The 144,179-nt window shown below is 40.4% G+C and overlaps 6 protein-coding genes, 2 long non-coding RNA genes and 1 other non-coding gene across 14 annotated transcripts; 7 read left to right on the top strand and 2 right to left on the bottom strand.

Moving 5' to 3' along the window:
- The first annotated feature begins 24,069 nt into the window (after positions 1-24,069).
- LOC102080457 (interferon-induced very large GTPase 1) lies at positions 24,070-37,743 on the top strand. Of its 2 annotated transcripts, none has more exons than XM_019358179.2 (7): positions 24,070-24,177; positions 25,218-25,309; positions 25,519-26,073; positions 27,046-27,074; positions 30,151-30,259; positions 31,783-31,817; positions 31,908-37,743. In XM_019358179.2, exons 2-7 carry the CDS (start codon positions 25,234-25,236, stop codon positions 36,681-36,683), a joined length of 5,580 nt encoding a protein of 1,859 aa, XP_019213724.1. In that variant the 5' UTR covers positions 24,070-24,177; positions 25,218-25,233; the 3' UTR covers positions 36,684-37,743. The 2 variants fall into 2 exon arrangements, with proteins under 2 accessions (XP_019213724.1, XP_019213723.1); XM_019358178.2 differs by having other exon boundaries at positions 27,043-27,074.
- Positions 37,744-43,422: 5,679 nt separating this feature from the next.
- On the bottom strand, positions 43,423-47,711 carry LOC100695382 (galectin-2). 3 transcript variants are annotated; one of them, XM_005468402.4, is made up of 5 exons: positions 47,289-47,711; positions 44,598-44,666; positions 44,377-44,456; positions 43,986-44,157; positions 43,423-43,758 (listed from the first exon to the last, which is right to left on the bottom strand). In XM_005468402.4, exons 2-5 carry the CDS (start codon positions 44,604-44,606, stop codon positions 43,612-43,614), a joined length of 408 nt encoding a protein of 135 aa, XP_005468459.1. In that variant the 5' UTR covers positions 44,607-44,666; positions 47,289-47,711; the 3' UTR covers positions 43,423-43,611. The 3 variants fall into 3 exon arrangements, with proteins under 3 accessions (XP_005468459.1, XP_003443163.1, XP_025762564.1); XM_003443115.5 differs by lacking the exon at positions 47,289-47,711 and adding an exon at positions 45,757-46,005; XM_025906779.1 differs by lacking the exon at positions 47,289-47,711 and adding an exon at positions 45,757-46,005 and having other exon boundaries at positions 44,598-44,661.
- On the top strand, positions 45,358-55,731 carry pick1 (protein interacting with prkca 1). The gene is made up of 13 exons (XM_003443114.4): positions 45,358-45,524; positions 46,013-46,086; positions 46,306-46,417; positions 46,632-46,760; positions 47,837-47,903; positions 48,036-48,125; positions 48,196-48,249; positions 48,372-48,434; positions 48,721-48,854; positions 53,040-53,132; positions 53,222-53,272; positions 53,933-54,077; positions 54,202-55,731. The coding sequence occupies exons 2-13, from the start codon at positions 46,046-46,048 to the stop codon at positions 54,456-54,458; spliced, it is 1,236 nt and encodes a 411-aa protein (XP_003443162.1). The 5' UTR covers positions 45,358-45,524; positions 46,013-46,045; the 3' UTR covers positions 54,459-55,731.
- Positions 55,732-56,002: 271 nt separating this feature from the next.
- trnar-ccu (transfer RNA arginine (anticodon CCU)) lies at positions 56,003-56,075 on the top strand. The gene has a single exon. It is a non-coding gene; the product is annotated as a tRNA-Arg (tRNA).
- A 172-nt stretch (positions 56,076-56,247) lies between these two features.
- On the top strand, positions 56,248-64,272 carry LOC100698040 (phospholipase B-like 1). 2 transcript variants are annotated; one of them, XM_005468397.4, is made up of 12 exons: positions 56,248-56,429; positions 57,738-57,960; positions 58,068-58,151; positions 59,054-59,189; positions 59,674-59,814; positions 61,445-61,589; positions 62,177-62,377; positions 62,522-62,662; positions 62,754-62,939; positions 63,343-63,449; positions 63,569-63,789; positions 63,990-64,270. In XM_005468397.4, exons 1-11 carry the CDS (start codon positions 56,360-56,362, stop codon positions 63,743-63,745), a joined length of 1,611 nt encoding a protein of 536 aa, XP_005468454.2. In that variant the 5' UTR covers positions 56,248-56,359; the 3' UTR covers positions 63,746-63,789; positions 63,990-64,270. The 2 variants fall into 2 exon arrangements, with proteins under 2 accessions (XP_005468454.2, XP_013125595.2); XM_013270141.3 differs by having other exon boundaries at positions 63,569-64,272.
- A 4,338-nt stretch (positions 64,273-68,610) lies between these two features.
- LOC112846759 (pollen-specific leucine-rich repeat extensin-like protein 2) lies at positions 68,611-69,374 on the top strand. Its single transcript, XM_025906778.1, has 2 exons — positions 68,611-68,893; positions 69,334-69,374. Exons 1-2 carry the CDS (start codon positions 68,611-68,613, stop codon positions 69,339-69,341), a joined length of 291 nt encoding a protein of 96 aa, XP_025762563.1. The 3' UTR covers positions 69,342-69,374.
- Positions 69,375-74,999: 5,625 nt separating this feature from the next.
- Positions 75,000-131,395, top strand: LOC100698838 (phospholipase B-like 1). Its single transcript, XM_019358183.2, has 12 exons — positions 75,000-75,150; positions 76,949-77,171; positions 77,449-77,532; positions 80,326-80,467; positions 80,956-81,096; positions 127,344-127,488; positions 128,080-128,280; positions 128,413-128,553; positions 128,646-128,831; positions 130,600-130,706; positions 130,826-131,046; positions 131,249-131,395. Exons 1-11 carry the CDS (start codon positions 75,081-75,083, stop codon positions 131,000-131,002), a joined length of 1,617 nt encoding a protein of 538 aa, XP_019213728.1. The 5' UTR covers positions 75,000-75,080; the 3' UTR covers positions 131,003-131,046; positions 131,249-131,395.
- Positions 85,198-86,193, top strand: LOC112846760 (uncharacterized). Its single transcript, XR_003219904.1, has 2 exons — positions 85,198-85,494; positions 86,156-86,193. It is a non-coding gene; the product is annotated as an uncharacterized LOC112846760 (long non-coding RNA).
- LOC102077490 (uncharacterized) lies at positions 103,233-110,918 on the bottom strand. Of its 2 annotated transcripts, XR_001224157.3 has the most exons (5): positions 110,632-110,918; positions 108,968-109,098; positions 107,612-107,764; positions 104,094-104,272; positions 103,233-103,991 (listed from the first exon to the last, which is right to left on the bottom strand). It is a non-coding gene; the product is annotated as an uncharacterized LOC102077490 (long non-coding RNA). The 2 variants fall into 2 exon arrangements; XR_002061951.2 differs by lacking the exons at positions 103,233-103,991; positions 104,094-104,272 and adding an exon at positions 105,992-107,093 and having other exon boundaries at positions 110,632-110,912.
- Positions 131,396-144,179: the final 12,784 nt, after the last annotated feature.

The raw sequence follows: 144,179 nt of genomic DNA, 5'->3' as shown, positions 1-144,179 counted from the left end.
AGAGCAAATGGGAACAATATCAATTTAAAAATGATAGTGAGAAATACAGTGAGAAATAAAAACAGATATTTTTATGTTAAATTTCAATCAGATTGTCATCAGCAAAGAATTTTTGGACAGATAAAATGTTTTCACAAAGTAGAAGCAGAATTTTTTATTTTATTATTATTTTTAAAGAGGCAGACAACGAGGACTGCTAAAATTATTGATGTAAGGAAGATTTTACATCATTAGATCACAATATGAAAATGTTTGAAAGTTAGTTCATATAGCAACATGTGTGTTGTGACTGAGCTAAATGTCACATTTTGAGGAAAAAAAACCATAAAACTATTATCTTACTGTAAATGAATGAATTATTTTAAGTTTATTTTAGCATTTGCATTTTAAATTAAAAAAAATGAAAAGAAACATGCACATTTAACTTTGTTAAATTAATTTTAATGATCAACATCTTTACTTTTTTGTCATTATAATTTCATTTTATTCAGCATTTTGAGCTATAATGTAAATAGTGCTTAATAATGTTTTCATTCATTGAGCTGTTAATCAGTGACAACACATATATTCACTTTGACCTCTTGTGTTACTAATGGATGGTGTTGGGAACGAAGTATTATTTTTTGTCATTTTTGTTATTTCCATTTATTATTTATTTTTATTAATTCTATTTTTATTATTTTGTTATTTCTGTTATTACTGTCATTACTGTTGCATCATAATCATGTAATATATATGGTTATAGCCTTTATTACAGGTCCAGTAAAAAGAACCACTTTAAACTGTGGATGTTAATGTTAATGTTAATGTTTATGCAGACTGCAGGGTGAAAGAGTAACTCCAAAATGAGACAGGAAGTTATAGGCTTTTGAAGTTGCAGGCTTTGCAAAAGTGAAACCAAAACCAGAGTCTGAGTTTGTATAATGAGTTTATACATTTTACATAGAAGTTAAGATCATCACAACACAGGATGGCCTTAGCCTGGTTGCCTAAGTGAGGTCAACTAAGGTGCAGAGAGCAGATGCACACTCTGTGCACGCGCAGAGACATACACACACACACTGTTAGGGTGTAGGTGAAAGTTGACTGATGAAGCAGTAGATGCACGATGCGAGAGCGGAGCTGGCTTACGGGAAACCACCGGGGAGAAGATGGAAGCCAGTGTACTTTTAATTGGGCCTTAGGTTGTCGAACAGAACATTTGTGGTTTTGAAGCTGATGTATGTGATGACGCAATGAGGGGGCGTCACTAAATATACTCTGATGCATATAAAACTGTATTTTGATGTTAGGAGGATGAGATTGTGGGGCTGTCTGCTTACAGAGTCCGCTCATTCTCCCACGCGTGTCATTTCATTAAAATCATCGTCTTTACCCTTTGGACCAGTGTGGTTACTTGCATTCCTCCTGTGTTTCCTTCCCTATATTTTTGAACCTTAACAATGGTTACAAAGAGTTGTAATAAACTTAATTTCTTCATACCGGGGTTCTTTTCACTTCTGAAAAATGTTGTCTTTGTAGATTATTGTAGCAATAAACATTCTGCTTTTGTTCCTGAATTTATCTGAAACCTATTTTATCAGTTGAATATGAAATTCTCTGTACCCACCTGTTCTGTTGATGAACAGCAAGTTCATTCAAATGCTATTTTGGCATCACTCACCACTTCTGTAAGGATGATATGCGTTTTTGAAGTACAGGACGAATAAACTGAAATGTAATCAAATTTTTATTTTTTCTGACAATGTAGAACAGACAACAAAAAAATTGCAAATGACAGAAAAGCACAGTGACAATATCTGTGTGTGGTCTACCTGTGTTCCCAAGCACTTTAATTTCAGAGGAGGGTAGATGGTACAAATGCATAATCTATCAAAAATGTGGCAACATTTTCTAAATATATATATATATATATATATATTTTAATCCATTGTGCAATCCTGGCCTACAATCTTGATTCTTCAAGAAAATGTTGAATCTGATAATCCTTGCTTGGTAATTTGTAATTATTTAATTCAGTATAGAAAAAATTATAGATAATCTGTATGTCACATTTTGGCAAATGCACAAACTCCTTTTCAAAAAGATAACTTGTGATGGCAATATGCTTTTTAACAAAAAAATAAAGTAGTAAACATTTTGGAAGTATTACATAAAAATTCAGCAAGCTAATCAAGCAATCTAGGACTTATTGTTACAAGATGGTGTTTATAGGCCACATTTCACACAGGCTACAACAGCTTATACAATTTCTAAACAGAATTTCATCATTAACCTCCTAATGTTGATTTTAATAGAAGGACCCAAATGCGGACTTAGATGCAGGGAGTGAGTTTTATTTAACGTAGGTGACGCACATAACAGGAACGGGTATGGCGTGAACAAAACTTTGCTATTTGGGCTGACTGGGACCTGATGAATGTAAAAACAAAGAATTCAGTGATTTTTTTTTTTATCTGATCTTTGTTTCTGGGAAAAATCAGATCCATATATGAGGACATTAGTTTTTTATTTCTATTGAACAGTGGCAGTATAATGTCCTCGTAAGTGGATATCAGGGCCTTGTAGAGCAAAATTTAGTATTTTGGTCTAGACAACCCAAAATGTGATGTCCACATATGTGGACGCCAGGTCCTAGGAGGTTAACTTTCAATCACTTTTTTTTTCAACCAAAATAAAATCAGTGGCGTCCTCTTCAGCTGACCTGTTTTTCATGGGTTCCTTAGCTGTTATATCACAAGGCAGCACCATCTAGTTTCATTACATTTACCAGAAGGAAGATATCTCTACAGCTGATATCTCCCAAAACTGGGCAACTCACACCAAAACAATCTAGATGGATAAACAGCAGGTCAAAGGAAAATGTGTCAGTGCTAGTATTAGTATAGTTGTAGTGTTAGACATTTATATACCACGTCACTAAAAATTGTTTTGTGAAGTAAGGTATGAGTAAGATAAGTTCAAGTATTTCGTGCCATGGCGTCCACATTACCATGGTAACAACTTTCACCAAATTTGTCGCCTTCTCAACCCCAGTGTTTTATGCTATCATGTTCTTTCACGTCTCCTCCGTGGACCCTTCTGATTCCTGAATGGACAGAAAAAAAGAACCACTACCAAAAAGTAGTGGGATCAAGCAAAACCTTTTGTGGGATCTCGCAAAAGTAACTCGGGATCTCGGTCACTCTCACTTTTGCACTGCACTGTAAGATTGTGCATACACTGTAGGATTGAGCAGCTCTCTCTGCAGCAAAAAAAATAAATAAGATCAAACATTCAGCAGTAAGTCCTGTCGCTCTCAAATCTTAAATTTTCACCTGTTTAGCAGGAGTGGGGCGGGTGGAGATTTGCCCGGTGCCGTAGCAGTCATGTCAGTGGGATCCGGAGGTTTCTCTGTGAATTTCACATTCCCGTGGCAGCGTGCTCGGTACTTGCTCAGATTTGAAGTTTAATTTTTCGCTCTAGAAAGAAGTTTCCTTCCCACGCAGAGTGTACAGCGGACGCTAATGTTTTGTCACTTTTTACAGAGTCAAACTCAAAGTAATGTCAGTAGTTTCACACTTTAAACGCTACATGGTCGTACTCGCTCCTGCATGCTATATTATCCATTGTTGATCTACACATGTCTGTTGCTACCATGGACGTCGCACGCTCATACGTCATTGTCATGAGAAACTCTCACAAACGCAGTAAGGCAGCATGCTTATGGGAGAATAATGGTAATCTAATAACTTTTTTTGCAATCAACAATTTGTAATCCCTTCCTTTACACGTTACTTGAAAAAAATAATTGGATTATGCGTTACTACCCATCTCTGATTATATGTCAGTCTTTTTTCTTATTATAGCAGACACTTTAGTGTTTTCAATGGATATTTATATGTTTAATACATTTATTTCATGTGTCTGTTTGACTTTTACTAGACCTCATTCATTCATTGTGTGAATTTCTAATAAAATAAATAGTGTGTCACAGTTTTTCTTTACCTTTTCCCCACTTTTATCCTTGTGTGTTGGGTCGCAAATTTTGAAGCCAATATGATAACCTTATCCCACCAACGCTGTGGAGGTCAAGCTTTTCAGATCCAATTAAAATCAAATCACTCATAATGAATCTCTGAAAAACAGTAGAATTCTTAGGACAGATTTTTTTAAACATTGTCATATGAACAGCAGAACAGTACATTTAAAAGCAGAAATAACACATAGAAAGCAAAGCAAACAAAAAGCGAAGCAACCCCGGGTGAACTGTTTCATGGCATGCATTTTTAATTTCACTTTGCCATTTGGGCTGATTGGGACCTGATGAATGTAAAAACAAAGAATTACGTGATTTTTTTAAATGTATTTTTTTACCTGATTTTTGTTTCTGAGAATTCACTTTAAATTTCGATAGGACAATAGCAGTATAATGTCCTCGTAAGTGGATAGCAGGCCCTTGTAGAGCAAAATTTTATATTTTGGTCTAGGCAACCCAAAATGTGATGTCCACATATGTGGACACCAGGTCCTAGGAGGTTAGAGCACAAACAGAAAAACACACAAAGGACAGACAGGATTAACCATTGTTGGACTAGTCACAGTTGGCTATAACACTATCAAAGGCTTCTTACTGATCCTCATTGTTACATTTTTAAACAGTATTAATCAACATGTGTTCACACAACAAGTGGCACAAATCTTTCATTAATACAATGGTAGATATATTTAACCTAAATATATGGGTCATGTGATTTGAACATGCAAGTTAAATGCTTAATACCATGACTCCACTATATAAAATACTTCATTCTGAGTATGCATAGCATATATGAGTATATATGATTACACACAATTTATGAAAGTAACTATGATTATGTCTAGTGTATACGGGTATATATGTCATAATAAAATCCACAACACGTGCTTGCTGTAGTGTGTAATCTTGCTTACTCAGAGATAACATTATCCATATACAGTCATCCCACCAACACAAAGAGGAGAGTGTCAGAGTTTTACCCCTGATACTGCTGGATAAACAGAAGCTCAATCAGGAACGAGGTCACACAGAGCTCAAGTTTTCACTCGCGAGAGGGAAGCAGTTGTCTCCAACCCACTTGAACTTGCTTCCCCCTGCAGGCTGCTTTTGTTGTTCACACACATGAATATTCATGAAGCTTGTTGCTGTGTTAACTAAGACAAATTACTATATATGGTTACAAAGTGTGTTGTGCAAGCGTGGGTATACGGTGTGAGTGCAGCCCTCCCAGGATGTTGTTGTTATCTTGTCCCACCAGGTGACTTCCTTCATCGAGTGCAGTCTGTTCTTCTCAAGGCTGCTTGTTCCCTTTATGGAGGTCGTGCACATACTCATATGCGTGGGTTACATAGGGAGCAAACAAAAGCATTCTAGCTTTGTAAATGTCAACCTACAACACATTAACCCTAACAGAGAGAACCAGTTGGCTTAAATTTTAAAGATCAATCGTAATGTTACTGCAGATTGCAGAAACAAATATGTAAATATAACAAATGACTTTTAAACTTTAAGATTTCTTAAAAAGAGCAGACCACTCAGAAGCTTAATATATATTGAAATTTAATACTCTTGACAATCCCAGGGAGTTAGGTATCCAGAGTCCAGAAAATCCTCTTTCATGGTGCTGACAGAGAGTCTGTGTTAGGACAGAGAAAAAAGAGGAAATGTTACAGACTTGGACAGGTAAATGCATTACAAGATGAGGTGGGCTTTATTACAAAATGTAAGCTCTGGAAATGTAATTACAAATTCATATGTTCATAAGTTACTGTGAATTTGTATTAATAGCATACACTAATAGAGTTATATTGTTGTTGTATATAATACAATTGTATACAACTTTAAGTATTTATGGCCTTGTGATTTTATTTTCAAAGCTAGGGGCATATTTTAAACTATTATATTATCATACTCCCAAGTGGTCACACTTGTTAAAAAAGGTAAAGCATATTTATGTTATACATAAAATATCTAAACAAATTATTGCATAACTTAAACATAACATTATTATTATTATTATTATTGTTAATATTAACAATAATAATAACAATAATGACACAATATATGAAGTAAGAACAGCTTCTTGGGGTAAGGAGGTTCAGGGGTCTTCATCTTCTTCATCAAGGAGAATCCCATATAAGTGCCACTTTGGTAGAATCTCAAAGGCCCAAACTGTTATCAAAATAAAAAGAAGAAGAAGAAGAAAACGGGATTTTATTGCAAATGTAACAATTAAACTAGAACATAAAATAGGGTGCACCATTCCTCCTCGTGATATTTATCCTTATAATATCAACAGCACCCCACAAATTTGATTTGACCCCAAATTTTGGAGGTCAAAGGAGGACCGTATCTGACTCAAGGTGGTTCCATAATATTGTACTTCTCTATTTTGCTACCAAAGTAAAGCAAGAAAATGAAAAAGGAGGTCAAATGGCATGAACTTGTGGATGGGCATCCCCAACAGTAGCAGGGGATGAAAGATTCAAGGATGCCCAAAAGAGAAAGTCCTTGAGGTTTTAGCCAGTGATTAAGGAGAACAAGGTCATGAGATGTCAGGCTTGGTAAAGCTAAACAAAGGTTTTTCAGATTAACATTTGGGGTTTCTGTCCACACAGGGCCAAGATTTAGGAAGAAAAACAAGAAAAAGCATGCAGGATACAGTACAGGATAGATGTCCCCCTCTTCTCATCTACTCTGTCCACGAGAATAAAGTATAACAATCCAGGAAAAGATTAGGCCCACCATGGTAAAGGGTCAGAACACACATGGCAATTACCACTTAAATACATGCCAGCAAAGGCTTGGACAACATTCAACACCATGTTGTTGCCTCATTAAGTTCAAATAGCTCCTCAAGAGGTGTTTGCTACACGCTCTACAGTGTTAAGAATGAGTAAGTACGTGAATAAAATGTTTGTTAAGATGTTACCTTTTTTCCCCTTTGTGTGAAACGGCAGAAGCTTGGGTTCACCCTCTCCTCCTTTAGGAAAACAGTGCTGTTTGTTAATGATGATCGAGTAAAGGCTCTTACCTTTACACCCTCCACTGTATTCTCAGTCTCTTCTAATGCAGGATCATATAGGAAGAAGCAGAGCATTAAATAATGATTTAAGTCAACTTTTATTTTGGCAATTTCTTTTTAAAATGAACACATCATGAATTACATAATCCTTTCTTCTTCCTTATATTTTTTTCCATTGAGTTATATAATTTATGTAATTTCAAATGTAGTGTGCATCGTGACAGGGCAATGGCAGGTTATTTTATCAAGTCCTCATAAAATATTTATTTCTTTGAAATGATCTGACTCTTGAAAACATTACTTCCTTTAAGGTTCACTTGCTACTTGCCCCTTTCTTTTTAGCAACCAAAAACACCCCAAATCAAACCAAACAAATAAATAAACAAAAAACAAACATAAAAACAAACCATGAACCCATTTTAACCCCTGACTATGGCACACAGTTTTGTCTATTTCATCTCTTTTTATGCAACATACCCTGTTGGTTAATACACAGAAACCTTTCATGACATTAAACTCTCAAACATTAAAATAATTAGCCTGTTTTGAAAATGTAAGAAGTATAAAGTACAAATATTTGATTCAAGATTCAAGAGCTTTATTGTCAGTACAGTAGTATACACAGTATACAGTGCACCAAAATGCTGTTTCACCCTAAGCCCCCCATGGTGAATTTATAAATATATAAAGGATATATCTCCAACAGATATAAAACTAGGAATTACAAATAAACAACATGCAAAAATTTGTTTAAAATGTATGAAGTAAAAGAAAAAAAGTTGTCAGAAAAATTCTGCTTAAGTACAGTAAGTATTTGTAGTTTATTACTTCCCGCCTGCGATGGGCAGTTAAATAATAAATAATAAATAATAAATAAATTGCATCACAGCAAAGATTAGAATGACATTGAGTGGGATTCATCTTTACCTCATTATAATGAAAGAACAGACAGAAAAAAGTAAGCTAAAGTTTAAAAAACCTTTAATGAGTATGTATGTCAATAAAATTTTTGATAGGTTGTCACCTTTTTCTTTAGTTTCAATTGCTACAGGCCTGAGTTCACCCTCTCCTCCTGCTTGGTGATCATTGTTCTCCAAGCCTTCAGGAACACCATCATCATTTGGTGGGTCACACAATGAAAAAGATCATTTTAGGTGAGCTTCAGTTCATGTCGTTAGAGCCGGAGTGTCAAATTAATTTTGCATCGCAGGTCACATTCAGCCCACTTTCATTTTCAGTGGCTGGACCAGTGAAACTCTCCTTTCTGTCAATGTAAAAAAGTTACATATTTAACTAATAAATACATTGCATCACAGCAAGGTTAGAATGACAGTGAGCGGCATTCATCTTTGCGTCATTGTAATATAAGACTGTAAATTTAATCAGTTTAAATGAAGCCCTTTTTTATTCAGTGTTTTCATAAAAAGTTTTATTTTTATGCATGAGGTTTAAGGCCTGGAAAGTTTGAAACCTTTTGAGCTCTGCAATGGAAAGTAGCTGAATTTTTTTTTTTTTTTAAATCACTTTAGCCAGCTCCTAATTTGAGTAATTCTTCACTCAGCTTTGTAGTCTCCAATATGAAATGCAGCCAGATGCTGCTCATTTTGCATTTTTGCTGATTTCTTCAATTTTTTCCTACACGCTCACATTTATATCCAGCTCCCCACCTCTCTGTGTACCTGCCCTGTACCACTACACTTGCCCCTTCCCAGTTTTTATCTATAAAAACTGGAGCTGTTGACGTGTGAATCCATAAATCCTATTGTAACAGATGCATGGCCGACCACATATTTGCACTTTCAAAAATCATGAATATCATGACTAAAAAATTTACCACATGTGGGACTAAAAAAGGTTTATCTTTTCTTACTTTGTCTTATCTTATCGTATGTTATCTTATCTGATCTTATCTTATCTTCCAGCAAAATTCTTTATTCAGTTGATGTTTCAACAATACTTGGCTGCAGCCTTCCACCTGCCAGCAACACATACACCACAACAACAACAAAACTCAGGACCCAGTACAGACTTTATGGTGCAGCGGTGCCACAGACCATGCCCCACAGCACCTATCTAACTAAGCGTTGCTACAAAAAATATAAATAGCTTAAGAAAACCAACTGCTGTTTGTTATAATGATGATCATACATATTAAAAGGCTCTTACCGTTATAATGGCCGCTGTATTCACCATCTTTTCTAATGCAGGATCATGTAAGGAGAAGCAGACTGTATTAGACAATGAGTTATTTAAGCATATATTATATATTCATGATTTTTGCAAGATCGTTTAGTTTCACTGTATTTTAAATAGTTCTTTTGCTTGTTTTGAACTCTTTATACTCTTGAAATATTTGGTTTGTTTGTTTTTTCATTGTGTTTTTCATGTTTAGCATCCTTCCTATTGGTAAATGAACAAATAATGTGAATAAAATGGATTAAATGTGAATAAATGTGTGTCTGTTGGCCATCATAACGTGAGTGTGTCCTGCATCAAATGTGGCTCAAGAGCTTAAGCCTTAGCATATGTACCCCACCCTGTTTCCTCATCCTGCTCTCTTCCACTCACACCAGAGTGTTATACGACAGAAAATAGCTTCATCGCCCCAAGTTGCATAGCCTTTGGCGTCACCAGAATGCAAAGTTTGTTATGATTTAAGACTGAACTTAAAACACTATAAAATTGTATATAAACGCACCTTTTGTTTTGTGTCTCCTCAGCTCTGCCTGTTCTGTGTAGCTGTGGCTGTCCTATCAGAAATCACTCCAGTTGTCTCTGTGTTATAAATAATGAAATCAGAGAACATCATCCGACAAACCACTCACACAAAAGTAAAAGTGAAAGTAAGAGAGCTCTGGTGCTCAAAGATCGCATCATTTATAGGGAAAGTGTTAGATATACTTAGTGTATTATCCAGAAATTTCCAAACATTTATCACTGACCACTTACTTATCTACAATATGCGCTGTTATTTAAAGGTATTCTTATCTACCAGTAGATTTATTAATATTCATTGGTCATAATTACCAGAATGGATGGATACAAAAACAGACCATATAAGAATATAAATACCACATAAGATAAATTGTAAGTGTTTTATTTTATCTAGATAAAAACATTGAGTTCAAATCAAATGGGCAGCTTTAATTTGCAGGTAAGTCCTTTACGACAGATAAGAATGCTCGATGGTAACATTTCAACACTATGTCACACTTATGAGGGCCTAGATGTTTGGAAAGGCTGCTCCAACACAAATGTCACATGGTCATGGCTGATTGAGTTCTTGATGCATTTCTCTTCAGTTTTGACATGTGGTTTTCCTGCTGCATAAAGGTTGCACCAGTGTAAATGGGATTTTGAAGTAAAAAGAAATGCTATTTAATAGAGAGCACAGTAAGAAAAGAGTCAGAGTTGAGAATTTAAGAGATTTTTGTTTAGCTGATCCTGTCGCATATGCATTTCTGGGAGTTTCTTTCTCACACTGCTAAATATAGAGAGTGGAATATTTAAATCAAATGTGCAAACTGATTTACTAACGTTTCCAGCATGCAATTTACTGCTAATTGCACTGATGTTGACACACACACAAAAAAAGGCCTCATTTTTGTGCTTGATATTGTGGTCGTTATTGCGACATGGAGGAGACATCTCAGAGATTTAAGAGCACATGCAGAAGCGTGACAGATTTCTCCACCCATGTCAATTTTTTTGGAATACCTGTCACGGTGGGTGAGGCCAGAACACGGAGTGGACCCAGAAAGCAGATGCAACAAGGATGTACAATGACAGACACGAAATATATAGACAACGAGGTAAACTAGTGAAACGATATACATACTATATACAGGAATGTAGCAAAATACTAGTGCTGAGCTATACACAGATGTGTGGAAAAAATATTGAAATTATGTACACAGGCAAAGATATATACAAGGATGACAGGAAGGAAACCCTATGAAGTGGTTATGTACATGGGAAAATACTATGGCTATGAACATGAACTAGGCTGTCTACCAGGATGGAGGAGAAAACTCGATGAATGGCGAATAGCACAAGGACCAGGAAAACTGACAATACGGGTTTCCAGAGCTAGTGCATGAATGAACGGCGTCCGTGAGCCGGAGTCAGGGACACTGCAGTGAGAGGAGAGAAGGTTCAGTGGCAGGTAGCTGAGGTGATGAGTGGAGTTTGCCAAGAAGCTGTGAAAGAGTGAATGCAGGTAAGACCAGCGACCAGGTGCATGAGATAACTGCACAGATGTAGATTTGGTTTCCTTGGGTGAGCTGTACAGTAGACACAGGAGAACAACGTGAGTATTAAGCATAAGATTAGCAAGCAATGTGAGTGAGCAAAGAACTAACGCTGGTTAGCTGATGTTCTGGCGTCCATGACAATACCAGACAAAGATGTGATAAAAACCTATAAATTACAAAGTTACCTAATTATTAATATGCTCAATGACCTCAGAGATGATCTGGAATCTCCAACCAAAGGGAGACAAGCATTACCAATGGCAACAAAACTTCTTCCAAATCTTCCATTTTAAACATACTGTGGCTTCTCTGGCAGGAATTTCAGTCTTTCAGGATCTAATTTCAGGACCATGAACAGCGCACACAATTTTCAGAGTGATCTCATGAGCTGTGCTCTGATGCAACTGTTTTTAATAGCAGACCTACACAAATTCGGCATCATGTACTTTTATGTATGAGGTCTATTAGTTATATAGAAAGGATGAGCATCAAATATGTGTGAGAACGGGCTGTTGATACTTTATTCCACACACGTTTAGGTATTGTAAGTTAGATGTAGACTGGCACACCCAGGCACCATTAGACACTGGAGAAGAAGAGGCCCCACTCTGACCTTTGGGAGTGAGGGGGCCTCCGAGGGGAGGGTTTTGAAGGTATATCTTGTGGGCCTGATTCTGCTAAGAGAAAAACAGGGTTGAAAATCTGTGGGTTGGTTGGGGGTTTCAAGGATGAGCTGAAGGAGTAGTCACACACGTGATATGTGGCAATGTGTAAGTGCTGGGGAATGTCTTTGTCTGTTCTGTATATAAGAAGTGACTGACGCTCCTCAGAGACTGCAGCATGAAATTAAACTAATTTCAAAGACAATACTATTCTAAATGCAAACTGCACCTGCTCTGTTAGTAAATTACTTCGAAGGCTATGCTCTCAAAACTTCAGTTTGTACAGCAAAAAATGACATTTTTAGATTATGTAACCAGGGGGCAAATCCCTCCTGCCCAAACAAGTTGAAGCAATTTGTGAAGCTTATTCCTGAGAAACAACTCGTGTAATTTCTAGGTATGTCTTCCAGGCACTACTTTGGCACACGGACTGCAGGAGCTGGGATAAATCCACTGCCCTTTTAATTAGTAGACAAACCACACTACCACCTGACCTACAGCTGTCCAATGGGCTGTGGATGCAGAAAAGTCCTTTGTGGAACTAAAAATGACTCTGTAGATAACACCCCTGGGACAACCTTTTCCCCACACTATAGACGAGAAACCAGGCTGTGTGATATCAGTACTAATCCAAAAACATAGAGGCCACATGTAACTGGTAGCTTATTTATTTTTTAAAATTAGGCTGCGGTTAAATTGGTTAAATTAAAAGGTTAAATTGATTTTGCAACAGCAGAAAATGTCACATACATGTGCTGTATGTTGGTTAGGGTATAGTACAGTGTTGTTCAAAACATCAAAGGGTATCCATATTATACACTATACATATTATATATATTACCTCTTCCCTTCCCAAGGATTCTCGGGGTGGCCTCATCTTACCCTACATGGCTGAACTTGCCAGTAATGATAGCTACAAAATCACAATAGCCCTATTCTACATCTTTTTGGGGTCTGTGGCAGTGGAAAATTCAGACCTGCACTCCCATTTAATTGGACTGACCACTATGTGCATGTTATGCTTGTATCCGAGGTGACTGTTTTTCCTGTAACCACTCAGACACACCTACATCATAGAGCAAAAGCACTATGTACCATTGGGCTCATGTGATGACAGAGTTTATCTTGATGCAGTTTGGATCCCCTGAGGAAGATCTAATGGGATACTCTAATAAGAGATGTTAAGGTTCAGATATTGAGGGGAATCCAAAAATAACCACAGATCCAGCCGGGTGCAATTAGACGACATTTTAATGAACACATGTGTGAGTCCAACCGCCCAATCAGTGTTGAACTACCTTACAATAGTCAGACAAAGGTTTTATAGGGTTGGGGGTGATAGTGCTCCCGCCGCCCCCCCCCCCCTCTCAGACACAATACAGCATACGTCAATCCAAAACCACAAACGTTCTGTCAACACCTTTTAACATAGTTTTTAAAAAAGAACATTGTCTTCGGCTCAGTGCTTCCTCTCAGCTCGTCTTCGCTGTCGCTTATCTCTGGGACATCTGGTGTACTTCCTGGAACAGACTAACACGTACGCACCCCAACTTTGCAGTCGCAACCAAAACATAATTAAACTCTTACCTATATAAATGAGTCTATCTAATATGTGTGTATGTATATGTCAGCTTCTGCTGCCCTTTGTTTCACCTCTCAGCTCCCCAGCTAGACCTTGTAACCTTTCCACTAGACAGAAGGCCAGCACAACTGAAACTATGTGTGTGTATGTGTGCAATAATCTTGACTGATATATAAAATATATAAAACAAATGTTTCAATCTAATACAACTACTTAAAGCTTAATCAGAGATATTAATGCACAATAAAACACCCTGCTCTTGGCTTACACTCAGACTCTGCTTTCGGTTTCACTTCTGCAGAAGCATGCCTTGCAGAAGTGTTTCCTGTCTCATTTTGGCACAGAGTTACTCTACGTGGGGGCCTTTTCTTTCACAATGCAGTCTGCCCATAAACTTTTAAGATTATAGATTCAAAAGCATTTTGGGTTATAAATTCAACTCAACAGTTTAAAGTGGTTCTTCTTGGACCTGTAATAAAGACTAATATAATACCAATGTATTTGAACATCTGAATGCATCTGGATGCAACATCACTATTAATAATGAAATGGTAATGATGATTATACTAATAGCAGCAAATAATAGCAGTAAAATATTTCTCCTCTTGACAGAGACTAATTTTATCTCCACTAACACTGCTTCTGATTGACCTGCAGAGTCCTGAAAGGACATTTTCCTTTCATTTTCATTAGACCCTGAGAGATAAAACAATTTGTTTTTTATTCCTGCAGTTAGCCCACTTTTCCTAAGTAACCTTGTGCACTGTTAGCTCATTATTTAGATATTTTTCTTTCAACTGGCAACATACAGAAATACTGAGTGTTTTTATTCCTAAATCCAGGGGTGTCAAATTCATTTCATGTTGTGGGCCACATGTAGCCCACCTTGTTTTTAAATTGACAGAAATAGGCCGGACCAGTGAAATTCTCCTTTCTGTCATTGTAAAGATATTTCCTACTGTAAAGTTGCACTGACACCTCAGTCAGTATAAGACCATCTCCTATCTTCAGAGAGAATTCTGGTGGCTGTTCTTGGCTTGGGATGCTCAGGAATACATCACTGCCTGCCAGTCAGTACCCAGAACAAGACCTCAACCACTCCTCATGCCGGTCTCCTCCATCCTCTACCCATACCAGGGCAAGAATGGTCTTGCATTACTTTTTAATTTCATCACTGGTCTGCTGGCATCTGAACATAAGACACTATTCTTACCACTGTTGCTCAGTTTTCTAAAGCAGTCCACTTTATAGCTTTCTGCATTAGAGACTCTCCAACCAAGGACAGTAGTTCATCTCTCTCCACGGTTTACTGACTTAATATTATATGGTATTATAAAATACCATATAATTTGTGTTAATTACTTTTTAAACAGTAATTTAAATTGTGATGTTAAAGTCAGCATAGTTTGCTAACCCTTTAATCTCGATCTTCATAATACACCACTTTAAAGGTCAACACTAGATCAGGCAAATTATTAATAATACTTATTTTTTATTACACTGATATAACAACAAAAACTGTAACACTTTCACTTTGTCAAAAATAAAAAGGGAGTACAGTATGTCATCTTAGATAAATCTTTGACTGATCAATGTCTGTGTAAACCCATGTTTCTGCCTGTAGAACTGACCCTTGTATGTGAAATAGGTGGAATGAAGACACAGTTCCAAAAGCAAACACACTTACCGTAAATCCCGGACTACAGAGCGCACCTGATTAAAAGCCGCATGCTCTAATTGTAGAAAGAAAATCAATTTTGTACTTGTACAGATCAATTTTGTACTTGTACAGGCCGCACCGGATTTTAAGCCGTATGCGTTTCACTTGTAATATGAGATATTTACATAGAAATACTACACGTGAGGATTTTTTAACGGGGCAGCACGGTGGCACGGTGGTTAGCACTGTTGCCGCACAGCAAGAAGGTCCTGAGTTCAATTCCACCATCAGGCTGGGGTCTTTCTGTGTGGAGTTTGCATGTTCTCCCCGTGTTTGCGTGGGTTCTCTCCGGGTACTCCGGCTTCCTCCCACCGTCCAAAGACATGCAGTTTGAGGGGATAGGTTAATTGGATTATCCAAATTGTCACTAGGAGTGAATGTGAGCATGAATGGTTGTCTGTCCCTGTGTGTTGGCCCTGCGACAGACTGGCGACCTGTCCAGGGTGTACCCTGCCTCTCGCCCTATGACAGCTGGGATAGGCTCCAGCGCCCCCCGCAACCCTGGAAAGGATAAGCGGAAGCGGATGGATGGATTTTTAACGTTTAATTTAATCCGTAAGGTAACATAAACATGGTAACATAAACGTTATGGTAACATACAAAAATATATACTGCAAATGCTTTTTTTCCTCGAACAGCGCCTGTAACACGGCTACCTTTCAGTATACGTACGTATCGGTAACACACAAATTATGTTGCTTATGGTTTTTTTACGGAACAGTGCACAAACTACATTACACGTCTCTTAACAAGCGGTAAAAATATATACCGTATATATACTACTTATCAATTTTATTGGTCTACTGTTACCAGGCAAAATGTTTTTGGCCGCATGAAAAAAAATATACATTAGCCGCACGTCAGTATAAGCCGCAGTGTTCACAGTGTGGGAAAAAAGTAGCGGCTTATGACCTGAAAACTACGGTAGTCGATGCTGAGAGTGGTCCTGTTGCTGAGGTTGGGGTCATCCTGTAATCTCTTACAAACTATTCAATTTCAATTCAGTTCAATTCAATTTTATTTATATAGCGCCAAATCACAACAACAGTCGCCTCAAGGCGCTTTATATTGTACAGTATATCCTATAATAATAGATACAGAGAAAAACCCCACAATCACATGACCCCCTATGAGCAAGCACTTTGGCGACAGTGGGAAGGAAAAACTCCTTTTAACAGGAAGAAACCTCCAGCAGAACCAGGCTCAGGGAGGGGCGGCCATCTGCTGCGAGCGGTTGAGGTGAGAGAAGGAAAACAGGATAAAGACATGCTGTGGAAGAGAGACAGAGATTAATAGCAGGTACGATTTGATGCAGAGAGGTCTATTAACACATAGTGAGTGAGAAAGGTGACTGGAAAGGAAAAACTCAGTGCATCCAGGGAATCCCCCAGCAGCCTACGTCTATTGCAGCATAACTAGGGGGAGGATTCAGGGTCACCTGGTCCAGCCCTAACTATATGCTTTAGCAAAAAGGAAAGTTTTAAGCCTAATCTTAAAAGTAGAGATAGTGTCTGTCTGCAGAATCCAAACTGGAAGCTGGTTCCACAGAAGAGGGGACTGAAAACTGAAGGCTCTCCCTCCCATTCTACTTGTATGTGAGGAGCAAGATTTTGAATTCAATTAAAGGGAAGCCAATACAGGAGAAATATGCTCTCTCTTTCTAATCCCTGTCAGTACTCTTGCTGCGGCTTTTTGGATGAACTGAAGGCTTTTCAGGAAGTTTTTAGGACTTCCTGATAATAATGAATTACAGTAGTCCAGCCTGGAAGTAATAAATGCATGAACTAGTTTTTCTTTTCTTTTTTCATTGTTTTTTTCTTTCCGCCTGTCCCATTTGGATCTTTTGCCATCAGAATTATTGTCTAGAGGCCAAGAAAGATGCCCAACGGATTTACTTTACCAAATGGGCCATCCTGGCCTTGCCGTATTGGTCCATTTGATTGACCTTTGTTTTTATTGTTTATTTTATTTTATTTTCAGTTGTTACATACGGGACAGACATGACTGGGGGAAGGGAAAGGGAGAAAGAAAGAGAGGGAGGGAAAGAAAAACAACGGGGAAGAGGAACGGTGATAAAGGGCACAAAACAAAAAAGAGGTGGGTGGACAAAAAATACATACATATATATATATATATCACCTGGATCACCTGTTGAGAGAGAAAAAAAAAAGAGAAAACAAGCAAAAAAGAGAGCAATATAATAAACAACATCATCGCGATAATCTATGTGTATATAACAGTAAATACTAAATATTGAATATTATTGTGCCGCATGTAAGATCGACAGCGCACAGTGTGCTTTGAGGTTGCAGCCAAAAAGGGTGTAGTTTGTATCTGTGAGCACCCATGTGCACAACTGTGAGCATGAGCGCGCTTGTATTCAAAAGGTTCCTTCATGTAACGATCTGCTAGAGGGTGTGGGGAGCCATACCCCCGTCCTCCAGGGCATGAAGCAGGTTTGGAGGAGATCCAGGCTCCAGACATTCAGAGACCCTCAGAGCACAAGATACCAAGGATGACTAACGGAGGAGCAACCGTGCCACTCTCCCGGAAAGAGCTGAGGAGAGCCCCAGATGAGGGGTCATCCAGCAGCCGTGGAGCAGAAGCCAGAGGGGGTTGCAGTGACGTGCCCGTGAGCTCCGTCAGCAGCTAGCTGTGCCAGAGTGAACCGAGCCCGAGGCCCAGAGGTCAAGGGCACCCCACCCCCCGAAGGGGCCCGACTGAGCCACAGGCGCCTGGCCCGACAAGCAGCCACCGGGAGTGAGCCGGTGCATACCTGAGCGCGCAGCCGAGGACACCAAGAACCACCAATGCACCTATGTCTGAGGGTGTCTGCCACTGGCAGGGGAGTGGTGGCAGGGACATCTCAGGCCCTCCGTACCTTGGAGGGCCTGAGATGTCCCTAGAGAGGTGGCGTCTAATACCCGACCTGACATATAGACACAGACAAACGGGCACACACAGACAGCTGGGTCTAGAGATGGCTTTTTAAGTAAAGGTTTAACTACAGCCAGCTTGAAGGCCTGTGGTACATAGCCAATTATTAGAGATAGGTTGATCATATTTAAGACTGAAGCATTAATTAACAGTGTAGGAACTAACGCGTTATTAAGTAACGCGTTACAGTAACTACGTTATTATTGTGGTAACGAGCACGGTAACTAGTTTTTATGCCAAAATCAGGAACGCGTTAATCGTTACTGGGATTTAGATAGGGTCGTTATTCGTTACTTCTTGCGGTGGCTATCGCGGAGCTTCCACAGATTCAGTAACATTAGCAAGTGGTGGAGGGAAAGGGGATGCAAAAGGAGCAGAGACCCGAGGCAGCCGCCGGTCCGAGTGTCAGGTGAACTGAACTTCAGGTAAGAAGTTATGACCTGCAGTCTATCTGGCTCAGATATAAACCAAATTTAGGTGGAGTTTATTTTCGTTATGCTGACTTTTTCGTACTGGGTACTAGCTAGCATGACGAGTTTCTATACAGCTGGGTGGGTATGATGTTACTGATTGTCAGGAGATGTATTCTAAGACACTTCTTCAGCTTCGAATCAGAGAGGAGAAACACAGTTTTTTACTTGCAGCAAGGGGAGCTCTCAGAGCACTCGCGCGGAAGTGAGGGCTCCCAGAGTCCGCTCTCCCATTGCCCTGGTCTTTATTATATACATCGGTGGGCGTGTTTGTTCATTACATTGGAATGTGGATGCGTGCATGTGCGTGTGTGTGTGTGTGTGTGTGTGTGTGTGTGTGTGCGTGTGTGTGTGTGTGTGTGTGGGGTCAGAGTGTGACCCCATACAGACTTCCCTAAACCTGCTGGTCTGGCAGTCCAACAGTTCATCTAAACAAAAGGCACTTAGCTACAAACAGACATAGATACATTTATCCTATCATAAAACAATAAAAGAAGGTATGCCCTTTCCCATGCTCCCAGGATGTGGGTGTGAATGCCAGAACACTCTGGAATGCACACAAAACCTTTGCAGCCCACTAAAGATCACACATCCTATCACTACACAATCGATTATACACCTCTAAGCATATATGGAAACTTGTATCATTAAAAGATTATACTGACTACTAAGTACAATTTTCCATTGACACTGATGTTGAACTTTATTTTGTTCATAAGGTTAATTATTAGAGTTGACAACCGTCCTGTAAAAAACGGAATCGTCTCGTATTCAGAGAAAATATTACGGGTTTCGTATTGAGGTGAAAAGGAACACAGTTTGTCCCGGACTTCAGCTACAATGAAAAAAAGACACAAAGCTGGAGTTATTCTGCATCTTTGCTGCACAGCTGCCTCTTCTTCTCTCATTCTCTCCCCCTCCCTCTCCTGTTTCTACTTCAATCATGAAACTGATCAATGATCAGCTGATCGGCTTACCTGTCGCAAGTCCCGTCTATCTTGTTTGCTTATCGCCCACTTTGCGCCAGAAAGAGGAAACCAGCGGAGGTCGCGTTAAACAACAGCAGCACGTTTAATCTTGGTCAGCTGTTGTTAGAATTTATTTAATATTAATTTCTAGTATCAGCTGATGTTTGCTGGAGCCACAGCTGTAAAGCTGCTGGTCATGATATCGGTTTGGTTATCTGGTGAGAGGGAAACATGCAGATGAAACCAGGAGATGTCCTTACTGAATCATCAGAGCTGAACAGGTGATGTAGAAACAGGTTTACCTTTAGGTGACATGAATGAGTTGAAGGGAAGTTATGAGCTGTTTCTGAGAGACAAATAACACCAGCATCCTTTTCTACGTAGCTGACAGCTGGTAACTGTACAGGGGCGGGTCTAGCAAAGTGTTGCCAGGGGGGCCAGGTAGGGCATTAACAGGGAGAGGGGGGCACAAAGAAATACTTTTCTTTCTTATTCTCATTTAAAATATCTAGCTTTAAAAAAATAATTATCCGAATCTTACAACAAACAATTGATAGATTGATGCATATATACCATCAGAACAGTGTACATCACTGTCACAACAGCATTTCTTTTCATTCAAAGGCTTTATGATTTTTCCTATAATGGCGGGCCGGTCTCTAGTCAAAATGCCCGGGCCGATTTTTTTGTCCCAGTCCAGCCCTGTATGCAGCTCATCTGCAGTCTGGTGTTACCTACATCTTCCTATTCAGAAGGCAGAATTTCCGAGTTCTGAGTACAATTGAAAACACCACGACTGCAGTTTTCGTGTTGGATGTAAAAAGAGCACATGACGCTGTGACGTAGGCTAGAATCATGGCGGCGGTCAACGACGGTCCAGACGTGGGATTTCTCTCGTGGAAATATGCACATTACTTTTTCCTTTCGATTGGTAGGTGGCACAGTGCACTTGTGGCAAGTAAGCAAGCTAGAAGACTGGCAGTCTTGCTGGTTATCCAGTTACGGAAGAAACACATTAACAAGAGAATTCTGAGTAAAACCAAAGTTACTTTCCCTAGTAACTAGTTACTTTGAAAGTAACGAGTAACTTGAAGTAACTGAGTTACTTTTGATAGAAGTAACTAGTAATGTAACTAAGTTACTAATTTAAAGTAACTTACCCAACACTGTTAATTAATGGCAGGACTTCTTTGAGCAGTTTTGTAGGAATGGGGTCTAAAAGACACGTTGACGGTTTTGAGGAAGTAATTATTGAAGTTAACTCAGAAAGATCGATTGGAGCAAAAGAGTCTAAATGAATATCAATGGTACTAAAAGTAGCTGTAGATAATATTACATCTGTGGGATGATTATTGGTAATTTTTTCTCCAATGATTAAAATTTTATTTGTGAAGAAGTTCATGAAGTCATTACTAGTTAACATTAAAGGAATAGTTGGCTCAACAGTGCTCTGACTTTTTGTCAGCCTGGCTACAGTGCTGAAGAGAAACCTGGGGTTGTTCTTATTTTCTTCAATCAGTGATGAATAGTAAGATGTTCTGGCTTTGTGGAGGGCTTTCTTATAAAGCAACAAACTATTTCTCCAGGCTAAATGATGATCTTGTAAATTTGTGACGCACCATTTCCTCTCCAGCTTTCGAGTTATCTGCTTTAGGCTACGTGTTTGAGAATTATACCACGGAGTCAGGTACTTCTGATTTGAGGCCTTAGTTTTCACCGGAGCTACAGTATCCAGAGTCATACGTACTTGTTCACGTCACCCGCCTGCCCCCCTGTGGCAAGTTGATGACAAAAGCATTAAAAAAGAAATGCAAATATTTCCAGCAAAGTCTGCTGGTGTTATCTGTCCTCATTTGGCTGAAACTCCATTTATACTCCTTTATTTTTTACAATTATTATAGATGTTTTAAGACTGTAAAGCCCCTCACTACACACTTAATACACTTTTCTCAGACAGACATGAACATTTTGACACTTTTCTCTCTTGTTTAGACACTCTCAAAGTTCAAACCTTTGTAGAAAAATAAGTCCAGTATTATAGAATAAAACCAAAGATCAAACCCTGTTTTCAGGTCCAGAACATGGGAATAGAGCAGCTGCGAGAGAATTCAACATCAATGAATCATTAAAGAATCAATGAATCAGAAGTCCAACTTTTTGTGCGATGGTTATCTTCAGTCACACTGCTAACAATCGATGTAGCGATTCTATACTGTACAGGAGAGACGGCACGGAGGAGATCGACAGTGGTCTGCAGCCGATCAGGACACAGAACATGCTTCACTGTAAAAAAAAAAAAAAAGCATGCAAAATTGCACTACAAAAATCTGCTAAACAGCGCAGTTGCGAAAGGTGAACCGCATTATAGCGAGGGACCACTGTAATTTTGAAGGTAAGTCACAACATACCATTCATAAATACTAATGTATAGAAACCCTTACCAGCAATGATTCATTTATTTTTTGTGGCTTTTTTTCACGGCTTGTTGACATGCTGTGTAGGTGTGTTCTTGACTAGCTGATATCGACATAACGGGGGAAACATTTGACTATTGTTCACCTGTAGTTTGAATGCTGAACATTTGCCTGTTTAAATCATAAGAACTGTCACTATACAGAGATGTGCTTCTGAATGTAGACGATGTGTCTTCTGATTTTGTAATGCAGTTCTGCTTGTGTTGAGTGATGTAAACAACCAATCGATCTACACTCTTCAAACGTCAAAATTGATCATTTGATTTTTTTTATGACACAGCAGTGGTGAGTGTTCCCAACTTTTGCTCTTTGTAACTTAACGCGATCTTTCTGTTTTCATTTTTTGGACATGATTTTGGAGTCCATCTTCGTAGTAGCGACTGACCGCAAAATAAAGCTACAGGAAATGTACAACCCTACATCTAGTCTTAAAACAGGAAGTTAGCATTTACTCATGCACAGGGTCTATTGGGGAATCACAGCTCTGTTACTTTCAGTTTTAGGTGTGTGTGTACCATGTTTAGACATCTTTGTGAGGGCAGAAAATTGGCATGCTGCTATACTTGTGAGGACCAACAGTCACTTGGGGACAAAATGCCTGTCCTGATGAGGTTGAAGGCATTTTTGAGGCTCAAAATGTGGTTTTAGTGTCAGGGTTACAGCTAGGTTATGCTTAGGGTTAGGCACTCATATTTGATGGTTAAGGTTAGGGTAAGTGGGTAGGCAAAGCCTTATGTCAATTAGATGACCTCACAAAACTATGGAAGCAGGTGTGTGTGCTGTGTGTCCTTGTGTGTCCTTATGGGTCATTCCCATATAAGGTATTGTTTAAACATGAGAGTAGAATAGATCTTTATTGTCACTGTTACAAGAATAGTGAAACACAGTAAGTGGACATAAACTAGTGGGGGTGAATGTGCATGCAACCGGTGTGTGTATGTGCTATTTTTAGCTGGTTTATCAGTGTATGGCACAATGAACTCACTGGAAATCAGCTATTGTATAACTCTTCTTTGTTTTGTAAGATGTTTCACAATATGGCAAAAATATTATATGTAGATCGAACATCAGATTTTAAAAAACTAAAAAAAATGTGGATGTTAGATTTGTATTGGTATTGTTTATGGTCATTTATGCTTAGAAATATCTACCCATATATGCTTAGAGGTGTATAATCGATTGTGTAGTGATAGGATGTGTGATCCTTAGTAGGCTGTAAAAGGCTTTGTGTGCATTCCAGAGCTCTCTGACTTTCACACCCACATTTTAAGAGCATGGGAGAGGTCGTACCTTGTCTTATTGTTTTATGGTAGGATAAACGTGTTGTAGTCTAAGTGCCTTTTGTTTAGATGAACTGCTGGACTTCCAGGCCAGCAGGTTTAGGGAAGTCATATATGGGGTCATGCTTTGACCCCACACACACACACACACACACACACACACACACACACACACACACACACACACACAGGGTATTCTTTGTTCACATGCATACCTATGTAAGATGTCATATGTTAATGAACCTATGCATATTCATGTAACCACAATAAAAGAGCAGTGTTACGGGAGAGCGGACGAGAGCAACTGGAGTCAAGCGAAGGAACGGCGTTTGTTCAGTTCTCTCCCGTGCACGTGAAACATAAAGAACTTTGCCTACTTCGTGTCTTGCTTGCTGTGTAATTACATTGTCTTCAACGTTCCAGCGAATAGGTTCAAGCTACAAACCTATCACTGGACATTACTAGTAATCACTAAATCAAGTACTTGTTGAGCTATTCTTACCTTCAGTACTCACTAACTAAAGGTACAAGAACACTGCTGCAGATACCACACTAACGCCTGACAGCAGTGTTTAAAAGGTTTGGGGTAATGTGGCCAGTAAGCCTAACTGCTTTCCTGGAAATCACATGACTTCTGGGAAATACAGCTTTCTTACTTTCACTTTTACTATGTTGTGGGAGGGGTTTCTAGTGGTCTCACCCTATAACTGGGGACCACTGCGAACATTTCTGATAAGACTGCAACATCTATGCAGAGCAGGCTGAGCTGAGGAAGCACACAGTAAAAGGTAGGTTTACATATCATGATATGTTGTTTTGAATTCAGTCTTAAATATTGGCAAATTTTGTTCTCTGGTGACTCTGAAGGCTACCGAACCCAAAAAGGGTGACACTGTGCTTTTATAAAAGGGATCGGTTGAAGAGAGGAGGTAAATGACACAAATGTTCAGAAGCTTGGCCTGGCATCCAACTCATGTTGAATATAAAAGTTTACAGCGTAAACAATACCCTTTCTAAACAATCTCAGTGCTTCATGCTGTGACATTTCTTCTGTAGGTTGAATAAAACAAGTGAGTTCAGCCTGCAGAGGAAATGTCACAACATTTTCTCTGCAGGCTGAACTCACACACACAGACACAGACACACACACACACACACACACACAGTATGCTCTCACATTTAGAATGAGTTGCTTAATATAATGTATTTATTTATGTGTGTTTATTTATTTGTGTAATTTACAAATTCTCTTACAATTGTCCATTTTCTTTAATGCTATTGGGTTTTACAGAGATAACGCTTGTAGTTATTTATATGTCAGTAATAGGTGGTAATAAAAAGGATAAGGGACTATCAACAAAGTGCAACACCGAAAGAAAAACTCATCAATCATATGATAAAAGAGGACAACAAACTGCAAGCTGGTTTTCATTAAAAGTAATTGTTCTCCTCTAACCTGGAACATTAATGTCTCGGGTCTCTAAATGTAGTTGGCTGTGAGACAAGTGTGCAAGCACTGTTTGCAAAGTGCAACACTAAGAGTAACATTGTCATTGTACAAGTTGGACAAAGGAGCAAAGTGACTTTGGGAACTAAATTGTGTGCACATCAATGTTTCTACATAATTTAGGCGTCCTCGGGTGTTGAAGAACGGACTGACATGTTAATCTATTCTGTTAATCTATTCCTGAGGACAATGAAAGTAGGAAATAACCCCTAAACTGAAAGTTTTCATACAGAATTATACTACATGTATACTTAAAAGTAGTACTTTAATTATTTCAAATACTAATGTTACATTTTGCTGTATTTTCCTCTGACTGTAAAGATGAACAGACAATAAGATGGAAGATAACAATGATAACACAGCAGCTGGAGAGGGAGGAGGAAGTGAAACCAATTCTGTGACAAAGAACAAAGGTAATCAGAATTTTTTTAAAGAACATTTGTTAAAAATGTTGATGATACTACTGATTTGATAGTTTAAACTTCAGTTGTTTTTGTATTGTTTTGTTTGTTTCTTTCTTTCTTTCTTTCTTTCTTTCTTTAAAAAAAGCTTTATACAGCTTCAACAATGCCGTTTTTATAATCTGTAGTGTAATCTACTGATGTTCTTGTGTTTGTTTCAGAGCTGCCTGAGCTCACACTTGTATTAATTGGTGACTCAAACTCCATTGAGATTGGACCACAAAACATCTTACTTGACCATGAAGAGAGAAGAAATGTGGAACAGTTTTCATCCAAACTGTATGATTTCTGTGGTCGACAAATCTCTGTCATTAACATGCTTGGTCTAGAAAACATTGAAGAAATCCCAGTAAACCAGGGAATTCATGCCTTTCTATTACTGTTACCATATGGTCTGCATAACAGCCATTACAGCTCGAGAGTTCAGCAGCTAGAAAGAACTTTTGGGAAAAGATCTCTTCTTAATGTAATGACAGTTGTGACTCATAAGCCAGGGGAAAAATGTGAAAGTGCGCTGGCAGACCTGAAAGCTAACAGCGGTTTTAATGAAAAAAGATTCCACACATGCACAAGATGCATGACAGATGCCAACGACATAATAGATCTGTTGGAAAAAATAGATGTCATGGTCTCTGAGAACAATTGCTGCAGTGAACGTGATGAGCACAAAGAACACCTGGACTGCAAGTGTGACAAGGAAAAAGGGATCAGACATGGTGAGATTTTAATGTTTATAACTGGAATAATTATTATATTAAAGTGATGATTTGAACATTTTTGAAAAAAGATTGGTAATTATATTTGTAGCATTTGGGTTTTTGAGGGAATGCTGTATTTTTTTTTAATTTTATGAACACTTGATCCTGAATTTGTCCTCTTGTGGAGGTATGTAAGGATGACATGAGAGCTGATCACGTTTTACAACTTTAATCTCAGCTTCACTCAGCTGGTTTCACAAGGTGGCAAAACATATCTTAGAACCCAGAAACATTATTCCTCCCACTTTCCTTCTTGCTGGGTGTGAGTGGAGCCCCCTGGTGGTCTGCCACATTCTCACAATGCTTACTAAATTTTTTTTTTTTTAAATTATTATAGTTTTTGTGTTTTTGTTTTTTGTTTAATTTTATTCCTTCAAACGGGAATAAAATTAAAAAGCAGTTTCACCGCTGATCACAAACCACATACAAAATAATGAAGGACAAGACAGAAACTAATCACAGAATAAGGAGTCAGGGTAATTAGAAATAAGCCTAAAGCACATAAGACAAGAGACTGTCAATATAAGACATGAAATAACTATCACTGAGACCAGGCCTAAGACAGGAGCTAAACCATCACATCAACTTAGAAATAACACAAAGCTAAATAATAATACAAACACTACACAAATATGATTAAGAATCCAAAGCTAGAGAAAACTCAAAATATCCCCAAACCTAAAACCCTGGGTCCAATATTTTCTAAATATTTTAAGACTTGATTTGTCTTTTCACAAAGTGCTCTATATCTGCAATAACATCATATAACTTACACAATTAATGAATATTGCAAAAGGAAAAAGATTAAAGGGTCGGTTGGACGAGAAAATTTCCACATATAATGAATATATAGTAGGTGACTCTTGTGTTATAAAACTATGCTATGACCTGGTCCAATCTTTTTCTTCTTACATGATCCTTCATCAGAAGAGAGGGAGAATCCGACTGACAATCTAAAGGTAAGATTATTTTTTTCATGTACTTGACGATCAGTATAGCAATAAAAAAAATTTTTAAAGCCCTTTGAGTTCAGATTTTTTCGAACTGAAAAGTTCCAGCTTTGAAAGATACAATTTGGAACTTTGCATATTTTTACTATACTGTTGTTGCTGTCTGTCCTGTTGATCTTAATTTTTTTTTATGTACATGGAGGGTCTTTCGATATACTAAAAAAAGAGCATGTTGGATTTACTTAATTCTATAGTGGAAATGTGAGCTGCAGCAGAAAAACAGTTTTTTGACCGTGACATCGTTTGTTTGTATGTACGAGTCAGAAATGGATTTACAATGACTACCATCCTATCTTTATCCGGGCTGCAGAATATCCCAGAAGTGAAAGGTTAAGAGGCAGGGTACACCCTGGACAGTTTACCAGTCTATTACATAGAGACAAACAACCATTTGCACTCACATTCATGGGCAATTTGGAATCACCAATTTAACCTAATTCTAATTGCATGACTTTTAACTGTGGGTGGAAACCAAAATACCCAGAGAGAACCCACTGCAAACTAGCAAGAGTGTGGATTTGAACCTAGGCTCTTCTTGCTATGAGGCAACAGCACTATCCACCATGCCATCAATCCAGGCTTAATGAAGTAGGAAAGCTATGATTTCTGTACATTTTTGTCCTTGACAGGTTAAACCACAATAAATAGCGATAGCATACATATGGTGTGTGTAGTTCTCTGCCACTTACAACTCCAGTGATTTTCCTGCAGTTTGAAATCTCATGTGATCGTGTGAATTTCATGAGTCCAGGCAACTAACCACTGACTAGAATGTATCATGTCATCTAAACAAGAACAAATTAAGTTGTTGAATTTCTTCTATATCCTACATGATTTAATTATGTTCACCATAGAAACATGAAATTATTTTGTTCAAATTACAAGTTAAGATTTTTGTAAATGTAACAACCACCCAATGTCCTTTTTTCGATATACCAAAAAAAGTAGAGGCGGCTGCTCGACTTGACTGAGATGGATGCCTTCCTCAAACCACGATGAAATCACGTGCAGTGTTGCAAGATTTAACATTGCTATGTTATTGACTTACCTCACTCCAAAATGATATGAACACTTCAATATACCCTCTCTGCATATCATGTAGTTTCTACACTATATAGTTACACTTAACTTTAAAGCATGAGGCAATTGTGTTGAATACACGCAAGATGCTTACATAAATCCAAGAGATGGCCATTCTCTTTTTTTCAGTGTAGCTCATCATCTGCTGCTAATAAACATCCAACAAGTTCACTGTGAATCATTCCGGTTTGCTGATAAATGCATGATTTTATGTATGTATATTGGGACAGTGAACCCCCAGTGGCTCCAGCAGATCCCAGGAACAACATCTGAAGTCTCTGTCCAGAAAAGCTTGTCTCAAGCTTGAGTCCTCTGCACTGAAAAAAAGGGATTGGCCAACTCTTTGATTTACGTAAGCATCTTGCGTGTATTTAACATAAGTGCATCATGCTTTAAAGTTAAGTGTAACTATATAGTGTAGAAACTACATGATATGCAGAGAGGCTAGATTAAATTGTTCATTTCATGTTCGAGTGAAGTAAGTCAATAACTTTCAGTCTCGTGCGCTTTGGATCGTGGTTTCAGGAAGGCATCCATCTCAGTCAAATCGAGCAGCCGCTTCTACTTTTTTTTTGGTATACCGAAAAAAGTAAATTGGGTGGTTGTTACATTAAAAAAGTCTAACTTGTAATTTAAACACAATAATTTCATGTTTCTATGAACATAATTAAATCATGAAGGATCTGTACGAAATTCAACAACTTAATTTGTCCTTGATGAGATGACATGATACAATCTAGTAAGAGTGGTTAGTTGCTGAACTCATGAAATTCACAAGATCGCACGAGATGTCAAACTGCAGGAAAACACTGGAGTTATAAGAGGCAGACAACTACACACACACCACGTGTATGCTATTGCTATTTATTGTGGTTTAACCTGTCAAGGACAAAAACGTACAAAAAACTTCTGCATCAAGCCTTGAAATCATAGCTTTCCTACTTCTGTTAAGTCTGGATTGTTGGCATGGTGGTTAGTGTTGTTGCTTCACAGTAAGAAGATCCTGGGTTCAAATCCACAGTCTGGCTAGTTTGCACTGGTTTCTCTCTGGGTATTCTGGTTTCTTCCCACAGTTAAAAGCCATGCAGTTGTTGGAGTTAGGTTAATTGGTGATTCTAAATTACCTGTCAATGTAAGTGCAAATGGTTGTTTGTGATTGACTGGTGGGCTGTCCAGGGTGTACCCTGCCTTGAAACCTATCACTTCAGCGTTATTTCCCAGCCCCCCTGCAACCAGGATAAAGATAGGAGGATGGTATCCATTGAATTCTTATGGTAACCAGGATCTAGACTTTGTTGAATATTATGTAATATGAAGACAACATGTAGTATTTAAGTGACCAAGTAGTATTGGGGTAAAAGTTATTGAATAGTGTTGAAATAAAATGACAAAATTGTGAAGGATTAAAATATTCCAAGAGCTCAACTTACTTCATCTAAACATGTTTCAATCGCGTTTTATGAACACAAAATGCACATGTTTATTGAATATGAACAAGTTGTGTTGATTGAACTCAATTGTTTAAGTTTCTGCCAAAGCAAAACATTTGTGTGCAACCAATGTCCACTACTGAATCAAGTAAATCCAACATGGCCTTTTTTTCAGTGTGGCAGTTTGAGGGTCCTGCACAGTATCTTAGCTGTTCCTAGAACCCTGAGTGCTCAGATTACCACAGAGACCACTCTTACATTCACCGTCCACATCTGCTCCAGCTCCTTTCTTAGCCCTTGGTTTTTGTTGACCTTCTCACATCCCTTCTTCTGATGTTGCTATTACTTGGCATTGCTACATCAATCACAACAACCTTCTTACTCTGGTTTTCCACCACTACATATGCTGGATCTATTTTTTTTCTGTCCACTCTGGTGCTGTAATAATGTGAATTGTCCAACTGTTGGACTAATGAAGAATAAACTTAAGTTGTTTAAAATAATCCTTTTCATAGTGTGAGTCTTTGAATGGACCTGGTGTTGCTGAACACTCCCAGCAGAATGATGGCAGCGCAGGAGGAGAAGGTGGACACAAGACTGTATCAGCTGAAACTGAGGAGAAAGGTAACATCTTATTGAAGAATTACATTACATGCTTACTAATTCAAAGGTTTGTTTTGTTTTTTTCTTTAACTTGTTTGTTTTTTTTTCCACATGGTAGAACTTACAGCTCTTGCTGTATCAGAATGAGGCAACAGTGTAGAGTTGGATGTTATTCTAGTCGTTGCCCTCTTCTGACCCCAGAGTTTGTATCACAGCCAGTATAAAAGATTGATGTAGTTTCAAGGTCAGAAAAATGAAGCCATTTTGAAAGTGCCTTAAACCATTTTCTAGCTGAAGACCTCTAATGGCAGTTGCTGTTGTTGCAAATAGACCTCCTGTTTCATTGATCTGTAGGAAATGGCTTTCTGTCTTGACGGTTTGGCAAACAACTTGTCAATCTCAACTCATTACTAGAAAAGCGTGTGGTTTCGTAGTCATCCCCACCCATTCAAATCACATCCAGGTTTTTGCAAATGAAATGCAACAAGTTTGCAAACAATCATCTTGAGCCTTCAAAATGGGACTTCTGAAACCAGTGGGCGAGATCCCAGTAGCTGTATCTAGTGGGATCCCATCTTTTTTACTGAATATAGTTTTCGTGCAGTTGATATTATGAGGTTTGTACCCCTTAAAAACATAGCAGAGGAAAGATGGCGCTCTCTTCTGGATTTCTGAATTGCAACTGAATTTTCATGAAAGGGTGGGACCTTGGCAGCATGGTGAATTTCAATGTTTCACCACAGAACACGACATTGTCAAATCCCAATTATACATTGTCCAATATAATCCAAACTTTACATATTTGACGGGAGTCTGAGTCTCAAAACATCTATGTATCAGTATTAGGTCACAAATATTGTGGCACCTACCGAAGATAGGAAATATAGAGTAAGTTATGGTCATCATCCAATCTAGATGAAAGTTAAAGTGCTGATTCCATCCATGATACAAATTATTGACTGATTAGTATTTGATTAGTATTCTCCATTGCCATCTACTGGGCATAAAAATGTTTATGGTTTGTTGGGTTGCAAGGGCCTTTTAATCACTGCTTTCAGCTTTAATCGTCTTGTTTTTACTTCAGAGCACTATAAAGCTGTAGGGATCATTTTAGAGCTTCCCTCTCAATTGTTGTTTTAGCAAAAGGCTTGGTATTGGCTATAAAGCATCAAATATTAGAAAGACAATGCAAACCAGATGGGTTTGATAAGCATATGCATAGACACCCCACGACTGCACAATCTGGTCATAAATTCTGAGTATTGTGCAGTCATCTTCTTTTAACAGACTAGAGCTGCTTACACTTGTCAGCTCTTTTTTCCTTGTGTTTCTTGGGCCAATTAGTTTGTTTCTTAGTTCCATCATGGAGCCTGATTCATGCAGTCTGCTCAGAAGAGGTCAAATATAACTGATGGTCACAACACGTTAAGAAGACAAAACAAAAACAGAAAAAAAGAGTAGGTGTCTTCAAACTTTGTACTGTTAATACTTCCATGGTGAATTAATCTCTTGCTCTCCATGTCATAATTAAATCTGTTGTGCAGGTGCCTTCAAGGATGTGAGTGGAAACAAGGATAAGGTCAGAAACTTATACTATTTTGCATGATGTTAGCGATAAAATGTTATAATTTCTGCCAGTTAGAAATTTCTTCTTTTTTTTTAACTACAGACTTTGAATATTTCTGATGAGAGGAACAGTCAACGATTTCAAGCAGAAAGTGAAACACTGCTCAGAAGACTTAACCTTCAAGACAAACAACAGAAAATGTCACCAGCAGAATTTCTTAAATTAGGCCCTCCTGTGAAACAGAGCCATGACACATCTGAAGACGATCTAGCTCATACATTTATTCAGAGGTTGATGATGTTAGACTACAGAGCCAGACATATTCAGGTAAAACAAGACAATCCTGATGTGAGTTGTTCACAGTCTGTCCCAGTGTCTGACAGTGAAGACTTTGATGATCTATTTAGTGACAGTGTAGACTCTGATAACTCAATACAATCTCATGTGCATCCAATGGATGTTCAGATGGCAGTATTTCACTGTTCAGATAACTTTCTGAAGCAGAACCTGGTTACAAAGCTATCACAGTGTCAATACGCCTTACCTTTGCTTGTCCTTAACCCAGACACAAAGGATATTGAATGTCCTCTGTGGACATTCAGGCAAATAACAAAAGCATGGAAGATAGCTAAAATCAAAGATAATTCAAATGTTGTCAGCATGAAGAGTATGCCAATCTGCAAAGCTGAGACACCCATGGTGTCATTCTTCCGCCTGGGTTCACTGTCAGTGTCCAAATCTCAGCTCATGAACACTTTGATCAATGACCGTCACAGCACCTTCTTCCACAGGAACTGCCCAGGTAGCACCAAATCTCGCCTGCTGATGGATGGTGTGGCAGAGATTGCCTGGTACTGTCCTGCTGGAAAACCCAATGACTCCTTTACAGACTGCATTGCCTTTTGTAATCTTCATGGTGATGCTCTGTCATTTGAAAAACAGCGTGAGATACTGACAGAAAAATCTTCAGTCACTGTTGTTCTTGTGCCGACTCTGGAAAAAGGTCAGAAAAGTACCACAGTAATCCAAGACCTTTACAAGTTACCAAACCCTCTCATTATTCTCATTGCTGATAATGACCGTGGTGCAGTTCAAGTGAAAGATGGAAAATACAAAGTGGGTCTGAAAGACAGAAGTCAGTCAGATGTTTCTGAAGGACTGAAAGGAATTATCAGAAAGATTTTATCTGGACCTCACACATCCTTCCAGCTTGAATCCATGGCCAAAGTCCCTGGAGTCAGAGTGGATGAAAATGATGAAGTCTGTCAAAAAGGGAAATCAGCTGCATTGAAAACAGTTAATATGCTTCAAGGGATGGAAATTTCAGAGATCAAAGATACATTTCTACCTTGTCAAGGTGATCTGTGGCAAAAGTGGTGCAGAATAAATAAAGAGCTGTATCACCTTAAAGGACACACTGAGCAGGAAAAAAGTGAGAAACAACAGCAGCTGATGCAAATAAGACAAAATCAATGCAAAGCTTCATGTAGGGAACTGATGAAGTCATTCACAGAAAGCCTCTTGTCTTTGCCATCAAAAGAGAAGGAGTACTTCCTGAAATGGACTCAGATCTTAATAGATGCCCTATCCACAGACGATCTCTCTTCAATTCTCCAAAGCTATGATGAAAAGTGGACTGAGGTCTTGACTCTGAAGAAGAAACACGACAAATCTGCCTTGTTAACAAGCAAACAAACAGAGCTTGAACAAATCTCCAAAAAACTGCAGTCTGCAACCTTTGGCCTGGAGCACATCTTCAGAGAAATGGGACAGATCTATGAAGCCCATAGAGCAGTACAAGCAGAGAGCAGAGCAGTAAAACCAAAACATACACACACTGACTGGTCTAAATACCCTAAACTGGCTGCAGATCTGATGATTTCAGGACACCCAGTGGAGCTGATGGATGGTGATGCAGGTCATGTCCCGTTAACATGGATCTCTAGTCTTTTAGATGAAGTCATCAAGAAACTAGGCGACCAGAGAGTTTTTGTGTTGTCAGTTTTGGGCGTACAAAGCAGTGGAAAATCAACAATGCTGAATGCCATGTTTGGACTGAAGTTTGCAGTGAGTGCAGGCAGATGCACCAAAGGTGCCTTCATGCAGCTGGTCAAAGTGTCAGAGGAAATCAAGAAAGACTTCAAGTTTGAATATGTTCTAGTGGTGGACACTGAAGGACTACGGGCTCTTGAGCTGGCAGGAAATAGTACTCGTCATCATGACAATGAATTAGCAACATTTGTTGTTGGTCTGGGAAACATGACACTGATCAACATCTTTGGTGAGAATCCAGCTGACATGCAGGATGTCCTGCAGATTGTTGTTCAGGCTTTCATGAGGATGAAGAAAGTTAAACTTTCTCCGAGTTGTGTGTTTGTTCATCAGAATGTGACAGATATCGCAGCTGCTGAGAAAAACATGGATGGGAAAAGACGCCTGCAAGAAAAACTGGACCAGATGGCTCAGCTAGCTGCTAAAGAGGAATCATGTGATGCTGAGTGTTTTGGTGATGTCATTGCCTTTGATGTGCAAACAGATGTGAAATACTTTGCCCAGTTATGGGAGGGAAGTCCACCGATGGCTCCTCCAAATCCAGGCTACAGTGAGAGTGTCCAAGAGCTGAAAAACATCATCCTGTCTAAGGCTAAACAGTCTGCTGGCGTAAAACTGTCACATTTCAAAAGCAAAATTCATGACTTGTGGAATGCACTGATGAATGAGCACTTTGTTTTCAGCTTCAAAAACACACTGGAAATCGCAGTTTACAGAAAACTTGAGGTTGAATATGGGAACTGGACCTGGGCCCTGAGGAGCAACATGCTGACTATTGAAAACCAGCTTCATACCAAAATTGAAAATGAAGAACTTGATGAAATTAAGCGTAGTGATATTGTTAAAGAAATGAGCAAAACATCTGAAAAAATCAAGAAAGATATGTCAAAGTACTTTGAGGATGACAAAGACAAAGAAATGTTGGTTCAGTGGAGAGGCCAATTTGAAAATAAAATAAAGGAGTTCCAAGAGGAACTGGTGAGAGGTGTGGAACGAAAACTGGATGAAGTTATTCAGCAGAAGAAAGCTTGTAAAAAGCTGGATGATAAGAAGACAGACTTTGAGAACAAGCTGCTGCAAAAGAGCAAAGAGCTCGCTCATCAGTTAAAAGACAAACCAAAAGATGACAGGGAACTTCAAAAACAGTTTGATGGTGTTTGGAGTGACTTGGTGAGAGAATTAACTAGAGATACACAACCCATTAAGGACATCAATCTTGAAGATGACCAGGCAAATATCCTTCATATCCTTGGTTTTGAATGGAATCTCATATTTGGATGCAAAAAGAATGGCAGATACAAAACAATATCCCAGGTCAGTGATTACACTGAATACGTAGTCCTTCACAAGCACCAAAACACAAGAGATCAGTGGTTTCCCAGGCAAATGTATGAAAAACTAAAATGTCAGTTTAAAGGACTTCTTGAGCATGGGGACCAGGAACTGATTACATCACTAATAACCAATGTTGAAAACCAGTCTCTTCATGAAATTATGAAGAAACCTGTAGCAACAAGAGGCTACAGTTCAGCTTACTTACAAGAAGTGGCCCAAAATGTTAAGCGGACAGTGACAGAGTTTGAAAAGAACAAGAAGTATGCTTTCAAGAAGGAGTTCACAGTTGATCTCCTACTGTACATATTTGACAGGGCAGCGACTTGGCTTTCACAGTCTCACAAAATATTCACTGTGAAAAATGATGCACGCATTTACTTAGAAAGCAAGAAAACACAATACTACAACATTTTTAGAAGCTTCTGCAAAGGAAACTCATCTGCTGTTGTGTTTGGAGAAATGATCCATGAAAAACTGAAGGTTTCCATTGTTGAAGAAGTATGTAACAATACTGCCATTGATCTCGCTGGAGAGATGAGGTGCACTATCCCAGCATTCAAAGAGAACAGACTGAACTTAGAGAAACATTTGTTGAAGTCACTTGCAGAGAAAGGTAACTTTGATGCTTTCATCATCTACATTCGAAATCCAAGGAAGCAGGTCGAGGCTTTTATTGAAGAGAGAGTAAACACATACATGTCCAGAGAATCCAAAGATAAAGCCCTGAATACACTCAGGAAAAATGTGGACAACGTGTATACGTTTGTCTGTCAAGCTTTATTTGATGCAACAGTTAAAGTCAAAACCAAGAAAGGAGATATTGACATGTGGGTTAAGGAGTTTTCCACTTTCCTTAAAGTTAGACTGACTCTTGGTGCCATTTCTTGTCAAAACTTCAAGGACATAAATAATTTTGACTTCCTTAAAGAAGAGATTGAGAGAGGTCTTGCAACCATCAAAAAGGAGATGAGCCAGCTTTCTCTTGATAAGATGAAAGAATTCAGACAGAAACCTGAGCAAATCCTCATTGATCAGCTGTGTAACTGTTGCTGGGAAACCTGCCCGTTCTGTAGAGCTGTTTGTACCAACACTGTTAAAGATCACAGTCCTGACGACCACAGTGTCCCCTTTCATCGATCTTCTGCAGTAACTGGTAGATACTTCAGAGGCACTGAGGAAATGAGTATTGAGTTCTGCACAACAAAGGTTACAAGTGATTTGAGATTTTATCTTGGTGGTGATTCAGAAGAATCCATTCCTTACAAAATTTACAAAACAGCTGGACCACCATATGTAAACTGGAGCATTACCCCTGATCAGTCTAAGCTGAAGTACTGGAAATGGTTTGTGTGGCAATATCAAGAGGAACTGGAAAAGTACTATGATTTAAAATTCAAAGGGGATGGTCAGATTCCCAGTGAGTGGAAAACACACACTAAAGAAGATGCGATTGAAAGTCTGGATGAAATGTACCATACACGCTGTCAGTGAGTCAGCACATTTTCAACTCTGCTGAAAATCACAACAGCTGTTCTCAGTTGATTATTCACAAAATAGATAAAGATGACATATAATACTGATTTAAACATTTAATGTGAAGAATCAATAAGTGATTAAACTGGTAAACAGAAAACTGCTTCATAGACATAAACAGAGAGAGAGAACATAGGAACAATAATCATTTTGAGAATGCAGTGAGAAATATGTCAATGTTAATACTAAATCACTGTGTCATCAACAAAGTTTGTGATTAGGAAATCTTTCTCATATAGGAAAAGCAGAACACAATATTTAGTTTTTTGTTTATTTTTCAAGAAAAACACAAAGAGCACTGATGAAATTATTGTATGTAAGGTTGGTTTAAAAATTGTATTTAATCATATCATAATCATATATTTGAAGTTTAGCTCATGCAGAATGAATTGTTCTTGATACTCTCTATATATATTATATAAGAGCATCATTTAAAAAAAAAAAAAATTGAACATGAACAGAGAGATATTATATGTTTCTGATGCTTTAAAAGCAACTTTCTGCTGCTCCTGTCTTACAAGGATTCACCGCACCAAATATTTTCTCTCAGTTTAACATAGCCAAAAATTACACTGAAATTGAGATTGTTTATCTTAAGTAACAAATCTAATGCACTATGATTTTGTTTTCAAGGATATTTTTACTGATTACAATGCTGATAAATGCACCATTAGTAGTATAACATAAAAAAAATTAAGATGAATTATGACGCTTAAAGGGGGTGGTGGTACATCCAGTAATAAATGTGCACTGAGAAAAACTGAAGTGCCTCAGCATCTGCCAGACTGACTCCACAGCCAGTGATCCATCTGTGCATGCATCTATTCATTTTCTTAACTGCTGGTCTGATTCAAGCTCATGTGTTGCACCATACCTACAGAATATTAGAATATTTGTTGGAAAGCATGCCTTTAATGACACGTTTTGGCAAATGGTTTAGAGATTTTTCTTTGTCTATAACTGCAATGTAATTATCAGACTGATAATAAACAGAGATGATGTTCTATTCTTCAAGTCACTGATTGTCTGTGTCTTTTATCTATTATGTACATAACAATCACAGTTTACATACATGATCTTAGTCACAGATGATAATTGTGGTGTAAGATTTATTTTCTGATGTCTTGATCACATATTTTAACCATATCACTTTAGTATCTGTAGAATCACTATGCCATTTTATATGCCATATTTGTGTTCTGGGGGCCTCTGGACGTCTGGAGTTTTGATCTCCTCCACACCTGCGTCATGCCCTGGAGGACGGGGCAGTGGCCCCCCACACCCTCTAGCAGATCATTACATGAAGGAACCTTTAACAAACAAAAAAACCACAAAAAAACCACAAAAAAAAACCAAGCGCGTCCATGCTCACAGGTGTACACACAGGTGATCACACACAAACTACACCCTTTTTGGCTCTTACCTCAAAGCACACTGTGCGCTGTCGATCTTACGCGCTGCACAATAATGTCTAACATTTAATATTTACTGTCATATTCCCATAGATCATTGTGATGTTGTTTATTACTCTCGTTTTCTTCTGCTTGCTTTCTCTTTCTTTCTCAACAGGTGATCCAGATGATCGATATATGTATATTTTGTCTGCTTGTTCTGTTGGTTTTTGGTTTTTTGCCCTTTTTCCCCGTCCCTCTTCCCCGCTGTTTTTCTTTCCCTCTTTCTTTCTCCCCTTTCTTTCCCCCAGTTAAGTCTGTCCCGTATTCAGCAAGTGAAAATAAAATAAACAATAAAAGGTGAATCAAATGGACCATTACGGCAAGGCTGGGATGGTCAATTTGGTAAAGTAAATCCGTTGGGCATCTTTCTTCGCCTTTAGACAATAATCCTGATGGCAAAAGAACCAAATGGGACAGGTAAAAAAAAAAAAAAAAAAAAAAAAAAAAAGACTCACTATGCCACCAGTTGTATGCATGTGCACTACAAATGGGTGACGGCTAAGCAGAAAACAATGTCGTAATTCTCTCTCTGAAGAGAAGGGTTTCAAGGATGAGCTGAAGGTATAGACTCACCTGATGTGTTGAGAAATTTTCTTTGTCTCTGAGTTTGGTTAAGGCATATAAGACATGAGCAACCGCGCCCATTTTCAGAGACTGCTTAGGTGATTGACCAGAGTCTCTCCATATTGCAATGTTATTAAACTCACTTCAAATCATGCTCACTGAGGTGTTTGCAGGTTTTATTTAAAATTTCCACAACATAATTCAGTAGGATTCCAATGCTAGATGGCTTTATTGATTTGACTGATATATGATATATTTCAGGGGTGGCCAACTCCAGGACTATTTTTTTTTTTGACTATTTTTTGTGTTTGGAACTTAAAAGGCCGTAACAGTCTTGTTTTATTGTCTTTGAAGGGTTGCAGCCTAATCTGTATCAGTAAAGCTGTGTGAGAGAACAAGTCCAATCAAATATATCAGGGGTGGCCAACTCCAGGCCTCAAGAGCCAGTGTTCTGCAGGTTTTAGATAACACCCTCGGTCAAAACACCCAAACCATTAGTTCATTATCAGGCCTCTGGAGAATTTCAAGAAATGTTGAGGAGGTAATTTAGCCATTTGAATCAGCTGTGATGGATCAAGGACACATCTATAACCTGCAGGACACTGGCTCTCGAGGCCTGGAGCGGCCCATCCCTGATATATTTGATTGTTGTTCTCTCACACAGCTTTACTGATACAGATTAGGCTGCAACCCTTTAAAGATAATAAAACAAGACTGTTACGGCCTTTTAAGTTCCAAACACAAAAAATAGTCCAAGAAAAGGCCATGGGTGGCAGCGGGAGGTTTGTTTTAGAACGCAATTCTGACTTCATTGTTAAAAATTATATGGCATTTATTTCGTAGAGAAATATAAACAAAAATCAACCAAATAATTTCTTACAACTTAAAATTAAATGAAAGTTAATTTAATCTGCTTTAACAAGTTCAAAAAGTGCTCAAAAAATCATTTTAAACCCTCTCATCGTCCCATCTGACATTTGGCAAACAAAAATCATTTTTCCTACAACCCTCCTTGATTAATGAGAGGGTCCAGAAGTTAATAAACCAATCACTTTCCAAAAAACATTTCCAAAAGTAAAATAAATTACAAAGACCATTTGAGTTTTGCACAGTATCATATATACAGTATATGCACAAACTAAACTTACCAAACAGTCCTACAGATAATTGAATACATGGGAGGAAACTGTTTAAACACAGCTACCATCTTTCTTCTTGGGAGACAAAAGGTAACTTATTTAAAGTAAGAAACCAATTTTAACATAACAAAAACACCTTAGTAGTTACAGCGCCAAATCACAACAACAGTTGCCTCAAGGTGCTTTATATTGTAAGGTAGACCCTACAATAATACATACAGAAAAAACAGCAATCATATGACCACCTATGAGCAAGCACTTTGACAACAGTGGGAAGGAAAAACTCTTTTAACAGGAAGAAACTTCCAGCAGAACCAGACTCAGGGAGGGGCGGGGCCATCTGCTGCGATCGTTTGAGGTGAGAGAAGGAAGACAGGATAAAAAACATGCTGTGGAAGAGAGCCAGAGATTAATAACGGGTATGATTCAATGCAGAGAGGTCTATTAACAGACCTTCTTCAGAATAGATATTCCTGTGTGAATATCTTGTAAAAACAGGCATGCACTTCACCACAACCACTCAAAAAACTCAACTCAAAAACTAAAAAAACCCACCATACCCATGTTACAAGATACACAACATCTACAGCAATATTTAGTTAAAGAGAGTTTTTTCATGGTTCAGGGGTTGCTCTGCAGAGGATGGTTGATGCTAAAGTGTACAATTTGCCAGAATTAGCCCATTAAAATGAAGAATGTTCCCTTTTTTAAAGAAGGAAAAGACATTTAGTCTTTTCATTTAAATATATATCTTTAAACTGCTTAAAAATATAACCTGACGTTATGCTAGCTTCTAGCTTTGCTTGAAAGTGTTAAAAATAAACCAGATGACACAAACTAAAAAACTTAAAAGTCAACCAAACGCATCCAGAGGTTGAGGGATATGAGCAAGGAATGAACAATCTTTACAATGGATCTCTCTGCATCCTTCAAAATAACCCCTTTTATTTTCTACTCCGCTCAAGCTCTCAGATCCACATTATTCAGCTCAAGTTGCTGAGAAATACATTATTAGAATGAGAAGAAGACTTGAGAATGAATGAGCGTTTTTAGTTTAGCACAAGTATTTTACTGTTTATTAGTGTTAATATTTTCAGTTCCACCTGGAGGTCACCTGGGTCAAATATGCCCATAATTCCCTAACCTCCTCTTCCACCAGGTTGTGTTCATTCAAAGCCTATCTAGGGTAAACTGCTGATCTTTTTTAGCCTTAATTGCCTGTTCGATCAATCCCACTCCATCTTCATTGCTGTTGGCATCTGTGGAAGTACATGAAAACAGCCTTGCTGCAAACAGCAGAACAGAATAAGCAGGTGACAGATCGTTGTTGGACCGTCTATGCTGCAGGTCAAAAGGTTTTTTTTCCCTCTAAAAATATTCTCTCACAAACTGAGTCTAACAAACCAAATTTCATTGGACCATTTAAAATAGACACCATAGTTAACCCTGCCTCTGGATCAAACTATGGATCAAATTGGATCATTCTGTGGATGGATCAAGGATCAAACTGTGCTCCTCATGCTATTCCTGAGCCATTTCTGTTTTGTGGCAGGGCACATTATTGTGATGAAAGAGGCCAAAGCCATCAGGGAGTACTGTTTCCATGAAAGGATGTTCATGGTCCATAACAGTGCTTAGGTAGGCAGTACATGTCAAAGTAAAGTCCGCATGGATGGCAGGATCTAAAGCTTCCCGGCAGAACATTTCCCAAAGCATCACACTGCCTCCGCCAGCTTGCCTTCTTCCAATAGTGCATCCTGGTACCAGGTGTTGCCCAGTTAAGCAATGCAAACTCACCCGGTCCTCCAGGTGATGTAAACGAGAACCTGATTGATGAGACCAGGCCACCCTCTTCCATTCTTCTGTGGTCCAGTTCTGGTGCTGTGTTGGACAGGGGTCAGCATGGGCACCCTGAGTGGTCTGTGGCCATGCAGCCCTATATGCACCAAACTGTTATGTGTATTCTGACACCTTTCTGTCAGAACCACCATGAACTTTTTTTTTGATAATCTGCTTTAAAGTAGCTCATCTCGAAATACACAAGCCAGCCAATGAGACTTGGGTCCCCATGACCCTGTTACTGATTCATCACTGTTTCTTTCTTGGACAACATTTGATAGATACTGACAAATGCAGACCAGGGACGCCCCAAAAGAGCTGTACTTTTAGAGATGCTGTGACTCAGTCGTCTACCCATCACAATTTGTTCCTTGTCAAACTTACTCAAATCCTTACTATTACACATTTTTCCTGCTTCTAACACATCAATTTGAGGATGAATAATTCACTTTCTACCTAATATATAGGAGTGAATTTTTAAAAAAAACTATCGATTTTCTGATCCAAATCTTAGTTTGAATAATGTGAAATCAATTAATTAAATCCTCAATGGATTTTTAAATATAAGTGTATTTTGCCAGAAATGCCAAAATATCAGGTGTAAGCTCACAAACAATTTTAAAAAAAACCCAGCTAAAACGGCAAATGAGAGCAGGTAAAAGGATTCTACAAAAAGACGCTGTGCTTCACTTCAGCAGCATCAGGTAATGGTCATTTGTTGAGTCATGGTTTTCTTCAGTTTTTGTTCCACTGCAGAATATTTTTAAGGTTATCTGCTATTAAAAGCCAGGCCAGGAAAATCTCCTTCATATTTTTCAGTTTTATTCTCAGTTACTTTGACTCAAAGGCATCTGCTGTGATGTTTACACCTCTGAAGTCTCACAAGTATGAGATATGTTTTTATACATATATATAACTATATGGATATGTACTGTTAAATGATCAGAATTATAATGTGACTCAAAGACTGCAAGGTGCCCAGGTCCTGTGGCAAGTTTGGTTTTCACCAATTGTGTTGTGCATTACGGCCAAAAATCTTTGGTCTTTTCTGTCTAATTCAAATTGTTCTAAAAGTCTTGTGGTTTATTTACATCAAACTTTCCTAACTTAAGCTGTGTTGCCATGTAGAAGAAGCTTTCACTGACCACCATTCCAAGCACGCTATACTTTTAATCTTTTTTTTTTTTTTAATTGAACTGTCATGAACTTCAACACTTAATATGCCAACTGAGCAGCTACTTACTCTCCTGATTTCTATTGAAACAATAAGGGAGTCTAAAGCACTCTGAGCTGTTTGAGAGACCAGACTAGAGCTATGAAAGTCATGTGAAAAAGAAAGTTTCCACTGGACTCTGTGCAGTCCTGTACACCAAATCACCAGTTAACCTAACATGCATTTCAAAGGAAACTGGAAACCTATGGAGGCACAAGTAACATACAAACTCCACAAAGAAAAGTGTTAACCAGGAACCCTCGTGCCCCACATGCATTTTGTATCATTTGGAGCCATTTTTCTCTGCATGTTTTATCTGCATGTTTACATAACTATAAATAATCAGTCATTGGATTTAGCAAAGAACTAATATATTTGCATTTTCTTCTATTGTTCTGTATCATACTTTTACTCTTTCATGCCTCGACTTATACTGTGTTTGTGAGAGGCTGCAAAACCTTAAAGATGACAAAACATGATTATTTGACTGTAAACATTTTATATCATTTTTGCACAACAGGACATTTTAAATCACTTAAATGTATTAATTTCTCTTTATCTCTTAATGATTCTTCAGTCAATAACTGACTGTTATTGTAAGAATAACATTCAGACAGTCAAACCTCATCTATAACTAAAGTGTTAAACACAGCATCTGTTTACTACAGTTGTATCTCTTAGCAGATCTTAAAGGATTTCAGTTTGAAGTCCCCCGTGACTCTGATGTAGCTGATGGTACCCATACCAACACGATTTGGAAACTGGACTTCCTGTCCATCAGGAAGTTCCACCTCAAACATGTCTTCAGCCAGCTTCAACACAATCTGAAACAGAAGAAAAATTAATTCATAAGTAAACATTTTTTCCAAGACACAATCAATTGCAACCCAACTTGCATCGCCCAGCTTAATATCTGCAAGAGTATTAGTGTGTTTTTTGTGTTTTATGTGGGTAAATCAAATATCCATTTGATCCAATCAAAAACCTTTGTGATATTTTTAATACTCAGACACTCAGTACATCATCATTTACTTCGATCACATTCCCTCACCTTGACATCAGCACCCCTCTGTAGGGGGTTGTGAATTTCCCGTTTTTCATCGCCCCAGCAACCAGCAATCTTTGAGTTGCACACCAGCACAGCACCATCAGTGTCATCATGGAACCGAGGATTGAAGTGCAGTGCCAGGTCATCTGCATCACAGCCGAGATCAATCTGGAATCTGTTGATCAGACGTTGTACAAACTTGATTTTAATATCAATGGCTTGCAGAGCTTTGAACACATAGATCACACAGTGGAGTACAAAATATAATATAATTTGTAAAAGTCCACTTTGTGCTAGATTAGATTTTCCTACTGCAGGATTAACAGCATATGTAGCTTTCATTCAATTTATATGGTTACTGTATGGAAAAAATAAATGAGTTTTGTTAGCTTACCTCTCTGCATCATGCAGAATTACCCCTTTTATTTTCAGCTCATCTCCAGCTCTCAAATCCACATTCTTCAGTTCGAGTTCCTGAACACATGGTTAGAATATAACCTGAAGAAGTCTTGAGAATGAAATAACTTTGCATTTTCAGTTTTGCAAATAATTTATTAAAGGGTAAAATGTAGTTAATTTGCTGACATGTAGTGGCATACACAAACCTAAGCTTACCATACTCATACTGGTTGCTGGTGAACAGTCCTGGATGATGGAGTTTCAACAGAGGTACAGTCTACTGTGCTGGGAGAAAAAAAGGTAAATGGGGTAACTGTGAATTCTAGTTTATTTATGATGCAAGACATGAGTTTAAGTAAGATTCTCTTTTAACACTGACTCATTCAACATCATCATCATCTTTGCCAAATACTATATTCAGTACAAGCACTACTCTGTTTAATCACCTGTAACAGCAAATTAGTAAATGAACAAATTAATGTGCTTTTTCTATTTTTCATTGGAATTCATTTTGCACATTAATAAGGGCCTTCAATATACTGCAGATGACTCTAGAACAAAATAATCTATACTAGTGTACCATACCCATGCAATAAGTCTATTTTGCAACAATTGTATTTGTATGCTTCACAAATAAAATTTCTACAAACAAGATCATTAGTCAAATCTACATCCCTTTTCCCATCAAAAACAGTCTGTAATAATATTATATTTGACAAATTTCATGCAGGTGCAGGTTGACACTCTAACCACAGGATGGCAGTAAAACGCGTAGTCTAAGTTAGAAACAAGTGAATCCTGGAAGGACTTTGATTAAATCTGGAAAATACAATGACAGTGTTTTCATATGAGCTGATGAGAAGTTTAAAAGAAATAATCTGTATCATTTACACTGAGGAATATGGAATTATAGACTCTAAGACAAAACTAGAAAATGATCATCCAGTCCTTCCTTTGGTAATACGTCTTAACAACAACTTCCGTCATCCTGCCGGAAGTGACAAAATAAAGTAAATAGAAGCTGTCTTTAGATCGAGAAGTTGAGATAATTGCGAATAAAAAGGGCGATTCAACAAAAGATATTTTGATTTTATGCACACTAAAGAATATCTTTATGACGACTCTGTGCGACGTCTAAGAAAGGTAAATTGTTAATGGCCTGCTGACGTTTCAGGGGACAACATTAGCTAAATACACCTGCTATTAGCCTACAGGCTAGCAGCTAATAATCCAACTTACTGACCTCGGTCACTGTAATGAAATCTAACAGTGACTGGTTTGTGTGTGCATGCAGATATATTAAGTGCAACAGTTACATTAATTAAAACGTATTTAAATGGTTGTTGTTAGGATGTTAGCATGCACTGCGGGTTACCAGCTGTTTGCTCTGCTCCAGCGTTTCCTCACTGACTCCACAGCGATTAAATTTGCCGCATCAGGAAAGCAAAGCTGCCAATTTTGGTGATTGTCGATAGTCCATCTGATTATAGACTACTTTCAAATTCGCCGGTAGCTCAAACTCTTAAACGTGTTCTGATTGTCACTCTTTTAATGAGCGTTTCTTGGGTTTTCTGATCACTAGATCCAGTTAAAACTTCCTTTGATTTCTGTTTTATTGTACTCTGTCGCAGGTTTCTGAGGGACAGGAGTGACGCTGTCCTGCAATGTTCACAGATATGGACTATGAATTGGAGGAGGACAAACTGTGAGTCATTAATGAGCTTTCTCTACCCATCCAGGCGAATCACATATGCTTCTCATACATTATAAACATAAAACATTATTAAACATCTAAAACAGTAACTGATAGGGTGAATGTCTTGATATAAACTGTGATACAGTTCCCTCATTACAGAATGTCCCAGAATAAGCTGAACAAAATGCTTCAAAACTCAATTTAGTGTTTTTTTTTCTCTCTTAACAGGGGGATACCAACAGTGCCTGGGACTGTGACTCTGAAGAAAGATGCTAATAATCTTATAGGCATCAGCATTGGTGGTGGGGCTCAGTACTGCCCTTGCCTCTACATTGTTCAGGTGCACACAGAATAATTTATTATGACTTTATTTATTAAAATGTCATCTATAACCAGATATTTCTATCATGCTTTAAATGTTATAAGACTGTATCTGTCTCAGTTTGCTGTTGTTTGGCATATGGGTCATTAAATGCAGCTTTATCGCCTCTTTTTCAGGAAAAATAACTGTACTTTGTCACGGTTTTTTAAATGTGGTTGCTGTTGCTTTGCAGGTCTTTGATAACACACCAGCAGCTTTGGATGGGACGCTGGCAGCAGGTGATGAAATCACAGGTGTGAACGGGAAAGCAGTCAAGGGCAAAACTAAGGTGGAGGTGGCCAAGATGATTCAAGCTGTGCAGGTACACAGACTCTGAAAGTGGGAGGTTATTAAAAACTCAGCATTACACTATTGACCATAACTGCTATTTAACATTGAATATTACCAGTGTGATAATAATGCACACAGTTTAGAATAATAATACAGTCATTTGTGCATCTGTAGCTACAAAAACGCTCACCACTTCCATGCACACTGAAGAAAAAGATGCATTCGACTGATAGCTTTATTAGCCTTTTCAGATTTTTGGTAGTTGTTGTGATGTGATGATTATTTCCATGGATTATTTTGAATAAAATAATAGTATCATTGCAGTGAAAGTCTTATGACAGCCCTGTTGAAATAATGATGTTAACATGAGCTCTATTATTAAACTCCTGTTTTTAATCTTTTAAACCTAAAGACAGCGACTCATCATACTCACCCTCACCTCTGATGACCAATGCCCCATAATGAATAAAAAAAAGAACCAAACCATAGCTTTACTTGCATGTTGAAACACTGTGTGTCATTTAAAAGAAATTTTGAAAAGAATTCAAAGATGACTCACTTTTTTATGTCCAGCACAGTCCAACAGTTAGTGAGATATGAGTGTAAGCCCACCTTCCCACTGCAGACAGGACACTGTAGGAGTGACTTCACTGGTTTGCTAAGCTGTGCTGAAGAGGTCGGGACAATAGCCCGTAGCATGTGGCGTACCATCACCGGTGAATAGTGGCGCTGTTGTTTTTGGCATCCTTTGTTCACAACCCAAAAAATTCCATGACTTCCTGCGTGGTGGGATAAAGATGGGGTTCAGTGTGGGATTAAAAGGATTAGGTGGTGTTGCTGCTGCCCGTCACTGAAAATACATTTCACACTTAACACCATAAATGTTGCACATTATTAATTTTAACTTATGTACTAAGGTGAAATGTTACTTTCTTTGAAGCATGCATAGCAGTGCTTTGTACTGCATTCTTGCATAATCTCAACAAAAGCTAACACATAGTTCTATTTCTTATATTTAGTACTGCTACAATAGATGCTCTTCCTTTCACCATCCCATGTTTATATTTATTTATTTGGGTTATTTAACTGTTGATCCTATTTTCACAGGGAGAGGCAGTAATCCACTACAATAAGCTGCAGGCTGATCCAAAACAGGGGAAGTCTCTGGACATAGGTATTTATGTTTATGTTACTTCCTTTGAAGCGTGCACTGCAGTGCTGTGTACTGCATTCTTTCAGATTCTCAACAAATCTTTTTCACTGCTGCGTTAGTTTGTGTTAAACATTGATATTTTATATGTTTCAGTGCTGAAAAAAGTCAAACATCGACTTGTAGAGAATTTGAGCTCAGGAACAGCGGATGCTCTTGGACTCAGTAGAGCTATTCTATGCAATGGTAAGACTGCTAGGATGGTAACTGCAGGTTTGTTCATATCTACTTAGATTTAACTCGTTGTACTTTGCAGATGGACTTGTCAAAAGACTGGAAGAGCTGGAGAAAACGGCAGAGCTGTACAAAGGTAACGAATGATAAGATTCTTTACCTAAACAAGTTAATCATGTAGTGTGAAAACTCCATAATCACAGATATGAGAGAGCTTTTAATCCACAGAGATCCTGTTGTTCTCTGTTTGCGTTGCAGGGCTGATGGAGCACACGAAAAGACTACTGAGGGCGTTTTTTGAGCTTTCTCAAACCCACAGAGGTCAGTCACTATATCCAAAATCACAAATGATAAAAACAGTATTACACCAGTGGAATAATCCACTCTCACCCCAAGTGGAAGTTTGCTGTTGTTTTTTTCCTCAATAAAGGCTAAAACTTGGTGGAGCTTTTAGTTGAAACATGACCATAAAATGAATAAAAATGTCATGTTTTCATACAATGTCTGCTTGCTGGTGGAGTTGTATTTAATACTTTTTGTTTTCTAACTTTAGCAGATCTTTGCTCGTAGCTATATTTGAGAGGTTTCTGGTTTTGTCCCTTTGCAGCATTTGGAGATGTGTTTTCTGTCATCGGGGTACGAGAGCCCCAGGCTGCTGCCAGCGAGGCTTTTGTGAAGTTTGCTGATGCTCACCGCAACATTGAGAAATACGGCATTCAGCTACTAAAGACCATCAAACCTGTAAGTACAGATTTAACCCTTGTGTTGTCCACGGGTCATTTTTGTCCTCTACAGAAATCTTTTGCTATCAAAAATATGTTTTTTATTCATCAAATGGTCTGAAAATAACAGAAGTTATTCATTACTATACTATGCATGATTGGAATAAGTTTTAAGTAATTTGATTTATTTATGGGGTTTTTATTCGATTTTATAACACCTGTGGTCCTCGTGGACAAAAATGACCCCAAAGTACAAAGTGTTGCAAAAGGCCGTATTTTCACAACATACTGCTATCAAACATCTTTGATCTTGGATCACTGATGTTTGGGGTCAAGCACTGGTCATAACAACCACAACAACAACAACAACAGGCAGCACAATGAGGAGGCAGGTGCTCTATATTCAATAAAATGTTATTTATACTGCGCCAAATCAAAACAACAGTCGCATCAAAGTGCTTCGTATTGTAAGGTAGACCCTACAATAATACATACACAGAAAGTATGCTCACAAGCCTCCATTGCACTAGAGATTTGCATACTTTGATGAGCATACTTTTTTTTACCATGTTGTGCAAAGCAATGACCAGTAGGACAAAGCACATATTGTCCTCTAGTATAATGAGGAGGAAGAATCAATGTTCAGGAAGATCCAGGGTTAGAAGATATAGAAAATATTGTCAATATTTAGAGCACATGCTACCCTTTCTCTGAAAAAGCACATCACCCACCTGCAGAAGTGGAAGAAGGCTATGAAGTGAAGAAAAGTGATGAAGAATCTGAACTATGTTCAAGTAGGTTCTTGGGCATCCAGGGCATTGTAGTCTGAGGAACTTGGAAAGAAAGTGACTGGGCTTCTTGAAGTTTCTTGAGTTTTCAGAATGTGAAACTGGAATAGAAGATGTGTCAGAGGACTGCACATCATCCATTTCAATTATGATGAAGACAAAGAATCAAGCAGGAAAGAGGAGTCAGCTGAGACAGAGGCATATTTGCAGTAATGTGAGGAAACATTGATCTGGTCTTCTAACATCCCAATGACAGACGATGCATGACTCTCTCATGTGCCACAGAGAAAGATAATCTATCACAGTCCAAGCACATATGCCAGGTCCCATACTCCTTCATTGGCTTTTCTACTCGAGCACTGAACGCATTATACACAGTGTTCTGCTTGTATTCTGCTTTTTAACGTTCACATGCCAATGGATGCATCAGAGACCAAGTTGGGGTTCAGTAACTTGCCCAAGGACACCTTGGTAAGAACTCCAGACTAGAGCACACAGAGACTGAACCAACAACCATCCAATTAGCAGATGAGCTGCTCTACAGCTAACTCAATGACGAACAAGGAGGGACAACAAGAGGGGAAAAAAATGGATCGAATGCAGCTGTAGTCTTATGTGGGTATGTTGATTCTACATCCAGTGGAGTCGCTACGGCCAGTTTATGACATCCTGAGTCTGGTAGAGCAGTTTTAAAGGTGACACAAGATTAATCATAGAAGCGCAAAAAGGATATAATTTCTTGATAAAGACACAATAGATGATCATCGTGCAGGGCCCCGCCCGTCGGGCTATATGATCGCCCGACTGGAGATATCACTAGCTCCGCGACGTTGGGCTAGCGATTTTGCGAGCCCTGTCGTTCATGACACAAACGCGCTCCCATTTGAGGTGTATGGAACAAGTGGGTGTTTCTCCTGCTGTGATGTAAGATCCTGATACTGATGTGACTGTATGAGCACAAAGTCCCGTTCAGAGGACTCTGTCCATTCCAACAGAACATCCCAAGTAAACCTATGAGATAAAAACATGGCAGTATGTCATGCCAGGTCCAGCTGTACATGGAACATGCTAGTGTACGATGGCAAACGGTCTGTCCTGCAGTCAGGACACGCGAGTTGTCCCTAACATTGCAGGTTTCCAAAAGAAAACAATCACCTGTAACAACTTGTTTACTGAATATGACCCTTGCCTGCAACTGCAGAAAAGAAAGCTGTCCATGATGGGACCAGTGCAGAGGAATAAACCTGAGCTTCCTCCTGCACTTGTGTCAAATATGGACATGAAAGTTTGCCTTCACTCAGACCCATGCCCTGGTGTTCCTACCATGCCAAAATATAGAAAACTGTCAGGTAATGAGTTGGAATAAAGTTGAATAAAACCTTGAAACACAGAGATGGATGATATTTTATACTTATGGCTTTATAAACAGTCAAAGCAAACAGGGTCATTTTTGAGCCCAGAGGACAACAGATGTGATTATTTGCTGCCAGTAAAAAACTTGAAGTAGTTTAAAAACAGCTTTCTAAATTAACTTTGACATAAACCCGTCTGTGATCATCTGCTAAAGCAACTGACTCTGGTTGTGAAACGATAATCACAATAACTGATGATTTGATTTATTTTTTACCCGAAAACAAAGAAAAAATTCATTTTTATGAGGTTTTTAACAGACTTAAATTTGAAATGGAATAAAAAAAATGTGTCAGAATGTTTGAATTAAGTTTTAATTAAAAGTGGGGGAAAAATCCACTTCATAGTAATTAAGTATCAATCAAACCAGATGGGGACATTTTTGACCCCTGAGGACCACAGGTGTGATTATGTGCTGCCATTTAAAAATTATAAATGGTTCAAAAAAAACTTTTTCACTAAAGTTCAACATAGAGCACTCTGTAGTTAGTCAGATAGTCAAAATTATCTGAACTTTTAAATATTTTATTTTCTTGTTTTGTTTCCACTCGAAAACACAGTGTACTTTATGTAAACAAGGTCTGGTGGCCCTAAAATGTAAAATGTTGGGTAAATTTTGTGTTAATGTGTTGGTCTTAAGTAAAACTAAGACGTAACATTGAATTGATTGACAAAGTATACTTTATATTTTAAAAACAGTCAAATGAAGTGGGGACATTTTTGACCCCTGAGGACCACAGGTGTGATTATGTGCTGCCATTAAAAAAATGTAAATGGTTCAAAAAAAATTTTTTCACTAAAGTTCAACATACAGCATTCTTTAGTTAGTCAGATAGTCAAAATTATCTAAACAATTAAATATTTCATTGTCTGATTTTATTTTCGCTCAAAAACACAGTGTACTTTATGTAAACAAGGTCTGGTGGCCCTTAAATGTGTAATGTTGGGTAAATTTTGTGTTAATGTGTTGGTCTTAAGTAAAACTAAGGTGTAACACTGAATTGATTGACAATTTATAATTTATACTTTAAAAAACACTCAAATGAAGTGGGGACATTTTTGACCCCTGAGGACCACAGGTGTGATTATGTGCTGCCATTTAAAAATTATAAACACTTCAAAAAAAACTTTCTCACTAAAGTTCAACATACAGCACTCTGTAGTTAGTCAGATAGTCAAAATTATCTAAAAAATTAAATATTACATTGTCTCATTTTATTTTTGCTCAAAAACACAGTGTACTTTATGTAAACAAGGTCTGGTGGCCCTAAAATGTAAAATGTTGGGTAAATTTTGTGTTAATGTGTTGGTCTTAAGTAAAACTAAAGTGTAACACTGAATTGATTGACAATTTATAATTTATATTTTAAAAAACAGTCAAATGAAGTGGGGACATTTTTGACCCCTGAGGACCACAGGTGTGATTATGTGCTGCCATTTAAAAATGTTAAATGGTTCAAAAACAAATTTTTCACTAAAGTTCAACATACAGCACTCTGTAGTTAGTCAGATAGTCAAAATTATCTAAACAATTAAATATTTTATTTTCTTGTTTTATTTCCGCTTAAAAAACAGGGTGTATTTTTTGTAAACAAGGTCTGGTGGCCCTAAAATGTGTAATGTTGGGTAAATTTTGTGTTAATGTGTTGGTCTTAAGTAAAACTAAGATGTAACACTGAATTGATTGACAATTTATACTTTATACTTTAAAAAACACTCAAATGAAGTGGGGACATTTTTGACCCCTGAGGACAACAGCTGTATGGAAATCGGGAGGACATTATGAGGGTTAATTTATGCTTTGAGTCATTCATTGTACTAAAAGTGCACACATCAGTTAAAAACATTCATTTTAAACAAAGCTTTGTAAAAAAAAAAAGTCAGGCTTTTATACTGTCTGTGTGTACTTTGTACTGTGTTCCTTAAATCTGTCAGAGTGAAATTTATTATGTAAGATGTCAGTTTTCCAGTGGATGTTGGATTTTAAAGTCTCTCTCGTTGTGCAGATGCTCCATGATCTGAACACGTACCTTAATAAGGCCATACCAGACACCAAGCTCACCATCCGCAAGTACCTGGATGTGAAGTTTGAATATCTGGTGAGACCTGCAGTGCTGTCACTCTGTTTACTGAAGTTCACTGTCAGTCTGTAGGTTGAATAACAGGATGGGTTTTTTGTGTCTTTCAGTCATACTGCTTGAAGGTGAAGGAAATGGATGATGAAGAATACAGCAGCATTGTGAGTCACAATTTTTACCGATTTAATTAAATCAGTATGATATTGACAGTTAATGTAAAACTGACATTTTGATTGCAACGTTTTCTTCCTGTTCAGTGCGTCAGATTATTCTTCTATGAGGAAAAATTTGACCCCAGGAAAAATATAACCAAAACCTGCTACTTTTTGAACGTTCTAAAGCAGAAAGATGTTGAAAACGTTAGAAAAACTGACTGTAAGAAGACGAAACATCACATTTGTATCTGCAGACTCTAACTATAGATGCCCATCTTTGATTATCATGAGATCATTATGTTTCTCTCTCTGTAGTATTAGGGATGGTACCTTGAAGTATGAAGCTACTTGAGATGACTGCGTTTAATCATGTTCTGTTTTGTACACAGTTGTTAGATTAGAGTCAGACTCAGTGATAACAGGTGTTCTTTTTAAAAGGTGTAAATATTTACCATCTCAGCTTGACCGCCTCTCTATCCTTCCTGCTCACAGTCAAACTTTAGTTCACCACACTGATGCAGACTTAGCAAGTGCAAGTTTTTTTTCTCCCATTTTCCGAATAAGCACTCTGGGGAAGAACTGGCTATAAGGCGCAGCTTTCCTCGGATTTCCACAGCTGAAAACATGTCTGTTATGAATCAGTAAATCCTATTTTTCTTCTGACAGGCCATGGGGGAGCCTCTGTACCGCGTGAGCACTGGTAACTATGAGTACCGTTTGGTGCTTCGGTGTCGGCAGGAAGCCCGCGCCCGCTTTGCCAAAATGAGGAAAGACGTCCTGGAGAAGATAGAGCTGCTGGATCAGAAACACGGTCTGCTCTTGCTTTTTTTCACCTTTAGCTATTCCCTCCTCTTTCCTCCGTGGCCTGTTAACAGATGCTGATGATTTAGTAGCATCAACATGTTGCTTTTGTTTTCTTTCTTCCTCGTCTCCAGTTCAGGACATCGTGTTCCAGCTGCAGCGCTTCGTCTCGGGCATGTCGCATTACTACAATGACTGCTACGCCGTCCTGAAGGAGGCGGATGTGTTCCCCATCGAGGTGGACCTCTCCCGCACAATGATCAACTACAGCAGCCAGCCGTTCTCCTACACAGACGAAGACGAGGAGGAAGAGGGAGGCGGAGAGGGAGGAGGAAGCAGTGCTGGCAGACAAGCGGAAAACGGAGCGGAGAAGCTGATCGATGACGAATGAGAAAGCCCGCATGTGTTTGTGTTTACCATCAGTTACATTTAATGTCTACACACTCAGCAGGCAGTGATCCTTGCAGCAGAGAGCAGCTGCAGGAACGGTTACCACTGTTCACACAGAGAGGAATACTGATTAGAAATGCTGCTATGATACTGTATGTGGGCGTTTTTACAGTTGTTTCTGTGGATTGTTAAAAATTCTATAGCTTTACGGTTACTTTATATTATTTACATTTGCAAATTTTCACTTTAAAAAAATCATTTATGGTGTCCCATAAGGTCATCACTGAAGGAGTGTGAGGGACACAATCAATTGAATGAAGCTTTATTTTGTTGTGAGTGATGTGTTTGGGTTTTAATGTTTCAGACTGGGATCTATAAGCATATGAGGTGTGCCTTTGCTCTCTGTACAGTGAAGTGTACTGGGTCTGAGCTGTTTCAGTGTGGAGAATATTTGTTTTCTTTGCTGCAGAACCTGCCGCATCTTCGACGTTTATTTATTTACCTGCTTGAAATGATATCGTACTCTAAATGTTTGTCACTGCAGAGAGAAATTCTCAGTGCAACAAACCACTGGATCATTTTACAACATGTCAGGGTGTTTGTTACATGCAGCTGTTAAAGGCCTTTTTCCTCCATCTTTGCACATTTTAAGTTGTCCGACCAAGGTTCTTTTTTTTCTTTGTTTAAGGTGTCTGTTTTATCTTCTCGTGCAGCATGCTTCAGGTGGAGTGTTCACATTCCACTCACTACATTTGCATTCCAGCTGTGCCCTCACAGTATGATGAAGAAAGTAAATGGATGCACAGCTTCACCGTGTTGTAAAAAGGAATTAAAAAAAAAAACACTAGAAGTGTGTAGAAAAAGAAAAGAGGTGTAAAAGCTCTTTTATTTACTGTTTTATTTATTGTGTTTATCAAATTATATCTGAAAATTTAATAAGGAAAAGTTAATCTGATAGTTTATAAACTGTTCCAAAAACTACCACTAGGGGGCAGTGTCGCATCAGCTCCGAAATGTTTCTTCTTGTTTCTCTGAATGCAAAGAAAGGGATCCACTGTTTGTGTTTCTTGATTTTCTTGGTTGGTTGCTTCGTACTACGTCATAATGACTTTTCGGAACTTGACTAAATATATGATCATTTTAATGAATATGCTGTCAGTTTATTTTCTATTTTAACTTTCTTTTACCTCGATAGGGTCTGTTGCCACATGAATTGCGCAGATGCACTGTCCGTGACATTGTAATATATCAAATAAAGTAAATGCAAATATAAAGGAGGGTTGTGTGTTAATTATAAGAATGTAATCTCGAAGCCTTCAATGGACATAAAGATGGGGCTTTTGTTTTCAGTTGTAAAGCGGAACGGAAACATGCGCAGACGGTGAATTGTCTTCGCTGTAGACGCGTCATGTTAGTCTGAACTAAACTTTCTAAAAGCCCATACATGACTCCGGACTCAGGCTCCGGTACCTACGATATGTAATCGTCCAAGGGTGACTGTTATCATCTCTAAATAGTTTCCTGTGAATTTCACATACTCATACAGCCCCAGTGGCCTAATGGATAAGGCACTGGCCTCCTAAGCCAGGGATTGTGGGTTCGAGTCCCATCTGGGGTGAGAAGTTATTTTCTTTCTTTCCTTGTCTCAAAACTAAAAACCATGTGCTCTTATTTACCAACTATCTTAGTTGTTCCGGCAGCTTGTCTCGAAATGTTTTCACGTGTACGTACTGTTCCCTTTTTCCGCTCCTGGCCGCAGCCAATCAGAAAACTCTGGGCTCGCGTCACCTTTGGACTTTCCCTGCATGGAAAAGACAGATATCCTCTTTACCTGTGCCACTTCTGTTCGAACCATTTCTATGTCCCGCAGTAGTTTTAGTTTTTAGCTCCATTCTCGCAGACATGTCTTCACTAAATTGGTTACATGTCTGTCTTTTATTCATCGTGGCTGCGACCTTCGCCTCTGCTGACAGTAAGTAGGACGAGTCCATGAGAAGTCACGGGTGATTGTTTAAGGCTCTGAAGAATCAGAATCAGAATCAGAATGTCTGTATTGTCATTGTCGCAGGTACATCGAAATTAAAAGTGGTCTCCGATCAGTGCATCATCCATAGAAATATAAAAATATAAATTAAAACAATAACATTTAATTAAATCACTAAATAAAATACTTAGTAGTATTAATAGTGCTAATAAGAATAGTATGAGCAAACATTCACATACATTCCCACACACATGCTTCAGTCAGTGCATAGACCATTTCAAGAGTGGCGTGATGGACATTTTTTTTTAGTAGCAGCATTCAGACATGTTATTGCGGTTGGGTAAAAGCTGTGTTTGAGTCTATTTGTCCTTATACTAATTGCTCTGTACTGTGTGCCCGAGGGCAACAGTTCAAACAGGGAGTGTCCAGGGTGTGAGGTTATCCTGTGATCCTTTGGTCGGTATTAATGACCCCTTGGAGTGCTTTCCTCTGCGCCACTGTGCAGCTAGTGTACCAGATGCATATGCAATAGGTTAGTACACTCTGGATGGTGGCTCTGTAGAAGGACACCAGCAGTGTTGGGAAGGTTGCTTTTAAAACATACTCAACTACAGATTACATGCCCCAAAATGTATTTTGTAATGTTTTCTGTTACGTTATTCAATGACAGTAATGTATTCTGAAGACTTTGGATTACTTAATATATTATCAAGCTTTTTACAACTACATGAATGTACTATTGCTGCGTGATTTATTACTGTTACTGAATGTTATTCGCCATACCAATACCAACTAGATTTTTAAAATCTTAATATAAAATTAGTAACAGTAGGATGCACATTAGGTAAGGCTGCACTGCAGTGATCTCATATATAAAACTATTCCGGGCGTATATAAAACAGGTCTGCGGCATTAGGATCTGGTCGTATGTAAACAGCTGTTTATGACAACGGTGGACTCCCTTGGAAGGTAGATGGGCCTGCATTTATCAAACCATCTGTTGGTTTCATTCTTTCAGGAATGAAGTGGTGGTTGATTTCCAGTGTCCGTGCTGCTTGTATGAATGTGCTGTACAGATACTTTCTGTCAGCTGTTGGGTTTTAAGTTGTTTTGGAGACTGAGTGAAGTGAAGTATTTCATGCAGTGTAATCCCTAACCTGGCATTTAACTTTCATTTTTGTTCGCACCCATTAATTCATCACAGCCAATATAGAGGGAAAAAGTTCCATAAGTAAAGGAGCTGGGATCTCCGCCTCCCTTTTTGTTTGTATTTTCATTATGTTGATGTCTTCTCAGAGCTGACAGCAGCCACTGTGTACTGGGACCCTTATCACAAGCTTGTCAAGCTAAAGGAGGGGGTGATGGAGGTCGAGGGGGATGCTTACGGGTTCCTGAATGACACCCTATCCAGTACAGGCTGGAGTGTCCTGGAGATCCGAGCAGGGTATGGAGAGACTCCTGAAACAGATGAGATCACTTTCTTCCTGGCTGGCTACCTCGAAGGTTTCCTGACCGCCCAGTAAGTGCTGTCAGTTCTTATTATAACTTTATTTATTTCACTCAAATTCTGAGTCTGGGCATTTTGTATTCATTCTTATACTTGTACTCATTCTTCTTCTTCCCGAGGCAGATGATGGACCACTACACCAACATGTACCCGCAGCTGATCACAGACCCAAAGATGCTCGACCCAGTTCAGAAATTTATGGAGTGAGTCTGTTTCCTTTTCCTTTTAGAGTTACAACCCAAGCAGCAGAAATGTCACATCAACTTCACAATCTGTCATCTTTCATATCCTCTTCTGAATAAAAGTTCAACCAAACATTTAAGCACTCTCAGCATTGGCATTCCCCACACCCTCTAGCAGATCGTTAAATGAAGAAACCTTTTGAATACAAGCATGCTCATCCACACAGGTGTGCGCACGGGTGTACACAAACACAAACTACACCTTTCTTGGCAAAAGCACATTGTGCGCTGTCAGTCTTGCGTGCTGCACAATAACATTCACTATTGAGTATTTCCTGTTATTTACACTTAGCCAGATTATTGCGATGGTGTCGTGTTTATTATGTTGCTCTCTTTTTTGCTTGTTTTCTTTTTTTCTCTTTTTTTCTTCTCTCAACAGGTGATCCAGATGATTTTTTTAAGTGCCCTTTCTCACTCTCCCTCTTCACCTGTTTTTCTTTCCCTCCCTCCCTCTCTTTCTTTCTTCCTTTCCTATCCCCCAGTCATGTCTGTCCCGTCTGTAAAACTGAAAATAAAATAAAATAATGAATAATAATAACAAAGGTCATTAAAATGGACCAATACGACAAGGTCGTGATGACCCACTTGGCAAAGTAAATCTGTTGGGCATCTTTCTTGGCCTTCAGACAGTAATTCTGACGGATAAAGAACCAAACGGGATGGGCAAAAAAAAAAAGAAAACAAAAGAAAAAAAGACCACAACAGAGCTTAAAGAAGTTCACCCCTGACACTCATAATGTTGCAGAGTTAAGAACAGTTTTGATCATGTTTTTCTACTGATGCAGTATTACGGTGGGGTTTTTGTAAAGTAGTATTGATCTGTTTAGTTAAATGTCAGTCTAATATGATTCTTGCACGTTCAGGGAGCAGGACTCATGGGTCAGACAGCAGGTGAACAAGAGCTCCGATCCTCTGTGGAAACACGCCGGCTTCATCGTAGCTCAGCTGGACGGATTGCAGGCAGGAATGGCAGCGTGGGCCGAGAAGCAAGGGAAGAAGGTAGGATAGCCATGTGGCAGGATTTTTGTCCCACAAAAACACAACAAACAGCAAGAATGATTTGTTAGTATTTTTTTTTACCAATCTGCACTCTGAAATGCAGAAGCATCAACCAACAATTTCATATCAGGTTTCACAGGCTTAAGTCATGTTAAATATAAAAAGTAGAAGTAATAGTACTTAAGAAGATTTTTATAAATATGCTATAGAGCCAATAGTGTTATATTAATGGCAGTAGCAGTAATACTACATACCAGCAGTTATGAATTCAAATAATTATTTTATTTGCTTAAAGGATCGACTTTCATTTGCTGTAAGATGTGAAAGGACTTTTTATGTTTTCTTTTCTCATAATTAATTATTTTGTAGCTTTTATTCTGTATGTTTTTGGGGTTTTTTGATAAATAGTTGTCTCACTTCAGGGGCAGCAGCAGTGTTTGTTTGCATTTGCTGACCAGCTGTTTATCTGTTGTCCTTCCCAAAGCCGCTGACGCTGTTTGACGTCCAGTTCCTGAACGCGGTGGGAGATCTGCTGGATCTGATCCCAGCCCTGGTCCCCAGCTCCTACCCTTCACCCAGAGACTTCAAACTTCCAGGGATGGGCCACTGCTCTGCACTCATCAAGGTCAGAGGTCAAAACATAACTTAATCACAGACTGTATATAAAAGATGGATATAGAGACCAAAAGTGAAGCTTGTGATGCCTAAAATCAACACATTCTTTCTTCTGGTTGCAAAAGGAAGTCTGACTTTGAATAAACATCTGATCTATGAACAGTGTTGGGGAGTAACGGAATACACGTACCGACGTTACTTATTTAAAGTGCAAAATATGAGTAACTGTATTCCATTACAGTTACAGTTTAAAAAGGTGGTATTCAGAATACAGTTACTTTGCTGAAATAAAGGGATTACACGGCCTTTCATATGTTAGGCTATGCCCTCTCTGTTTTTGGTAATTCCACGCAGGTGGAAACCCAAACAAAACACGCATTAAGAGGCTCTAATGCCTGGGTCTCAATCTCGCGGCCCATGTCACCTCTACTTTCAGCCCGCATAATGAAGTGATGAAATATTTAAAAAAATTATTGTTCAAAAAGTTATTTAATATGAAGGCAATAGGCAGAGTGTTACAGGCATAGCCCTAAATAATGTAGCCTCATGGGCAGTGTAGCCCAGTTGTAAGTAAGCTATTAAGACTCGACTGTACACCGTGTTCGTGTTTTTCTCCCAAACAATAAGTTCCGTTTGAGCAGCCTTTCAACGCCTCTCTCTGTCTCTCACTAGCAAAGTTGACCCAGACAACAAAGTAAAGCTAGCTGTCGGCTACGAGCCCGACACGGAACCCGACGTATTAGCCAGAGGTCCCTTTACTACGGTTCGGACCCGCGGACCTGTTTTATATTCGCGCAGAATAGTATTCTATACGAGATCACTGCAAAAAGTGCAGCCTTACCTAATGTCAACCTACTGTTAATCATTTTATATTAAGATTTAAAAATCTAGTTGGTGTTGGTATGGCGAGTAGCCTTCAGCAATAGTAATAAATCACACAGCAATAGTACATTCATGTAGTTGTAAAAAGCTTGATAATATATTAAGTAATCCAAAGTATTCAGAATACGATATTCTCATTGAGTAACGTAACGGAATACGTTACAAAATACATTTTGGGGCATGTATTCTGTAATCTGTAGTGGAATACATTTTAAAAGTAACCTTCCCAATACTGTCTATGAGCTCAGTAAACATCTTACTCTTCAGTTCCTCCTCTCAGTCGCTGGTTTCAAGTCTTGGTGGATACACCAAAGTGTTCCATTTGTGCAACATAAAAGAAGCAGTTGATAAGATTACTTTATAAAAATATGGTGTCTCCTCTCATTCGTCAAGATTCAGGGGGAAAAAATATGGCATATATTTAAAGAAACTAAGTTTCATTTTCAGTGTCATAATTAAATCAGGGGACAGTTTTGTGCACGGAGGTGCATATTCTAAAATCTGTAACTTCAAAGTGTTTTTTGCACGGCAGCTTTAACAAATTTATATTTGTGCTAAATTACAGGCCAAATTTAAAAGTCCTATAACGTCACCTATTCTGACTTTTGTTCTGTCTATTTTGTTGCTTTTGTTGAAGGGACATTCTTGAATTTAAGTTAATTATCTAACTAAACCAATGCTGTTATGTTGGTTAAGCTACATAACTGTTGGACATGACATGGGATTGTCCCATTACTTATTTCTGTCATCATCTTTAGATGCTGCCGGGGTACGAGAACCTCCTGTTCGCTCATTCCAGCTGGTACATATACGCTGCTTCGATGCGGATTTACAAACACTGGGACTTTCACATCACTGAGCCCAATACAGCCACTGGAAAACTATCCTTTAGCAGCTACCCTGGTATGTAAGAAAGCAAGAGCATCAGTGAAAATGTACCTCATTTATTTTGATTGAACCTTCATTTAACCAGGATAACATTACTTTAAGGTTACAAAACTCTTTTAAAACGATGTCCTATCCAAGACAGGCAGTCTGCATAGACTAGTACAACACAGATGAAAATACACAGCAAAAACACACTGAAATAATATGAATGTAAAACTGATGAAGTAAAATACAAACACAACCAAAATTTATGAACTGCTGAAACAATAAATGTAAATAAAAGTAAAAGTCACTGAGTTTATTGAATAGTACTGTGCTGTTAATATTCATGCAGTACATTTGTAGTAGCTGCCTCCAGGTCATTTAAAGACGCCTTAAATGAATTTGGTGAGATCAGCTTCTTAAGTTTTAGATTTTTGCAGATGATTCCACTGTAATTCAGTCAGTGTCAGCCATCTCCAGAAGGCCAACCATTCATTCTGCTATCTCTGTATAACAATGTTGGTTATCTCGTCCTCTTCACACATGGAAAAAGAACATGTTTATCTTCTTATATCATCCATAAAGCTCATGTTTGTAATGTGGCTTATTTGTGGCTTCAGGCTTCCTGGAGTCGCTGGATGACTTCTACCTCTTGGGAAGTGGTCTGATGATGACGCAGACTACCAACGTTGTCTTCAACGCCTCCCTTTTTCAGACAATCACCCCAAATAGCCTACTGGCCTGGCAGAGGGTCAGACTGGCTCACAGTTTGGCAAAAACTGGAGAAGAATGGGCCAAAACCTTTTCCATGTATAACTCTGGTGAGCATGTCTGCCTTATGTACATGGATCTTTATACACGAAGCACAAAAACTGTGCTGTGTTTTGATAGAAAAGGCTAACTCATGCTAAGGCATCTTATCAGACTTTTTTTCTCTACCATAAATCCACCTGCAACCTTTGCAGGAACCTACAACAATCAGTACATGGTGTTGGACAGAAGCAAAGTGAAGCTGGGCCACAGTCTCGACGACGGTGCGCTGACTGTGGTGGAGCAGATCCCCAGCTTGGTGGAGTACTCGGACCAGACACAGACTCTGCGCACAGGTAGCTAATCATTTTCTACTTTCAATTGTATTTTATTTCATTTTTAGACTTTTCTGTGATTTCCTTTCATCACCACATCCATTTCTAACAGGTTATTGGCCGTCCTACAACGTTCCTTTCCATCGGAAGATCTACACAATGAGTGGTTACGTAGAAATGTCGGAGCAGTACGGAGAGGACTTCTCCTATGACCTCTGTCCCAGAGCCAAGATCTTTCGCCGTGACCAGGGTGATGTTAAGGACCTGGAATCCTTGAAGCACATCATGAGATTCAATGGTGTGTGGCTCCATCTCAGCTTCTTAGTTTTAGCTCATTCTGCTGACTCTTTGTATGTTGCTGTTTCATAAGCTAGATATTTGGCTACAGTACACTTCATTAGTTACATCTTGTTAGAAGCACACATTCAACAAAGCGCTGGAGGCAAATCACATCTAGTGGATTAAGTGACACTGAAGGCCACTTTAGTACTTTTTTTTTTTGTTTGTGTAAATTGTCACTTTAAAAAGGCAGTTTGAGATTATCTGAGCTGGTATTTTGTTGTCTGATTAGATATTTGCATTAACAAGTAGTTGAACAAGTATACCTAATTACGTGGCCTTTTCCTATTTAGCTATTCTGAAGCTCAAGTCTCAAGCTGTAGCTCGAGCAAGCATGATATTTTTGGTTTGCTTGTTTTCAGACTACAAGAAGGATCCGTACTCCCAGGGTGACCCCTGCAAGTCCATCTGTTGCCGTAAAGACCTGCGAGGAGAGGGTCCTTCACCAAAGGGCTGCTATGACACTAAGGTATTCCCAGAGCACCACAATAGCCTTTTCATCAGTAGCAGTCATGCAGGTTTCATGAATTCAGATGCTTTTAAGCTCTACCCAGCTTTCTACTTCTTGGCGTTTTGTTGACTGTGCAGGTGACAGATTTCCACTTGGCTGGGGATTTCCGTGTGGAGGCAGTGAACGGGCCAACAACGCAGGACGGACTCCCGCCGTTCTCTTGGGACAAATTCAGCAGCATCAGTCACCAGGGCCTGCCACAGTATTACAACTTCACCTTTGTCAAGATGCAGCCCGTTCTTTTCAAACCATGAGCATCAGTGTGTGACTGTGTGCGCGCGACAGCGATTTTTTCAGGGTAATGAAGGTCCACGCCCATCGGTTTTATCTGTCCTTTTCATGTCCATCCAGCAGATAATTTTTTTTTCTGCATGTTTGCTATTGCATCCCATGAGCAGATATCCTTTCTTCTCAGCTGTCACTTTTTTATAGGATTTCATTCAACACTGGTAAACACAGATTTCCGATCTATTTCTAAACACGTTTTTTTTTCCTCAGGGTGTCCTGTGTGCAGCCATTGGTGCCTTTGACGCTGACAGTAGCTTTATGATATGATAAAATGCCAAATCACAAAATCAGCAGTTGTGCCACCTTAAAGTAAAATCTTTATTTTGCTTGAATGTCTTCATATATACAAACACTATTGCTGCAGGAGTAGAGGAAACAATCAGTGCAATGCCGTACTCAGGTGCTGATCATCTCTTGTGATCTGATTTTTGTTTGCTGATTTTTGTTTGCTGCCTTTTTATTGTGCTGTGCAAAATTAAAAATTCTTCTTATATTTTTGTGTTTCTTTGCATGTCTACGTTATACCTTTATTTCGTTTTTGTTTTACACTTAAACTCTCACAGTCTGGACTTTCAGCTACTCAGGTCATTTGACGTGTGAGATTTCAAAACGTATCTTTGAGTGATTAAGTTAAAACTTTACTCAGATTTCAGTTAGTTTTCCTCACAATCTAAACTCAGTTCTATTAAATCTACATCAAATTAAATGAGCTCAAGTTTATGCTTTAAATCAGATCCCCACAAAAAGAAATCAAACCAGGACATTAGGGTTGGAATCTCATCGAGCTCTGCGGTGAACTTTTCTAAATGAATGTGGCTCTAAGCCTCCACCAGTCACTTATCACCAGATTTAGCTTTAGAGTTCGTAAGCCTTTGATCTTTTGTCACCAAAGTCAAATCTAGTGATCAAGTGGATTGTTCATGTGAGTTTGAAGCTTTCATAAATATTTAATGAAAAAGTAACAAAGCAAGACAATTTGAAAACATGTCTTCTTCTGTAGTTGTCGTCCGAAAAAAGTGATTTTTGGTATTTGCCTGTAAACATGTCAATTTAATTAAGGCTATTAGAGCCAGGGGCTCTAATAGCCAAACAAGTGAAAATAACGCCATACCGCTTCATAAGACTTCTCCCATGTTTCACCTCAAATGGACCAAAATTGTCCACTCCAACAAAGCTAAACGAGGATGTCTCATGAGTCACTCTGCTTTCATGCAAGTCAGCCATCTGCTGCTGGCCTGCAGCTCCATGAAACCTTCTACAGGTCACACACCTCGACATGTTTCTAATCAAAGTACCAGCACCAGGAATCCAGTATTTATGATGCAGTTCCGAGAGTATGTGGTTCCTTTCACCATGAACCACTTCTTTATGAATATGCTTCAGAATGAGATTAGAAACATGAACATCTTTGAACTTAAAATCTTATAAATAAACATTTTTTAAAAACAAATGTGAAGATCTTTAGCGATTATGACAGGATGCTTGGAATCTTCTGACATGACAGCTCTACTCAGACGTCCGACAGCCCGCAGCACATCATCCTCCAGAACAGGATTCAACTTATGTATGTGGCTGCTTCGTTTCACAGTGTCTCCCCTTTGGAGGCAGGAATATCCTTTCGGGATATCTTTTCCTCTGACCGAACTTGATTGTTTGCATCTCAGCATCCTCAACCTCTCACAATGAAAGAAAGCCGTAGCACAACTCAACCCTATGATGAGCAGCTTCAGACTGAGTTGTATCAGATGGAGACTGGAAGTGTGTCTTGTTCTTCCTGCGATGTAATAGCAATGTCTCGAACCTCAAAATCCAACCCATCACCCTGATGAGACGAGTCCAGAATGAGGCACAATGGATTAAAAGGGTCAGAGAATGATCATCATAATGTGCTTGTGAGATGTTGATGGCAGCAGACACCTTAACTTCAGGATCTTCATGTGAAAGTTCTTGCAAGTTCTCTGGGTTCACAGGCCAATTGTTCTCTGGCTGTGTAACAAAATGTAGGACCAGATATCCATTCAGTGTCACGTAGAAAGGTCTCTGCCTTCATACCTCTGGAGGCAAAGTCTGCAGGGTTATGCGTTGTGTTCACATTCCTCCACTGGGAGGCACTAGAAGCCTTGAGGATCTCTGACACTTGGTTCGCCACAAAAACACAGAACCTGGAAGTCTCATTATTGATATATTTCAACACTGCGGTGCTGTCTGTCCAAAATACTGAGTTTAGGAGAAGTAGTCTCAACTCCCTCCTCCACATTCTATCCTCGCGAACTGCTACCACTGCTGGCATCAATTCCATGCGGTGGATTGTGACTGGTTTTAAAGGTGCCACTCTGGACTTTCCCATTATGAAGGAACTGTGTGTCTGTGAGCGACTGGTGTGCAGCAGCAGGTAAGCGCCATACCCCTTCTCACTCGCATCTGCAAAGTGGTGTAACTGAGCAGTGGTTGTCTCTCCAAAATCAGGTTTTGATCATTGTTTGGTGCTGATTTTGTCCAAGAGATGCAATTCTTCCACCCAGCTTTTCCACTCAGGAGCAACCGCCGATGGTATAGCATCATCCCATCCTATCCCCCTCTGGCACAGATCTTGAAGGATCCTCTTCGCTGTGAAGATGACAGGAGCAAGGAACCCCAGAGGGTCATAGAAGGTGCTTACTATGGAGAGGATCCCTCTTTGGGTCAATGGCCTATTTGAGATGGATATGCAGAACTTAAATGCATCTGACTGCATTTAAGTCCCAATGCTCGCTCAACAGGTCACGATCCAGGTCTATGTCCTTAACTTTCTTTGCTCTTTCCTCCTCATGTATAACTGCCAGAATGCTGCAGCTATTACTCATCCACTTTGTTAAGTGGAAGCCACCCCTGGCACAGATATCTCTGAGATCTGAGTAAAGATTGATGGCTTTGTCTTCAGAGCCTATTGAAGCGAGGCAGTCGTCCACATAAAAACTATGCAGAATGGTGTCAATCACCTGCTGGCTGAAGTATGCTTTGTTGTCCTCTGCGCACTTCCGCAGGGCATAGTTAGCACAGCTCGGAGAGGATGTTGCCCCAAACAAATGAACACCCATCCTGTACTCTTGCATGCTCTGAAGTCACCACTAGGCCACCAGAGAAATCTCAATAGGTCAGCATCTTCCTCTGGCACATGCACCTGGTGAAACATAGCCTGGATGTCAGACATCAAAACAATAGGCTCTTTTCTGAACCTCTTCAGTACTCCAACCAAAGCATTTGTTAAGTCAGGGCCACTCAGGAGCTGTGCATTAAGAGAGACACCCTGGAATGATGCTGCACAGTCGAAGACGACCTGCATCTTCCCCTTGGTAGGATGGTAAACCCCATGGTGAGGGATATACCAAAGCTTCCCATCACTGCCCTTTAATTCTGGTCAGAGAGTGCCAGAATTAATTCTCTAATTCTGGCACTCTCTTCGTGTACCCTCTAGATATGAGATCTGTCATGAAGGCCGTGTAGTCTTTGTGAAAGTCTTTATCTCTGATGAACCTTTTCTTCAAACCTAAGGCACGTTGCTCAGCAGTTGCAGGGTTATGAGGCATTCTTATGTCTCTGTCTTTCAATGGCAGGGCAATGCTGTAGTGCCCATCCCTCAAGGTCACTGTCTTGCAGGCCAACTCCAGGAACTTTGATTCTTCCTTTGACACCCCCTCTGCTCATCATGGCTGCTCTCAGGGAAGTCCATCTTGAACTGCTGTTTCCATAGCTTATCCAGTGTGACAGCAGAAACTCTTTTGGCGGCAACTGTTGCCAAACGTCCTGGCCTTCCACAGCATTCTCGATTAAGTGGCCCATTCACTGTCCAACCAAGCACAGTCTTAACGGTGAAAGGTCCATCACCAACACTCCAGATGACCTCCAAAGGTTCTAGAGCTCTGGGCATATTCACGCCTATCAAAAGATCCACACTGGCCTTCATTTCTGGCAAATGAACATGCTTCAAATGTGGCCAGTCATCCAGGTTCTATTGATTTGAAACATTACCAATATCTACAGGCATTTTGTGCTGAGTGAAGAGGTCAGGCATATCACAATATATGTCACTGTTCAATCCAGCAACTTCAAGTTCAGGTACAATGAACAATGAAACTGTCCACCACTTTCTCCTGTCCCATGGTGCGCAGGATGATCATTGTCTTCCTCCCAGCAATATTCAGCTTGTCCATAAGACTCACTGTACAAAAGGATGCTGAACTTCCTTGGTCCAGAAAGTCATATGTTTCCACTATTCTTTGACCTTGTCACGGCCTGGAGGTTCTGCTGGTCGCTGATCAGCTGTCTCTGCCTCTTTTCTCTCTCTCTCTCTCTCTCTCGCCAGGGCTGAACTCATTATGGGTTCACGCCCTTGGCCCACGCCCTTGGAGGAAGAAACACCTGTGCCTCATCAGTGTGGAGGATATTTAAGCCAGGAAGCAACGGCTGTTCTTCGCTGGATCGTTGTGAGAATCGCGTCAGTGAAAGTCAAGCGTCTGAGCAAGTATCTTCCCCTATGTGTGTGTTTGGAATCTAACGAGTGTCTCTTTATGTACAGACTCCCTGGACTGTTTCCCTGGTGTTCGAGTGGATTTGTGTTTGGACTGTGTGGAGAGAGACGAGCGTGTTCCCCTGGATTTTCCCCCCGGAGCCCTGCCCCCCTCACCTTTTGTATATAGCACTGCCCCGCACCTTTGTAGATAGCACTGCCCCACATCTGTGTATATACACTCACTGGACTTTGTTCTTCAATAAATTCTCTTGTGTGCATCATCCCGGAGTCCTGCGCGTGAGTCCACCTTATACTCCGTGACAATAACGATCCAGCCAAATCATGGACTCAGCGGACTCAGCCCCCTCCCAGCAGCCGGTCATCTCCACGGAAGCTATCTTGGACCGCCACGAACAAATGTTATTGCACATTAATCAGCAGCTGACAGCACTAACTCAAGTCATCGCTCAACGGATACCGCTGGTAAGCCCGCCCACTCCTTCTCCATCTGTCGCTCCACAGTTACCGGCCCATGAGCCTTCTGTGCCCGGTCCCTCCGCTCCTCCGCCGCCGGCCCATGCGGAGCCTCCGGAGCAGTCGCTGCCGGTACCGGAGCCATTCTCGGGTGAGTTCCGTAAGACTGCGGGTTTTTTAACTCAAGTGACTTTACAGTTCAAACAGCTACGGAGGACTTATGAGACCGATGAAGCTAAGATCGCTTTTTTCGTTCAGTTGTTACGTGGTCAAGCATTAAATTGGGCGCAGGCTGTATTAAGAACGGATCCTGAAATAACCTATGCTGATTTTCTCGCTAAGTTTAAAGATGTCTTTGAGAGGGGCACCGGGGCCGAAGCAGCGGCCCACCGACTGCTTAATCTGAAGCAGGGAAGACGGAGCATGGCCGACTACTCGATTGAGTTTTGGACTCTGGCAGAGGAGACTGGGTGGGGGCAGTCGGCGCTAATAAGTACACTGCTGAATAATCTGTGTGACGAGCTAAAGAGGGAGCTAGTTATGAGGGAATTACCTGTGACACTTTCTGATGTTATGACCCTGTGTGTGAAGGTGGATGAAAACATGCGAGCGCGGCGCGGCGCTAGGGACTACAACCCCAGAAGCCTCTAGGACGGGAGGAGGGGGCCTCCGGCGGAGGTACGGCAAGTGGAATGGGAGGACGGGACAGGAACTATGAAGACGAGGGTGAGCAACCCATGCAGATAGGGCGCTCCAGATTAACGCCGGAAGAGCGACAACGGCGTTGGAGAGCCGGTGAGTGCTTCTACTGCGGCCGTAAGGGCCATATGGCCGTTTCCTGTCCTTACCAGCCAAAAGACCGCGCCCGCCAGTAGAGGGGAGAGTACGGGTGGGCGAGGTTTCCTGTTCACAATCTCCTCCTCGCTTGATGCTTGCGGCTAAGCTAACGGTTCGTTCGGTTTCTCATCCACTCCACGCACTAATTGATTCAGGCGCAGAACAGAATTTCATTGACGAGTCTCTTGCTCTAGAATTAAAGTTAAGCACTAAACCGCTGCCTCACTCACTCCAAGTTACTGCCCTCAGTGGGCAGCGTCTCCCGGATATCACCCATATTACGGAGCCTATATCATTAACCCTCTCTGGTAATCATTCTGAGATGTTGCAGTTGTTTGTGTTTAAGGCTCCTCTTACACCACTAGTCTTAGGGTTCCCCTGGTTACGTCTACACAACCCAGTCCTGGATTGGAGGAAGGAAAGCATTCTGGGGTGGGGAGAGGAATGTCATATGTCTTGTCTAAAAGCCGCAACTCCACCCGCAAACCCTCTGAGTAACCCCCCACCCTCTGAGTCAACCGATCTCTCGTCTGTTCCCTCAGTCTATCACGATCTTAAGCAGGTTTTTTGTAAAGATAGAGCACGTTCTCTTCCCCCTCACCGGCCGTACGACTGCGGAATTGATCTCCTCCCAGGCGCCCCACTTCCTACCAGCCGCTTATACAGTCTCTCACAGCCTGAACGGGACAGCATGGAGAAGTACATTAATGAGTCGCTCGCCGCAGGTCTGATTCGCCCGTCATCATCCCCTGTTGCGGCAGGGTTCTTTTTTGTTGCTAAGAAGGACAAGAGTTTACGGCCGTGCATTGATTATCGAGGTCTCAACAATATCACCATCAAAAATAAATACCCACTACCACTACTAACGTCAGCTTATGAACTGCTCCAAGGGGCCACAGTTTTCACTAAGCTGGATCTGCGTAACGCGTACCACCTAGTTAGGATACGGGAAGGGGACGAATGGAAGACTGCCTTTAACACACCCTTAGGCCATTTCGAATACCTCGTTATGCCGTTTGGTCTAACAAATGCCCCAGCCGTGTTCCAGGCCTTTGTCAACGACGTGCTCCGAGACTTCCTTAACCATTTTGTGTTCGTCTACCTTGACGACATTCTCATCTTTTCACGCTCCGCCTCTGAACATGAACGCCACGTCCGGCTGGTTTTGCAACGTCTTCTCGAGAACCGTCTCTTCGTGAAGGGCGAGAAGTGTGAATTTCATGTGACCACCGTTTCTTTTTTGGGCTTCGTCATTGAACAGGGTGACCTCAAGCCTGACCCAGCTAAGGTCCAAGCGGTCATCGATTGGCCCGTCCCGACAAACCGTAAGCAACTCCAAAGTTTCCTGGGCTTTGCTAATTTCTACAGACGTTTCATCCGTGACTACAGTAAGCTTGCTCTCCCACTAACTCGTCTCACATCTCCTAAGGTTCCCTTTTTCTGGGAGGAGTCAGCGCAAAAGGCTTTCAGTCTCCTGAAGGAGCGGTTCTCCTCCGCACCCATCCTGGTTCAACCTGACCTCGGCCTGCAGTTTGTTGTGGAGGTGGATGCCTCGGACACAGGGGTGGGGGCCATTCTATCCCAGGAACAGAAGGGCAAGCTCCATCCCTGTGCCTTCTTCTCCCGCCGTCTCTCATCTGCTGAACAAAATTATGACGTTGGGGACAGGGAACTGTTAGCTATTAAGCTCGCCCTAGAAGAATGGCGTCACTGGCTGGAGGGCGCTGCCCAGCCGTTTGTAGTTTGGACAGACCATAAAAATTTAGAATATATCCGGTCAGCAAAGCGGCTTAATGCCCGCCAGGCTAGGTGGGCCCTGTTTTTCACAAGGTTTCAGTTTACCATAACCTACAGGCCAGGTTCCCGCAACACCAAACCCGACGCTCTCTCTCGTCAGTTCACTGCCTCCGAGGAGACTGCTCGAGACTCTCCCATCATTCCCCCCTCGTGTGTCATTGGGGTCCTGACGTGGGAGGTTGAATCAGCGATCAGGGAGGCCCAACGAACAGAACCAGACCCAGGAACGGGTCCTCCTGGACTACTCTTTGTGCCCTACTCTGTCCGGTCACAGGTGATACATTGGGCACACACAGCAAAGTTCACCTGCCACCCGGGGGTCCACCGCACTGTCTCACTCCTTCAGCGCTTCGCTTGGTGGCCCTCCCTCATCAAGGATGTCCGTGAGTACATAGCAGCGTGTCCAGTCTGTGCTCAGAATAAAGGTGTTAATCAGCCATCCTCTGGTCTCCTTCAGCCCCTGCCTACGCCTAGCCGCCCCTGGTCCCACATTGCTGTCAATTTCGTCACGGGCTTGCCACTTTCGTCAGGTAACTCTGTCATTCTGACTGTCATTGATCGTTTCTCTAAAGCCGCTCACTTTGTCGCCCTTTCCAAGCTTCCCACGGCCCTGGAAACCGCCCAGCTCCTGACGAACCACGTCTTCCGTCTCCATGGAATTCCGGCGGATATAGTCTCGGACAGGGGTCCGCAATTCACGTCTCGCGTATGGAAGGAGTTCTGTTCCTCCCTGGGAGCTCAGGTCAGTCTATCCTCTGGCTTTCACCCACAGACAAACGGCCAAACGGAGCGAGCCAATCAGGAGCTCGAGGCGGCCCTCCGGTGCGTGGCGTCCACCCATCAGACCACCTGGAGCGAGCAGCTCCCTTGGATCGAGTACGCCCACAATAGCCTCACCTCCTCGGCCACCAGAGTGTCCCCTTTTGAGGCGTCTCTGGGTTTCCAACCTCCTCTGTTTCCGGCTGTAGAGGGTGAGCATTTCGTACCTTCTGTCCAGCAGCACATCCGGAGGTGTCGGCGCGCTTGGAGGGCCACACGGGCAGCCCTTCTCCGCACGGCCGAGCGGAACAAGCGTCTGGCGGATCGCCACAGGACCCCGGCACCTGTTTATGCGCCCGGACGAAAGGTTTGGCTGTCGACCCGATTCGTTCCGCTTAGAGCAGAGTCTAAGAAACTGTCTCCTACCTTTATTGGTCCCTTTGTGATTGACTCTCTGGTGAACCCGGTGTCGGTCCGCCTTAAGCTGCCCCGGAACATGCGGATCCACAATGTCTTTCACGTCTCTCAGGTGAAGCCCTGTCTTTCCAGCCCCCTGTGCCCTCCTTCCAGGCCCCCTCCACCCGCCCGGGTCATCGATGGCCATCCGGCCTTCACCATCTCGCGCATCATGGATGTCCGGCGCAGGGGGCGTGGTTTGCAGTACCTGGTGGATTGGGAGGGCTACGGCGTGGAGGAGCGGTCTTGGATCCCGCGTGCGGCCCTCCTGGACAGGAACATGGTGCGGGCGTTCCATGACGCTCATCCTGAGAAGCCTGGGGGTCGCCGGGAGGCTCCCGTTGGGGGGGGGGGTACTGTCACGGCCTGGAGGTTCTGCTGGTCGCTGATCAGCTGTCTCTGCCTCTTTTCTCTCTCTCTCTCTCTCTCTCTCTCTCGCCAGGGCTGAACTCATTATGGGTTCACGCCCTTGGCCCACGCCCTTGGAGGAAGAAACACCTGTGCCTCATCAGTGTGGAGGATATTTAAGCCCGGAAGCAACGGCTGTTCTTCGCTGGATCGTTGTGAGAATCGCGTCAGTGAAAGTCAAGCGTCTGAGCAAGTATCTTCCCCTATGTGTGTGTTTGGAATCTAACGAGTGTCTCTTTATGTACAGACTCCCTGGACTGTTTCCCTGGTGTTCGAGTGGATTTGTGTTTGGACTGTGTGGAGAGAGACGAGCGTGTTCCCCTGGATTTTCCCCCCGGAGCCCTGCCCCCCTCACCTTTTGTATATAGCACTGCCCCGCACCTTTGTAGATAGCACTGCCCCGCATCTGTGTATATACACTCACTGGACTTTGTTCTTCAATAAATTCTCTTGTGTGCATCATCCCGGAGTCCTGCGCGTGAGTCCACCTTATACTCCGTGACAGACCTCTCTTTGATTTTACTTTAACTGGCACGATGGCAAGCTTAGAATCTCATTCACTGGCCCCAGTAAGACCACTAGTCTGGATTGTAACATGATTGTTATCTGCCTCATTATCAGGTTTGGCTTCGTTCTTCTCCTTGTGGTGGATATGGAGTATACATGCATGTCTGAAATCACAGGTTTTACATGAAAGACGTTTTCTGCATTCTTTGCTGATGTGCCCAGTATACAAACAGCCAAAACGGATGCCATTCCTTTTAAGAAATGAAATCTTCTCATTATGAGGTTTCTTATCAAGCAGAGCACATGACTCCAGTGTGTGTCCGCCTTTGCAGAACAAACAAGCCTTCACAGTACTGTGGCGATCTTGAGCCCCTGTTTGATTCTGTCTCTCAACATCAGAGTTGTACCAAAGCTACTTCTTTTAGCTCTCGGATGTGGCGAACGTTTCCCTCCATTGCTGCCCTTGGCTGTTATATATGTTGCTGGAACATCACATAGATTTCCAAAGATGGAATCTGTAGCAATTTTAACTTGGTGCTCAAGGAATGAAACAATCTCCCACGCAAACACGGGGAGAACATAACAGCTTGTGATCCACTCATTTTAAGCATTAAACATAAGGAGCATGCCAAAATCCAAAATAAAGGCAACAGCAATTCCTTCAAACTCAGTTGAACACCTGCAGAGCCACAGGACACACAAGCACACCCACCAAATCCAACAACAAACATAGCGGGGGCGTGTCACAACATCATCTTCGGGTGGTCGGAATCCAAACTGAGTTCAAACAAGCAATACGCAACACAAAACACAGGCTACACACCACTGTCATCTTCTCTTTCTCTGTCAGACAAGCCACTTTTGTGGGTGTAATGGCGACGGTGCATGACCTTGCATCAGTTTTTAATCTGCACTGATTGCGGGAAGCTCCATTGTCGTCTCCTTTTTGCTGACAAATGTTGGTGACTGTCAAATCTTTGAGTCGCCGAGCAGCTGAATAGGGAAATAATGTTGCCTGCTGTTAAAAAAAATTACTCACAGTTCCCATTTAAAACTCCTTTATTTGTTATCAAAATTCCTTAAAATCAATTGAAAAACAGTGATCAAACATTCCAGGTTTGAGCAGTCAGCAAAATTCGAGTTCCCCCATCACCCACTCATTCAGAAAAATTCCCTCGGGAGTCGAACAGGTGATATAGTAATCACTACTACTATTGCCAATACCACATGACCCAAAGCTACGCCTATCCACAACACCAAAGATCGTGGGTTCGAGTCCCATCTAGGGTGGGAAGTTCTTTTGTTTCTTTCCTTGTCCCAAAACTAAAAATCATGCGCACTTTTTTACTAATTATCTTAGTTGTTCCAGTAGCTTGTCTCGAACTGTTTTCTGTATGAACACTGTTCCCTTTTTACCGCTCCTGGCCGCAGCCAATCAGGAAACGCTGAACTGGCATCACCTTTGGACTTTCCCTGAGTAGAAAACACAGATATCCTCTTTACCTGTGCCACATCTATTCGAACCATTTCTTTGTCCCGCAGCAGTTTTAGTTTTTAGCTCCATTCTCGCAGACATGTCTTCACTAAACTGGTTACATGTCTGTCTCTTATTCAGCGTGGCTGCGACCTTCAGCTCTGCTGACAGTAAGTAGGACGAGTCCATGAGAAATCATGAGTGATTGTGTAAGGATCTGAAGAATCAGAATCAGAATGTCTTTATTGTCATTGTCGCAGGTACAACAAAATTAAAAGTGGTCTCCGATCAGTGCATCATCCATAGAAATATAAAAATATAAATAAAAACAATGACATTTAATTAAATCAATAAATAAAACACTTAAAGTGCTAATAAGAATAGTATGAGCAAACATTCACATACATTCCCACACACATGCTTCAGTCAGTGCATAAATCATTTCAAGAGTGGTGTGATGGACATTTTTTTTAGTAGCAGCATTCAGACATGTTATTGCGGTTGGGTAAAAGCTGTGTTTGACTCTATTTGTCCTTACACTGATTGCTCTGTACTGTGTGCCCGAGGGCAACAGTTCAAACAGGGAGTGGTGTGAGGTGATCTATTAATCCTGCGTGGTGTTAATGACCCCTTGGAGTTCTTTTCTCTGAGCCACTGTGCAGCTAGTGAACCAGATGCATATGCAATAGGTTAGTACACTCTGGATGGTGGCTCTGTAGGAGGACACCAGCAGTGTTGGGAAGGTTGATTTTAAAATGTATTCCACTACAGATTACATGCCCCAAAATGTATTTTGTAATGTATTCTGTTACGTTATTCAATGACACTGAAATATTCTGACGACTTTGTATTACTTAATATATTTAAGTAATCCAAAGTCGTCAAAGTCGTCAATAACCTGTAGTTTTAAAAACTACAGGTTATTGGTATGGCGAAGGTTATTCGCCATACCATTTCCAACTAGATTTTTAAATCTAATATATAATGAGTAACAGTAGGGTGGACATTAATTAAGTGTGCACTGCATTGATCTCATATATAAAACAGGTCCGCTGCATTAGGATGTGGTCGTATGTAAACAGCTGTTATTATGACAACGGTGAACTCCCTTTGCATTTGTCAAACAATCCGTTGGTTTCATTCTTTCAGGAATGAAGTGGTGGTTGATTTCCAGTGTCCGTGCTGCTTGTATGAATGTGCTGTACAGATACTTTATGTCAGCTGTTAGTGTTGGGTCTGTGTTTCCACATGCCCCGCTAGTTTAGAGACTTATTCCTCATGAAGAACAGAAAACAAGACAGAACATCTTCAACCGGCTTTTTAACTCGCTAACGAGGGAAGTTTGGGTCAGAACCAGCTCTTGGAGCTCACGCTCCTCACCTGACCCCAGCCCAAATCCTTCAAAGAGCAGCTTCCCTCGCAGCTATTTATTCCCATGACAGTTACAATACACAATACAACACAACACAAGCACCTCCCACCGTAAAACCCCCCAATGGTTCTAAGACAAGGCACTATGTGTGTGTGTGTATTGGGGGTGCGTTTGTGGGACCTCCTGCTGACCAAAAGTATCATAAAAGCAGGAAGCTTACAACACAAGAAACAGATCTTTCACATAGGATGTATCTACAATAAAACCTCCCCCAGCCCAGAGTGGCTGGAGAGGTGGTCAGAGACAAAGGAATGTCTTGATCCTATAGATTGAACTAAGACTTTCAAATTTAAGAAACACAAGGACAACATTCAATAATTAGACTCAACAGTTAGGTTTTAAGTTGTTTTGGAGACTGAGTGAAGTGAAGTGTTTCATGCAGGGTGATCCCTAACCTGACATTTAACTTTCATTTTTGTTTGCATCCATTAAATCATCACAGCCAATACTGAGGGGAAAAAATCCCTAAAAGTAAAGGAGCTGGAATTTGTGGCACCCTTTTTGTTAATATTTTCATTATGTTGATGTCTTCTCAGAGCTGACAGCAGCCACTGTGTACTGGGACCCTGATCAAAAGCTTGTCAAGCTAAAGGAGGGGGTGATGGAGGTCGAGGGGGATGCTTACGGGTTCCTGAATAACACCCTATCCAGTACAGGCTGGAGTGTCCTTGAGATCCGAGCAGGGTATGGAGAGACTCCTGAAACGGATGAGATCACTTTCTTCCTGGCTGGCTACCTCGAAGGTTTCCTGACTGCCCAGTAAGTGCTGTCAGTTCTTATTACAACCTTATTTATTTCATTCAAATTCTGAGTCTGGACATTTTGTATTCATTCTTATACTTGTACTCATTCTTCTTTGCCTCTGTCAGTGCGCCCCAGGGCAGCTGTGGCTACAATGTAGCTTGCCATCACTAGTGTGTGAATGTGTGTGAATGGGTGGATGACTGAATGTAGTGTAAAGCGCTTTGGGCTCCTTAGGGACTAAGTAAAGCGCTATACAAATGCAGGCCATTTACCATTTACCATTCTTCCCTAGGCAGATGATGGACCACTACACCAACACATACCCGCAGCTAATCACCGACCCAAAGATGCTCGGCCCAGTTCAGAAATTTATAGAGTGAGTCTGTTCCCTTTTCCTTTTAGAGTTACAACTAGAGCAGCGGAAATGTCACATACACTTCACAATCTGTCATCTTTCATATCCTCTTCTGAAAAAAAGTTCAACCAAACATTTAAGTGCTCTCAGTGTTGGCATTCAGCCACTCTTGACCACACCTGTGGTCAAGAGGTGTGGGAGAGATATAGGCAAGGTGCAGGTGGGGGAGAGATATAGGAGAGGTAGAGAATGAGCTTAACCTGGGTGTCTATTGTCTTGTGTAGTTTGGAAGATGATTGGATGATGGCTCGGGTGGGCTGCCCTAGGTTCTGTGGGGCTTGGCGGTGCTGCTGCCATGGGCCCTGGTCCGGATGGGCCTGTGCCCCCTTGCCCTGGTGGATTCCAGAGAGTAGGGGTGCCTACTGGGGTCAGCGGGGGAGCTGGCCCCAGGGAGGTGCTACTTGCCCCTCCCTTTCCTTCCCTCCCCATCCCCATCCCCAACTGCCTCCCTCTTCCCGCTCCACCACACCCACCCACACATGCAGGGCATTGGGGTGCAGGTGTGTCACCAGGGTGCAGGGGAGGCATTCCCCCCTCTGTCTCCTTCTGGCCACCTGTGCCTTAATTTTATTCCACAACCTAGACATCTACATTACTCACACTCTCATAACACATACATATAGGGTCTTGGGGGTGTCCAGAGGACGGTCTGTGTATTCAACCTCACCTCTGGCACCGGTGCCGACCTCTCAGTTTCAAATGCACATAGACACTGAGTCTAAGGAGCTTGGAAAGAAAAGCGTCTGGACTTCTTCTCGTCTCCTCCTCTTCTCGAGAAGACTTCTCCTTGACTTCTCCTTGAGAAGACTTCTCCTTGACTTCTCCTTGAGAAGACAGATGGTTTGAAAGAGGAGTAAAAGAGGCCATTTATGTCCACTGTGTCCACTGTGAGCGACCATCTTTGAACAGAGGCGGTGGCTTACGACACCAACTGTCTGCCATCTATAATCCAGTTTTGAGATCCCTTCCCAGATGCCTTAACGCCCACTCACACCCTGGGCCATCTGACCTCAGGAAATCACATGATAGGGTGGGGCTAGGTTTCACAATGAGCTCACCCGAAACCCTGGCTGATTGTGACCTACATCCATTTTCACGCCTTGGCTCATGTGATTAGGTAGAGGATCATCAGGGGGTCCTTTGTCCCTCCTTGGGGGAATACTCCCACAGGGTTTAAATCTGGGACTCTCCACCATTTGACCCTAGAACTGAAAAAGCTTCTCGAATGAGAGGTGAAACGTCTTCAAGCAACTTAAAGAAGTCCAGGTGCTTTTCTTTCCAAGCTCCTTAGATTACGATGACCTGGATGACTGAGAACCTTCACAGACATGTAGACATTGAGGGTTCTCGGGAGGGGCCGTGCTGACACCTGCTGCTCTCTGGCCGTGTTTTAAATGCACTTTAAAACAACACGCAGCAACACTACATGTGAGCGGGCGGAGGGAGGTATGGGGTCTTCACACACACCCGTTTCTAGGTTAGCCATCGGAGGGGCTGGGAGGTGGAGCTGGCCATCCGGTTGGGGTCTGGGATACAGGGCCCTCACCAGTACTGCGGAGCTGGGGACGGTCTGCTTGTCTCCACCCCAGGGAAAAAGGTAACATCTCCTGGGTCTAGATGCGGTTTCCCCCTCTGGGGGTGAGGGTACCTGGACCTGGGGTATAGAGTATGTTTGGGGAGTGTGATTGTGTGTACAGTGTCCATTTGTGCCTGTTTCGGGGTTGGGTGAATGACGAGTATTTGTATATGTGTGCATGATGGTGGGAATGCATGTTTGTGTCTGTGTGGGCTGTATGTCTGCGTCTATATGTCAGGTTAGGTCTTAGACTCCACTTCTCTGGGAACATCTCAGGCCCTCCAAGGTATCAAGGCATATCTCCCCTCACCAGACTCCCTGCCGGTGGCTGATGCCCTCAGACATTGGTGTGTTGGTGGTCCTTGGTTTCCGGGGCTGCGCACTCAGGTATGTACCGGCTCACTCCCGGTGGCTGCTTGGCAGGGCCTGGCACCTGTGGCTCAGTCGGGCCTCTTCTGGGGCCTGGGGCTCGGTCCACTCTGGAGCAGCTGGCTGCCGGCAGAGCCCGTGGGCATGTTACTGCAGCCCCCTCTGGCTTCTAGTCCTGGATCTCCTTCATGCCTGCTTCATGCCCTGGGGGGCGGGGCTATGGCTCCCCACACCCTCTAGCAGATCGTTAAATGGAGAAACCTTTTGAATTCAAGCACTCTCATCCACACAGGTGTGCACACAGTTGTACACACGGGTGTTCACAAACACAAACTACTCCTTTCTTAGCTGCTACCCCAAAGCACATTGTGCGCTGTCAGTATTGCGTGCTGCACAATAACATTCAATATTTAGTATTTACTGTTGTTTACACTTGGCCAGATTATTGAGATAGTTTTGTGTTTATTATGTTGCTCTCTTTTTTTGCTTCTTTCCTTTTCTTCTCTTCAAATGGACCAATTCGGCAAGGCTGTGGTGATCTACTTGGCAAAGTAAATCCGTTGGACATCTTTCTTGGTCTTCAGAAAATAATTCTGATGGATAAAGAACCAATCGGGATGTGCGAGGAAAAAAAAAGACCACAACAGACCTTAGAGAAGTTCACCCCTAACACTTATAATGTTGCAGAATAAAGAACAGTTTTGATCGTGTTTTTCTAATGATGCAGTGTTACGGTGGGGTTTTTATATAGTAGCATTTATCTGTTCAGTTGCATGTCAGTCGTCTAATTATGATTCTTGTACGTTCAGGGAGCAGGACTCATGGGTCAGACAGCAGGTGAAAGGGAACAAGAGCTCCGATCCTCTGTGGAAACACACCGGCTTCATTGTGGCTCAGCTGGACGGATTGCAGGCAGGAATGGCAGCTTGGGCTGAGAAGCAAGGGAAGAAGGTAGGATAGCCATGTGGCAGGATTTTTGTCCCACAAAAACACAACAAAAAGACAAGAACGGTGAAAAAAAAACCAACTAACAAATAAATCTGCAGTCTGAAATGCAGAAGCATCAACCAACAATTTCATATCAGGTTTCACAGGCTAAAGTCATGTTAAATATAAAAAGTAGAAGTAATAGTACTTAAGAAGATTTTTATAAATATGCTATAGAGCCAATAGTGTTATATTAATGGCAGTAGCAGTAATACTACATACCAGCAGTTATGAATTCAAATAATTATTTTATTTGCTTAAAGGATCGACTTTCATTTGCTGTAAGATGTGAAAGGACTTTTTATGTTTTCTTTTCTCATAATTAATTATTTTGTAGCTTTTATTCTGTATGTTTTTGAGGTTTTTTGATAAATAGTTGTCTCACTTCAGGGGCAGCAGCAGTGTTTGTTTGCATTTGCTGACCAGCTGTTTATCTGTTGTCCTTCTCAAAGCCGCTGACGCTGTTTGACGTCCAGTTCCTGAACTCTGCGGGAGACCTGCTGGATCTGATCCCAGCCCTGGTCCCCAGCTCCTACCCTTCACCCAGAGACTTCAAACTTCCAGGGATGGGCCACTGCTCTGCACTCATCAAGGTCAGAGGTCAAAACACAACTTAATCACAGACTGTATATAAAAGATGGATATGGAGACCAAAAGTGAAGCTTGTGATGCCTTAAATCAACACATTCTTTCTTCTGGTTGCAAAAGGAAGTCTGACTTTGAAGAAGCATCTGATCTATGAACTCAGAAAACATCTTACTGATAAGTTCCTCCTCTCAGCGGCTGGTTTCAAGTCTTGGTGGATACATCAAAATGTTCCATAAAATGAGCAGTTAAGTTTACTTTATGAAGATGTGGTGTCTCCTCTTGCTCATCAAGTTTGAGGAGGAAAAAATATGGCAACCGATAAAATGCCAGAACTAGAGTTGGATGTCTCGAGACCAAGACCACTTTTACGTGGTCTTGGTCTCGACGGACTTTGGCCTTGGTCTAGTCTTGGTCTCGCTGTCTCGGTCTTGCTGTTTCAGATCGACATAGTGGTCCGTTGATTTGGAGTCAACCATCGGCGGAGCGGGGGGTTGGCTTACTGGGCTTAAGCCCGGATCATTTTTTCAGAAGCCCGGGGTCTTTTGCAGTGTAATTTCTTTCATAGTTAGAGGCCTGACTGGCAACTGTATAAAACAAAAACTACACACAATATATGAAGCACATAGCGCACAGTCGTAAATTCCCCCTAATTTTGGTATGAGCCGAGCTCAGACATTGGGCGACTGAGCACAGCACTCACGCATGTAAACGAGGGGAGAGAAGCTGCTGCCTGCTAGCAGTGTTGCCAACTTAGCGATTTTGTCGCTATATTTAGAGAGTTTTCAGAGCCCCTTAGCGACTTTTTTTTCTAAAAAGCGACTAGCGACAAATCTGGCGATTTTTTCTGGTGTTATTGGAGACTTATGTATGACGACTTTTTGATGTGAAAGCGCGTATCGCTTTTACTCTCAACAAGCAGCGGGTGCTGCCGTGGGCACCTCGCCCTTTCCAAAGCGCTGACGGGCGGAGGATAGTCCTCCCCCAGCTGCTATCAGGTCAGGAGATGTTCACACCTATGCGTCCAAACTGCAAATGAATCGCGCATGAGCGAAGCCGCCGCTCCCGCACTGACTGTAACGCAGTCAGTTCTTCTTTTACTGTTATGCTGTTTTGTGGATCACAAGGTTTAAAACTACTTATAAACACACACACACACACACAAAGTAACTCCACCAGAGTGCCTATTTCGGGTCACTTTTGCCGGTCCAAGCCCGGATAAAGGAGCAGGGTTGGAATTGTGACATTAAAAAAACAATAATTGCTAAAAGAAATTTAATTTGTAGTTCTAAATAAACTCTAAATGCATTTAGGACGTTTTTTACTCACTTTATGTCTCTTCCACGATGTTATTTCTCTCTCCAACAACATAGGTTACAATTACATTAGCATGACCAATTATGCAAATTAGGCGATGACGTCATTTAGCAACTTCTAGCGACTTTTAGGACAACCAATAGCGATTTTCCTTACTGAGGAGTTGACAACACTGCCTGCGAGTTTGCTGTTGGAGAAGTGCAGACAGGCAGACAGAGGAGAGCTTAAGTTTGACCAGGTACCAAAGCAAATAATTCGTACTGTACAAATAATGTAAATATGACGGTGTATCACAAAAGATTGATGTCAAACTGATCACTTGACCCATATTACCTTACTTGCTCTTTGAGTGAATCAACAAATGGTGAAATGAAAAGCCGAACAACAATGCTGGTTTTTTTAGAGAGTCTTAGCTTACATGTGTATTTATTCATATTTTCAGTTGTTACCCTCCACAGCTAAACAAAGCACTCTAAATCGGTTTCAGTTATGTACTGATGTACACAACAATGGACATAAGGGGCTCAGGTAGATGTTATTAAGTGTGCCTATGCCAAGACGCACACTTATTACTATTCATCGGATTTATTAAGTGTGCCTATGCCAAGAGGCACACTTATTACTATTCGTCGGATTTATTAAGTGTGCCTATGCCAAGAGGCACACTTATTACTATTCGTCGGATTTATTATTGTGTGGATGCCTCAAGGCATCCACACTATTGAGTTCCTGTTCTAGGGCATCCACACTATTGAGTTCCTGTTTCTCTTTATTCTTTATTGTGTGGATGCCCTCAAAGGGCTTCCACACTATTGAGTTCCTGTTTCTCTTTATTCTTTATCTTTATTATTCTTCTAGTTGCTCCGTTTTTTATTAATCTATTACAATCCTGCAAAGTTTTATGATCATAGTATAGTATATGTCCTAAAACATAGTATTTCTGCCAAATCATAGTATTTGTCCCAAAGCATAGTATTTCAACAAAATCACAGTATTTCTGCTATGTTATAGTATTTGTGCTTGTAGAAAAGCCTGTGTTAGTGTGAGCTACATTACCCAGCAGCCTCTGAGCAGTGAGGGGATTCATGGGACTTCTAAGCTAGATGGTCTTCCTTTGTTCCTGTGCTAACGATTGAGGAGAGAGCTGTTGGGAAGGGGAGCAAATAGCCCATCCTGTATTTGTTGGGGATGGTGTGTGTCACATAAATGTGAGTTAATGTTCCATGCTTAAGATGTTTACCCTGCTACTTGTGTGTATTGGTTTTAGTTACCTTTAGCGTATGTGCTAGTTAGCGATAGCTATGGCAGCCCAGTTATTTTGATTGTTTTGGGCTTGTTCCTGCTTTGTTTCTTTGTTCCTGCAAATTTATGTGAATTTGTACACTGTAATATCGCTGTATTACGTAGTGGCTAAGTAGGAGGCTGACTGTTACTAAGTGCATCAGTGTACATAGGTCATCTCTTGTGTTGGAGTGCCCTCTTAAGGTGCCTTTTGGGTAGTGGTTTAGTAAATGTGAACACTGCACAAAGTGGTATCAGACTGGTTTGTAGTGGAGGAATTTGTTGCCAGTTTCTTTAATCTTTAATCTGTATTCATGTTGTAATGTATACCCTGTTCTTAATCATAGAAACCACACCATATCACCCCTCCACATCCTCCTACTGTATGCCATATCTCCCTGTAACATCCATCAGACTGCCAATAAACTCCACCTGTGGTAATCTAATCCCTGGATGTTAGCCTCTCCTTCTGACCGAGGATAGCTACTATTGCAGCACCACCCAGCATTAAACTGACGTACACCATTCTGTACAGTGCTAAATCATAGTGTTTGTGCCAAACAATAGCATTCACCCAAATAATAGTATTTCTGCTATGTTATATTATTACTGCTCATAGTATTTCTGCCAAATCATGGTGTATGTTCCAAAGCATAGTATTTCTTCCAAAACATAGTATTTCTTCCAAATCATAGTATAACTGCAAAATAAAAGTTTTTGAGCCAAAACATATTTTTTGTGGTAAAACATAGTATTTGTGCCAAATCATAGTATTTCTGCTAAATCTTAGTAATTTTGCTCAATGATAGATTTTCTGCTATGCTGTAGTACTTTTTGCTAGATTATAGTATTTCTGCTAAGTCAAAGTATTTCATGTAAATCATAGTATTTCTACCAAGTCCCAGTGTTTCTGCTAAATCATAAATCATACATAATGTTTCAGCACAAATTGTATGATTTGGCTCAAATACTATGATTTGGCAGAATTTTCTATGTTTCAGCACAAATGCTATGATTTGTAAGAAAAAATATTATTTAGTATAAATACTACGTTTTAGCAGAAATGTACGGTGGCCCCTAGAGACAAAGCACGTACAAACTCCAAAACACATGCAAACTCCAAAACACTTGCAAAATCCAAAACACTTGCAAACTCCAAAACACTTGCAAAATCCAAAACACTTGCAAACTCCAAAACACATGCAAACTCCAAAACACTTGCAAAATCCAAAACACTTGCAAACTCCAAAACACTTGCAAAATCCAAAACACTTGCAAAATCCAAAACACTTGCAAACTCCAAAACACATGCAAACTCCAAAACACTTGCAAAATCCAAAACACTTGCAAACTCCAAAACACATGCAAACTCCAAAACACTTGCAAAATCCAAAACACTTGCAAAATCCAAAACACATGCAAACTCCAAAACACTTGCAAATTCCAAAACACAACGGAAGTGCTCCAGGACGCTAGGGGCAGTGTTGAGCTTTTGTTACCTAGTAACTACACAAGCCAGGAAGTACCAATGACCGGATTTGGGCTCTATCCCAATTCAGGGTCTGCAGCCTTGAAGGCCACATTTTAAGGACGATTATGTCACAGCGACACGACGAAGGCTGTCCCAATTCAAAGGCTGCTCGAAATGCGGCCCTCAAATGCGTCCTTAATTTCCCTGAATTTTAAGGATGGGTCGGTGTAGCCTTCATGGCCCAACATATCCCAGATTTCATAGCGCGGCCGTGGTGTGGATAATTTTGCCGAAAAAAACGGCGGAAGCGGAGCCGCCAAAGAGTAAACTTTCAGAAGTAAGTACTGAATATTATGTCACTTATTTATGCGCAAATGTTTTTATAATGAAGAACATTAAAACATTACTGTTGGCCACATGTCAGCAAAGTTAAGTGACATTAGCGATGTTTGTACTAACTTGGTTTTAAAGCCTTTACTTCAAAATATATGCCGTTCAATAGTTGACTTTAATCTTACAGAGAATGTGATGATTTTATGGATAATTAAAGTCAGTCATATATCCACAAACACAACAAGCTGAAAGTCAGTGATGCTGCTCGGTTTGCAGTCCTGAATATGACGGCACAAGCAGGATTCACTGCATTGTTAATGTTAGCTATGTTATATTGCTACCTCTGTTCGGTGGTGTCGAGCCAAACGGACTTTAACGTGTGTTTGAACGAGCTGACGGTTCACTCGTTAAGCTGAAAGAAAGATGCTTTAATCACAGGAGTCACACATGTGTCCACTGTACCATCTGGAACTCTTCTTGTTTAGCACTCGTAATAACACAAACACTAAATCCTCCTTCTCTTGTGCTGTTTTGTAGCAGTGTGTACACCTGAGACTGTCACCTGTCTGTCTGTCCTGCACTCTCTCTCGGTTTCTTTCTCTCTGATTGTGGAATAAAAGTATGAACATGTATTTATAAGTTACACTTGTGTTTGAATCCTGCAGCTTATCACACATTTGATTTCCATGTGTGACAACTGCAAGTGTCCAGAGTGAGGACAGACTGAGGGACCCACTGCTGCACATCATCTGTGAGGCTTTGCACCCCTGATGATCCACCAGGACAAACTCAGCAGTGTGTGAGGAAGAGGAGGAGGAAGAGCCAGCAGCAGCTGACAGATGGAGAGAATAGACAGACTGTTCCCTGTTTGTGAAGGACTGCTAGGAAAGTTTAACATAACTAATTGTCTGTCCTGAATCAGTCTTATTAGGTAATGTTCAAATAATGTTATCATCCCAGTGTTTTCAGTGTGGGAGAAAGTACTCAGGGCCTTCAAGTTACACACTATGAAAGGCAGCAACAAGTTTAATATTCAGAAACCTAAAGTATGTATCAGCAGCAGAATGGAGCTAAAAATAAATGTTTGTTTCAGTTCTATGAAGCTTTGAGTATTTTGGATTAGTAGCACTGCTGTGTTTGTTGCATCATATTGCTGTAATTGTTTATATGCTTTATATATTCTGAGGTAAGTTGATCTATAGTGTTACATCATATTCTATAAGGATGTTATGTGTTTGTATACTTTCTGCCCAGTTTGACCCATTTAGCAGAAGTCAGCCTGTTTAAGGCTCTGATATCTATTCTGTATGACTTAAAGCAGTTATGACATGCTCTGATTTTCTCACCCAATAAAGGAATATTTAATATATCAGTCTACTCTTCATTTTATCAGAAACAGTTATCACAGTTTGTACATTTTCTTTTTATAAATATATGTAAGCAATGAGCCAAATTTAGCAATGCCAACATACTGAAGGAACAACATTTGTCTCTTATATATGATACACCTATATATACACTGTCAAAGATACTTCTCTTTGAGTGAAGATTTAAGGTGATAAGACATATAGATAACTGCAACTTGAATCTGTACTGAGGCTCAGTATTTGACACAGAGTTCATGTTCACTGCTGTAATAGCTAATAATGATTAATATAATAACTATAATATTGGCCATATTATATTTACATTACCAAAGTGATATGACTTTAGTCTCATGAACAACATTAGCTAATTGTTATTTACTAACTAATCTTAAATGACTGTTCATTACAGAAATGAAGCCCAAAAATCATGTTTTACAGTCCTGTGGTCTCAGCCTCAGATACTTATCAAATCACACAAAGCTCTTGTAGAAACAAACAAACAAATGAACAAAATATGTTCTCCTTCATTTCTGTCAAACAAAGTTGTATGACACGTTTCCAGCGGTTAGTATCATGGTTGCTAGGCAACCTGGGAAGCGCGACGGAGACTAGACCGTCCCATACAGACAAACTTGCCGTTGATTTTGCAAATTGAGCTCAACACTGCCCCTAGCGTCCTGGAGCACTTCCGTTGTGATTTGGAGTTTGCATGTGTTTTGGAGTTTGCAAGTGTTTTGGATTTTGCAAGTGTTTTGGATTTTGCAAGTGTTTTGGAGTTTGCAAGTGTTTTGGAGTTTGCAAGTGTTTTGGATTTTGCAAGTGTTTTGGAGTTTGCAAGTGTTTTGGAGTTTGCAAGTGTTTTGGATTTTGCAAGTGTTTTGGAGTTTGCATGTGTTTTGGAGTTTGTACGTGCTTTGTCTCTAGGGGCCACCGTAGAAATGCTATGTTTTAGCACAGATTCAGCTAACAACTATGATTTGTCACAAGTGCTATGATTTGGTACAAATACTGTGATTTGGCACAAACACTGTGATTTACCAGAAATACTGTGATTTGGCAGAAATACTATCATTTGGTTCAAATATTATGATTTAGAAGAAAGACTATGTTATATTATAAATACTATGTTCAAACTTTAAAAAAAATTCTGCTATTTCTGCTAATGTGTGCTATAAAATATGGACCTCAGATTCTTGTTAACACTCCATGGCAGAAATACATACAAGTACACAGCCTGATGAAGCAGACAGAGGCAGTACCTCTGATTGGTGAATTTGAGCAGAACCAGGTTGTTCTGCCTCTTTTCAGCAGAAATTCTGCTCATTCACCTCTTTGCAGCGCAACGTTCTGCTTCTTTCCCTCTTTTCTGCAGAAATTCTGCTGATTCACCTCTTTTCTGCAAAATTTTCAGCCTTTTCACCTTTTATCAGAACAATTCTCAGCAGCTGCTGCTCATTTCAGCAAAATTGTCGGTCTCTCCACCTCTTCATTTGGAGAATTAGTTTGGCTCAGTGAGATGAGTAGCTGCCTTGAGCCCAGGAGGGCCAGGTTCAAATCCTGCTCAGGGCAACATTTTTTTTTTTACCACCATACAACTTTTTGCAACTTTTCATCTTTTTCAGCTTTTCAGCAGACAGCTTCAGCGTTAAGGCATCCACACAGCATTTTCGCAGGAAATGCAAATTTTTCTAGTTCTTTATACTTTATTCTTCAAGTTGCCACTTTCTTTGCCGCTTAACTACTTCCTCAGTTTTTGTGCTATTTTCTCAGTTCAAATTTCACAATATTCTGCTGTTTCTACTCATTCGTGCTATGTCTTTTTGTACTTTTAACTATTATACTTTTTAAAATATTAAGCTTTTTATGCAATTTTTTGTCCTATTGAAATGAATGGGAAACTTCCACAATTCTGCTAAAACTTGCTTGTTTTTGAAACTTAACTACTTCCTCATACTTTCACCTAGAAACTCCATTCAAACTTTAAAATGTTTTCAAGTTATTGGGCTATTCCTGTATGAGTCAGCTTTTTCAGATCTTCTTCTGTTTTAATCTTATCCCTCTTTAAGTTTTCAGTTGCAAAATTGTGATTTTTCAGAAAATACATGCGTTGCTATGGTTGCTATGCAATTAACTCAGAGTGAGGGCTGGCCTGTTCTGAACTTTCTCTTCATGTCTGAACAACTTCTTGCTACTCGCTCAATTTCCACTCAACCCCCACAAATTATACATCAAAACGTAGGTATTTTTGCTGGCTTTCAGAAAATGTCACTATCACTGTTGTGGAAGTTACAGATTTTTATCAAATCGCCTCAAACCAACACAAGGTCTGAAAACGCTCCATTGAAAATCAATGGAGAGTGTGTTCAAAATCAGCGCTGGATTTCTCTAATGAGAGGCATTTTCAAATCGTCATATCTCTTTAACAAAACAAAGTTAGGACATGAGGCTTGTGCCAATATATCTTCAGACACTGCTGACACTCACAGTGGAAGCAGTTTTTACAATTATCTTACCGTTGAGCAATGAATTACGTTTGTTTGAGGGGTGGAAATCTGTCGTCCTCTCAGTTTTCAAACTCCGAAAATGAAGCCGTTTCTTCTCTCGTCATATCTCCGCGACGGAGGTACAAAGAGCTATGAAAATCTCAGTCAAAGTACACCAAAGAATTATGCTTCTATCCTACCTAGTTTTTGAGTTACACGACGTTTTGTAACTCCAAAAAACGGCATTTTTCGCCTCTCACCCCAATCTAATTCTGACTGCTCATGTCTCTGTTTTTCAGACACCTGCCCCCTTTTCAGGTGGCGCAATCAGTAATGACACGGCTCTGCAGCTCAAAGGTTGTGGGTTCAATCCCACCTTGTTCAATATGTTTTTTTCACTACAAAGTATTGAATTACTTGAATTACTTGAATTAGTATTACTAGCGATCAAAGATTTATGTAAATTTGACAAGCTGAATGCATTCTGTACTGTAAGGAGACTGGGCAAGGAGGAGATTGATTGACAATGGTTTACAGCCGATCAGGATGCAGAACAAAATGCGCTGAAAAACAACAACAACAAGAAAACTATGCAAAATTGCACCAAAAAAACATCTGCGAAACAGCAAGGTGTGAACAGTGAAGTGAGGGACCACTGTATATACTGTGTAAAAAATTGAAAAAAAAAAAACACTTGGTCTGCAAGGAATTTGAATGTAGTTGTTTGTTTGAACCCAAACAACCATCTCCTTCAGGCGGCTACCAAAGGTCAAGACTGACCAGAACAATTATTCTCCCTGATAAGAGGACTGTGTTTTCACTATCTGCTCCTATCCTTTTTGGTCACCTGCATCAGCTGGAGGACTGTTGACTTTTGCTTAACCGGGTGAAAGGACAGTCTCTCTCAAGTTGAACAGGATACACACACGCACTCAGAGTAAACCTGCTTTCATCTGTGATGTATAACATATGATTTTTAGTTACATTTTTTACCAAAGTCATTGCCCAGTTGTGTTTGTCCCATGTTAATTTTTTTTATATTGTCACTTTTTAACTTTCAGCAACTGTTAAATTTTAAATTCTATTTAACCAAGAAATTAAAACCAGTCTAATTCAAAGTAATCTTCTGGGAGGCAAGTTTAACTTTAGAATTATTTTATTAGACTAGTAATGTGTAGCCAATAAACTGGTAACTGATCATGTCAGACACTAAATACAGCAGTTATACTGCATTCAAAAGGATCAGACAACTAACTTATTTAACATTGTAGTAATCAGATGAAATTTACATTTATAGAGCAACAAACAATCTCATTCCACTAAATTACCCCATTTATGATTTTTTCCTCATAATTTTACATGTATATCTAAAATAATTTGAATTATGCTACACTTGACCTGGAGTTGAACACCCCTGAGCTAGGGTTTCTGAGTGACCGCCACAGCTTGGATTATGTATGTGAATTGGGAGGGGAAAAGCTGTGTCCCAAAGCGTAGGCTGCATCCACCAGAGGCCGTATTTGAAGGCCGATTACGTCACAGCCAGGCGATGAAGGCTGTCCCAATTTGTCGACTCTTTCAAATGCGGCCTTCATTTCCCCAAATTTGAAGGATGGGTCAGGTGTGTCCTTCGTGGCCCACCATACCCCAGAATTCATAGCGCGGCCCAGCCAATTCCAGTTTCCCACAATGGCGGCCGGTACTAAGTTTATATATTGCTCTTATTAATCTTTCTGGGTCACAAAATAAACCTTTAACATATTTTCAGGTGAGAAAGTAGCCGTGCAAACATTAAATACCTGCTTGGTTTATCAAAAAAAATTGCATATTTGCAAAAGTGCTCCGATGTTTTCAGAGACGTCTGTTACCCACCCGCTCGATAGCTCGATAGCGCGATGTTTTCTTTACCTGGGACACAGGTAAAGAAAACAGAATTCAGCTCACTTCAAACTGGAGTCTATTGACATCTAGTGGCCCAGGATCCAGCAGCAGGCATCAACAACTAAACAGGTGGGTTTGCATCTTATTTGAGCCGCCACAAAATGCCGCCAAAGAAAGGCACAGTCTCTGACGAGGAGATGGAGGCAGGGCTCTAGACTAACTTTTTGCCATGGGCGCACCGGCACAAAAGTTAGGCGTACTCAAATGTTTCAACCGCATCGCTTAAACCGCAGTTTTACATTTGCACATTTTTGGGGGGGAAGTTGCAGTCCATACAGACAATATTCGTTTCTAAATGATTAACTAACAATCTTGTGCTTAAAGTGCTTTGTCAATATTGTAGAAAATGTTAAACTTAATCATCTTGGCCTCCTCTAACGACCTGTTTGCTGTTGCATGCTGCAGAAAGGCAGTGGGGAGAGGGGACACTTGGGCAGTGCATTTATTGCAGCATATAATGTTTTCTGGATACACTGCTTTTTCAGCATTCAAAGATTGATGGCACCGTGTCAGAGCTGGCTATGAATTTCAGACGGATCAGGCCTTAATTTAACAAAAAAGTTATCAATAGTTCTTTTCATCTTTTCTTATTCCCCACAGCTACATCCACTTCTGTCAGGCCTAGGCTGCTCACTAGGGCTGGGTATCATCACTGATTTCTATAATCCATTCGATTCTGGTTCTCAAAGTCCTGATTCGATTCAACTTAGCCTCAGACAGTCAGAAATATTATAATCATCAGAATTGTGAACATCACAGCAGATGCCTTTGTGTCAAAGTAACTGAGAATAAAACACAGAAAAACATGAAGGAGATTTTTCTGACCTGACTTTTTATAGCAGATAACCTTAAAAATATTCTGCAATATTCTGTAATTTTGCATAATTTTAAAAAGTTTAAATTTCTTCAGTATTGAACAGCAGAAATTAGGCTTTCTTGTCGGAGGTCATTTACGTGAAAAAAGAAAAAGACAGCGCTGTAAACAACGGTAGACTGGTGGGTAATAAGCGAATGAATAATGCAGAAAACAGATTTGAGACGGGAAACTGTTCTTGAAGTACACACAAAGAGCTGTGTATGAAGTGTAATTTTTATCGTGGTGGAAGCAAACCAGCAAAAGTCAGAGGGAATTCATGACAACACCTGTCAAATGTGAAGCGCAGTTTTCTCCTTCTTTTGCTGCTGGCTCGGCGAATTTTGCTTGGAGAGACAAAACCTGCACCTCAGAATCAGCGAAAAAAGACCTAAACACAGCGCGGACCGTGGGCTCAGTGAGCTCCGACAGCGTGTCCGTGTACGGGCCGTCGGGTGAGAAAGCCGAGAAAGACAAAGATGATTCTGATGCGTCGGGTTGCTCTGTGTTTACGTCTTTGTGTGGAATCTGTTAATGAATTGATATCGCTTTATTCAAGCTACTCACCTCTCTCTTCCACCTGCACTTTCAACTGGACCACGGCCAATCAGAGAGGTCCCGCCCCTGACTATCTGTGATTGGTTTAGTCCAAGATAGCGGAATAATGTGTGTCTGTTGTTGACCACATGGAGAGTTGCAGAGATTTTTTTTTTTTTTGTTACCCGAACAGTTGGTCGCACTGGTGCGACCAAATATTTTTTTTAGTCGCACCACTGAAAAATTTGGTCGCATTTGCGACTAAATTGGTCGCACTCTAGAGCCCTGGATGGAGGAGATTAAGAAATCTCTAAATTACATGTCAGGAGAGCTTTCTAATATCTCCAAACAACAGAAATTGCTTTTGGATATGATGGGACAGATTAAAGAACTGCAAAAACTAAATGAAGAGAAGGACAAAAAAAATAACCCTACCTGAGTCCCGAGTCGCAGATCTAGAGCAGTAAACCTGTATTAATGACTTAATAGTAAGTGGATTGGAGACCAAACACAGAACGTATGCCAGAGCTGTAGTGTCAGAGGAAGGCAGTGAGCCCACTGAAGCTGACATCAACTCTTTGGAGAAACAAATTGTCAATTTCTTTAGTGGCAAGGAAATTACCATTAATAGTAAAGATATTGAAGCTTGCCATCCTCTGCCTCGAAAAAATAATAGTGGAAAACCATCTATAATAATACGCTTTGTGAACAGAAAATCAAAAAAGCTAAGACGCTGAGACGAACCAATGTCTACATAAACAAGCATCTGACAAAAAAATGCTGACATAGCACAACAAGCACGAATACTAAGAAGACAAAACAAGATTCGATCAATCGTGGCTCAAGAGTTGGGAGTTCCCCTTGTAATCGCAAGGTTGCCGGTTCGAGCCCTGGCTCGGACAGTCTCGGTTGTTGTAGCCTTGGGCAAGACAATTCCCCCGTTGTCTACTGGTGGTGGTCAGAGGGCCCGGTGGCGCCTGTGTCCGGCAGCCTTGCCTCTGTCAGTGCACCCCAGGGCAGCTGTAGCTACAATAGAAAAAGGAGAAAGTTCTTTCTGCTCCCAAGCAGCTCTTCATCATTTTTGTTTCTTAAATTAATTTAAAGTCAAATTAATTGAAAGTTGAATTATTAATATGCAAAACAGATTAAATGTTTATAGATTATATAGATTATATTAAATGATTATTGTGTGGCTTTTTATACTTACATGAAACAGAGTGCTACAAAAATACATTATAAAGTACAAAAACAAATACCCATCTTACTTTTATAAAGGGTCCAATATCTGATAGTCTGTAAAATATTTTAACTTTTTAAAAGCATCTCCATCTCCGAGACACAAACCAGATCCTGTTTGTTCCCAGCTGACACGTGACTACAAGGTACCACTGAAACTATACTTATGCACTTGATGTTTGTATCTTACAGAAACCTGAGTTGAACTCTGCTGTCATTTCTTTTTTCCACAAAAAGTGCTTCAAATATATATATTCCCATTTTCAGACCATGAAAATGTACACATAGTTAGGCCCATGAATTAATCCTTAGCAGTGGACATTCATGTAAATGTTATCAGAATTTCTGAGAATCGAGTTTTTTGTCTTTGCTTTGTTGAAAAAATGTTGATTGTTTTACTTTAGTAATTAATAAGCACAGTTTTACAGGTAAAAAAGCTCTTTGAAACACTGTTTGTAGTTGATGGCTTGATTGTTGTTAAAGTTGGTGAACGGTCATTTTACACATTGACGTTTTTTATACTAATAGGCAACTTCTACAGTGGAATAAAATGCTCTTTCAAGTTATTCAGTAAGCAAAGGGTTTTGGTTCAGAATCAAACTCTGCTGCTCATTTAGCTTATTTGTGGGTTGTGGGCATTTGCTCAACCTGTGAGCTAAATCAGCACTAGTAAGCTTGAACTCGAAAAGCGGCAGGTTAACATCGTTCTTATGTAAATGGTAAATGGCCTGTATTTGTATAGCGCTTTATGTAGTCATGAAATTACTGATTATATTGGTAAACAAGTGTCACGGCTGCCGAGGCAAGCCGTGTGGTGGAGGCTGCTGCAGGCGGCACTGGAGCAGATGGGGAGGCTGCTGCAGGCGACGTGGATGTAGCTGAAGGCTGGACGGGCGAAGCGGATGAGGAGGCCGCTGCAGACGAAGCGGATGAGGCTGAAGAGGAGGCCGCTGCAGACGAAGCGGATGAGGCTGAAGAGGAGGCCGCTGCAGGCAACGCTGGAGCTGATGCGGGAGCTGGACCAGACGAGGATGAAGACACGGAGGCTGGACCAGACGCGGATGAGGCAGCTGAAGCGGAGGCTGGACCAGACGCGGATGAGGCGGATGAAGCCGGAGCTGGACCAGGCGAGGATGAGGCGGATGAAGCCAGAGCGGAGGCCGGGCCAGGCGACGGCGAAGCTGAGGCGGAGGCCGGGCCGGGCGAAGACGAAGCTGATGCAGAGGCTGGGCCGGGCGAAGCTAATGAAGCTGAAGAGGAGGCCCCTGCAGGCGACGCCGAAGCCGATGCAGAGGCTGGACCAGGAGAAGCTGAAAGCGAAGACACGGAGGCTGCAGCTGGCGAGGATGAAGAGGCTGCAGCTGGCGAGGATGAAGAGGCTGCAGCTGGCGAGGATGAAGAGGCTGCTGCTGCAGGCGGCGTGGATGAAGCAGATGAGGAGGCTGCTGCAGCCAGCGTGCATGAAGCAGCTGACGAGGCTGCTGCCGCCGGCGTGGATGAAGCAGCTGACGAGGCAGGAAGCTGGCTAGGTTCTCCTGAACCTCCAGCTGACGAGTCTTGGGCTGGACGGGCTCCTCAGGCCCTCCAGCTGACGAGTCTTGGGGCTGGACGGGCTCCTCGGGCCCTCCAGCTGACGAGGCAGAAAGCTGGCTAGGTTCTCCTGAACCTTGTGTTAAACTAATCCTAAAGTAATAATGGTATTTCTAACCACTGACATACCACAACTTTATCCTTTCAACAGCTGCTGAAAGTAAGGGGACCTAGCTGCTATCGGATATTTATATAGAGATCCTCCAGCTTCAAACTGTATTACCCTTCAAGGACCTGCAGTTCAAAAAAGTGCCCCTCCGACAGCCAAACCCATCTGTTCTCTGATTGGATTGTTACATTTGTGATTGACATGACATTGACCAATCAGATGACAGGAAGAAAAATAGGGTCAAAATTCGTACTTGTAACTTGCAGGGTTTTTTTTGGCTAAGTCCACACACAAATCTTTTTTACACATACAAATCTTTTTTACGCACGCACAAATTCTTTTTACACATACAAATCCTGATTTACAAGTACAAAACTGATTTACAAGTACAAAATATTTATGACCACATTTTGAGCCCATACTGGGGAGGCCCTGGAGTGTATCTCAGTCTCAGAACTGGCCAGCTCTTGAGGAATGTTGACATTATTATTAGGTTTGTCTCTCTGCTTGGAATGGATGGGCGAAGAACAGTTTCTTTCGGGTTGACATGACTTGCATAGTTGTACAGGTGGAGAAACTGATACAGGATGCAGGGCCAGTGGCTGCTGAACAGGAGGCTGAACTGATGATATGGCTAACTCAGCTTGAGGTTGCAGCTTGAAAGAATAAACAGTCTGGGTATTGTTAGAGCTGGTGTTAATAGTATCCGGGGGGTAGGCCACAGCTTTAGCAGACTCTGGCTTAGCTGACATAGGTTTAACAGGCTCAGAAGCAACAGAAGAACAACAGCCCATTGCTTTCACTGAAGTCTTCAAAATGCCAACCTGGGAGAGATCAGTTACTACGTAGGTTGGAAGGCTGTGCGAATTAGCTCCCACTGACACACCCCTAACAACCCCAGAAGAAAAAGTCTCACAGTCCAAACCAATATTATTGTCCTGTCCACTCACCACAGCCGGCCGCTCAGAAATCCCTAGGTCCGACTGTGGCGAGGAGCATCGGACGCGTGAGCGCCGTTTCCCTCTTGAAGGCTGGGTTGACGGGCTGGGCAGAACATCCTTCGTCGGACCAGGCAGTGAAGCATGAGTTGCCGGGTGGGTGGTAGCAGCCGGGGGGTGAAGACGGAGCTCGTTCAGAATGAAACTCTGTGCGAGCGGGTGAAGTGAGCTGAGCAGCCAGGGGAGACCGGAAACCAAGCGCTGTAGCCGATTAGCTATGGCTTGGCGAAATTCCCTCCCCTCGTGCTCCAGCCAAACGTTAATTAATTTGTCCACAGAGTAAACAATGTCCTCCCGGAGCTCCTTGGGCGGGTTGAATGCTGCTGGGTCCATAGTGGCCGGTTCGTACTGTCACGGCTGCCGAGGCAACCCGTGTGGTGTTGGAGGAAAAGGAGGACCCAAAATGCAGGCAGTGACTGATGATTCGAGTGACATTTATTTACAAATGGTGGAGTGGCAAAAAAACAGGCAGTGAGGGAAGAGAGTTAACAGAACAACCTAAACTGGGAAAACTAAATAACAAACCAGAGAACATACGAACGGGGTGAGAGGCAGAGAGACGCAGATGAGGAACAGGACACCGTGGAACACAGAGAAGTGGGGGCAGGCAGGCAAAGAACAGAAACCTAACAAATGGCAAATCACAACAGAATACATACTCGGAATGAACAAAAGCATAAGGAAACACAAAACACTGAGTCGGTAGGCTCAGGACCGTGACAACAAGCAGCAAAGGCAACTGATAATAACATGGAATAGCCTCAAATATGCTGGAGAATTAACTTTTAACTTTAATTAAAGTTAAAAATAAAAACAGATTGTCAAAACAAAAGTTGGCACAGAATAATTAAACAGTAGTGGTGAAGGGAGGGATCATGGAAATATAAAAAAACACACAATTTAAAGTCGATTGCTAACACTTGATTAAAACTCAACTTAATTTAACCTTTTTTGTGAGTGCACATAGAAGTCTACAATTATTTGATTAACCATAAATTTCATTTACAATACCTTATAACTAATGTAAAATCTACTTTACATTACTGATCTTGATAACTTTACATGCCAATGTTTAAAAATGATTCAGAAATTGCTCATAAAATATCTCTGCACAGCAACAATGAAAACAAAAACACCTCTATGGAGCTTCAAATAGTTTTTATAACCTTCATGATGGCAGGAAATGTTTTCAGACTCTGTGACATGGCTATTCAATTACAGTTTATTGGGTCAGATTCTCAGAGCAAGGAATTTAGCTGGACCAGGAATTTTCAGCACCCAGTAAGAGCATGTCGTGATGAACCAACACAAATGTACTGAAAAAAATCTAATTCAGTTCTGTCAAAGCTATCAGTGCACTAACCATAGCAGTAATACATATGAATACATCATCTGCTGCAGGCTCTGTTTTAAATCAGCACATGTGATTAGGCTGCATGGTTCACATTGCACATTGTGTTGCTATGCAGGCTACAGTTCCCCTGACATTCTGTGGGAGAACTTATTTATATTAATTTGTCAAATAGATCGACGAGGTACAGTTAGTGCATTACCAACACACACATTCACACGGAAGCTCACTCCAAGCAATATAGATAGATAGTAAGCTATCTCCACATGTTCTAATTCAGTCAATTTCTATATTTGTTTATAACTTTGCTTCTCTTCAGGTAGAAATAATATGAATATGTGTAAAATAAGTGTCGCCCTTACTTGTCTCAGGACTGTTTCCAGCTGAACCGTTGGGTAAAATTTGCAATATGACAAGTTTGTCTTGAACGAGGAAGTTGTGGTAACACACTTTAAAATCTCCACCCCGTACTCACTGATGTTCAAACTCACAAAAGCCCAAACATGAAACCAGCGAGAGTCAAGATATATTTTAACTCAAATGATCAGTACAACAACTACTAAGCTGCATCGTTTCTGTTCTGTTGACGGTTTCATTTTGCTTCACAGTCACAAAAGCACATGCATTTTAATCAAGATTCTTACTCAGTCCAGCTGTTGCCTAAACCAAAACTCAGATACAGCAAACCTAAAATATCGGGGATTAAAAAACTTTGTAACAGCAAACATGATGTCAGCTCCTGTGACTGTTAGTAAAGGTTTTTATTCAGGTAGAAATCTGGTAAAGAGAGTAAAACTCTCTTGATGTGAGAATACAATCAAACTGTTTATCAGAGGAAAAGTACTCAAAGAGTTTTAGAAGGCTAATATAAGTTTAATGTATATTAATTAATTTGGCCGACTCCTGTCAGCTGTCCAGAAATGGCAGGGTCCGATATCTGCTGATGATAACCAGCTGTGACAATATCAAGAATAAATAAACGTGTTCCTAATGTCTTATGTTCGAACACTTCAGGTGAGGAAGAACAGGATTAGATGGAGATAAGAAGAAGAGAGTAGTGGTGGAGTAGAGGAGGCAAGAGAAAACAAAAATATTGTATGAAACAGATGCTGATTCATATAACTGATATTCAGTGTTGGGTAAGTTACTTTAAATTAGTAACTTAGTTACATTACTAGTTCTATCAAAAGTAACTCAGTTATTCAAGTTACTCGTTACTTTCAGAGTAAGGGAGTTACTAGGGAAAGTAACTTTGGTTTTACTCAGAATTCTCTTGTTAATGTGTTGCTTCCGTAACTGGACACCCAGCCACACTGCCAGTCTTCTAGCTTGCTTACTTGCCACAAGTGCACTGTGCCACCTACCAATAGAAAGGAAAAAATAATGTGCACATTTCCACGAGAGAAATCCCACGCCTGGACCGTCGTTGACCGCCGCATGATTCTAGCCTGCTTTTTACATCCAACACAAAAACTGCAGTCGTGGTGCTTTCGATTGTACTCAGAACTTGGAAATTCTGCCTTCTGAATAGGAAGATGTAGGTAACACCAGACTGCAGATGAGCTGCATCCAGGGCTGGACTGGGACAAAAAAATCGTCCCGGGCATTTTGACTAGAGACCGGCCCACCATTATAGGAAAAATCATAAAGCCTTTGAATGAAAACAAACACTGTTGTGACAGTGATGTACACTGTTCTGATGGTATATATGTATCAATCTATCAATCGTTTGTTGTAAGACTCAGATAATTATTTTTTTTAAAAGCTAGACATTTTAAATGAGAATAAGAAAGAAAAGTATTTCCTTGCCCCCCCCCCCCCCCCCCCTTTCCCTGTTAATGCCTACATGGACCCCTACTAGAAATTAATATTAAATAAATTCTAACAACAGCTGATCAAGCTTAAACAGCTGCTGTTGTTTAGCGTGACATCCGGCGTTTTCCTCTTTATGGCGCAAAGTGAGCGATAAATAAACAAGAGAGAAAAGCCGATCAGCTGATCATTGATCAGTTTCATAATTGAAGTAGAAACAGGAGAGGGAGGAGAGAGAATGAGAGGAGAGGCAGCTGTGCAACAAAGACACAGAATAACTCCAGCTTTGTGTCTTTTTCATTGTAGCTGAAGTCCGGGACAAACTGTGTTCCTTTTCACCTCAATAAGAAACGCCTAATATTTTTTCTGAATACCAGACGATTCTGTTTTTTACAGGACGGTTGGCAACTCTAATAATTAACCGTATGAACAAAATAAAGTTCAACATCAGTAACATAGCACCCACACAGCTGTATAGAAACTCCGTCATGCTAGCTAGCACGCAGTACGAAAAAGTCAGCATAAGGAAAATAAACTCCACCTAAACTTGGTTTATATCTGACCCAGATAGACTGCAGGTCATAACTTCTTACCTGAAGTTCAGTTCACCTGACACGCGGACCGGCGGCCGCTTCGGGTCTCTCCTCTTGCCTCCCTTTTCCTTCATCCACCTGCTGGCCTCCACCACTTGCTAATGTTATTGAATCTGTGGAAGCTCCACAATAGCCACCACACGAAGTAACGAATAACGAGCCTATCTAAATCCCAGTAACGAGTAACGCGTTCCTGGTTTTGGCATAAACCGTCATGTGATGTGCACATGACGTCACATGTCTCAGCAGATACCCGTTTAATAATTGTCTGGCCAGTTATATTAAGTAAACCTTGTGTTTTTCTTTAATTGGCTCAATGGTTGGGTTCTGCATTAAAAAAAAAAAAAGGGATTGGCCACCTCTTGGATTTATGTAAGAATCTTCTGTGTACTCAACACAATTGCCTCATGCTTCAAAGTTAAGTGTAACTATATAGTGTAGAAACTACATAATATGCAGAGAGGGTATATTAAATTGTTCATATCATGTCTGAGTGAAGAAAGTCAATAATATAGCAATGTTAAATCTTACGACACCGCTTGTGATTTTGGCTCGCGCACTTTGGATCGTGTTTTGAGGAAGGCATCCATCTCAGTCAAGTTTTATACTGAAAAAAAGGAAAATGGGTGGTTGTTACATTTACAAAAGTCTAACTTGTAATTTGAACAAAATAATGTCATATTCCTATGGTGAACGTAATTACATCCTGTAGGATCTGTATGAAATTCAAAAACTTAATTTGATCTCATTGAGATGACATGATACAATCTAGTAAGAGTGGTTAGTTGCTGGACTCTGAAATCTCATGTGATCTTGTGAATTTCATAACTGCAGGAAAATCACTGGAGTTATAAGAGGCAGACAACCACACACACCCACACCACGTGCATGTTATCGCTATTTTTTGTGGTTGAACCTGTCAAGGACAAAAACGTAAAAATTCTGCATCAAGCCTTGATAAGCCTTGTTAAGACTGGATTGGTGGCGTGGTTGTTAGTGCTGTTGCCCCACAGCAAGAGGGTTCAAATCCACAGTCTGGTTAGGCTGCACTGTGTTCTTTCTGGATATTCTGCCATTCAGTTATTAGAGGTAGGTTAATTGGTTACTGTAAGTGGAAATAGTTGTTTGTCTCTATGTGATAGACTGGTGAGCTGTCCAGGGTGTACTCTGTCTGTCAAAGGAAAATCGTGTATTTTGTGATCAGCTAACATGAAATGTATTCTTTTATTGATCATTATGCACATGTCTACGTGACTTTTCACCTAATAACTTTTGACATGAACTCTTCTGTGATAAACAACTTACAGCTTCCTCTTTCTGTTTTGAAACATACAGACTTAGAAAAGGGGAACCTCAGCTCTGAGTTCTGAGAATAACTCTGTTATCTTTGTACACACACACACACACACACACACAGAAAAATCTTGTATAAATAAAGAAACGCAGACGGTGACAAAGTGCGAGTCCATGAGTATCTCCTGTGCGAGTGCTCTGTGACCGTCCTCGCGAGTGAAAGAACTGCAGTGTTTTGTGTTTTCTAACTCGGGAGTCTTAGCTGAAGAGAGAACGGCAGGGTGATTTAAAGAAATCCCCTGTCACTGTCTCTTAACCTATTACTTCCAGGTTGTGCCCCAGCCCCCCTGCAACCCAGATAAAGGAAGGAAGTTGTTGTAAATCCTTTCAATTTTTATGGTAACCAGACTCTAGACTTTGTTGAACAATATGTTAATATGAAGACAACATGTAGTATTTAAGTAACCAAGTAGTATTGGGGTAAAAGTTATTGTTGGAATAAAATGACAAAATTGTGAAGGATTAAAATATTCCAAGGGCTCAACTTACTTCATCTAAACATGTTTCAGTCATGTTTTATCAATACAAAATGCACATGTTTATTGAATATGAATAAGTTGTGTTGATTTAACACAGTTGTTTCTGCCAAAGCAAAACATCTGTGTGCGACCAATGTCCACTATTGAATTAACCCTAGAACACTATCGCCAGGTGATTTACACCCGAGCAAATACATTTACATGATTTCTCTCTCCTGCAGCTGTTTGCGTGTCGAGGAGCCTGTGCCTTCACCAGGGAAGTCTCAAATTTCCCAGGAATGGGTGGACCAAAGACCAGCTTTCCAGAGTCGTTATTTTGTTTTAGGAGAGGTTTTTTTTTCATTTTGTTAGACATGGCACAGTTGAAAGTAAAAGAAGACCACTCTAATTTGTCATGTGTTGTCATATTTTGATATATTTGATTACTTTTTATTGGTTATATTATATCGGGTAAAAATCACCCGGCATTAGTGATTGTGTTACTATTTATAGCGATAGTGTTCTAGGGTTAAGTAAATCTCACATGCTCTTTTTTTCAGTGTGTTTAGTAGCCACTATTTGAGAAAAATAGTGGCTACTAAATAATCATCTTATCACAATTTTTACAACTTTTTTTACAACTCAAATAAATAAAATATGTAGAAAAATATTGTATCTTGGATCCACTGGTTTATGGCTTGGTCTTAATAAAAAGGAATTCAACTTCCAAAGACAATATTTATTTATTAATATTTATTTATGAATTTATTTTTGATAATTCAAAGAAGAGTTAACAAATGAGGAAATTTTCATTGTAGTTCAAACTTTGAAAAAAAAAAAAAAGTAATGTTTGACCATAAAAACAAGCAACAAAGGAAACATCCTCCAACAATAACATTAATATTACATCGTGTCATAACTCAACAGATCAGAGGAAATTAAAATGTAACTGTGAGGGAAAACAAAAGTTAGAAAAAGAACATTAAACAACAATATAATGAATATAATGAATGATATTTTGACAAAAAAACAAAGTAAGGTGGGCATGATAATTAAATGACTTAAAAAATGAAAATGAATGCAGTAACAGAAAATAAAAAGGAGAACATGCAAACTCCAAACAGAAAGGCCCCAGACTGGATATGAACCCAGGTCCTTCAGGCTACCTCACCACCACCGCAAAACAATTCTTGCAGCCTGAGGCTTCAGCTGAAGAAATATTTTGGATGGTGTTTACTTATCTCACACTTTCTCTCCCATCATGTGACCCTGTTTCCTTTTTCCCTTCATCTCTGACTACATGAGCTGACCTGTCTGTGCTAACATCAGTCACATCTCCTGTGTTGTTGCTCTCCATACTGCAGCAGCACAGATGTGCCAGCAGCCTCTCAATGGGTTCTTTAAGCATGAAGGCAAACAGAATGAAGTCCAAAAATAAACTTAACAGAAATAAGATCCCAATGATATAATAAATAGGTGTGTCAGGGAAGTGTGGCTCTAAGCTCAAAGTTAACAGAATAACTGCAGGAAGGTTTATGAGAACGTAATTAAGCAGCAACAGAACCAAAGTTCCTACAATTCTTCGTTTTTCTTCAGTGGACACTGAGGTGGCAGCAGGCAGAGCTTTAAGTGTCCCAGCTAGACAGAAGATGACCAGGGGGGCAGGGAGGGTGGCATAAATAATGAAACGTCCATATGCATCTGAGATTATGGCAGAAGCAACACTAACACTACAAAGGACCCAGACCAGAACACAGACCAGCACAGAACCCTTAGTTTGTCTGAGGCAGTCCAACAGTGGGCAGGCGATGAAACAATACCTGCAACACAAAAGAGAAACAAGTAATGCATAGTTCAATATAATATTCAGAGACATGCAAGTAGATACACACACACACACACACACAGACACACACTGGTACCTTTCCAAAGCAATGCACAACTTGAAGTAAAGACTGGCTGTCACAGCAAAATAGTAAAAGAAATGTGCAATTTTGTTGCCATGCAGTATCTTTCCCCAAGAGAACATCATGCTATGATGGATCAGAATGGAGATGATGAGGTTTGTGTAATAGATGACATGAACCTGATATCTTCGCCCCTGCAGGAAATATTAATTGAAACCACATTAAAACAATATTTAAGATGATGAAGATCATAAGTGTAGATTAATGTGTATGAATTAATAAAATACATATATTTTACTTCTCATAAAGTAAATTATGTTACTTGTATGTTGGAAAACATGAAAAATATTTTATCTTATAATGTATATTTTTGGAATTAATTATTCTTACACCTCGAAATAAACACAAATTCCAAACACTCACATCTGCACCTACAATATCAAATTAATCTGACATGCATGTCCAACAGAAACAAAATGAATATTTGAACACAGCACCTTCCTGCCTGATCACAGTGAAGCCAACAAACAAGAGATATACTATTTTTGTTTTAATTTAACTTCAGTAAGAAAGTAAAATTTGGTCTCCAGGATTTAGAAAGTTCAGATGCGGAACAAACAGGAAGATTAACAGAAGCAGTTACAAAAAGTGAACAGCAGGTATCCCACTGTGTCAACCTGCTTCCTTTCACTGTAAAAGCAGAGACTGCAGTGTGTTGTGCGCTCTGCTGAGAAGGTGATTGGCTGCAGACTCCCATCTCTGCAGGACCTGTACACCTCAAGGACACTGGGGCGTGCAGCTCGGATCACAGCTGACCCTTCTCACCCTGGACACAGTCTGTTTGACCTGCTCCCCTCAGGCAGGAGGCTCCGGTCCATTCGCACCAGAACCTCTCGCCACAAGAACAGTTTCTTCCCCTCTGCTGTTGGACTCATGAACAATAACCATATGACTGTTCCCACCACTAACACATGACCCTACACTGTGTTCACTGCATCATTCCATGTTTGGCATTGATCACCACCTGCACCCATGTATATATCTATCTACTTAGCACTTTTAATTCTTTAATTCTTATTTTTATGTCTATTTAAGCGTTATATGACAGTATGTTTGCACTAAGTACCGCAGCAATTTCCTAATGTTGTAAATCTGCTCAACATTTGGCAATAAAACCCCTTCTGATTCTGATTCTGATTCTGATTCTAAAAGTAACACAGAGTGACAACCAGAGCCAAAAAAACCTGTTTCTCCCCCCAAAACAGTGTATATAGAATTATATATTACTGTTACTAAGAATATTACAGAGAATTATCACACTTATCTTAAGGTATATCTAAAAAAAAAAAAGTGCTGCATGTTTTGCAGTAGAATAACAGTATAGTCAGGTGCAGAGGTCACTGAATGGTTTAAAAATTTGAGATTAAAATTTAGCCACATCATGCGTTTTTCTTCTTCAGCCAAACTGCACACATGTTGAACATCTATAGGAGATTTTGTCAAATAATACTCTTACATATTATCAAAGCACCAAAGGACGAATACATATAGTAAAGAATAGTGTTCAGCCCTCTATTAATCCCAGGAATTTAGAGGAAGTAAATAGTAGTGAAGCTGTCAGCACATGATTGAGTTTCATTTATTCACTCATCTGTATGTCAAAAGCCCAACAGTTAACATGGGATGCACTAATTTTATGACATGACTGTATCTGGTTCAGTAAAGTTGACATTATTAAACTTTACTTTTGCTGCACCAATAAAATATAATATGTATTATTATATTCTACTATTCCTACACTATCAGTGGGCTACTTTTGAATCTAGTGTAAGTGGAAAGTTTTTTATTGTCAGACTTTTGATTTTATTTGTGAGCATTTAAGCAACCATTAATTTTTAATGATGACTCAACACTCCATGTTTATTTTTCTTTTCAATTCTCTGTTTGGTCAACTGCTTATTTAGGTCTGGGTCATGTGGGTGCTGGATTGTCGGGTACATTCTAGGCAGGTCTATTGCAGGTCTATTGCCAAGTCTATTGCTTGGCTAATTTTCATTTCTTTTGTTTCTTATATATTTTCTTTTATTTTTTCTTTTAATTTATTTTTTTACTAATTTTTTTAATTGTTCACACACTCACAGACAGAAAAAGATGTGACATACTGACAGGGGATTTCTTTAAATCACCCTGCCGTTCTTCAGCTGAGACATCTGAGTCAGAAAACACAACACTGCAGAAGTTTTTCACTCGCGAGGGGCAGTCATGGAACGCACGAATCTGCGCCTCATGACTGTCTCCGTCCTTTATTTATACAAGATGTTTCTGTGTGTGTGTGTGTGTGTGTGTGTGTGTGTGTGTGTGTGTGTGTGTGTGTGTATGTGTATGTACAAAGGTAACAACGTCACTCAGAGCAGCGGGTTTTTTCCCCTTTTCTACATCTGTATGTTCTTGTAAAAGAGCTGAGGTTTCACTTCTCTACATCTAAATGTTCTTTAAAACAGGAAGCGGTTAGTATCTGTACAAGTTCATCACACAAGTTACTAGGTAAAAAGTCATGTAGAAATATGCTTAATGACAAATAATAAAAGGATACATTTCATGTAGCTGATCACATATATACAATATTCTTTTGACACATACTTACATACCGCACAACCAGTGTTGGGTGTAATGCGTTACTAAGTAACGCGTTACTGTAATTAAATTACTTTTTCCACTGAAAAAGTAGAGTAACTAATTACTGTTCATTTTTAGGTATTTTAATTACAGTTACTTACAATGTACTTGCGTTACATTGTAAAAATAATCAAACTCGCTGAATATCATTATTTAATTTCAATAATTTGTCTTCTAAACGTAGAAGTAAACTCTGCCACTTTAACATCGCTGTAGTGCAGCTGCACGTCATTTCGCGCCAGTTTGCTGCATAGTCGTATCCTACAGCGGAAGATGTCGGACTCGGCTGCAGCGTGTGGCTGTTTTATGAAGTGGACATATTCCCGTCTCTTCACTTTTCTGAAACAAGCAGACAAGAATATTACAGTAATATGTAAGCTATGTCCTGGGGAGAAAAAACTATCGGCTGCTGTTAATAGCACGAGTAATCTACTGAAGCGCCTGACACGAGAGCATAGACGAACACTTCTGAGTGATCCTTGTTCATCATCCATGGATAACACCGCGGCAACTCCTGCTAAGCAGGCAAAACTTGATTTTACTTCAGCAGCACAGAAAGCGTCTGAAGGTGAGCTTAAAAAAATGATTGCAGGCTACATTGCAGAAGAGATGCTACCGCTGCGTACTGTAGAGTCTCCGTCTTTTAAAAAAAAAAAAAAAATATTTATTATTTAAAGAGTTTAATTTCTATTGTTTGTCCACTCAAGGTTTATAGGGATTTTAAGAAGTATTTAGTTAAATTACTTATTTAGTAATTAAGTTACTTTTCTGACACAGTAATTAGATAAGTATTTTAAATACAATATTGACTAAGTAATTAGTAATTAGTAATTAATTACTTTTCTGAAGTAACTTACCCAACACTGCGCACAACACACACAGCAGAAGAACAGTATGGTCACGGGAAGGAAGAAGCAGTTATTGGTCCATATCAGGACTTCCCACATCTCTGTCTGACTTTCTGTGTGGTGGAGTTGCTGTAGAAGACTTTTTTTCTACTCTCTTTTCAACTGCAAAAAATATGTGAAACAGCAGGTGGTGAAAATGGTTCACTGGTTTGCACTAAATGCTGGAAAAAACACAGTTTCTCCAAATGACCCTCCTCAAACTCATGCTTTTTTTCTGTTTGACCTAAAATACATGTGTGGGGAAAGTCATGGTGGATTTCTAAACTTGTACAGACTTGGGACTGTGTTGCCAATAAGTTTGTCTATATAAGTTTGTCCGCAGCAACTTGCAACAACTCGAAATACTCAGTAATTTTTATGGCTCTCACATGCTTGTATGCATGCCTGACAATAGAATGATGGCTCGTGTCCTGGTAGATCTCCTCCCACATCCAGGATGATGTGAGTACAAGCGTAATCTGTGATCTCCTGGGCAGTGACCCAGAGGTTTTCTATTGTCTTTAGGTGAGTTTGGGGTCCAGTCAGTGGTATTAATACCTTCGTCCTACAGGAGCTGTCTGCTCTCGCCATATAAGGCCGGGTATTGTCTGCCGGGTATTGTCTTGCTCCAGGAGGAACCCAGAACCCACTGCACCGGTGGGTTGTCTGGGTTCCAAGCAGGGGCGGTCATAGGGTGTTTGGTGCCCTGGTGCCTTGCATAGTATGCAAACGGCTATTAAACAGCCATTATAATTCGTCATACATTGAACATTGACAATAGGAAAAATCAACAACGGCTAATTAATATTGTGCTGAACACAGTCCAAAAGTTTCAAAAAGTCACATCAGTGTCTACTGTCTTTCTACTGTTTTCTGATTAATGTTATCTTGTAGTATCTCTGTGGTGGTCAGTGCTATCCTCTATGTTGTTACATGCTGGGGCAGCAGGTTGAGGGTTACAGATGCTAACAGACTAAACTGATCCGCAAGGCCAGTAGTGTTGTGGGGATGGGCTGGGAGATAAGTTCCTTCATCATAATTATGCAAATTGTCATGACTATTGATCAACAACCACTGATAAGGCGTCCTTACTCCCTGCAAACAGGCAATAGAAAACAGGCCAGTGTTGATGCAATCACAAAAATGCGCTGGCATGATATCGAGGCAGCATGGGTGCGAGCAACTCTTTTTTGCCAATGCGCATGATGCCCCCCCCACCATGATGCCGCCCTGAGCAACGGCCCATGTCGCCCATATCAAAAACCGCCACTGGTTCCAAGGATTTTATCCTGATACCAAATTGCAGTCACATTGCTGTTGACTAACCTGTAGAGGTCTGTGTGTCCCTTCATTGAAATGCCTCTCCAGTCCATCACTGAGCCACCACAAAAACGGTCATGCTGAATGATGTTAGAGGCTGCATCTCCTGAAATCTCCTTCAAGCTCCTGAGACTGTCCTGGGAAATACAGGAAACCCTCTGACAATGGTAAGTATTAAAGTAGTTATACTAACTGTGTAACCTCTGTAGGGATAAGATATTTCCTCATGATACCAGTAGTGACACTGACCCTACCCAAATACAAAAATACTGAAAAAAAGAAAAGATGAGCAGGCAAAAAAATGCAAGTGACTTCTACAAGGAAAACCATTTCTGGGTGGGGTTGTCTCATTCTTGCGTTGTTGCAGCTGAAACTGAATATCCCTCCCCCCATGCGACTCAACTTACCAGATCAATATTCCAGTTAATTTCCTTAATGATATACTTTGATTTAAAAATTGTGTTCTTTTATTTTTTTTAAGTGGCATATATAGTATAGAATATACAGTAAAACATGCAAAATTTTACTTTGCGTGAAATTTTTAGAATTACAGGCCCTGAATGTACGTTTGGAACTTTTTTAATCTGCCATTTCTTTAGTATTTTTTGGATCCCTGAGAAATTCTTAGGTACAGGAACTAGCTATAAAAATTGCAGGGCTAAAAAATAAATTTAAGCTCTGTTAAAAAACCATCAGTTTTACATAAGCTAAGTGTCACAATCAGAAACCAAAATTTAAAAAAATGTGTTTTTCATAATGGCTGTCTTTCTTTAACCAACTAAGCATCAAGCTTTAATAACAAAAGAAAAATAGCAAAAACGTTTAACATCTGTAATGTATAACATATGATTTTTACTCAAATGTTGTTACCAAAGTCATTGTCCAGTTGTGTTTGTCCAATGTTAAAGATTTAAAAAATATATATATATTGTCACTTTTTAACTTTGACATTTGTGTTAAATTTGACATTCTATTTACCCAAGAAATTGAAACAAGTCTTATTTAAGGTAATCTTCATGAAGGCAAGTTTAACTTTACAACTATTTTATAGGACTAGTCATGTGTACCCAATAAACTGATAAATGACCATGTCAGCAGCTAAGCTATATGTATATAAAATCAAAATTAAAACAGTGCATTACCAATGATCACATTTATATTCACTACATTTAGAGAGTGACTACCTGCAAAGTGTGGTGTACTAAATTACAGTATTTATGATATTTTCCCCCTCATAATTATACACTGCAAAATCTCCAATGTTAAATTGACACTAGAAAGTGTCTATATGTGTCCACCCTTTTGAGTGTTAAATTAACACTTTTGAGTGTTAAATTAGAAAAAAGATTAACAATGACTAACACTGAGCAGTGCTGATTTTCTATCACTGGAAAATAACTAAAAATGCTAGTAATATTTCAGTGTTAGAAAAACAACACTGCTAATGTTGGTCATTGTTAATCTTTGACACTGACTAGGTTACTGGTAGAAATACAACACTGTCAAAAGTGTTAATTTAACACTCAAAAGAATGGACACATATAGACACTTTCTAGTGTCAATTTAACATTGGAGATTTTGCAGTGTACATATATATTGAAAATAAATTGAGTTATGCTACACTTCAAGTAGGAATAATAACAGTAATTGCAAACATTGTCTTTGCTTACCTGAGGACTGTATTAAATCCCAGTTCTTTTGTATTCTTTACGGCCAAAAAAGACACGGCTCAAAGTGGTCTTTTACTTAAAAAATGATCTTTAATTTTACATATACCGGGATATGGAGACTGAGCACACACAGAGAAGCTCAGATCTCAAAACATTAGAAGCCAGCATGGTTATATATATTGTTCCGCTGCACGTCACGCACTCAGTTTCGATACAAACAACTCCTTCTACTCAGTTCCTCTTTTCTGTGTCTAATTTATTAATATGCCTGTGCACTAAAACTTCCTGTGCAGCTTGCAATAACTTCCCCACTTCTGACTTCCCTCAGTGCTCACTGTAAACTCCAAACAGATATAATTAGCTTTTTCTGGTAAAAGGTCCTAGATTATTTTGTCAATCTCTGGAAACATCCTCTATAGAGTTAACCCGTTTCATCTTTAAAACTTAGGCCTGGTTTCTTCGCCCCCTTTAACGGGTAGCGCATATCTTTTATGCTCACATTTAACCTGTGTCTAACGAGCTTTTAATCTCCTAACCAACACATTTTCTGGAACAATGGTTCTCTGTGCTCTGTGCTTCTTTTTGGGGTCCCCCTTTCTCTGGTTGGTTCCGTTCAGTCTGGGGCTTCCAGGATTCTCGCCACACCTGTGGTCGCTGTGGTCCTGAAATCTTCTCCTGTAAAGGATAGAAAACAAACCGCCTCTCTCTGCCACACCTCAATAATCTACTGTGTTCATCTAATGTTCCCTTAATTATTCAAAGTTGGTTCAACATATCATGTTCTGGGCTCTATCCTTTATATTAACTTTACTTAATCTTTACTTAATCTTAATGTTCTTTATGTGTGTGAGCAACACTTTTAATTTTATTAAACACACCCAGGGTAAGATATACACCATCACCATATCAGGATAAAAACAGACAGAGGCGTTCCTCTTTCTGTCACTTAGAATTTCTTGACTCTTCTTCTGTCACTTGTCACTGGGCAAGCTCAAATGCAGTTAGAAGCTAAATGAATTCCAGGCCTTCGGCCTGGTAGAATAATTAAATTAATAAACAATAAATGCAGTAATAATCACGACATGCTGTTTATGATGTTTTTATGCTCTCTGGCAGCACAAGGAGACTAATTTACAAAACAACTATGAACATTTCTTTCAGATTGTAGCAACCTTTTTAAAAGTGGCCCTTGACTTCCTTGCTTTTTAGACTTTTATCTAATGTCAGAAATTCGTTTTTAAAAGCTCTTAATGGTTCAAACTGCTGGTGCATGTAAAGCAATACAGGGCAAAATGCTCACTCTGGTTTCTTCACAACACTACTGTAGCATCTCTAGGTGAATGATGGTCTTTTATACTGATGCTTCATAGAATTTTTATTAGATATGTGGTTCATTGAAATATTTGGTGAAGACACCGTAAAAGCTAGGAAGAAAAAACAAAACCCAAAATATTACTAAATCTATAAAATATTATAGAAACACATATTTCTCCTGCATACATAAACTATGGCATGCACATAAAATTTACTCTGGAAAAAAGTAAATTACTGCACATTTAGAGGAACAGTTTGTCACTAGGATGGTATCTGTACTGCCAAGGTGCAGCTGATGGAGGTTCTTATGGCTCGTTTACTAAAAAGAAGAAATTTCTTCTCGCTCCCAAGCAGCTCTTTAGAGTTTTTGTTTCATGAATTAATTTAAAGTCAAATTTTTTGTAAACTGAATTTTTAATAAACAAAACAGATATTCTATTAAATGATGATGATGATTATGATGATGATTATTATGATTATGATTATGATTATTATTATTTGGCTTTTTATACTCACATGGAGCAGAGTGCTACAGAAAATACATTATAAAATACTGTCACGGGTTGCAGGGGCAAGCCGTGTGTGAATTATTTAGGACCCAAGATGCGGCAGCTCCGGTGCAAGTGAGTTTATTTAGCAAATGGTTGGGCGATGACACCCAACCAGTAGCCTGGAAGGAGGCCGGAGATGTTGAGGCAAGGCCGGCCGTGCGAGGTGTAGACGAGGAAGTGGCAAGTTAACCTCAGAACCAGACGAGGCAGGACTAGGCGATGCTGAAGGCGAAGACACGGGGGCAGGACCAGGCGAGGCAGAAGCTGAAGAAGACTCTGAAGCTGGACCAGACGAGGATGAAGACTCTGAGGCTGGACCAGATGAGAATGACGCTGCAGGCAACGGCGTGGAAGCCGGAGATGGTGGTGCTGCAGGCAATGGCGTGGAAGCCACAGGTGGTGGCGCTGCAGGCGACGGCGTGGCAGCCGCAGGTGGTGGCGCTGCAGGTGATGGCGTGGCAGCCGCAGGTGGTGGCGCTGCAGGATGGACGGATCCCTTGGACCCTCCAGTGGAGACAGGAGACGAAGGTGTGGTCGCAAATTTATGAAGCCATCCTGATAACCTTCTCCCACCAACGATGTGGAGATCCAACCCTTTTAGATCCAATTAAAATCAAGACGCTCAAAAAGATGCTCTGTAAAAGAGTAGAATTCTTGGAACAGAGTTTAATACACTGAATCATACGAACAGCAGGAAAAATACATACAGGCATTTAGCAAGAGAATTACATAGCAGAAAGCAAGCAAAGCAAAACCCCGGGGTGTACAGCCTTAACCCTAGAACACTATCGCTATAAATAGTAACACAATCACTATTGCCGGGTGATTTTTACCCGATATGATATAACCAATAAAAAGTAATCAAATATATCAAAATATGACAACACATGACAAATTAGAGTGGTCTTCTTTTACTTTCAACTGTGCCATGTCTAACAAAATGAAAAAAAACCCTCCTAAAACAAAATAATGACTCTGGAAAGCTGGTCTTTGGTCCACCCATTCCTGGGAAATTTGAGACTTCCCTGGTGAAGGCACAGGCTCCTCGACACGCAAACAGCTGCAGGAGAGAGAAATCATGTAAATGTATTTGCTCGGGTGTAAATCACCCGGCGATAGTGTTCTAGGGTTAAGCACAGACAGCAGAGCAGCACAGAGCCGGACAGGAAGTAGCAGCAGGAGAAAAAAGTGCTGGGGGTGTCCTCTGGTCCCCTAAGGGACCAGTATCCCCGCCCCCTGCTGCTGGGTAACTTTCCCACCCATCCAAACACAGGTGCAGGGGTCAGGTAGCGGCCAAGGTCTTGGCCAAAGGCCAGTTGGGACTCTTACTACCCCTTGCTCTGGCTTATCACAATAGGTCATGACACAGTCAAACATCACACATTAATCCTAATTATTACATCTTATACAGCAAGTGGCACAATCTTATAACATATAATCTTATAACTACATAGATTACATGCTTTCTCATATATAAAAACACTTCAGTGTGGGTTCAAAGTATGTGTGTGTGTGTGTGTGTGTGTGTGTGTGTGTGTGTGTGTGTGTGTGTGTGTGTGGTTATATCGTATGATATTTTATTGTGATGTGTTCAGGATCTCTGTTACAATGTTACTGTTTTGGTTGTGCTGCATGAAAGATGTTGAGTGTGTATTAGGAAAGCTTAGTTACCGGAGAGTAAATTATTCAGGAGAACTCTGAACTCTAACCCTCACAATAAAACAGGAACTTACACATGCAAGGACACAGACTAACAAACGCGGACTTGACACAGGAATATATGGGCAGAAAAGAATAAACACTAAACTGAGGAAGAACAGAGCCAAAATCACAATAATAGAAAACACAAAACGCTGGGTCAAAAGACCCAGGATCATGACAAGTACAAAAAAATACCCATCGTAATTTAATAAAAGGTTCAGTCTCTGATAGTATGTATAACATTTATAAGCTTTTAACTTTTTAACAATTTAGAGTGAAACAACATAGAGAATCACACAATAAAATATAAATTAACATACATGTGTAGTCTTTATATCATCAGTGTAACTGAAGTTCACTATAATTTTACTGTTTCCTGGCATCACTCATTTTCTCACCTTTCCAGCTTTTTGTCTTTAGTAGTGGTCTTTCTCTCTCTCACTCATCTCCCTTTTAACTTTTTTATTATACTAATTGGCTACTTCTGTAACAAGAGAAACGCACATGTGATAACTGGAATGCCCTTTTAAGTCATTCAGTAAGTTATTATTATTATTAGGGATGCAACGATACCAATTTTTTCAAACCGATCCGATACCGATACTTGGATCTAAGTACTTGCCGATACCGAGTACAAAATCCGATACTTCTACCACACACACAAGTTAAACTTAACCAGTAGTAAAGAAACGACCCCAGACAACTCTTTAACACAAACGAAACGTTTACTGAACGTAAGGGCAGAGACAAATACTGTACAACACATCCCTTTTTTATGATATTGATATTCCAATTCCTTAACCAAATGAAATACACTGTATAAATGAAATAATTCCCTTTCAAATTATATTAAACAACCCAACTTATGTTATCACCTTTTGGTAAGTGACTCACTAATATACACTCCAAAACACGTTATATAAATCCACTAAACATACAATATTCACACATGGGCCCCACACACACTCACATTCACACTTGTTGCAGGCCTGTTTGCTGCTCACGCTGGACGATGGAGAAAAATCCTCTTCTCCCCAGTAAGAGCACAAAAGTCTGACTTACAGTTCCGTTGCTCGGTAGGTCGCCGTTCACCAATCCCACACTAAATCCACTCCCTGCGGACCCGATGCTGTCTCTGCTACAGCACGTTAGCCCGTCACTGTCCAGCTCTCCGACAGTCCATAGCGGCTGCCTCCGTGGTGCAGCCAAGCAGTCCGGGCTAGCCTTTAGCCTCGGCGATCGTAGCTGGAAACACAGTTTTCCACGGTGGTGCGACCGTTGAAACAAAAAGTCACTTCACCCACACTCTGTTGCGAAGCTCCCACACGGTTAGCTTTCTAGTCACACACTCTTTTGTGCTAGTTAACCTCAGTAAAACTAGCCGAGTCTCTCACTTTGGTTCAGCTAACCTCGTGCATCTCTCCATGCCGTTCTCTTCTCCTCCTCCATTGCAACAGATACACAGGTCCCGTTTTATGCTACCTTCACGGGCCTCCAGAAAATTAGAACTCTGAACAATATTTTAACTCCCTTCAGAGTTACATACCATAAAATAATACTTTATGATTAACATAACAGTTTGATTGCTCTAATTACCTGTATTTACCTTGTGACATATTACAGGGCAAATTAAATTCAGGGTACAGTTACATCACATAACTGTGAACACTTTATGTTACCGTGGCGTTCAAGTCCATGGGAATTATGAGTATCTACTCCCAAATTCGGGCTACATTAGTATCGGTTCATGGTATCGGTTAACTTTTACGAGTACGAGTACGCACACATTTTACAGTATCGGCCCCGATACCCGATACCAGTATCGGTATCGGTGCACCCCTAATTATTATTATTATTATTATTATCATGGGGGCTTCACATTCTTATTGGATAGTGTGATAAGGAGGAGAAAGGCTGGTGAGAAGAAATAGAAAACACCCAGCAAAGGGTCTTCGGTGAGAGTCAAACTCTGCTGCTCATTTAGCTTGTTTCTGTGATGCGGGCATTTGCTCAACCTGTAAGCTAAATTGGCACTAGTAAGCTTGAACCCAAGTCAAATCATCAAATCTCATTCAAATCTTTAAATTATTCACATAGAAAATAAATTATTATTTACTCACCACCAGTGTTGGGACTAACGCGTTATTAAGTAACGCGTTACAGTAACTACGTTATTATTGTGGTAACGAGCACGGTAACTAGTTATTATGCCAAAACCAGGAACGCGTTACTCGTTACTGGGATTTAGATAGGCTCGTTACTCGTTACTTCGTATGGTGGATATCGCGGAGCTTCCACAGATTCAATAACATTAGCAAGTGGTGGAGGCCAGCAGGTGGATGAAGGAAAAGGGAGGCAAGAGGAGAGACCCGAAGCGGCCGCCGGTCCGCGTGTCAGGTGAACTGAACTTCAGGTAAGAAGTTATGACCTGCAGTCTATCGGAGTCAGATATAAACCAAGTTTAGGTGGAGTTTATTTTCAGTATGCTGACATTTTCGTACTGCGTGCTAGCTAGCATGACGAGTTTCTATACAGCTGGGTGGGTGCTATGTTACTGATGTTGAACTTTATTTTGTTCATACGGTTAATTATTAGAGTTGCCAACCGTAACCTAAAAAACAGAATCATCTGGTATTCAGAGAAAATATTACGCGTTTCGTACTGAGGTGAAAAGGAACACAGTTTGTCCCGGACTTCAGCTACAATGAAAAAGACACAAAGCTGAAGCTGCACAGCTGCCTCTTCTTCTCTCATTCTCTCCCGTTTCTACTTCAATCACGAAACTGATGAATGATCAGCTGATCGGCTTTTCTCTCTTGTTTATTTATCGCCCACTTTGCGCCAGAAAGAGGAAACCAGCGGATGTCGCTTTAAACAACAGCAGCACGTTTAAGCTTGATCAGCTGTTGTTAGAATTTATTTAATATTAATTTCTAGTATCAGCTGATGTTTGCTGGAGCCACAGCTGTAAAGCTGCTGGTCATGATATCGGTTTGGTTATCTGGTGAGAGGGAAACATGAAGATGAAACCAGGAGATGTCCTTACTGAATCATCAGAGCTGAACAGGTGATGTAGAAACAGGTTTACCTTTTAGGTGACATGAATGAGTTGAAGGGAAGTTATGAGCTGTTTCTGAGAGACAAATAACACCAGGATCCTTTTCTACGTAGCTGACAGCTGGTAACTGTGCAGGGGCGGATCTAGCAAAGTGTTGCCAGGGGGCCAGGTAGGGCATTAACAGGGAAAGGGGGGCACAAGGAAATACTTTTCTTTATTATTCTCATTTAAAATGTCTCGCTTTTAAAAAAATAATTATCTGAGTCTTACAACAAACAATTGATAGATTGATACATATATACCATCAGAACAGTGTACATCACTGTCACAACAGTGTTTATTTTCATTCAAAGGCTTTATGATTTTTCCTATAATGGTGGGCCGGTCTCTAGTCAAAATGCCCGGGACGATTTTTTTTGTCCCAGTCCAGCTCTGTATGCAGCTCATCTGCAGTCTGGTGTTACCTACATATTACCTACATCTTCCTATTCAGAAGGCAGAATTTCCAAGTTCTGAGTACAATCAAAAGCACCACGACTGCAGTTTTTGTGTTGGATGTAAAAAGCAGGCTAGAATCATGGCGGCGGTCAACGACGGTCCAGGCGTGGGATTTCTCTTGTGGAAATGTGCACATTATTTTCTCCTTTCTGTTGGTAGGTGGCACAGTGCACTTGTGGCAAGTAAGCAAGCTAGAAGACTGGCAGTCTTGCTGGGTATCCAGTTACGGAAGCAACACATTAACAAGAGAATTCTGAGTAAAACCAAAGTTACTTTCCCTAGTAACTAGTTACTTTGAAAGTAACGAGTAACTTGAAGTAACTGAGTTACTTTTTTAGAGAAGTAACTAGTAATGTAACTAAGTTACTAATTTAAAGTAACTTACCCAACACTGCTCACCACACAACACACACAGTAGATCATCAGTATAGTCAATGGAAGGCAGACACACGTGTCGATCCACATCATCACTTCAAGGACTTTCCACACCACTAGATGATTTTCTGTGATAGGGTTGTGTAGGGATCTATACCCACCTCTTGTGTAAAACACTCTTTTTTTGTGTGGCATAGCAAATGATTTTTTTTAAACTGCAAGTTAACATTGTTCTTAAGTAGTAAGTAAGCAGTGTTGGGCAAGTTACTTTGAAATAGTAATTCAATTATAGTTACTAGTTACTACTTCAAAAAAGTAACTGAGTTACAATATTCTAAAAGTAATTAATTACTTGGAAAAGTAACTATTGCGTTACTTAAAAAAAACAACAAAGAACGTTTAACCCCCTGGGGTCCAGGGTATAATTGGCCATTTTTTTACTACTCTTGATTTTCTCTCCACATTTTACCTTTAAAAACTATTTACTTTGCCTTGTTTAGTATCATTCTTTTTAGCGCAACCTCACGTGCCTGAATTTACAGTTCTGTTTTCATTTTGTCATACTGTATAACCAGAATTGATCTAAAATCAGACAAAAAACATAAAATCACAGTAGAAAAAGTTATATTTTTACTGTAACAACCATAAACATGTTTAATGAATCATATTTCATAACTTCAAATGCAAATATTAATTGTCAATTTTAAAATCCTATGCACAAGTTTTGCAAACAACAAAGTTATTTGCATCCATTTACCTTTTACCCTTTTTTTAAATAACCATTTCAAACTATTTAAAGAACAATCAGCTTTTCTTCAATAAGATGCCACACAAATTATTTGTGCCACTCCAAAAAAATCATTTCTGTCCACTATAAAGGAGAACATCACAGCCTGATACCTGCAGGCCTGACAGCAGCAGGTGTATCACCTCTGTTTCTACCTGGAGACAGCAGTCGCCTCATTGTTCTGACACACAACACAAAACTATCCACAACACTACACACTAACTACACAAGACAACACATTAACTACACACTCCAAACACGCTAAACGTCACAAATCTCACATCTCAAAACTCGCTCTCTCTCTTTTCCTGCTCTCTCTCTCTCTCTTTCTCTCTCTCCCTCTCTCTTTCTCTCTCTCTCTTTCTCTCTCTCCCTCTCTCTTTCTCTCTCTCTCTTTCTCTCTCCGTCACTCCTAAAACTTTTTTTTGTTTTGTTTTTTGCTCATAAGCAGAGAGTGCTTGCTAGCGCTAACGTGACGAAACTATTGAGGAAAAAACGCCGCATATATATTGTTTATCATATCTGGTTTTACGTGGCCTATCGACACAATTTAAAAACTGGTACCTTGTTGCTTTGTCTTTAAGTGGTCATGTGATTGACTTACCACGACTACTTTATTCTTCCTCAGTCAAACAGCAGCACTCATGCGATTGTTTTGCCCCCTGAGCTCCAGGTGTTGTGCTAGACAGTGATCGTGATTACCATCCGCGGGAGCGCGCAGCTGCTTAAAGCTGTAGCGTCCAGATTACTTACAGCTACTTCCGTGCAACTGATATAAGATGCGGTAAGCTGAACACAGCTTCAACCGTCTGTTTGTTGAAAAATAGTAACGGACCGCGTTACCTTGTTAGTAACTGTAACGCCGTTGTAACGATAGGAATAGTAATTAGTTAGATTACTCGTTACTGAAAAAAGTAACGCCGTTAGTAACGCCGTTACTTGTAACGCCGTTATTCCCATCACTGTAAGTAAGTAAGAGTAAAGTCAGCTGATAATAATAACATGGAATAGCCTGAATTGTGTTGGAGAATTTGAAATAAATGTAATTTCTCTATAAACAAAGTTAAAAAATAAAAACAAATTGTCAAAACAAAAGCAAAAAGCTAAATTTAAAAGCAGATTGCTAACACTTAATTAAAACTCAAGTTGATTCATCTTCAGACTCTATGACAGGGCTATTTAATTACAGTTTATTGGTTCAGAGCAAGGAATGTAGCTGGACCCGGAATTTACAGCACACAGTAAGAGCATGTCATGATAAACCAACACAAATGTATTGGAAAAAAAAGAAAAAGATAATTCAGTTCTGTCAAAGTTATCAGTGCACTAACCATAGCAGTAATACATATGAATACATCTACTGCTGCAGGCTCTGTTTTAAATCAACACTATGATTAGGCTGCATGGTTCACATTGCACATTGTGTTGCTATGCAGGTTACAGTTACCCTGACATTCTGTGGGAGAAGTTATTTATATTAATTAGTCAAATAGATCGACAAAGGAGGGACTGTTAGGGTTAATAATTATTAAATAAAGCTGTTTTTATTATTTTTTGTATACACAATGCAGGGTCAAAAGCCTTGTCCAGCGCCGTGATGGCGTGAAATATTGAAATATTGACGTAGTAGTGCAAGAAGATTTGCTGCATGCTTACACATCACACTTGATAATGGCTGAAGGATATTCTTTGGGCCAAGGAAGTCTAAACAGAATGTCCTGAACTACATATTAGAATCAGTAATATTAAAATGATCAAGTCTAGGCAGGGAGGTGTTTTTGTGTCTGTCTTTCTGATTCCAGAAAGGAGCAGATCCAATCCAATCCAATCCAACTTTATTTATATAGCACTTTTAAAAACAACAAAGTTGACCAAAGTGCTTTCCAAAACATGAGTAAAATAAACAATAAGATATACAATAAATAAGATTAAGAAAGTAAAAAGATTAAGAATGACCAACAGCTGACTAAAAACTGACTACAAACTGACTCTGATAATACTCCTAAAAACGAGGATACGAGGTGAAGTCGGACGTAAACTCAGAGGATTCGTAAGGAGACAGCAGGACTGCCACGTTGCTTCTGGAAGAAGATAGCCATAATAATCATTTGTTATGTTCGCAGTATAAAAACTGTACGGCTCGATGAGGGTCAACTTTTGTGTGAAGACAGAAGGTTGATTTCGCACAGAGGTCCAGAGCTGCAACTTGTAATTTCAACTGCTGAAGCAAATTAAATCTTTTTAAACAACAGATATTTCCCCTGACTTCCTTCTGAAAAAATGGAACATGACAGCTGTCTGACATCTTTATCAAACCACACTATCAAACTTCTTTTCAAGATATTTTTTTATTTCACCAACACAGCTTCAAAAAACAGTTAATCAACTTACAAAACACAAAAAAACAGTTTTGCACCTTTAAAAAAACACAACCTAAGCTAAACCACGTCAACATATAACAACAGATAGTTGTGCGACAGTTAAAGTGTCCTTTTAAAAAATGTAAAATATCAAATGAAAACTGAATATAAAATTTATATAAATAAATGACAGCAATGATACAAAATAAAAATGTTTCAAGAGCTCTTTAGATGATTAATGTTTAAGATGTCTTCAGATGAAATTCCATCAATCTCTTTTCCTCTTGGTGGTGACTGGAGTTTATCCCAGCTGTCATATGACATCCTGGACAGTCTTCACACCTACAGGCAGTTTAGCATCACAAATATATCAAACTGCATGTTTTGGTCTGCAGGAGAAAGTCAAAGTACCTGAGGAGAACCGTTCATGGAGCTCATGCTGTGAAATCTTTTTCTTCTTTTTTTAGTCATCACTGTTTTTCTCCCTCTGTCTCTCTTCTTCTCCTCTTTTTCTCTCTCCCTACCCCTCTGTTAACTTTCTCCCAATCATTAAGTGTGCCTATGCCAAGAGGCACACTTATTACTAGGGCTGGGTATCGTCACTGATTTCTAGAATCGATTCGTTTCCGATTCACAAGGTCCCGAATCGATTCGATCCACGATTCGATTCGATTCAATTCAATTCAATTTGAATCTGGGAAATTTTGACAGTCAGAAATAGTATAATTCAGATCAGTACATTGACATATTTTTGTATCTATAAAAAGGAAGCTGACACACGCAAGTCTTTATCAAAGGTGTGAACGTCACATCAGATGCCTTTGTGTCAAAGTAGCTGAAGATAAAACACAGAAAAACATGAAGGTGGTTTTCCTGGCCTGGGATTTTATAAAAAATATTCTGCAGTACATCAAAAACGAAAGAAAACCATTAATCAACATATGAACATTACCTCTGAAGTTACAGAGGTTTTATTAGAGACACGGCTAAGCGTTTTGCATTTTGCATAATTTTAAAAAGTTTAAATTTGTTCAGTATTGAACGGCAGAAATTAGGTTTTCTTTTCGGAAGTATGTAAAACGAAAAAAAAAAAAAACAGCGGCCGACAGCGCTGTAAACAACAGTAGAGTTGTGCATAACAAGCAAGCGAATAATGCAGAAAACAGATTTTTAGACGGGAAACTGTTCTTGAAGTACAGAGAGAGAGAGAGAGAGCTGTGTATGAAGTGTGATTTTATCATGGTGGAAGCAAAACAGTAAAAGTCAGAGTGATTTCATGACGATGTTTATGTGAAGCGTAGTTTGGATCTTCTTTTGCTGCTGGTTCGGTCAATATTGTTTGGAGAGAGATAAAACTAACAGCTTTAGAATCAGCACAAAAAGGGCGTGAACACAAAGCGCGGACCTGCCGAAACATCAGAATCAGCGAGCTGTCGGCTTTCAGCCCCGACCGTGTCCGTGCAGTTGTTGTGCCAAAAAGTGATTGTCTGCCAGAAAGTGATTGCCGTCCGCGGGAGCGCGCGCAGCCGCTTAAAGCTGCAGCGCCCGTCGGGTGAGAAAGGCGACATCTCACTGATTCTGATCCGCGGGTCCGCGCTGTGTGTTTACGTCCTTGTGCAGAATCCGTGTACCTGCTCTCATTTACTGTCTTAGCTGTTTGGTGGTTGTTGAAATTTTGTGAGGTTTCACCTGAGATTCTGGCGTTTCGGGCAAAATAAATTTATATTAAAAAATCAATTCAGGATTTTAATGAATCGATTTCACATTATCCAAGCCAGAATCGATTTTAATCGATGAATCGATTATTAAAACCCACCCCTACTTATTACTATTCGTCGGATTTATTATTAAGTGTGCCTATGCCAAGAGGCACACTTATTACTATTCGTCGGATTTATTCTTATTATCATTATTATTATTATTATTATTATTGTTGTTATTATTATTATTCTCCATCTTCCGCCTAAGTTTCGGCGTGTAATTTTTTTTTACTGTTAAACATGAATTTAGAGTAAACTGTTTTAGATAAATAAATATTGAAATAGCTTTTGAATTAGTTAAATGTCAGAATAAAGAGAGATTATCACTTTCATCAAATTTAGGAGTACATATACACTAAGTTTATTGTTAATTAATAAGAAAACTCCAGACGATTCCATTCTGAGCTTAAGAAGCTTCTGATAAGTTAGAGTCCATGTGAGTAAGTTGGTGGCACACCTGTGGATGCATAGAAGGCACCTTTGAGGGTGCCTTCTATGCAGAGCCTGTTTCTTTGACATGGGAAAATCAAGAGATATCAACCAAAACACCAGGAAAGGAATTGTGGAGCTCCATAAGTGTGGCTCAATTTTGAATACAATTTGGTGCCATTTGCAATTAAGAAATACAGACAATTTATCTCTTTACTCTTAAATTTAACAAATATGTTTTTTAGATTTATCAATCTAAAAAAAAACATTTAGTCTGATTTGATGTTACAATTAAAAAAGTGTTTGTGTTTTTATCTGAAGAGTGTGTAAATATCTGGTTTCAACTGTATATTTGATGATGTTGGTGTTTGGTTTGATTGTCAGCACAAAGAGGGAGAGAGAGGAACAGAGAAGGAGAGAGAGGAACAGAGAGAGAGAGAGGAGAATGAGGACAAAACAGAGATGGAACAAGAGCAGGTGAGACACACATGTTAGTCAAATGGTTGTTTGCCAAAACTCATCAGAACATGTATCTAGTGCCTAGTGTATCTTTTTAGATACCATTTGTTACTTTTCAAATTCTATATTTATTAAGTTAGGCAGGCTTGTTTGCACAACAAGGCTAAATAATTATATAAACTTTTCTGAATCTAAACAGTGTACTTTGGTAGAATTAAAAAATAAGTGTAGTGCAGGTCTGTGATGATTTTTAGTGCTACTATCATCTAGTTTTGATTCTGGTTCTGTCTTGGTTAAGTCCTAAGTAGTCCTGATTTTGAACTGTTGTAGTCCTGTTTTGATTCCGGATCAGTTCTGGGTCTGGTTGAATTGGGGTTTAGTCCTCGTGTCTTGATACAGCCCTGATTTTGTTCTGCCTTGCTGCTTAATTAAAAAACTAGTTTAAGGTGTCCTGCATATGTGATATATATTTTTATATATCACATATTCATCCCCCCTCCCTCCTCACTGACATCAGCTGTAACCTGATTTTCATAGGTGTGCAAAATAAGAATAAGAAACGACCAATTTCCTGTGTAATTGAATGTGCTGGTTAGGGCTGGGCCATATCATACCGTTCACGGTAATACCGGTATAATGTTGGGCAACAATAAGAAAATGAAATATCGCGATAGAATATGGGTAAAACGCGCATGCGCAGTGCCTTTGTTTTCATACGCACATGGCAGAAAAAGCACGGCGGCAATGGAGAATGAGAAGGGCGAAAGCGGATCATTGAATGAAACGGATGAACCAGAATTGGTTTGTAAAAATGCTGCAACTTCAGTGGTGTGGAACTGGTTTAGCTTTCGTCCGTCAGATACACAACAAAGCACTATTTTTGGTAGCGCATGCTAGCGGGCCATCGTTATTACCATGTTTTTTGGAAAATACGGCACACTTAAAATCAATCCTTGGATTTTTCTGAAAATCGCCAGTGCCCCTTATAATCCCGTGTGCCTTATGTATGAATTCTGGTTGTGTTTACTGACCTCGAAACGATTTTATGTTGTACACGGCGCTCGAAAATCTGTCAAATGTTTTAGTACGACTTTGCTAAGCTACAAAGCCGCACCGCTTGATGGATTGTCGGAGCATTACGGCTATCGTAGGCAGGAGCCTCGCGGAGTGATACGTACTGTGCTTCAACATAATATTACTTTTTAAGTTTTGTGGATATTATACATGGTTATGCTGAGGATATGTCGGCCAATTTCCACTGGAAATACCTTTTGGTTAAACTGTCAGCAAGGATTTGCATTTCCACTGTTAAATTTTTATACAACTTTAATGCACATAAAAAACAGCTGCTTGTTTAAGTGAAAATACATTGATGGGGGGTTTTTGCACTAATAAAGTTGTGGAGTTGTAAAATATTTTGTCTAGTGTCAATTATATCATCAGTTATATCGTTGTCGCAAATTTTCAAATGTATATCGTGATAAATATTTTTGGTCATATCGCCCTGCTCTGGAGCTGGTGCATTAGTGCAATAAAGCATTATTCATCTTTATTTCATATTTAAAGAAACTAAGTTTCATTTTCAGTGTCATCATTTAATCAGTGGACAGTTTGTACACAGAGGTGCATATTCTAAAATCTGTAACTTCAAAGTGTTTTTTGCACAGCAGCTTTAACAAATGTATGTTTGTTCTAAATGACAGACCAAATTTAAAAGTCCTATAACGTCACCTGTTCTGACTTCTTGTCTGTTTTGTTGCTTTTCTTGAAGGCAAACTATCGAATTTACAGTGGCTTGCAAAAGTATTCGGTAGTATTGAACTTTTCCACATTTTGTCACATTACAGCCACAAACATGAATCAATTTTATTGGAATTCCAGGTGAAAGACCAATACAAAGTGGTGTACATGTGAGAAGTGGAACGAAAATCATACATGATTCCAAACATTTTTTACAAATAAATAACTGCAAAGTGGGGTGTGCGTAATTATTCAGCCCCCTGAGTCAATACTTTGTAGAACCACCTTTTGCTGCAATTACAGCTGCCAGTCTTTTAGGGTATGTCTCTACCAGCTTTGCACATCTAGAGACTGAAATCCTTGCCCATTCTTCTTTGCAAAAGAGCTCCACAACTGCTCTGTGACGGCCTCAGATGTTGTCTAAGAGAATATTGGGAGCAACAACACCATGAAGTCCAAAGAACACACCAGACAGGTCAGGGATAAAGTTATTGAGAAATTTAAAGCAGGCTTAGGCTACAAAAAGATTTCCCAAGCCTTGAACATCCCACGGAGCACTGTTCAAGCCATCATTCAGAAATGGAAGGAGTATGGCACAACTGTAAACCTACCAAGACAAGGCCGTCCACCTAAACTCACAGGCCGAACAAGGAGAGCGCTGATCAGAAATGCAGCCAAGAGGCCCATGGTGACTCTGGACGAGCTGCAGAGATCTACAGCTCAGGTGGGGGAATCTGTCCATAAGACAACTATTAGTCGTGCACTGCACAAAGTTGGCCTTTATGGAAGAGTGGCAAGAAGAAAGCCATTGTTAACAGAAAACCATAAGAAGTCCCGTTTGCAGTTTGCCACAAGCCATGTGGGGGACACAGCAAACATGTGGAAGAAGGTGCTCTGCTCAGATGAGACCAAAATGGAACTTTTTGGCCAAAATGCAAAACGCTATGTGTGGCGGAAAACACACTGCTCATCACTCTGAACACACCATCCCCACTGTCAAATATGGTGGTGGCAGCATCATGCTCTGGGGGTGCTTCTCTTCAGCAGGGACAGGGAAGCTGGTCAGAGTTGATGGGAAGATGGATGGAGCCAAATACAGGGCAATCTTGGAAGAAAACCTCTTGGAGTCTGCAAAAGACTTGAGATGGGGCGGAGGTTCACCTTCCAGCAGGACAACGACCCTAAACATAAAGCCAGGGCAACAATGGAATGGTTTAAAACAAAACATATCCATGTGTTAGAATGGCCCAGTCAAAGTCCAGATCTAAATCCAATCCAGAATCTGTGGCAAGATCTGAAAACTGCTGTTCACAAACGCTGTCCATCTAATCTGACTGAGCTGGAGCTGTTTTGCAAAGAAGAATGGGCAAGGATTTCAGTCTCTAGATGTGCAAAGCTGGTAGAGACATACCCTAAAAGACTGGCAGCTGTAACTGCAACAAAAGGTGGTTCTACAAAGTATTGACTCAGGGGGCTGAATAATTACGCACACCCCACTTTGCAGTTATTCATTTGTAAAAAATGTTTGGAATCATGTATGATTTTCGTTCCACTTCTCACATGTACACCACTTTGTATTGGTCTTTCACCTGGAATTCCAATAAAATTGATTCATGTTTGTGGCTGTAATGTGACAAAATGTGAAAAAGTCCCATTACTGATTTCTGTCATCACTTTTAGATGCTGCCGGGGTACGAGAACCTCCTGTTTGCTCATTCCAGCTGGTTCGATTATGCTGTTTCGATGCGGATTTACAAACACTGGGACTTTCACATCACCGAGCCCCATACAGCCACTGGAAAACTATCCTTTAGCAGCTACCCTGGTATGTAAGAAAGCAAGAGCATCAGTGAAAATGTACTTCATTTATTTTGATTTAACCTTCATTTAACCAGGATAACATTACTTTAAGGTTACAAAACTTTGTTAAATGATGTCCTATCCAAGACTGGCAGCATTACAATCACTAACTGCATAGACTAGTGCAACACAGATGAAAATACACAGCAAAAACACACTAAAACTATAAGAATGTAAAAGCGATGGAGTAAAATACAAACACAACCAAAATTTATGAACTGCTGAAACAATAAACAGTCACTGACTTGGGTCAAAAACAGCTCAGTAATATTCATGCAGTACATTTGTAGTAGCTGCCTCCGGGTCATTTAAAGACGCCTTAAATGAATTTGGTAAGATCAGCTTCTTAAGTTTTAGATTTTTGCAGATGATTCCACTGTAATTCAGTCAGTGTCAGCCATCTCCAGCAGGCCAACCATTCATTCTGCTGTCTCTGTATAACAATGTTGGTTATCTCATCCTCTTCACACACGGCACACATGCAAAAGGAACATGTTTATCTTCTTATATCATCCATAAAGCTCATGTTTGTAATGTGGCTTGTTTGTGGCTTCAGGGATCCTGGCATCGCTGGATGACTTCTACCTCTTGGGAAGTGGTCTGATGATGACGCAGACTACCAACGTTGTCTTCAACTCCTCCCTTTACGACACAATCACCCCAAATAGCCTACTGGCCTGGCAGAGGGTCAGACTGGCTCACAGTTTGGCAAAAACCGGAGAAGAATGGGCCAAAACCTTTTCCATGTATAACTCTGGTGAGCATGTCTGACTTATGTACATGGATCTTTATACACGAAGCACAGAAACTGTGATAGAAAAGGCTAACTCATGCTAAGACCTCTTATCAGACGTTTTCTCTACCATAAATCCATCTTCAACTCTTGCAGGAACCTTCAACAATCAGTACATGGTGTTGGACACAAGCAAAGTGAAGCTGGGCCACAGTCTCGACGATGGTGCGCTGATTGTGGTGGAGCAGATCCCCAGCTTGGTGGAGTACTCGGACCAGACACAGACTCTGCGCAGAGGTAGCTAATCATTTTCTACTTTCAATTGTATTTTTATTTTATTTTTAGACTTTTCTGTGATTTCCTTTCATCACCACATCCATTTCTGACAGGTTATTGGCCGTCCTACAACATTCCTTTCCATCGGAAGATCTACACAATGAGTGGTTACGTAGAAATGTGGGAGCAGCACGGAGAGGACTTCTCCTATGACCTCTGTCCCAGAGCCAAGATCTTTCGCCGTGACCAGGGTGATGTTAAGGACCTGGAATCCTTGAAGCACATCATGAGATTCAATGGTGTGTGGCTCCATCTCAGCTTCTTAGTTTTAGCTCATTCTGCTGACTCTTTGTATGTTGCTGTTTCATAAGCTAGATTTTAGGCTACAGTACACTTCATTAGTTACATCTTGTTAGAAGCACACATTCAACATTGTGCTGGATGCAAATCACATCCAGTGGATAAAGTGACTTTTTTGGGGGGGGGTAAATTGTCACTTTCAAGAAAGCACTTTGAGATGATCTGAGCTTTGCAACGTGGTGCATTGTCCTGCTGGAAGCAGCCATTAGAAGACTGATAGACCATGGTCATAACAGTCATAACAATACTGAAGTGGATTTTGGGATTAAATGAAGCTCAGTTTGAACTTTAGCAGGTTGTCGAGGTACTGCTGTTGTATTGTCTGATTAGATATTTGCATCAACAAGTAGTTGAACAAGTGTACCTAATTACATGGCCTTTTCCTATTTAGCTATTCTGATAGCTGCAGCTTGAGCAAGCGTGACAGGGCTCTAGACTAACTTTTTGCTGCGGTTGCACTGCCTAACTGCCTAATGCCTAACTTTTGTGCTGGTGCGCCTACGGACAAAAAGTTAGGCGCACCCAAATTTTTCAACCGCATCACTTAACACCGCAGTTTTGCATGTGCACTTTTTGGGGGGGGAAATTGCTGTCCATACAGATAATATTGATTTGTAAATGATTAACTAACAATCATGTTCACACAAAGTTCTTTATTTGGAGCACAGTTTACAAGAAAGACACGTTACTGAAAAAATGCTTGTGCTTAAAGTGCTTTGGCACTCTTTGGCAATATTGTAGACAATATTAAACTTAATCATCACATCGGCCTCCTCTGATGACCTGTTTGCTGCTGCCTGCCGCTGAAAGGCAGTGGGGAGAGGGGACACTTGGGAAGTGCATTTATCGGTGTATATAATGTTTTTTCTGGATACACTGTGCTTTTTCAACGTTCAGAGATTGATGGCTCCGTGTTAGAGTACTGGCTATGAATTTCAGACGGATCAGGCCTTAACTTAACAAAAACGTTAGCAATAGTTCTTTTCATCTTTTCTTATTACCCACAGCTAAATCCACTTCTGTCGGGCCTAGGCTGCTCACTAGGGCTGGATATCGTCACTGATTTCTATAATCCATTCGATTCCGATTCACAAGGTCCTGCAAGTTCTGCAGTAGATCAAAAGCTGAAGAATAACATGAATCAACATATGAACATTACCTGATGCTGCTGAAGTGAAGCAGAGCAAAGTTACAGAGGTTTTATTAGAAACACAGGCAAACGTTTTGCAATTTTGCATAATTTTTAAAAAGTTTACATTTCTTCAGTATTGAACAGCAGAAATAAGGTTTTCTTGTCTGTGGTCATTTAAGTAAAAAAAAAGAAAGACAGCGGCCGACAGCGCTGTAAATAACGATAGACTGCTGGTAATGCAGAAAACAGAGATTTGAGATGGGAAACTGCTCTTGAAGTACAGAGAGAGAGAGCACTGTGTATGAAGGGTGATTTTATCGTGGTGGAAGCAAAGCAGCAAAAGTAAGAGGGAATTTGCTGCTGGTTCAGTGAATTTTGGCTGGAGAGAGACAAAACCTGCAGCTCAGAATCTAGCACAAAAGAGACGTAAACACCAGAATCAGTGAGCTGTCGGCTTTCAGCCCCGACGACGTGTCAGTGTACGTGTAGGAATTTTTTTTGTCGCACCATCGAAAAATTGGTCGCACTCTAGAGCCCTGCATGATATTATATGTTTTTGGTTTGCTTGTTTTCAGACTACAAGAAGGATCCATACTCCAAGGGTGACCCCTGCAAGTCCATCTGTTGCCGTAACGACCTGCAAAGAGAGAGGGCTTCACCAGGAGGCTGCTATGACACTAAGGTATTCCCAGAGCACTACAATAGCCTTTTCATCATTAGCAGTCATGCAGGTTTCATGAATTCCGATGCTTTTAAGCTCTAGCCAGCTTTCTTCTTGTTGGCGTCTTTTTCCCTGTGCAGGTGACAGATTTCCACTTGGCTGGGGATTTCCGTGTGGAGGCGGTGAGCGGGCCGACAACGCAGGACGGACTCCCGCCGTTCTCTTGGGACAAATTCAGCAGCATCAGCCACCAGGGCCTGCCACAGTATTACAACTTCACCTTTATCAAGATGCAGCCCATTCTTTTCAAACCATGAGCATCAGTGTGTGACTGTGTGCGCGCGACAGCGATTCTTTCAGGGTAATGAAGGTCCACGCCCATTGGTTTTATCTGTCCTTTTCATGTCCATCCAGCAGATGATTTTTTTTTTCTGCATGTTTACTATTGCATCCCATGAGCAGATATCCTTTCTTCTCAGCTGTCACTTTTTTATAGCATTTCATTCAGCACTGGTAAACACAGATTTCCGATATATTTCTAAACACTTTTCTTTTTTCCTCAGGGTGTCCTGTGTGCAGCCATTGGTGCTTTTGACGCTGACAGTAGCTTTATGATATGATAAAATGCCAAATCACAAAATCAGCAGATGTGCCATCTTAAAGTAAAATCTTTATTTTTGATGCTTGAATGTCTTCATATATACAAAACACTATTGCTGCAGGAGTAGAGGAAACAATCAGTGCAATGCCGTACTCAGGTACTGATCATCTCTTGTGATCTGATTTTTGTTTGCTGATTTTTGTTTGCTGCCTTTTTTGTGCTGTGCAAATTAAAAACGTTGCATGTCTACGTTATACCTTTATTTAATTTTTGTTTTACACTTAAATTCTCACAGCCTGGATTTTCAGCTACTTGGTTTAGATATTTTTTTCTGGTGCAGGGTCATTTGATGTGTGAGATTTTAAAACATATGTTTGAGTGATTAGGTTTAAACTTTACTCAGATTTCAGGTTTCCTCAAAATTTCTATTAAATCAGTTCTATTAAATCAGTTCTATTAAATCTACATCAAATTAAATGAGCTCAAGTTTAGGCTTTAAATCAGATCCCCACAAAAAGAAATCAAACCAGGACATTAGGGTTGGAATCTCATCGAGTTCTGCGGTGAACTTTTCTAAATGAATGTGGCTCTAAGCCTCCACCAGTCACTTATCACCAGATTTAGCATTAGAGTTCTTAAGCCTTTGATCTTTTGTCACCAAAGTCAAATCTAGTGATCAAGTGGATTGTTCATGTGAATTTGAAGCGTTCATAAATATTTAATGAAAAAGTAACAAAGCAAGACAATTTGAAAACATGTCTTCATCTGTAGCGGTCCTCCAAAAAAGTGATTTCTGACAGTTGCCTGTAAACATATGGCAATTTAATTAAGGCTATTAGAACCGGCTCTAATCGCCAAACAAGTAAAAATAACGCCATACCGCTTCATAAGACTTCTCCCACGCTTTACTTCAAGTGGACCAAAATAGTCCACTCCAACAAAGCTAAACGGGTTTCTCAGGGGCCATTTTGCTTTCATGCAAGTCAGCCATCTGCTGCTGGCCTACAGCTCCATGAAACCTTCTACAGGTCACACACCTCGACATGTTTCTAATCAAACTACCAGCACCAGGAATCCAGTATTTTTGATGCAGCTTCGAGAGTATGTGGTTCCTTTCGCCATGAACCACTTCTTTATAAATATGCTGTAGAATGAGATTAGAAATGTGAAGATCTTTAGCAGTTATGACAGGATGCTTGGAATCTTCTGACATGACAGCCCTACTGAGACGTCATCCTCCAGAATCGATTCAACTTATGTATGTGGCTGCTTTGTTTCACAGTGTCTCCCCTTTGGAGGCAGGAATATCCTTTCGGGATATCTTTTCCTCTGACAGAACTTGATTATTTGCATCTCAGCATCCTCAATTTCTCCCAATGAAAGAAAGCCGTGGCAGAACCCTATGATGAGCACCTTCAGACTGAGTTGTATCAGATGGAGACTGGAAGTGTGTCTTGTTCTTCCCGCGATGTAATAGCAATGTCTTGAATCTCAAAATCCAACCCATCACCCTGACGAAACGAGTCCGGAATGAGGCACAATGGATTAAAAGGGTCAGAGGATGATCATCATCATTTGCTTGTGAGACATCGATGGCAGCAGACACCTTAACTTCAGGATCTTCATGTGAAAGTTCTTGCAAGTTCTCTGGGTTCACAGGCCAATTGTTCTCTGGCTGTGGAAGAAATGCAGGACCAGATATCCATTCAGTGTCACGTAGAAAGGTTTGCCTTTGCCTTCATACCTCTGGAGGCAAAGTCTGCAGGGCGTTGTGTTCACATTCCTCCACTGGGAGGCACTAGAAGCCTTGAGGATCTCTGACACTTGGTTTTCCACAAAAACACAGAACCTGGAAGTCTCATTATTGATAGATTTCAACACTGTGGTGCTGTCTGTCCAAAATACTAAGTTTAGGGGAGGTAGTCTCAACTCCCTCCTCCACATTTTATCCATGCAAACTGCTCCACTGCTGCCGTCAATTCCATGTGGGGGAGTGTGACAGGCACAGATATCTCTGAGATCTGAGTAAAGATTGATGGCTTCGTCTTCAGAGCCTATTGAAGCAAGGCAGTCGTCCACATAAAAACTATACAGAATGGTGTCAATCACCTGCTGGCTGAAGTATGCTTTGTTGTCCTCTGCGCACTTCCGCAGGGCATAGTTAGCACAGCTTGGAGAGGATGTTGCCCCAAACAAATGAACACCCATCCTGTACTCTTGCATGCTCTGACTGAAGTCGCCACCAGGCCACCAGAGAAATCTCAATAGGTCAGCATCTTCCTTTGGCACATGCACCTGGTGAAACATAGCCTGGATGTCAGACATCAAAACAATAGGCTCTTGTCTGAACCTCGTCAGTACCAAAGTGCTCACAAAGCAGAGTCTTTGCTTTTACATATCCAGCACTAGCAGACATATATAGACAGTTTTTAACAAGTTCATTGGGCTGCCCCTTGGTGTACTGTGCAAGATAATGCAGGCAGTCGCCAGCATCGCCAGTCGTTGCTTCTATGGCCTGTTCAAACTAGCGCATAAAAGCTTGAAAATGTAAAGGAGCGCCATCAAAGGTTTGAATCTCCCTTTCTGGCAGTGAAGAAAGACTTTGCTGACGGCCCAACGCACAAGTTAAATCATCTTGTTTTTCCATAATGGACAACGGATTTTCATTGGCTACTGGATGAGCAGCTTGTTGATTAGACAAAGATGGAATTGGTCTAAAAGTGTCAGAAGGCCCCATAAGAGGGGGTGCAGGCCTTTCCCTTTTCATATTCTGTTGCACAGTTTTTACTTCAAGCTCTGCATTCCAGTGATTGCATTACCTTTTGTAAGCATCTGTGAAGCAAAAGTCTCTGCATCCGCATTAAGGATTTCAAGCCCGTTTCCTTTTGTTTTAAAATGTGATTCTATTCCACTAGATTTCCACGAAGCAACGCTCCGCACAGTGGAACCAGTTCTCAGCACATTCACTTTTGTAACAGTTGCAGCTATATCTGCTTCAAGCTGAAGTTGTTCTTTCTTTCTCCATAATTGCTCCTCCTGTTCTTCAAGACGGTGTTTTTCTTTAAGCATATGTTGATGAAAGCAGCCATTTCAGCTTCTGCCCTGAGACGTGCAGATGAAGTAGATGATACTCTTGAGCTCGACCTACTGCCTTGATTTGACACACTACTTGCAACACGCGAACATCATTCTGGGGATTAAGAGTGTAGATAACAGTAATGTTATCGTTGTCCATACTGCCTGCCGTTGCTGCTGTTACGGAGAGTTCCAGCAGGTGTCGCTGTGGTGCTCTCTTGGTTATGTGTACTTCCTGTTACGAGTGTACGAATGTTCATGTTGGCTGCTAATAAACGCCTGGCATACAGTTACAGCGGACTGATTATTATAAGCAAACCTACATGGTGTCAGAAGTGGGATGTATTACAAAGCCTGCACAGTCCAAGAAGAAAAGGGGAGCCGGTAAGGACGACGGAAAAAGCAATCTCCGCACAACATGGCGGACGGATTCCGGCGCCCAGATCCTCTCATCTTTGACGGCAACGTCGCTGAAAACTGGCGTAAGTTCGAGCGCGAATATGACATCTTTATCGCCGCTGCCCACAGTGACAAAAATGCTAAGACTAAGGCCTATATACTCCTCAATCTGGCGGGACCAGAGGCCATTGAAAGAGAGCGATCATTCACGTATGCCCCCGCAGTTACATCAGCTGAAGGCGTGATAGAAGTCGCCGCGGAATCGAGGGAAGACCCCACATGTCTAAAGAAAAAGTTCAGGGACATCTGCAACCCAGAGACCAATGACAAAAACAAAAGACAACAGAAACCCGGTGAAACCATTGAGGCATATGTGAGCACGTTAAAGAACATGGCCAGAACTTGCAGCTTTGGTGTGCTACAAGACGAGTTAATCAGAGACAGATTAGTATGTGATATAACCAGTGACAGCGTCAGACGTTCCCTGCTTAAAGAGACGGAACTCACTCTTGCCAAGGCGGTGCGTATATGCCAAATAAGCGAGCTCACAGATCAACATAGCAAAGCCCTCTCTACACCAAAGCATATTACATCTGTTAGTGTGGACACTGTACAGATTAAACATGGCAAGTTCAAAAGGAAAAGAAATAAACCCCTAACGAACATTCAAGACTGCAGAAACTGTGGCGGTTCGCATCCAGCCAAACGGGAGCAATGTCCTGCTTTCGGACAACAGTGTCACGTCTGCAAAAAATACAATCATTACAAAAAACAATGCAGATCAGCAAAACCACGTCAAAGAGGCAAACAAGTGAACCAAATTTCAGAGGATACTGACCCAGACAGTGATGAGACATTTTGCATTGAGCACCTAACAATGGAGGGCAAGAACAATCACAACAAAGAAGGATACTGCACAGTCAAAGTTTTTGATAAGGCCCTCAAACTAAAAGTAGACACTGGGGCAAAGTGCAACGTAATCTCACTAGACACTTACAGAAACATTGGCAACAACGAAACCCTACCCAAGTCACAAAAACAGGTAAATCTCGCTGCTTTCGGAGGCACGAAGATCAAGTCCACAGGCACAGTTACTCTCAAGTGCAAGCTAGCTGGACAGTTATATGACCTGCTATTCCAAGTTGTAAAACACAATGTGCAACCCATCATTGGATTAAAGGACAGCGTGCGAATGAAACTGGTTAGTTTCAGCAAGGAAGTCTACCATGTTGACACAGATCAGGACGAAACACTGGCACAGAAAGTGTTTCACAAATACGCAGACCTGTTTAAAGATGAAGTTGGTGACTTACCTGTAACCTACTCAATGAAACTCACTCCAAACGTGTCACCTGTCGTCAACCCTCCAAGGCGCATTCCTGTTCCCATGCAGAAAAGAGTTAAAGAGGAACTCCAAAGAATGCAGGCCTTGGGAGTAATTGAACCAGTGGAGGAGCCCACAGAATGGGTATCCAACATGGTCGCAACACACAAAAAGAATACCGATGATGTTCGTATCTGCATTGATCCAAGGGATCTGAACAAGGCACTAATGCGACCTCACCATCCCATGCGAACTGTGGAGGAAGTAGCTGCTCAGATGTCTGGAGCAACCATCTTCTCAGTTCTGGACGCAAAGAGCTCTTTCTGGCAAATCAAACTAGATCCTGCCTCATCTCTTCTCACCACATTTGCAACACCTTTCGGCAGATTCAAATTCCTGAGGATGCCCTTTGGCATCAACACCACTTCTGAGGTCTTCCAGAGAGCCATGGAACAGATATTCATGGGATATCCATGCGCAGTGATTGTGGACGACATCCTAGTGGGAGGCAAAGGAATTGAGGAGCATGACAAAAATTTGGAAAAAGTTCTGGAGTGGGCCAGACAAGTAAAACTCAAACTGAATCCAAAAAAGTGCAAGTTCAGACTTAAAGAAGTGAGCTACGTGGGACACATATTCACTGACGAAGGACTAAAAGCAGATCCAACTAAAATCTCCGCGATCAATGAAATGCCACCACCAGAGGACAAGACGTCTCTCCAACGTTTCCTGGGAATGATCAATTACCTGGGCAAGTTCATCCCAAACTTAAGTGAACTGTCAGCACCACTTCGTCAGCTGCTTCACAGGGATGTGGTGTGGAGCTGGACTCAACATCAGCAGGATGTTTTCAACAAACTTAAAGCGTGCCTCACCAGCCCACCAGTACTTCAATACTATGACATGCACAAGCCAGTGACTCTCACATGTGATGCTTCCCAGCATGGTCTAGGGGCTGCATGCCTTCAGGACGACAAACCTGTGGCGTATGCATCAAGAACTTTAACTCCAACAGAGAGAAGGTACGCTCAGATAGAGAAGGAGTTACTAGCCGTAGTGTTCGCATGTTACAGGTTTTATGACTACATCTACGGAAAGCCAGTGGTGATTGAAACTGACCACCAGCCTTTGGTCACAATCCAAAACAAACCTTTCCACACAGTTCCGGCACGGCTACAGCGCATGATGCTACGATTACAAAAGTTCAACTTCACTCTTGTATACAAGAAAGGCAAACACCTTTACATCACAGACACACTCTCTCGCACACCAACGCTGGATGAGCAACCTCTAAAGGAAGAGCGGCGCGACTTTGAGGTAATGTCACTTCAGCTCATCTCACCAAGACGCCTACAAGAGCTTGCCGAACACACCTCGAAGGACGCAACTCTACAGACACTTGCTCATTACATCCAGCAGGGGTGGCCAAAACAAGTGAGTAGTGTACCTATAGAAATCAAACCATTCTTCAGTTACCACGATGAACTAATCATCGACAACAGTGTCATTATGAAAGGGAACAGAGCCATCATTCCAGCATCACTACATGAAACCTATCTACAGGAACTACACAAGGGACATCCAGGCATGGAGTCTACAAAAAGGAGAGCAAGGGACAGCGTGTTCTGGTTGACAATAAACTCTGACATTGAGAACAAAGTCAAATCATGCAGCATTTGCAACAGTCTAAAGCCTCACCAACAAAAACAACCCCTGAAACTACACCAAATTCCTGATCTTCCCTGGTCCATCACAGCCACAGACATATCGAATGGGACAACCGCCACTACCTTGTGCTCGTGGATTCGTATTCTGGATGGTTTGAAATAGACAAACTTGAAAACCTAACATCTGCCTCAGTCATTAACAAACTCAAACACCACTTCTCAGTACATGGGATACCACTGAAGCTGTGCTCAGACAATGGCACCCAGTTTACCAGCCAGACCTTTCGTGAGTTTGCCACACACTGGGAGTTTATACATGTCACAAGCAGCCCTGAGTTTCCTCAGTCAAATGGACTCAGTGAAAGAGCTGTCCGGAGTGCTAAAAGACTCCTTGAAACATCAAAAAGAGATGGAACTGATTTCTATTTGAACCTGTTACATCTACGCAACACGCCACGAGACAACATTCTTGGCTCGCCAGCACAGAGGCTGCTATCAAGGCGAACGCGGTCAACCCTTCCTGTGTGCAAAAAACTGCTAACACCAACAGCAAAAGTGACAACCACTATCAAAACTCAACTCACAAAAAAGTGTAAAATTCAAAAACAGCACTACGACAAGTCCAGCAAGCTGCTCAGGCCATTAACACCAAACCTGGGGACCGTTCTTCGTACCTCGCTTACTACATCCAAGATCAAATGATACATCCAAGATCAAATCATCGCGCTAACTTTGAGCTCGCTAATCCGGTTCTCCGAACACACCTGTTGTTGACGATTAGTATAGCTGGATGAAGTAATCTGAGATCACTGGGTGGCTTAAAAGGGGCTACGCATCGATAGTAGAAACATTGATCTGCAACCCTGTGATTGGTCGGTGAAGATGTCGAAGGAGCGCGCTCAGTATTTGACGGCAGCAGAGCAAGAACTCTGTATTGAGGGATATCAGGAGTTTCAGAGTTTAATCAAAACGCAGGGGAACACGGCAAAGGCTGCAAAAGCAAGGAGAGAGGGCTGGCAGAATGTCGCTGACAAACTCGTAAGTGATCCATGATATTACATTATATCATGTGATATTATATTATACCACATTATATTATATTACATCATATCCTCTTTCACATTAGAGCCACAACAGGACCCACTAGAACATGGGAACAAGTAAAAGTGAAATATAAGAATATTCTACAGAATGGTAATATTTATCACTTATATTGCTTTTAGTCTCTTGAAAAGAGACCCTGGAATAATCTGTTTGTTTGTTTATAACAGCAACCAAGAAAAGGGCAGAGCAAATAAAGACAGGTGGTGGTCCTGCACCCCCTCGTCACACCCCGGCTTTTTGTACTGTGACATTTATTGACATTGTGGGTTTTTTGTGTGTAGTTTTACATAACACTCCATCACTTTTACCTGTTCCCATGCAAGGGGTGACTGAAGCATGCACAGTAAGTTGGGAAATATGTATATATATATATATATATAGATAGATAGATAGATAGATAGATAGATAGATAGATATAGCGAGAGAGAGAGAGAGAGAGAGAGAAAGTAAATAATACCCTCACGGGAGAATCGATATCTCTCTATGAGCACACTGTCGCGCTGAGCTAAAGGATCCTGTCTATCCCGCAATATACGCTGAATTCTGGAAACTCTCCTTATCAATCTTGCACCTTCCGCAATGGGTTGCTCGCGTACAAACGGACAGGACATGGCTGCGACAGACTTCCCAAATCCACCTTCGCTTTTATAGCCGTGGTCTCTCATCTTGATTACACGAAGTAATTTACTATTACTACTCTAAAATATGAATTACATCTGACATATGATCTACTACATGACATAGAATGATTAATAGTACATTTCCCTTTTTTTCGGAAATGACCTGTATGTATCTGTATGAAATCAATAAAAGAATCAAATACTGCATTATCTTTAGTTACATTGATAATATTTATTTATGGCAAAACAGTGGAGAAATATCGCTGTTGCTTTCGTATAAATGAAGCGGACATACCTGAGTGGCCGCGATCTAATCCTGTTTACATAAAGTAAGCCTGCTCCCGAGCAGGTTTACGCTTAGGGATCTGTTGCTATGACAGCAAGTCCCGGATGAGCTTCGGAGAACCGAACGATCCAAGATCACGCGAAATCGTCAACAATCAAATCCGGCTAACTTACTTAGCGAGGTACGAAGAACGGACCCCAGGTGGTGAGATTACAAACACAGAGAGGACATGACAAGATTGGAGTTGTAAGTAAGGTATGTGCTGAACCTCGCTCTTATGTCATTGAGTCGGGTGGAAAAGAATACAGGCGCAACAGACAACATCTTCTGCCTGTGAGCGGGCCTGAACCCGAAAAGCTCGCTACAACACAAAATGAACTGGACACATCTCGACGAGCGGATGAAACTGAACCCAATAAAACACAAACCAACAAACATGAAACCATTCAAGTTCAACTTGATCCACCACAACTTGGCACGAAACAGTCCGAACAAGTGATCACACCTACAAAATGCCAAGTACGCTCTGATGACAACTTGTACCGAACCAGATCTGGTAGAGTCTCTAAACCAAATAGGATATACGTGGATTAAAAGCACACTGATGCTGTATTTTCTGTTTTGAGATGTGCTTTCTTTCGTGTTATGTTGTTGCATATTTCTTGCATTTATGACAATGACTACCGCGAATTTCATTTGACATTTGAACCTTTATTTTTTTTCTGTGTAATCCATAACCTGATAAGTTTTTCCATTACAGTGGTGTTGTTTGATTTGGGGTTTGCCTGAGAAGTGCAAAACTAAAAGAAAGAAAAAAACTGAAAAGGGGGATGTAGATAACAGTAATATTATCTTTGTCCATACTGCCTGCCGTTGCTGCTGTTACGGAGACTTCCAGCAGGTGTCGCTGTGGTGCTCTCTCGGTTATGTGTACTTCCTGTTACGAGTGCACGAATGTTCATGTTGGCTGCTAATAAACGCCTGGCATACAGTTACAGCGGACTGATTATTATAAGCAAACCTACAAAGAGATAACTGATTTTCTTCTCCAATGTGCTCTTGCACCTCCACTTCTCCTCCTAGGGAAGTTTCCAGGCCATCAGCTGCTTTGTCAGATGATGGCCTGCCTGAATGTTTGTCAGTTTCAGAAAGCCATATCTTAACATCCTCCATAAACCCTTTATTGTATTAAGCAGCGCTTGAGAGCCATTTTTTTTTTTTATCTTTCTCATCAAATGAGATTAAAAAAGTAGAGATTCAGGCAATGCACTGGCATCCTTAAACAGGACATAATCACACTTTTCTTCTTTTTTTTTAATTTATTTTTTGCGCACATTTACAATCTCTCATTGGGAGACAACATTGATGCAACAACATCTTGAAATGTTGAGTAAGAAAACAAACGAAATAGGAGAAAACTAACAGAAAAAAACAACAACAACAAAAAACAATATAAATATGTGAAGGCCATTCTTATGACATTTAACAATTTCCTTTCTGTGAACACTTTAACATACATGCGGCTTACTTGGTACACCAAACGAAACACATTCATTAAAAGGATAGAAACTGGGTCCCATTTTCACATATCAAAGCAGCATCTTTACATGAATCCTTCAGTAATTCTAAAGATGACAAAAAAGACTTTAGTTCAATCTTCAATGCACTTAGGGAAGGTTTTTTATTTTGCCATTTACACTTATGGATGTGGTACTTGCCCATAATTATAACCATATTGTGAAGCATGGAAAGTTCCTTAGATGGATCACCATTATTGTATAAGACCTGTGTTAGAGTCAGCGGGGTCATCCCATCTATTCTTACACTCAACCAGTCTACCAAATCCTGCCAAAAGTCAGTCGTTACTGAGCAGGAAAAAAACAAATGATCAATACTTTCTTCATTTTGTAAACAAAATCCACATGGCTCCACCTCAAACCCAAACCTTTTTTTAAGCATTTCAGCTGCTGGGTAATATCCGTTAATTATTTTAAATTGCATTTCTTTGACTTTGGGGGGGATAGGCCATTTTAAAAAATTGTGTATATTTGTTCGTTATTTTAACGTTACTCCCTTTTAATTTTGTGTTACTGTTAAAATCGTGAAATAATTCATTTTTAAATATTTTGTTTATGATTTTATTATTACACTTTTTATTAGTTAAAGGAATCTGATTTAGCTGTAAAGAAGGTAAACTAATTTGTCCCTTAGAGTAATTTAAATAGCCTTGTATCAAACTTAACAGAGGTAAGGGGATCGCCTTACAAACCTTGTCATATTCTCTAAGGGAACACTGAATGTTAAACTTTGCACTGGGAGAAACTGCCCCTTTTCATCAAGTAAGTCTGTTATAAAGATGATGTTTTTTTCATACCACTCTTTAATGAACAATGACTTCCTATTAATTGTAATGGTCCTGTTATTCCACAAGGTGGAGCAATGTGGCAAAAAGTTATGGGCAAAAACCATCTTCCAATAAGACAAGACCTGCTTATGATATTCTGATAGTTTCACAGGCAACTTCAATATATCAAAGTCACATTTCAGGAGAAAATCCAACCCTCCCACCTTTTTGAAAATATTTTTAGGGATATGGAACCATATGGAGTCAGGTTTCAAGAGGAAGGCTTTTATCCAGTTTACTTAAAATACTCCAACCATTGAAAATCAATTGTCTTTATACCACCTTTGGTGTAATCTTTGACGAGTTGTGATTTTTTAATGTAATGTGTTTTATTGCGCCAAATGAATTGATAGATTATGGAGTTAATCTTTTTAATACTTTTCGGGGTAATGTATAATGAGTAAGCTGGATAAACCATCTTTGAAACGCCCTCTGATTTGGATAATAGATTGCGTCCAAAAATTGTGATATCTCTCGTTAACCAATGATTTAATGTTTTGGACATACCATCAATTTTGTCTTTTAGGTTTTTTGACTCTCTAGTTTTGATGTCTTTGTTTAAATAAATGCCTAGATATTAGAGCAGGGCGATATGACCAAAAATATTTATCACGATATACATTTGAAAATTTGCGATGACGATATAACTGACGATATAACTGATGATATAATTGACACTAGACACAATACTTTACAATTCCTCAACTTTATTAGTGCAAAAAAAAAAACACCATCAATGTATTTTCAGTTAAACAAGCAGCTGTTTTTTATGTGCATTAAAGTTATATAAAAATGTAACAGTGCAAATGCAAATTCCTTGCTGACAGTTTAACCCAAAAGCATTTCCAGTGGAAACTGGCCGACATATCCTCAGCATAACCATGTATAATATCCACAAAACTTAAAAAGAGGTCATACACACACAATACGGTAATATTATGTTGAAGCACAGTACGTATCACTCCGCGAGGCTCCTGCCTACGATAGCCGTAATGTTCCGATTGATCAAGCGGTGCGGCTTCGTAGCTTAGCAAAGTCGTACTGAAACATTTGACAGATTTTCCAGCGCCGTGTACAGTAGCGGTTTTTGATACGGGCGACACGGGCGGTTGCCCGGGGCGGCATCGTGGTGGGGGGTTGGCATCACGGGCATCGGCAAAAAAAAAAATTTACTCGTACTCATGCTGCCCCGACATCATGCCAGCGCAGTTTGGGGATGGCATGGGCACCAATCGATTTTCTATCGCCCATTTGCTGGGAGTAAGGGCGCCCTCTGTTTGTGAGGTGCGCCTGCTGCTTGCGGCACAGGGAGGAGAGGGCGGGGCGCCGGGGGATTCTCTGGCTGGCTGGAGCAGCATCTAATAACCAACTCGCAAAATAAAACAAAATAAAAACAAACCAACAAACACGAAAACACCGGACATTATGATACATACTTATAATTTGCACCGATGTTTTTTCGAAATTCTATACACGAAAACTGAGCGCGAGAGCCCTCGGTGCGCCTGCTCGCTGAAGTCAAAGTAAACTTTATTGTCATCTCCGCTACATACAGTCCAGTATATAGAGAGACGAGACGACGAGGCTCCAGTTACAGCAGTGCAAGTAAACAAACAATAAATATAAGAAGAGTAAGAAAATAAATATACACTTTAGGACTCGGGGTAAAGGGATCAATAACAATTTAAAATGTATAATTTACAGTTTGATGATTTAAAGTCTCACACACAACCCGTCGAAAGGGGAGGAGCCCCGGCTGCTTCCAAATAGAGCGCATTTCATTCATAATGTTGTAAATCCAAGCCCATTATGTATTCATGATTTGAATCCTGGGTTGTGCGAAATCCCAGAAATAAAACCTAGACAAAGTGAATCTGTCAACTAAGGTGTAGGTCTATTAGGTTATGTTGTGGTGATCCTCGGGTTGGGGGATGGGTGTTCATACTGGAGTGCAAAATTAAAACCAATGGAAGATGGACAAGAAAAGTTCAAAGCCATCAGGTGCTCAGTTTAG

This window comes from Oreochromis niloticus, linkage group LG4, assembly GCF_001858045.2.
Source record: "Oreochromis niloticus isolate F11D_XX linkage group LG4, O_niloticus_UMD_NMBU, whole genome shotgun sequence".
NCBI lineage: Eukaryota > Metazoa > Chordata > Actinopteri > Cichliformes > Cichlidae > Oreochromis > Oreochromis niloticus.
This window is presented reverse-complemented; position numbering and strand designations above follow the sequence as displayed.

Excerpts from the sequence above, each read along its gene's own strand:
- LOC102080457 (XM_019358178.2), top strand. The coding sequence starts at position 25,234 with ATGGAAGATAACAATGATAACACAGCAGCTGGAGAGGGAGGAGGAAGT. Across the intron at positions 27,075-30,150 it reads ATCCGACTGACAATCTAAAG|TGTGAGTCTTTGAATGGACC; the intron begins GTAAGATTATTT and ends TCCTTTTCATAG. Across the intron at positions 31,818-31,907 it reads TGAGTGGAAACAAGGATAAG|ACTTTGAATATTTCTGATGA; the intron begins GTCAGAAACTTA and ends TTTTAACTACAG.
- LOC112846759 (XM_025906778.1), top strand. The coding sequence starts at position 68,611 with ATGGACTCAGCGGACTCAGCCCCCTCCCAGCAGCCGGTCATCTCCACG.
- LOC100698040 (XM_013270141.3), top strand. The coding sequence starts at position 56,360 with ATGTCTTCACTAAATTGGTTACATGTCTGTCTTTTATTCATCGTGGCT. Across the intron at positions 56,430-57,737 it reads GACCTTCGCCTCTGCTGACA|AGCTGACAGCAGCCACTGTG; the intron begins GTAAGTAGGACG and ends ATGTCTTCTCAG. Across the intron at positions 61,590-62,176 it reads ATCCTTTAGCAGCTACCCTG|GCTTCCTGGAGTCGCTGGAT; the intron begins GTATGTAAGAAA and ends TTGTGGCTTCAG.
- LOC100698838 (XM_019358183.2), top strand. The coding sequence starts at position 75,081 with ATGTCTTCACTAAACTGGTTACATGTCTGTCTCTTATTCAGCGTGGCT. Across the intron at positions 75,151-76,948 it reads GACCTTCAGCTCTGCTGACA|AGCTGACAGCAGCCACTGTG; the intron begins GTAAGTAGGACG and ends ATGTCTTCTCAG. Across the intron at positions 77,533-80,325 it reads CCAGTTCAGAAATTTATAGA|GGAGCAGGACTCATGGGTCA; the intron begins GTGAGTCTGTTC and ends TTGTACGTTCAG.
- LOC100695382 (XM_005468402.4), bottom strand. Across the intron at positions 44,158-44,376 it reads ATTCTGCATGATGCAGAGAG|ATTCCAGATTGATCTCGGCT; the intron begins GTAAGCTAACAA and ends TCTGATCAACAG. Across the intron at positions 43,759-43,985 it reads AGAGGGGTGCTGATGTCAAG|ATTGTGTTGAAGCTGGCTGA; the intron begins GTGAGGGAATGT and ends CTTCTGTTTCAG.
- pick1 (XM_003443114.4), top strand. The coding sequence starts at position 46,046 with ATGTTCACAGATATGGACTATGAATTGGAGGAGGACAAACT. Across the intron at positions 46,087-46,305 it reads GAATTGGAGGAGGACAAACT|GGGGATACCAACAGTGCCTG; the intron begins GTGAGTCATTAA and ends CTCTCTTAACAG. Across the intron at positions 48,855-53,039 it reads TACTAAAGACCATCAAACCT|ATGCTCCATGATCTGAACAC; the intron begins GTAAGTACAGAT and ends CTCGTTGTGCAG.